Raw genomic sequence first — 144,179 nt, 5'->3', positions numbered from 1 at the left:
ATTGTGAGTTAAATACATGGGTTGTATATGGATTTATACATGAAAATTTATGAAAATTTAGGATTTTGAAGGAAAACCTAGAAATTTATATTTTGGATTTTGACCACGAAATTGGACATGGAATTTAGAATAAATTATATATTTCAGTTTGTGATGCCATGGGTAATGTTTATCATCGAAAAATTTCAGAATTCGGGCATGTGGGCCCGAGGGTGATTTTTATCGACTTTTCGAGCGGAGTTAAAAAATGGTGAAAATAGAATTATAATGAGTATTAGAGTATATATTTATGGATTTGCACCTTTATTGACTAGTTTTAGAGCGATGGGCATTGGTTTTTATTGTTGGAAAGGCTTTGGAGCCGGTTACGGAATTTCGGAGCTAGGTAAGTCTCCTTTCTAACTTTGTAAGATGGAATTAACCTCATAGGTGAATCAAATCATTATGTGTTTCTATTTGTGGGGGCTACGTACGTACGAGGCGACGAGAGTCCGTGCGTAGCTACTATTATGCTTATATCCGGGTAGTCTAGGACACATATCATGTTGTACATGTGATGTATGTGCCCTACTTATTAATTTAATCGTTTAAAATATTTAGAAACTCGATAGAGGAATTGTAAAAAGGTTAAACTTCATTTACTTGACCGTTAAATGGAAATTTATAATTCTTGGAATATGTGCCCCTTAATAAATCTTGAATTGGTTTTTTAATGTATTTTTCTCTTTTGTGGAGTGGGCCGAATGCCTCGGTAGCAGATAGATGCATCTATGGTTCGCGTCATTCGACCCTCGGCAGTGCACACTTTAAATATTTATGTTAGATCGGGTTGTACGACCTCGGCATGATTTGCACACTATTGAATCGGTTGCTCTGGAATTTATGATAATTGATATTGCTTCATTGGCCTGAGATACAAAAAATGATAAACGACGAAAAAATAAATTTGGAGATTTCTTATTAACAAAATAATTGTTACTTATTTCATGATATTAAGCTTACATCCGTTCTACATAATTCATGCATACTTATATCATTGATATTTTATTTATAGCCCATAGTAAGTGTCGGAGTCGATCCCTCGTCACTACTTCTTCGAGGTTAGGCGGGATACTTACTGGGTATGCGTTGATTTACATACTCATACTACACTTGCTATACATTTTTGTGCAGATACATATATATCTAGTGACCTTGTGGGCGCAGAGACGCAGTTATTGCGGGGACTTAGGTGAACTGCATTCTATACTACGAGCCGCAGTGTCGCGCCCCAAACTCAGGGAGCGCGACCGGCACTCAACCGAGTAAACCCGGCTGAGCAAGTCTGTTAGATTTCCTTCTACACAAATTCATCCCTGAATAAAGAGGAGATGTATTCCATTAATCAATTACTGAAAAGATTTCATTAACCACTTCCATTTCATTCCCATTAACAACATCATTCAATATTTACAAAAGAGTACAAGTTTGTAGATATAATGAAAAATATGTTGGCCAAATACCAACATTTCTAGTTCAATTCCCCACATCAAACACCACCCACAACCTGTCTACGGAGCTTCGAAGTACAACAGAAGAGTAGTATGGAACTGCCAGCAACAAGGCGCCGGCTATACCTTAAAACACAATGTACAACTTAAATGACATCAGGACCGGAATAGAGTAGGGCTCACCAAAACTCGCTGAATAGAGAGTGACTGCTAACGAGGACCAAAGTTACCCGCAGATGAACCACCTGCATCCATTGAAGATGCAGCGCCCCCGGCAAAAGGGACGTTAGTACATATGGAATAGTACTAGTATGTAAAGTTAATTGTCTACATTCAAAATAGAATGCAGATGTAAGAAAGGAAAAACTATGGAAACAACAATCAACAATCAATGATATTCAAATGCCAAGTTAAAATATAATAATTCCCAAATTATGAAGATAACACTGTGAAGCGATAATCAAAATATGATGATAAAATTATTTTTGGTTGGGAGATCTTTAGCACCGATATACCCGATCAGCTGGGCCGTGTCATCCGAGACATCAACCACAATCACAATTTCAATTACGATTTCCAGCACAATCACCACCATGTGTGCGGCATGGTGTCTAATCACGACCCGATCGGCTAGGCCATCTCACCACAATGTCGTGTGGATCGACATCATCCTTTTCTATCAATCATCTCATCTCAATTAAGAGGAATAATTTTATCATAACAATCTCATCCCAAATAAGGAGAATAATTACAATCCACTCCTACACCGGCACGTGTAGTTTCGAAGTTAGGTTATTTCAACCTACCCTTCCTTGGTGACTATCGATACTCCCAAAAATATTATTGATTTTCTTACAAAGGAAACAATAATACAAATGCATTTACCTCATAACCTTTCATACCATATATAACCTCATTGACACTTTCAACATCATTATTTCATTGGCTCTCTTGGCCATACATATAATTCTTTATTCATGGCACAATGGCCGTATTTCATATTCAACACTTTCATTCCTTCCCTTTCATGGATCATCATCATAAGTATCAACAAATAGAATATTCTAGAAATCACAACCTTAGGTTCATTAGTAATGAAGGCTTTAAATACAATGGATTCCTTTTCAAGAAATGGAGTAAAATGATTGGCAATCGAAGCACAAGTTAAAATCATAAATAAGTAACACATCATTTATTCTTGAAATACTTCTCCCCAAAAAGGGCAATGCACAATATCAACTCACGAATATGTAAGAACGCAAAACACATCGAAACTACTTACAAAGCATAGCATTAGTTAAAACAGCCACATATAAGCATCACTTGAGTTTATAAGCTTTTAGGCAATTCTATTTTCGAAGTCAATTTCGAAATAGTTGAATCAAAGCTCATTTCATAATCTTTCTCACATCATCTCATTTCATTGGCACCATTGGCCACAAGTATAACTTTCACTCTTGGCACGTTGGCCACACTTTATATCTCCAATTCACTTATTTCACTTCCAACCATATTTATAGATTATCAACAATAAGATATTTCCAATCAAAACTTTAGGCACACATATGAGAAATTAAGAGTCTTAAGCATAATGAGATTTTCTCATACAATTTGGCATCATAACTTTCATTTGAAACACGACTCAAAGACATAGCATTTTAATATACATATCATTCTTGAACACATTCCCAAAGGATAACATAACGTGATAGGAACATTCAGAACACGTTTTGAATACATAATTCTCGACCCTTTACTTATTCGGGACAATCGAATTTATTGGGAACAACCTGGAACATAGAATAAATAACTTGAGCCAACAATACTTGAAACTTACGGGAAGATCATGAAATTCATTTCTAAAAGAGTAGTTTAGCCAACATACCTCAAATTCGTCCCTAATGATACTACAACGCTCCACTACACTAAGCAACTTCAATCTACAATAACAACATCCAATGGAACCAATATTAGTAACAAATTCTATAGTTTAGGCCCTTTAGGCATTTTATCAAATACCTAGTAGGCATGAATCTTTACATCTCTTATCCATAGAATTAGTTCATCCAACTACTACCATTTACCAACAATTTATCCCACCATCATTCTTAAACAATTTATAACTTCCAACATCACATACATGACCATCCATCCACACTCAACCAACAAAATTTCATCAAATAATCACCTTTCAATCTCCACAATGGTTATGTATTTAAATTGGAAACTTATGGCTTCAATCACCATACCATAAGTTTCAATACTTAATTCATACTTATATACCCATAATATATCCATACATGAAAGTCTAAGGGTGTAGGATTACCTTTTGGAAGAAATCTTGCAAAACCTTCCTTTGAGTTCTTGAAGAAATTTCTTGGAAATTTATGTATCTTATGGAGGATTGAGCTAGTTTTAGGGTGGAATTGATGGAATGAAACACTAAATTAGTAGGGATTACTCACCTTGAAGATGGGGGGAGTTTGAGGTCTTGAGAGAGTGGAGAAAAATCCCAAATTTCGGCCAAGAAAAATGGGGTAAAATGAATCCCGAATGAGTATGCAACGTTTCGGGCGCCACAAGTGGTGTGGGGGCGCTGCCAGTGGCGCTGGTTCCAGTACTTGAACGAAATCCCAGTGCCAGGGATAGCGCACCGCGCTACCCTAGGCGCTTGCGATGTGAAATCATTTTTATCTTGCCCGAAAATTGGCATAACTCTCTCATACGATGTCCGAATTCGACGATTATTTTTGCTATGGCTCCGTAATTTCAATACGGATCTAATGCTTCAATCAAAACTGAATTTGGAGCTCATTTTCTTAATGTGATACTACTTATACTTGAAGAAACTACGTCGTTGAAATGCTTTTGATGTCAAAATAATGCGATTCCACCCCATAGGTCTCCTTTGATACTCGAATAAGTTATTTCCGAATACCGTTGTCACACTTTAAAATATTATATCATTAGGAAATTTTAACGGGGCCTTACACGCAGCCAACAGAATCTCTTTCAGAGTATTTATATTTCTCCCATCCAAATTTGTATTCCGGACAGATGTTGTATTTTATTTTACATTCCTAGTTGAGGCTCATGTACTTGTGACACCGGGTTTTGGGGTGATTATGGTTTGTCCTGTATTGAAATTGTTAAAAATATTATTATTTACTCTGTAAATTCCATCTTTTACTATTTAATTGAAGGAAAATATGATTTCAAAAATATTAAAATGAGACCCAAATTAAGTATTTATTTTTGGCTTGTCTGACAGCGGTGTCCGGCGCTATCACGACATTTAATGGATTTTAGGTCGTGACAAAGGACATCCAGGACAGGGCATGAGTGCGTCAAACTCATCCCATAAATCTCTGAGTTTTGAGAAATAATTAGTAACATTCATGGTACCCTGAGTTAGGGTGTGTATTTCCCTATGAAGGTGAAGTACTCTAGATTCATTCACCTTATCAAACATTTCCTTCAAGTCTTCCCACACTTTGATATACAACACTACTCAACAAGCCTGGTCGCACAACATTTATTATCCACGACAGAACTACTGCATTAACCTTTTTACATTGATCATGCAATTCAGGCTCAAACTTAGACTTAGGGTACCTTCCATCCATAAAATCTAACTCGGAACATAGAATAAGGAGCTTGAGCCAACAATACTTGAAACTTACAGGAAGATCATGAAATTCATTTCTAAAAGAGTAGTTTAGCCAACATACCTCAACTTCGTCCCTAATGATACTACAATGCTCCACTACACTAAGCAACTTCAATCTACAATAACAACATCCTATGGAACCAATATTAGTAACAAATTCTATAGTTTAGGCCCTTTAGGCATTTTATCAAACACCTAGTAGGCATGAATCTTTACATCTCTTACCCGTAGAATAGTTCATCCAACTACTACCATTTACCAATAATTTATCCCACCATCATTATTAAACAATTCATAACTTCCAACATCACAAAATGACCATCCATCCATACCCAACCAACAAAATTCCATCAAATAATCACCTTTCAATCTCTACAATGGTTATGTATATAAATTGAGAACTTATGGCTTCCAATCACCATACCATAAGTTTCAATACTTAATTCATACTCATATACCCATAATATATCCATACATGAAATTCTAAGGGCGTAGGATTACCTTTTGGAAGAAATCTTACAAAACCCTCCTTTAAGTTCTTGAAGAAATTTCTTGAAAATCTATGTATCTTATAGAGGATTGAGTTAGTTTTAGGGTGGAATTGATGAAATGAAACACCAAATTAGTAGGTATTACTCACCTTGAATATGGGGGGAGTTGGAGATCTTGAGAGAGTGGAGGAAAACCCCAAAGTTCGGCCAAGAAAAATGGGGTAAAATGAACCCCGAATGAGTATATAGCATTTCGGGCGCCATAGTTGGCGTGGGGGCGCTGCCTGTGGCACTGATTCTAGTACCTGAAAGAAATCTCAGTGCCAGGGATAGCGCCCCGCACTACCCTAGGCGCTGGCGATGGAAAATCGTTTCTATCTTGCCCGAAAATTGCATAACTCTCTCATACGATGTCCGAATTCGACGATTCTTTTTGCTATGATTCCGTAATTTCAATACGGATCTAATGCTTTAATCAAAACTGAATTTGAATCTCATTTGCTTAATGTGATGCCACTTATACTTGAAGAAACGACGTCGTTGAAAAACTTTTGATGTCAAAATAATGCGGTTCCACCCCATATGTGTCCTTTGATACTCGAATAAGTTATTCCCGAATACCGTTGTCATACTTTAAAATATTAAATCATTAAAAAATTTTAACGGGGCCTTACACGCAACCAGCAGAGTCTCCTTCAGAATATTTATATTTCTCCTGTCCAAATTTGTATTCCGGACATATGTTTTATTTTATTTTACATTCCTAGTTGAGGCTCATGCACTTGTGACACCGGGTTTTGGGGTGATTATGGGTTGTCCTGTATTGAAATTGTTAAAAATATTATTATTTACTCTGTAAATTCCATCTTTGACTATTTAATTAAAGGAAAATATGATTTCAAAAATATTAAAATGAGACCCAAATTAAGTATTTATTTTTGGCTTGCCTGACAGCGATGTCCGGCTCCATCACGACATTTAATGAATTTTGGGTCGTGACAAAGGACATCCAGGACAGGGCATGAGTGCGTCAAACTCATCCCATATATCTCTGAGTTTTGAGAAATAATCAGCAACATTCATGGTACCCTGAGTTAGGGTGTGTATTTCCATATGAAGGTGAAGTACTCTAGATTCATTCACTTTATCAAACCTTTTCTTCAAGTCTTCCCACACTTTGTGAGCATTAGAAGCATATTCAACACTACTCAACAAGCCTGGTCGCACAATATTCATTATCCATGACAGAACTACTGCATTAACCTTTTTCCATTGGTCATGCAATTCATGCTCAAACTTAGACTTAGGGTACCTTCCGTACACAAAACCTAACTTGCTCTTACCTATAGGCCTACTCCATATAGCATAGTTGTCTTAACTAGCTAATTGAAGAGAAATCAGAGAACTACTTAGAGTATCTATAAGTTGTAGGTAAAGAGGATGATTGTGGTCGATTGACGAGAAGTTGGTTGCACTAGAAGTAGGAGAGACAATCGCATAATCTGTAATCGGCATTTTAGCCGTTTCGAGTTGTAATTCCACGCAATTCCAGCAATTTTTAAACCTTAACTTTCAATTCTCTATCACTCTGAGACAATTCAACACTGTGTGACTGAATTAAGGTGAGACGAGAAGAAATTGAGCGAAAGTTTGAGCTTAGATCGAAGATGCAAGCTTTGATACCATATTAACTTCCATGGCTATGGCGGTTAAGCTGGAGAGGAAAATGAGAGAACTCGATAGAACAGTAACCATAGAGAGAGAGTAACTGATTCTGTTGAACCGTAAAAAATGACTGTACAAACTAATTTGTTGCTACAGTATTTTATTTATACACATTTGTATATTAACTAACTAACCAACTTTGTTAACTATTATAATAAACTTAACCATAGTTAGATAGACTTGAGTACACTTAACAATTTTTGCCCCTTTCCTCCCCCCCCCCCCCCCCCGAAACTCCTCGCATTACCTTCACCACTGCACACACCTTCTCCGGCCACCTCGCTCGACTTGGGCCATCCGCGACCAGGTAACAATCTTCTTCTCTTCTCCTAGTCTGTCTTCTCTCATCCTCTCCGCAATTCTCCCCCTAGTTCCCTAGTTCTGTAGGGGTGTGAGTTTTATGTCTGCTGGTGAATTCAGGGTGATGCGATGACTGAATTGTGGTGTTGGGTGTGCTCTTTTCCTATGAACTTGAATTCCCACGTGGATTTAAGGGGGGGGGGGGGGTTGTCGGGGTACTTTCGCTTGAGCGAAACGCACTCACTAAACTACACACAACATGTTTGATGAATTGTCGTAGTGGACAAAGTGAGCCCGCTGGTGAAGTTCTGAGTAACCACGGCCTACTTGACTAGGGTAGAGCATGAACTTAGTGATGGGTGTGCGTGCGTACCCATGTCGTAGTGTCGTTGTTGGCAGTGCAAGTTAGCACACCTGAATGTTAGTTGATAGTTTGGCACGATTGTTGGATGTATTATTTGTTTGCCTGAGTCCTGCTGCCGTGCTTTCTCAATATCACTCTCAATTGGACTATTAAAAGAAGATGTTATATGCCAATTAGAACTGCCTAAGTCTATTTTAGTTGGAAAATAATAAGGAGGATAAGTATATGTCGCGTACTGCCATGGACTTAAATTGATATTATCTTGTATGTTATTGTGTTTCAATTGTGATACCGAGCTGAATTTGGAAGTCAACTTGAGGTTTGTAAGTGTTACGCCCTGTCTCGACTTTCTTATGAAATCATCATCCTTTTATAATAATTTCTCTTCTTTATTGTTTCAGAATCCATCAAGTTTGCTGCTGCTAATGGGCATAAGATGGCCAAGGGTTTTAACGCCGAAGCAGCTCTCACAGATAATACAGAGCCAGAAGAATCCACTAAAAGCGCTTCAAGTCTTTGACGAAGCAAAATTCAAGTATCCAACTTACCATCATAATGGTCCTGTCTATGGCACTATGATTAATATTTTAGGCAGATCAGGTAGAACAGCTGAAATGAAGAGAGTAATTAATCAGATGAAAGATGACTCATGTGAGTGTCATGACTCAATATTTGTGAGTGCCATTAGAAGTTATGCACAAGCTGGATTAACAAATGAAGCCATGTCTCTTTTTAAGTCTCTTCCGGAGTTCAATTGTATAGATTGGACAAGATCTTTGAATACGCTTTTGGAGATATTGGTAGAAGAATCTAAGCTAGAATCAGTTTGTCAGTTATTCCTTGAGAACTCTTATAGATGGGAAGTGAAGTCTCGGGCCTATTTCTTAAATTTGTTGATGAATGTTCTTTGTAGAATGAAACGGTCAGATCTTGCATTGCATATTTTCCAAGAGATGAGTTACCAGAACTGCTATCCAAACAAAGAGAGTTATAGGATCTTGATGAGGGGTCTGTGTGAAGAAAAGCGGCTCAATGAGGCTACTCATCTGTTGTACTCAATGTTCTGGAGGATATCTCAGAAGGGTAGTGGTGAAGATGTTGTTGTATATCGGACTCTATTGGAAGCATTATGTGACAATGAAGAAGGGGAGGAAGCCATTAATATTCTCGGCAAGGTACTGCGGAAAGGACTTAAAGCTCCGAAAAGATGCTACAAGCAGATTGATCATTTTCGATGCCAAAATGGTGCTGATACAGAAGATATGAAAGTATTGATTAATGAAGCTCTGATAAGAGGCATAGTTCCCAGTTCAGATAGCTACAGTGCAATGGCTGTTGACTTCTACGCTGAAGGAAAGATTGATGAAGGTAACAAGGTTCTGACGGAAATGCATCACAGAGGCTTCAAACCATCGGTGGGGATTTATGAAGCTAAGGTAGCTGCATTGTGTAGTGATGGCCAGGTTGATGAAGCAGTTGCGGTCATTGATTCTGAGATGATGCGGAAAAACTGTGTTCCAAATATTCAGTTGTATAATGGTGTTATAAAAGGCCTATGCCATGAAAGAAAATCTACTTCAGCTGTTAAGTATTTGGAAAGGATGTCTAGGCAAGTAGGATGCGCGCCAAACTATGAGACTTATGAAACTTTGGTAGATGGGTTATGTAAAGATGGTAAATATGTTGAAGCAAGTAAGATATTGGAGCAAATGTCAAGCAATTCCTTTTGGCTTAGAGTTGAGACTTTGAATTCTCTTATCCAAGGTCTTTGCCAAGTAGGTGATTTACACACTGCAATAATGTGTTTGGAGGACATGATCTCTCTAGCCTCGACTCCAAATATCCAAGTGTGGCAGTCATTACTAGATGCAATCTGTTGTGAAAATTCTGGCATCGAAAAGCAGCTACAGACCTTATTATAGTTTTTAACTGCAGCTGTATTGCTAGATATAATTTTTTCGCCCGTAATACACATTTTCTGCTTAATCCTTCCTAGCATTCCTTTTTATTATCTCTTTTCCCTTTTCCTGAGCTCTGAATTTTAGTTACTTGTCTTGATACATTTGCCAAAACTCCTAATTTCTCTCTCTTAGATCTACCAATCAAATGCCAAAAACAAAAGTAGAATGATGAATAATAATCAAATCGAGTCAAGAACACTTACCCAATCCATGTATGTGAAAATCGCCTCAATTGGGGTGTGACAATACAGATACTATAGAGTTAATACCAAAATGGTGGTATTATCTATCAGAGGCGGGATAGATAATCCATGGAATATCCCGAACTTCATATTCAATATACCGTAATTATTCGTACAAGTCAACTTAATTATTCGCTAATGAGATGCAAGTCGTGGCATCCTTATTTTTTTTCTCCGCTTTTAATATTTTTCTGTAAATTATTTTTTCTGTCACCAGAAAAAAGCTAACCACTAAGTACTGGCCTATTATTTATTTGGACTATGCTATATCATCTTAGTGGCTAACCATGAAGACATTATAGAAAAGTTCGAGCCCATATTTTGACTTAGCTATAATCTTAGTGGGTGCCAATAACACAAACCTAAAGCGATAATATTATGTTGCTATATAAAAACCAGAGCTCCCTACTCAATATGCAAGTCAAGTTTAAGTTCTTTTCATTCTTTCTCCAAGTATTGTTGGCTGCATAAGCAAAATGACAAGCATAGGGAAGCTGGGGCAATGGCCTTTACTTGTAACTGCTTTGGCAATTTGCTTTATAGCCAGCACTGTTGTTGCTGATTACTCTTATGGGTATGCTTCTCCCTCACCTTCTTATAACTCTAAGAAGTATTACAAATCACCATCTCCACCAAAGTACCTAGTACCTACTCCTTACTATAAGTCACCTGCTATTGCAAAGCACTACTACAAGTCACCAGCTCCCGCAAAATACTACAAGTCGCCGGCTCTCGCAAAATACTATAAGTCGCCAGCTCCTTCGAAGAACTACTACAAGTCGCCATCACCTGCAAAGTACTACAAAGCGCCAGCTCCCGCAAAATACTACAAGTCGCCAGCTCCTTCAAAGAACTACTACAAGTCGCCATCACCAGCAAAGTACTACAAATTGCCTGCTCCCTCTAAATATTATAAGTCACCGCCGCCACCAAAATATTACAAGTCCCCAGTTTACTACAAATCTCCACCACCACCAACTTATTATGAGAAATCACCTTCGTATTACAAGTCACCTCCTCCAACATACTATGAGCAATCACCTAAGTCACCTCCACCCCCACCAAAATACTACGAGCAATCACAATCTTCTTACAAATCTCCTCCACCTCCACCAAAATACTATGAGCAACCATCGTCATACAACTCTCCACCACCACCACCAAAATACTATGAGCAATCACCAATCAATTATAAGTCTCCACCTCCACCGTACTACAAAGAATCTACACCTTCCTACAAATCTCCTCCACCTCCACCAAAATACTACGAGCAATCACCTATAACTTATAACTTACCATCTCTTCCAAAGACTTATGAAAAATCGCCATCATACTTCTCACCTCCACTACCAACGAACTACTATAAGCAAACTCCCGTCTATGCCTCACCTCCACCACCTGCAAAATACGAGCATGCCATCTATGTTTCACCTCCCCCAGCAACCTACTACTAATATTAATCAAACCATTCACTTCAATCAATTTTCACCATTTCTTTGATTTTTAGATCCTTTTCATCCTCCTATTTGGAGGATTTCTATTTTCTCTCCCAAAATCTTATGCGTGCTTCCCCAAAGGGTCGGCTTCTGTTGCTGTGTGCTCATTTTAATTTATAATTTGCATTATTTGATATTCAAGATCCTCGAGATCTCAAACAGTAGTTTGGCTCATTGTATCAATTAAGCTCCTTTCGGTGTAATCTCTTGAGAATTTTATTTTAATTGGTTGATAGTATCTTCTTCTTTATTACTACTATAGTTTGTTCTAATCGGGCTATTCTTTTCTCGGTCTATAAGTATATCTCCTGCTCTTCTGTTCGATCCGAACTCTTGTTGAGGAGCGACCACTGCAGAGTTTCGTATTTATTTTTCATAAACCTACTCTAGTAATATAAAAACATACATTACATATTATGTGCGAGAGCGAAACTAGCTTGAACGAGGTGGGTTCAATTGAAATTCATTCATTAAAAAATATGTTGTGTAAATAAGGCAAAAACTATTTTTTTAGTTACATATTAGTTGTTGAATTCCCTTGACATAATGAAAAGTTCTAACTAATTAAGTGGCAAGGGGGAGTTCAAAAATTTCTTTAGATTACATGTCTAAATTTCAGGTATAACATTTTTGAATCGCCTTATATAAATTCCTAACTTTGCAACTGATTACACGAGCAATGCATTTAAGAATTTCATGAACACTTTTTGCAGCATGAACCCATGCATCAGTCTTGAGCTTTCTAATGTTGAGTCCTCCGATTTCGTCTTGCAGGGGAAGGGTAATCATCAATATATCAGAATGACGTCGTACCCCGACTGAAGGTCAGGGTTGGGACATTTTTGATAGTAGTTGAGATTTATAACGTAGAGTCCAGTGCTTCTTCCCTGAAAACAATTGTTATAGCTTGTTTTGAGTGCATAAATATGCAGTATCCTTCCTTTATTTAGAGTTAAAACTTCTATACATGGACGGTGTAAAATAATTTTTGCACTATCAGGTAAGTTAAAAGATAATGTACAGGTGCATAAGTCAAATTTCATGAACTGAAGAAGTTAAGTATCGGCCTAATCAAATTAATTTCAATACTTACTCAATGAGCGTGTTTAATCTTCCCCCTCACGAATTGACCTCTGCCCCCAGACGGAGCACCTCTGAACTCTCCAGAGTACCTGAACCGCTTATCTCTCATAATCTGCTCTCGGCTCCGCTGACGCACACCCTCAATCCTCCGGGCTATATCCACAACTCGCTCATAAGAAGTACCCATCTCAACCTCTCGAGCCATAGTGGCCTGAATACCAATATGTAAACCGGCTACAAACCTCCGCACTATCTCCGCCTCAGTAGGGAGTATCATAAGTGCATGGCGAGATAATTCATAAAACCTCGCCTCATAATCAGTCACTGACATCTGACCCTGCTGGAGCTGCTCAAACTGAAACCGCAACTCTTCCCTCTGGGAGGGTAGAATATACCTATCCAGGAAGATACGGGTGAACCTGTCCCAAGTCATGGGAGGAGAATCTACTGGTCTGCCAAGAACATAAGACTGCCACTATCTACGGGCTCTGCCCTCTAGTTGAAAAGTAGTGAAGTCAACCCCATGAGATTCCAATATCCTCATGTTGTGCAGTCTGTCCCTGCAATGATCAATGAAGTCCTGTGGATCCTCATGTCGCTCACCCCCGAAGATAGGGGGATGTAATCTAGACCATCGGTCCAATAATTTCTGAGGATCGGCGGCTACAGCTGGCCTAGGCTCAGGTGTAGCTACTGCCACTGGCTGGACTTCACCCACGGGTAGTGCACCGTGGGTCTGATATACAATAGATGCCTATCCATCAGCCTGCGCGGTAGGGGTCTGTGCTCCGCCGCCCGCCTGAGATGTGGTTGGGTCTGCCAGAAATAAACCAGTCTAAGTCATATTGTCCATGAACCGCAGCATACGACCCATGACATCCTGAAATCCCGGTGCAGATGTGAAATTCACCAGAGTTGGCTCTGCCACAGGCACCTCATCTTGTTCCTCAACAATGTGGTTCTCTGCTGGACCCACTGGCGGCATAACTGGAATAGTCCTGGGACGTCCTCGCCCTCTACCACGGGATGGAGCCCTCCCTCGGCCTCTAGAAACTGGGGGAGTAGCTCTTCCCTGGCCTGGAACCTCATTCGAGCGCGTTCTCTCCATCTGAGAGAGAATAAAAGAATGATGTTTAGTACTACATTAATTGCACGATGGAATATGAAGAAAGGTAGTTTCCTAACACCCAAGAGCCTCTCGAAATAAGTACAGACATCTCCGTACCGATTCGCAAGACTCTATTAGGTCTGCTCATAACTTGTGAGACCTATTTGAACCTAGTACTCTGATACCATGTTGTCATGACCAAATTTTACCTATAGGTCGTGATGGCACCCAACACTACAGTTAGGCAAGCCAAGTTAATAAATTAAGCATATATTGACAAAATTTAAAACCAAAAATAATAATAAAACACAAATTCTACCAATGTGTGTGCCAAGACCTGGTGTCACAAGTGTATGAGCATCTAGTAGATTATACAAAACCTCAAATACTGTCTGAAATAAAATAGACAGAATAATAAAAAAAACAATACAAGGAGAGACACTAGTAGCTGCAGAACGGCTCAGAAAGGCAGCTCACCACTATGCCCCTGGATAGCGTGGGTGTAAGACGATAGGTCCCCACTAGTACTTGCCTCAGGTCCTACACAAAAAGTGTAGTATGAGTACGTAAACAACGTGTACCCAGTAAGTATCAAGCCTAATCTCGAAGTGGTAGAGACGAGATGGCCGACTTTGATACTCACTATGGGTCAACAATAATAATTGAAATACAATTAGGATATTTAAATCAGTATGATTTACAGAATTTAAAATAATTTATTTAATCAGCGGAAATAATCAAATTCCTTCAAATGCAACAATTCTCAATATATTAATTAAATTCCTTCAATTCAAATAATTTCCAATTTATCAATTAAATATCATTTACAGGAATAACAATTAATTCTTTAACAAGCAAGAATAATAATTCATTAAATTTCAAGGATTTTTCAATTTATCAATTAGCTTCGTAAGCTGAAATAAACTATTAAAGTATCGTGTAATTATTATTATTAAGCATGATTTCTGTCGAGGACGTACGGCCCGATCCAGAGTGTCGTGTACACTGTCGAGGGACGTGCGGCGCGATCCATAGATGCATCTATCCTGTCGAGGCATTCGGCCCGCTCCACAAGAAAGGAGGACATTTTTTATGTACCTCAGGAAGGAGAGTATATTTATCATAAGATAAGTTCGGGAGGAGAACAATTTCTTTTAACAATTAATTTATTTAAACAGAAAATCAAGCATATGAGATTTCCATCCTTCAATAACTTTATCTAACAATTCACAATATAGTCATATATATCAATTAATACTAATTAAACAAGAATTATAATTTATACAAGTAATTCATACTTTGAGTCCTAAACTATCCGGACTTTAGCATTTATAGTAGCTATGCACGGACTCTCGTCACCTCATGCGTACGTATCCCCCGCAATTAGCAACATTTATTCAATTTAATCCCTATGGGATAATTTTCCTCTCACAAGATTAGACAAGAGACTTACCTCGTCTCAAAGTCCACTTTCCGATTATCGCGTCGCGTAAAATTCTCGATTCAATGCCGAAAAATCCGAAACTATCCAAAAGTTATATAAAATAATTAATATATGTTCAATAATTCGAAATTATCTATTAAATAAATTACCCTATCCAAAATGGTAAAATTCCTAAAATTCACCTCGGGCTCACGTGCCCGGATTCTGAAAATTTTCGGATGAAAATGTTACCTTTCAATTACTAGTTATAGTCTACCTATAATCTATGTATTTAACTCAAGGAGTGTGGAATTAACTTACCTTTCAATTGCTAGTTGAAATCTCCTCTCAAAAAGCTCCAAAATCGCCCAAGAATGGAAGAAAATGGGCTCAAAATGATTGAGCCCCGATTTCTTTAACACATTCTGCCCAACAGTGATTTTCGCACCTGCAGACAGTTTACCGCACCTGCGGAAAAGCCTCGCAGGTGCGAGCTTAGCTTGACCGCCCAGTTTTCGCATCTGTGCTCTTTTTCTCACACTTGCGCGTTCGCCGGTGCGCCCGAGATTCCGCACCTGCGATGGCAGGCCTCCCTTCCCTTTTTGCTTCTGCGCATAAACCTCGCATCTGCGAGAATCGCACCTGTGGCTGTCCAAGCGCAGGTGCGAACGCACCAGAAGCAGAAGGCTTCAACTCTTCTTCAATATTTTTCCAAAATTGATCTGAGCCTCGTCCGGTTAACACTCGGGGCCCCCCGGACCCCGCCCGAACATACCAACAGGTTCGAAATCATAAAACGGACTCGCTCGAACTCTCAGAATGCGTAAAACAACATCAAATCTAAGAATCATACCCTAAACCAAATTGATTCAAACTTAAGAATTTCAAGTTCTTCAATTTACTTCCAATGCGCCGAAATATATTTAAACTACTCGGAATGACACGAAAATTAGCGTGCAAGTCTTAAATCACTATACGAAACTATTCCCAAACTCGAAATTCCAAACGGATTTTAATTACTCAAAATCCTACTCCAAACCAAATTTAAAGAATTTTAAACCTTCAAATAGTTAATTTTTACTATTAAGCGTCAAAACGCTCCCGAGTTATCCAAAACCCGATTCAGACATACGCCCAAGTCCAAAATTATCATACGAACCTATTGGAACCGTCAAATCCCGATTCCGGGGTCGTTTTCTCAAAATGTTGATCGAAGTCAAACTTGGCCTTTTAAGGCTAACTTAAGGAACCAAGTGTTCCGATTTCAACCCAAACGCTTCCAAATCCCGAACCAACCATCCCCTCAAGTCATAAATTAATAAAAGCATGTTCGGGGAGTTTTATTTTAGGGAATCGGTTTCTAAAAGTTAAAATGATCGGTTGGGTCATTACAGTTGTTTTTGGCTTGATACGTGAGAAGTCTCAATCAACCCTTCTTGTATCTTCTCTCTTATGAAGTGGTAATCTATTTATATGTATTTTGTTCTCTCATGATACATAGGATTTGCTGCAATTTGTAATCCAGCTTTGTTTTCACAAAACAGCTTCATTGGCAACTGCACATCCATTCTTAACTCTTTCAGCAAGCCATTGAGCCAAACCAGCTCTGCCACTGTGTGTGCCATGCTTCTATATTCTGCTTCTGCAGAACTTCTAGAGAAAGTACTCTGTTTCTTAGCTTTCCAAGAGATCAATGAATCTCCTAGCATGATACAGTAGTCAGTCACAAATTTCTTTGACATGGGACAAGATGCCCAATCAGAGTCACAATAAGCTTCACTGTTGTGTTCCTTTGCTTGACATGAGAATTCCTAGACCTGGCTGTCTTTTTATGTATCTAACTACATGTAGAGTTGCCTCATAATGAGATCTCTTGGGTGCATGCATGAACTGACTTAGGTATTGAACTGCATAAGAAATGTCTGGTCTGCTTATTGTGAGGTACAAAAGTTTTCCAATTAACTTTTGGAAACTCCCCCCGTCTTCCAGTGCTTCATCAGAGGTTCCAACATTGATACTTTTATCAAATTCGGTACTTGTAAGCTTTATATTCTTCTCCATAGGTGTATCTTTAGGCTTTGAGCCTGCTAGTCCCACATCTGAGATCATTTCCAATGCATATTTCTTTTGTGACATCAGTATTCCCTCTTTAGACCTTGCAAATTCTATCCCTAGGAAGTACCGCAACTCCCCTAGGTCTTTTAACTTGAACTTCTGGTGTAATACAACCTTTACATTCTGAATCTCATCTAGATCATTCCCTATTACAAGTAAGTCATCTACATATACCACCACAAGCATAAACTTGTTTTTGTCAGCTTTGGTAAACAATGAATAATCATGTTTGCTTTGTGCAAAATCAGAATCTAAGAGAGCTTGAGTTAGTTTTAAATTCATTTGCCTAGATGCTTGTTTTAAACCATATAGGAATTTTAGTAGCCTACATACTCTATGCTCCCCCTTGCTACTAAAGCCTTGGGTCGGGGACATGTACACCTCTTTCTCATGGTCACTATTAAGGAAGGAATTATGAATATCCATTTGGAAAACATGCCAGCCCTTAAGTGTTGCAGTAGTAACTACAGTCCTTATAGTAGTGAGCTTGGCCACAAAGGAGAAGGTGTCATGGAAATCCAGACCTTCTTGTCGTGTGTAGCCTTTAACAACTAGTCTAGCTTTGAATCTCTCTACTGAACCATCTGCATTATACTTAATATTATACACCCATTTGCAACCAATGGGAACCTTACCAGCAGGTAGATCCACTACTTCCCATGTGTGGTTTTGCTCTAATGCCTTAATTTCCAATTGCATGGCTTTAATCCACTTAGCATCTTTACTAGTTTGGGAGAAAGAAGAGGGTTCAGTGTCTGAAGAAAAAGAAGCAAGGAATGACTGAAAGTGTGAAGGTAGATGGGAGTAGGAAACAAATTGTTGAATGTGATAGGAAGAGGAAGAAGAAGTGGTAGTTAAGAGGAGATGTACATAATCAGTTAACCAAATAGAAGGTCTGGTTACCCTTCCTGATCTTCTAGGTTGATCAGGAGTGGTAGTTACAGGAGTAACAGAGGTAAGAGAAGGGGTAAGAGAGGTTGGCATATGTTCAGAGGAGATAACAGGTGATGATTACTCAGGGGAGATAGGTGTAGACTCAATTAAAGAAGTTGAATCAAAGGAAGGTTCAGGTATAGGATTAAGAAGGGGCTTAGGATGAAAAGGAGCAGGAGAGGATGCATTGGAAGGAAGGAAATGAGATCTGAGGAATTTAAAAGGAAAGATGTGTTCTTTGAACACAACATCCCTGTTGAAAAAGAATTTCCAAGACTCACTACCCGACCCGAGCGAACCAAATCATGTGATGCACCCAAATCATATGCATGAAAACCAATTTAACTGCGGAAGCTCCTTGAAAATCATATATATTTTCAAGTTAAGTGATAAAATATTTTCCAATTCAAAATCACACATGACATCTTTCATGATAATAACAATGAGACTAAGTAAAATAAATATACTTTCATGTATGTCATGTACAACCCCATTACTACAACCTTTCACAACTATATATGGAGCCTCTATACCATAGAATAGAATTAAACACTTGGGTTAATACCCGACTAGCGTAAGTTAAGAAAATAACATGATAGCTACCACGAAATAGGAGTGGTGCCTCACCATATAACTCAGGAAGAGAGTCATCCTAGCCCTGACCGCATGTTACGTATCATACCTCATCTTGAAACATGTAAAGTAAGTGCGACCCTAGAGGGGGGGCCCTAAGGGCTGAGTACACTACAACGGTACTCAATAAGTGTCATAGACTCTCTCTAACTTAAGTTCTTGGGACAAACTTTATAAAAATAATGCACCAATATTTGATATAAAACGATAGGAAATTTTATCAATTCACGACCCTTGTCATTTTAAATAACAACCAAGTGAAATATAACCCACAATATAAACTTTTAAAATATTTACATCAATCCAAGATTTTGGATAAAATCATACAAAATCATTTTGTTTGCTTTAAGTCATTGAAATCACTTTCGGCTCCTTAGGCCTAAACATAAGAAAATCATCCTTGCCTTTCACTCGGAGTATTATACCATCACCGACATAAGAACGTCAACTAGGTTATGAACCTAGCGGCAAGATTATATACCCTACTTGCTCAGGTCTTCTCATCATAGTACCGTACGAATCAACTCAGTCATGCTAATAATAGCACAAAATAGTACCCTCTCGAGGGAGAGCACTCTGTCGTAGTCTATACCACAAAGTAGCCATCTACGCCTACACCGACATGTGTAGTTTCATGACAACGAACACGATATATCTGAAGTCAATCTTGGTGAACACAAGTAACTCCTAAAACATTTGATACTTCAAAAATAGATTCATAGCATAGTAGCCTCAAAGGATCTGTTTTTATTAAATCATAGCATTTATAGAAAATCTAAATCATTTGAACAAAATTTAAATAAATAACCTTTTACATGCTAAAGCTTTTTGCAATTTAACATCAATCTTTAAAAGATACCACAAGTGTTATTCAGCTCGTCAATTTACAAAAGAAATACTTTCCATAAAAACTTGTCTTTAGCACTCAAATATGTATACTCTTGTCAATACGTAAGTTTTGATAAAAACTTATAACATTTACCTTGAGTGTTATTTTGCCAACAAAATTTAAAATAAAATTTTATAAAGCAGCATAACACTACATATGCAACATAATATTTTAATACATGGAGACATCCGTACTTGTTCGTCCCCACAAGTACAAAAACACATTTGCAAACAGCTTAAGTATTAACTCGAAACATGCTTTTAGAGAAAGTCCCTCAAGAAGAGTAAGTTTTAATCAACTTACCTCGATTTCGCTTTATTAACAGTCAACAACTTTCAATCCTTCTCCATCATTCCAATGTTGATTAAAATGATCAACATCACCAACAAGTCGATATCTACAATTAGATATCCTAATTACATCAAAATATGACCTAAGATATTGATCAACATCCATATATGGCTCATAAGTTGGCTACAAGCCTCCAACAACTCAAATCGCCAAATAGTTTTACATGCTAGACCATTCAACTTCATTCTTATATTTTAATACCCATTCGAAGTTATTAATGATACTACATCAATTGTCTATTTCCACCAAGATACTATTCATCGTCTTCCATAATCAGCACTTGCAAAATATACAATTCGGGTGATTACTTATTTGATCACTTCCATCTTTTGCTAACAAATAATTCCATAGGTTCATTGTATTCATAAATTTCATTGCCAAGATTATCATTCATTTTCTCTCTTATTTTCGCAAAAGTACTATTCATGCCATGAACTAGAGTTTTATAATCCAATTTTTCAACCATTAAAACTTGTAACAAATGCTGCAAATACTTCTGGAGTTACCTCTAGTAGATCAATCTTGAAAAATTATAACTTTGGTAATTTTTGTGTTCTTGAGGATTTGATGATGAAATGTAGTATTTGAATGTAAGAATGATGTTGGAACTCATGTATATTGAGTAAGAATCAACCCAAAACATCATTAACAACTTTTCTTAGTTGATTGGACTTGATTTGAGCTCAAAATCGTCTCTTCACCTCAAGAACCCTAACCCCCAATACACAAAATACTCTCTTCCCCCGATTTTGTATTTATAAGCCCAGATTTTTGGGTTTCGGATGCGGCCCTGGATGCTTCGCATCCGCACTTCGCTCCTCTTGGAAGCTCGGATGCGGACTCGGATGTTATGGCAGTACTTCACTGCCAGCCTTCGATAATTTGATTATAACTTCTTGTAGGAATGTCCAAATGGCAAACGGTTTGAAAAGTTAGAAACTAGACTCGAAGACCTTTCATTTGATATATATATATATATAGATAGATATGCTCATCGAAAGTTAGTTCATGTGCGTACTCATTTGGAACTTTAATCTATTATGTAATTTCCAACTTGACTTGGACTTAGGGCTATCCTTAGACCCCACATCACTTATAATATGCCTAGTACACTTATTATCATATTCAATTGATATCCATCATATTAATAGTCCTTGTCTGTACATAAAATAATATAATTAACACACATCAACTTTCTTAATAACGCTTAAGTACTTCAAAATCTTTCGGGGTGCTACAGTCATAGAGTTTGTATATATATATATATATATATATATATATATATATATATATATATATATATATATATATAGATAGATAGATATGCTCATCGAAAGTTAGTTCTTGTGCGTACTCATTTGGAACTTTAATCTATCATGTAATTTCCAACTTGACTTGGACTTAGGGCTATCCTTAGACCCCACATCACTTATAATATGCCTAGTACACTTATTATCATATTCAATTGATATCTATCATATTAATAGTCCTTGTCTGCACATAAAATAATATAATTAACACACATCAACTTTCTTAATAGCGCTTAAGTACTTCAAAATCTTTCAGGGTGCTACAGTCATAGAGTTTGTAACCCTTTTGATTTAAGAAATAACCAATGAAGATAGCAGGCCAAGACTTGGCAGAGAACTTATCACTATAGTGGGGTCTTGTGGCATAACACAAACATCCTAAAGTTCTCATATGATGTAGGCTAGGAGAATGACCATGGAACAACTCATAAGGAGTCTTTCCATTCAAAACACTACTAGGTAATCTGTTAATCATGTAGGTGGCTGCAAGAATACACCAACCCCAGTATTTTAAAGGAATGTGGGCTTAAAATCTCAAGGCTCTACTAACTTCAAGAAGGTGTCTATGTTTCCTTTCCACTACCCCATTCTATTGAGGGGTGTGGACACAACTACTTTGATGTATAATTCTATTGGATTTAAAATGAGTTGAACAAATTGTATTAATGAATTCATAACCATTGTCAGATCTAAAGGTCTTAACACCAGAAGAAAATTGGTTTTCAATTAGTTGAAGGAAATCATTCAGAACAACAAATACATCACTTTTGACTCTTAACAAGAAGGTCCAAGTCATTCTAGAGTAATCATCAACAAGTGTACAAAAGTATCTGAAGCCACAATGAGTACATACTCTATATGGACCCCATACATACATATGCACCAATTCAAATGCAGAAGTAGACTTAGAAGTATCAATAGGAAATGGCAACCTAGTTTGTATAGCTAAAGGACAAATTGAACAACTACATTCATTTGACTTTGACAAGTGATTTCTAATTGCAGGAATTTTCAGTAGAATAGTTTGAGGTGCATGACCAAGTCTTTGATGCTACAAAATATTTGAGTTATTCTGGAGAGAAGAGGATAAACACTTAGAGGCAGGAGCAGCAGCAGGTGTGCAAGGATTGAGAATGTACATCCCATTCTTTTCATTACCAGTCCCCTTCACCTTGCTACTGAAGAGGTCCTGAAACAAGCAGAAATGAGGATAAAAAGCTACCAAACACTTTAAATCCTTAGTGTATTTGGAGACAGACAACAAGTTGTATTTAAACTGTGGAACATATAATATATTGTGTAAGACTTATGAATTGGGCAGAGAACAAGACCCTGAATGAGTAATCTTAGTACTATCCCCATTAGGTAAGTGCACAGAGCTAGAATTAAAATTAGAATTAGAATTAGAATTAGAAGGTTTAGGTTGTGAGTGAGAAAACATATGCAAGGAGGAAGCCATATGATTTGAGGCTCCAGAATCAATTATCCAATAACCATAGTTAGTAACAGATTTATCTGCCATGTTAGCTGTCTCATTTGCAGTTGACTCTGCCATATTTGCCATCTCTATTGCAGTTGATCCTTTTTTTTTGTCCAGCAACATAAGTATCTGTTGATATTACTCATGAGTAAAAATAGGTGTAGATATTGGACCTCCTGTATGTCCAGTGTTTGTTGTTCCAGTAATATACATTTCCTCTTGTGCCTTCACATTTGCATTATGTGCCACTGCTGGAGCACCATTGTAACCTCCTCTTCTCCTATTGTTGTTATTGAACTTAGGCCCTATTGGATAACCAATCAGCTTGTAGCAATTTTCTTTTGTGTGTCCCTTCATGTGGCAATAGTCACACTGCAGGTTCCCATTACTCCTAGGCCTTGCATTGGGGGTGTTGATCGATATCAGAGCACTGGATTCTCCATCCATAGGTGCACTCCCTAGAATTCTACTTTGTACTCCTAAGTTGCTATTCAATCTCTGGCTTTCTTCATGGATCAACATCGAATAAGCTTGATCAATTGTAGGCGTAGAATTCATCATCAAGATTTGACTTCTTTGTGGAGCATATGTGTCATTCAGTCCCATTAGAAACTTAATTAATTTTTGTTCGCGTAAAAACTAAACAAATTCTCTAGATTTTACACAATCGCACCCAGGAAATGGTATAATTGACTGAAACTCTGCCCAGAGATCATTTAACTTTTACTAATAGATTGAGACACTCGATATTCCTTGAGTCAAACTGCTAATCTCTATGTTCATGTGATACACCTTAGTCGTGTTTACTTTGTTAAACCTTTCTCTAAATGCTTCCCAAACCTTTTGTGCATTCGAGGAGTAAACAATTCCTTTCCTAAATGCATACGCCACTGAACTCATGATCCATGACTATACAATGGCATTACATCGATCCTACTGGTGCGACCTGAACAAATCTGCTCCATACTTCTCCCTAGTATAGGTTCCGTCAATAAAACCTATTTTGTTCTTCACCAAACGTGACATTTTCATAGAGCGACTCCATTCCGAGTAGTTTTCTGTTCCGACCAACAATTGAGGAATCAACACAATCCCCAGCGTGTCTGAGGGATGAACAAATAACGTGTCATTGCAATCGAGCAATTGAGCGCTTGCATGTGAAGTTCCGACTCCAATTTAGGAAGAATCACTCGTCATCGCTATTGAATTCGTCATTAGTCAGAAATTAGGGTTAGGATAAAAATCAGAGAAGAGAGAACTTGACTTGGTGAGATTGAGAGTAACTAAAAGCTTTAGATTACAGATCGTACTCGACCTGCTCTGATACCATGTCAAAACTAACCTAGATCTGCCATGGAAATGGAGGCAAGTTCTAGTGAGAAGAAGAGAGGAAATGAGAGTAAGAGACAAAAGATCATAGAGAGAGAAATTGTAATATGTATTTCTTTTCTTATATGTACAGTGTACAAATTGTGTCTAATATATACAAAGTTGTCCTAACTAGCTAACTAATAGCTGCATCTAGAAGAGTATATGTTAAATAATACAATATACAAAATGCCTCAACTACATTTTATATCTCTACACCAATAACACTAGTAAGGCTTGGATGCAAAAATATTACTTCCCATCATGACTTTTGCTAAAGAAGTGGCTAATATTACTAAAGAAATGGCTAATATTTGAAGTGCATCACCAATGTTAATTACCAAAAGCTCCTTTAATCATAGTGACGTGAACCCACGCATCAATCTCGAGCTTTCTAACGTAGAGTCCTCGGATTTCGTCTTGCAGGAGAAGGGTAGTCGTCAATATATCAGGAATGATGTCGTACCCGACTAAAAGGTCAGGGTTTGGATATTTTGGATAGTAGTTGAGATTTATGCTCTTTGAAGACACTATAAGGGATTCTTTCTCCCCAACAATGGATTCAACATCTAACCTCTCACACTTCTTCATATTCTCCAATGGATCTTCCCTGAAATCAAATGTTATATTTTATTCAATGTAAGTCAAATGTGTCATTTTCTGTCATATAGTGTCATATTTGTGTACAAGTTAGCTAAAGTATAAAATGTGATAGTAGATTAGTTATATTTTTATCGGACTAATGCATATACATAAAATCTGACTTGTTATTACCTTATAACTAATTTAGTGTGTAAATATTTTTTTTAATAGCAAGAAAAAAATTAATTTTAAAAAAAGAAAGAGTGTAATAACCTGCATGAAGGAGACCAAAATACAGTAGCACCATCATCAGAATCATAAAAAAAATTAAGGTAATATTTCCATACCAAAATATTCTCAGCTTCAGGATTGAAGCTTGTTCGTATCTGACAATGTCGTACTTAACTGAGGGCCTATAACCAGGGGCGGCTCAAGAAGATTGAGGGCCTAAAGCCAAACTATAATGAGATGCCTTAAATTTTTTCTTTAATTTTTTTTTATCATTCTAGCTTTTTTCTGTTGGTTGATTATCGAAATCACCTCTTAAAAAATAAAGGTCCTTGGGTCCAGACCCACAAATGAATAGGAAGCGAGACGAGGGTCCTTCATTAAAGGGGGGAAAAGAGGGGTGGGGCTTTATTCCGGGGGGGGGGGGGGGTGCGCCTTCTGCAGCTTTAGAAAGGACAGAATTTTAGAGAGTCATTCTCTCTAACCTTTTCTATCTTGGCCCAAAACAGTAGCATGATCTTCTATTTATCGAGTAATTCTCCACCCGTGGTCATCAGCTCGGCAGATAAGAAGAGCGAGCCAAAACGGAAAGAGGAGTATGAGGGGCAGCGGCTCACCGAGCGGTTATGTAAATCCTTTTTTATTCGGCTCTTTCCTTTAATAAGAACAATCTAAATATGATACTTTCACGATGAAATACTGGGAATTTTTGTAGATGCAAAGTCATTAATGATTCATTTTCCATTAATAATACAACTAATATATTTAGTCTCTCTTGAATCATTTTTTATCTTAGATAAAATTTTATCAATTTAATTTTCTTCTTTCCGCTGAGGAAATTAAACCGTTACATGAATTGTTAAAATTATTCTATAAGCAATATAGACCTTTAGAAAAGAATCAACGTTAAAGGCAATATTTTTTTCACATAATCTAAGGATCTCAATATGCACATTCAAGGTTGCAAATTATTTTTCTCTATACTTTTAGGGATTAAAAAGAATAGACCTCTTAACGGTCTATGGCAACATCAACATATATATTTTGATGGTAAACCATTGCTAACTAAACTAGCCGCAATCAGTATATTATACCAAATAGTCATGCCTAATAAATACTCAAAAATTTCAAGCTCATATGTTGAACAAATAGCTTCATTTTTAATTTTTGGATCCTAATAAGCTTCTACTGATTTAAATATCTCATATTTGTGGAACTTGAAATCTTAGCTTTGATGCTTTTGATACGACTTTCTGATATGTTTGAGACAATGATTAAAGAGTTTGTTTAGATACACTATCTTTTAAAATATTTGATGGCTTATTAGAAGAAGAAAAAATAGTGGATTTATATATTATACTATTCCAAAACTTTATATAACTTTTGTATAAGAATTAATCATGTCACATAATACCAATTTAAATTATAATAATTTTTATAAAAAATATATATATTAATATGAAAAATTAGGGCCCCCAAAATTTTGGGGCCTTTAGTTGCTTTAGGCTTCAGCCACCCCTGCCTATAACATGTCTCCTTTATGTTTTTCAGAACTTCCACGGAAACCCCATGATTGATAACCTAAAAACAACAACAATAACAATAATATGAAGTCTCGATTGTAAGCAAGTTAGAGTCGGTAATATAAATCGTTATTATTCATGTCGCCAATGACGGAGCCAGGAATTTCGCTAAGGATATTCAAGAATATTTAAGATTTTATATAAAAATAACTTATAGAAATTTAGTTGGGATATAAAATAGAAAACTTTCATGGGTATGCAGATAAAAGTTAATGCGGAAAAGATCCAAATATACCCATGTACTATGAGAAAATATTTAAATATACCTCTCGTTATACTTTTGGTCCAAATATACCCCTATCGTTATACTATTGGTTCTAATATACCCCATTTCCGTTAAGTTTGTCCATGATGAACATCCAATCCTACGTGACACTGACATTTGATGAGGTAGATGCCATGTGACATGCCACCTTAGCGCCCCTAATTACATTCAGGAAAAAGAGGTTGCCAACAGTGCGATTAGGAGGTGAAAAGAACCCTCGTCGGAGATTCTCCTTTCGTGAAGCTTTTCCGGCGAGTTCGACTGAGGTGGCTGAAATTGCACTACACAGTGGCGGACGCACGTGGCGGCAAGCGGGTTCAACTGAACCCGCTTCATCAAAAAATAATACTGTGTATATATATAAATTAGGATTAAAGCTGCGTAAAATTTGTATAAATATTTTAGTTGAATCCACTTGACAACTACTATTTTACGACTAAAGTTATGTACTTCTAAGATTAAACACGCTTGTACAAAATCCTAGGTCCGCTACTGACACTACACGTGTATGCTGTAAAAGCTGAAAGAATATTACCAGTCTGCCGTGAAAGATATAATGGAAAGTGGCGAAGCATTGGACGCTTTCCAGCAACGTCTACATTGCAGATAACAAATATCTTTCCTTCAATACTTTTCCCAATCACCATGGTACTTGAAATTGCAGTAAACAAATTCTTTTCGGTAAATATTCACATTTTCTAGGTATCTTTTCAAGCTTATTAAATAAAGTCCCCTTCTTAGAAATATAAGATTTTTTTTCTTTTTTGAAAAAAATAATTCCTCTTATATTGATGGTCTTGGAAAGGAAGTGGGATAATGAGAATCATAAACACTTATTGTGTGCAGCAGTGAAGCACAAGATTATACAAAGTGATAAAAGAAACTAGAATATCACAGTTGGGATTTAAATATGTGATCTAAAGCCACTTTTATACCTCTTTACTACTACTAGAATTGGATTCAAAAGTTAATATACAACCAAAACAAATTAGTCTTTGCCCAATGTGCAAAGTCAAATTTTCTAACGATTGGGATTCAATTGAAACCCCTTATTTATAAATTTTGGTGTAAGACGTGATTGAATTAGAAGAAGATGCAACTTTTACCTTGGCTTAGGAAATTGTATACAACAATTATGTAATTTATTTATTTTTTATAACTAATCAACTACTTGAAATTTAAGTAATTTGCAAGGTTCATATCAAGGTTCATATCATGCATGTGTTTGTGCACATTTATGCTTTATTTTTGGGGAGTTTAACCAATGTATCACGTAAAACTCCAGGAAGGTAAAAGTGCCTCGTGGTGTGAGAGCTAAATTAGGGTACAAGAGTCTGCCCACTAATCTTTTATATCCCCCTGGGTCTTTAAGGAGCTCATCCATACAGTCCTTGTCACTTCCTATATGTTTGTCATATTCTTCAGATGTCAATTTCTGATTCAGTTCAAGTGGAGTGCCAACAGGCTTTGCTCCCCTAGCCCTGATTCAGAGACAAGTTCCAGAGCATGCTTTCTCTAGCACATCATAATACCTTCACTGAATCTTGCAAACTCAATACCAAGAAAGAACTTCAACTCACCTAGGTCTTTCATCTTGAATTGATTCAGTAGGCCTTCCCTTGTTTGACTGAGTAGTGAAGGATTGTTTCCTGTGATAAGAAGATCATCCATATATACTAGGATAACTATTAGATCACTGTCTGCTTTCTTTGTAAACAAGGAGTAGTCAAAATGACTTTGTTGAAAGCCCATCTGCAGCAATGACTTAGTAAGTTTCTTGTTCCACTGTCTTGGTGCTTGTTTGAGCCCATACAGTGACTTGTGAAGTTTACAGACCTTCAATGACTCCCCCCGTCTGGTAAATCCCTCAAGAACTTACATATAACCTTCCTCTAGTAGGTCACCATTGAGTAAATCATTGTGAACATCCATTTGGTGTATCAGCCAGTGCTTGGCTGCAACTAGAGCAACTACTATCCTGACAGTCACCATCTTAGCTACAGGGGAGAAGGTCTATGTGTAGTTAAGACCTTCCCTCTGACTGTAGCCTTTTGCAACCAACCGAGCTTTATACTTTTCTACCTCCCCTGAAGCCATGTACTTAACCTTAAAGATCCACTTGCATCCAATTGGGACCTTGCTAGGTGGTACATCAACTATACTTTAAGTATTGTTGTCCTCCAAAGCAGCTATCTCAAGCTGCATAGCCTATATCCATTTTGGATCAGTAAAGGCTTTCTTAAATGTCTTTGGCTCTGACATAGTTGAGAAAGCTGAGAGTGCATGCAGATAAGCTGGTTTGAGTCTGTTATAAAAGACATACGAAGACAAAGGGTAGGAGAAAAGTTGTTTTGAGCCTTTGGTCACATAGTCCTGCAGTCATAATGGTGGTCTGCTTGGTCTAGAAGATCTCCTGAGCTCTGGAGAAGGAGGTACATCAAGAGAAGGTTGTGCAGTGGATAGCTGCTCAGTATTAATTTCATGAGCCTCTGTGGAGTGTGCAGGGAACTCCATGTGAAGGGTAGTAGCAGGTGACTCCATGTGATGAGGCTGAATTGTTTGTGACTCAGGAGGAAGAGGTGAAACACCTGGAGCCTGCCTGGTATCATCCAATACAACAGGATACAGAAGATCCAGAACTGGAAAGATAGGAGTAGTTGCTGCCTTCATGTGTCTGAAGGGAAATAAATCTTCTTGGAAAACCACACGCCTGCTCATAAGGAAGTGAGAGTGGAGATCATATAATCTGTAACCTTTTTGAGTAGAGGAATACCCCATGAACACATAGGTATAGCTCTAGAAGCAAATTTGTCCACAACCTTAGGAGTAGCAGCATAGCTCAGGCAGCCAAATACTCTTAGATGAGATAGTTAGGGAGCATAAGAATACAGTACTTCAAATTATGATTTGTCTGCAATAACTTTGGAGGGCAGTCTGTTGAGTAGGTAGACAATAGTTAAGACACTTTCCCCAGAATCTGCAGCTTGAAATCTGAGGGACCTCGCCATATTCAGAATAGTCCTATGTCTTCTCTCAGTTACTCCATTTTAATGTGGAGTATAGGCACAAGTACTTTGATGCTCAATACCAGAGTCAGACATAAAAGCTCTGAACTCATAAATAAAAAATGCACCTCCATTATATGTTCTTAGTAGTTTAATAGAGCTGGAAAATACATTCTTTACTTTATTCACAAACTCTCTCAACATAACTATAGTGTCTGATTTAGAAACAGTCAGAAACACCCAGGTGTACCTGGTAAAATCATCTACAATTATAATAAAGAACCTCTTACCATCATATGTTGGAACCCTATAGGGTCCCCATACATCACAATGTACTAGCTCAAAAGCAGAATGTGACATAGTAGAACTCAATTGAAAGGGAAGCTTTGTTTGTTTAGCAAGAGGGCATACAATACAATATGACTGATCACAGTTTTTCAGATGTCTCATTAACTCATGCTTTATTATTACATCAATTGGGGCATGGCCTAGCCTTGTGTGCCACAATGAACTAGAATCAGAAGCCTTATTATACATACTAGTTGTAAAATAACTCTTATTAACTACCTTAACTGCATTATTTCCTCACTTAGCTGAAGTAAGTAGTGGACTCTACTTCCTTGGATTTCCTTGTAGAATGTAGAGCCCCAGATCCTCCTTACCAATCCATTTTATCTGACCACTGTAGAGATCCTGAAATAAACAGAAGTCAGGGAAGAAAGCTACTAGGCACTGCAATTCCTTGGTAAACTTAGACACTAACAACATGTTATATTTGAAATCAGGCATGTACAGTACATTACTAATCTCCTGATTATTAAACACAGATGATCTCCCTGTATGTGTAACTAGTGCTACATCTCTTGTAGAAAAATGTACTTTGCTTCTTTCAGATATTGGAACTGACTGACAGGTTTTTTACAACTGCAGTGTAGAAGTCATATGGTTGGAAGCTCATGTATCTATTATCCACATAGGATTAAAATACTTAGATACCAAGGAGATCAGAGTACATGCTGCTTCAGTTTTGTAATAAGGTCCTTCATCTGATCCTTTGTTCAGCAGCTGAACAATTTGTTGATATTGCTCCTATGTGAAGAATGAGACTGGCTGCTGAGAGGATTTCTGAGACATTTGTTAAGTGTGTTGGTGTTGTTCCTGTAGGAATAGAGGTGCAGATTGATGGATTGGTTGCTGAAGCATATGATGTGCCTGTTGCTGCTGCATTCCATAGACCATCTGTGGGTTGTTGTTGTTATTGAAGTTACAGGTATCACTAGAAACAGGACCTTCTATTGGACTTGCATAATTTCCATACAGATCAGGACTACCTCCCTTCTTCTTAGGTTTGAAGTCTGAGGGGTATCCAATCAACTTGCAGCAGTTCTCCATAGTATGCCCTTTCCAGTGACAATACTCACATTGAACTAGCTTCCTCTATGGTCTGGGATTTCCTTTTGAAGATACTGAGCCCCTGTTACTGTATAGTGCAGTCCCTTCAGCAACTTCTACACCTTGAACTACCTGTGTAAAATTAGCTAGAATTTTTTGACTCTCAAGGTCCACAAGTAGGGAATAAGCTTTATTGATATTTGGAACTGGGGACATCATCATAATAATCTTGTGAGTAAGAGATATTTAGACCCATAAGAAACTGTAATAGTCTGTGATACTCAAAGTGAGCAACATACGTCTTAGACTCTGGCAAGGATGTAACGATCCGATCGGTCGTTTTGAGCTATAGCACATCGTTTGCCAATTTAAAGCCTTGAGTAACTTCACTTTAGGTATTATGACTTGTACGCGTGGTCGGAATTGAATTTCGGGAAGTTCAGAGTTGATTTGGAAAGAGAATTCTAATTTCGGAAGCCTTAAGTTAAAGGAATTGACTAAAGTCTGATTTTTGAGTAAACGACCTCGGAACTGGGATTTGAAGATTTCAACAGGTTCGTATGATAATATTGAACTTGGGCGTATGTCCGGATCGGGTTTTGAATAACCCGGGAGCGTTTCGGTGCCTATTGTAGAAGTTGACATTTTGGAAGAATTTCATAAATTTGGGTTAAAGTGTATTTCAATGTTATTGATGTTCGTTTGAGATTTCGAGTCTGGGAATAGCTCCGTAAGGTAATTCTGGTATTGGGAGCGTGTCCGGGTGTGGATTTGAAGGTCCGTAGGTCATTTTGGGGTCATTTGGCGAAAGGCTACAGGACTGTTAGGAGCACTTCCCTTCTTGATTCCTCATCCTGCGAGTTGATTCTTTTGAGGATTATGCCTTCATTTCCTTCCTATTCAATCTTGTGAGACGTGAAGCGCTTGTTATAAATTGGGAATCGAGAAATTTAAATGGTACTACAGATGTGGTGCAGGATGTTTCTCCCTGCGTTTTACTTTGGGCTATTGTCGTCGCCTTGTGGAAGGCTGTTCTGTTGTTTCAGCTCAGTATCAGTATTATCTAAGGTTTTGAGATTTGGCATTGATTGTTATGATGATTCGTGCGTTGCTATTGCACAGTATTTGTGTAATGGTAGGATGCTTGTCTATGCGTCGAGGCAATGAATGATTTGAAAAGAGGTTTACTCAGTGCATGATTCAGAGATTCGGTATATTATTTTCTGTGGAGGAAAGGCAATCGGACTATGAACGTTTAGGTCTGGGCTGATGGAGAAACAAGACTTGGTATTTTAGGGCATAGTGGAATTATCATCTGTGATGTGGTGCCGTCGTCCTTGATTGAATGTGTTAAGTTCGCCGATGTTATGGTCTTCTTCAATTCTCCTTGGGCAGGGTATTGTGAAATAGTACTGGGGAAGCGGCTGTCAGAGATCGCGGGGTGCAGTGGTTTAGGATCGAATCGGTGTTCCTAGTGTTGATGGATCGAGAAGGATGATCTTCGGAGAGGGTTAAAGTTGGTAGCGATCTATTAGTTCAAGTGCTACAGAGACGGATTTTGATTTAATGCAACAGCTGGGCAGCGGAGGATGAGGAAGGACATGAGGGAGGTGTCTGGCAGTGGATAAACTTCTAGAAGGCCAAGTGTGAGAAACAGGAGTCTAGTAGTTGCTTAAAGGAGTGAGTTTGACCAAAGTGGGAGAGTGGCAGCGCAGTATATGGGTTCTGTGGTAGGATGACTACACGCCTTGAGAAATTTTAGAGTGATTTGGGATTCATGGTGGACAGCGGCTCGGTCTACGGGCTTAATTTGGAATATTGGCTGCTATACGGAGGAAGGTTGGATACAACAGAAAGGAGTTGCTTGATATGAAGAAGGATACAACATGACTTTGGATTGGGATGTATTGTCGCACCTTTAATTGATGTCCATGAGGAGTGAACGGACTTGTACAGCTGGTGAATAAGCACGGGCTCAGGATTAGTTACTGATTTCGTAGTAATTGTACCCACTGCAGCGGCATTGGATGATGTAGGCATTGAGTTTCCACAGGTGGGTTATCTCTTGTGAGCAGGTTAGCGGTTTCATGGTGTTGATGAAGCTTCTACGAAGAATTTCTATTGATTATTCAAGAAGAGATCGAATATGTGCATGTGGCTAGTAATTCAGAGTGACCATGAAGAGTTTAACAGAAAGGTTTCGAGAAATTTGGTGGGTTGATTGTGCAAGATCATGTCAATGGGGGAAGGAATCTTGGTGGGTTCCAGAGTTATGCAATGGTAGCTTCGAGCTAAGTGGGAGAGCCCCACCGCCTACGATTGGATTGTATGATTATCTACTTGTGAGGTTTCTGGTTAGCAGCATATTGAAAGGTTATTACAACTAATGAAAGAAAACATCAGTGGAAATTGGAGCAAAGGATTTGAGGAATGTATGCAATAATTGGCCTTATCGATTCATGTTCAGGCTTTGGGAAGACTCAAGATTTATGCTTCGTGTAGAGGTGAGTTACAAGGAACGTGATTCAGCCAGGTGCTTCTTTGAGAGGATGTCCATGTGCTACCAGGGCTTTGGAATTTGATTATATTCGAGACCAAGTCACAGTGGGTGACTCCCATCAACGATCCTAGAGGATTCAAAAGTTAAAGTGTGGTGCCTAAGGATTTCGAATCCGTAGTATGGTTAAGTATTGAGCTTTTGTAGTGGATTATGAAAAGTGTCTTGGAGTGTTCTATGTTATCTTCGGTCTGCGGAGTGGAATTGGAGGAATGGGAGAAAATGACTTCAGATTCATAGAGGGATTTTCAGAGTACAGAATGAGTGCGAATTTGGGTTCATGATATTTTGAATAGAGCTATTATTATTTCTAGGGCAAGTCCCGAGTAAATTAGAAGTGGCTCGGTTAGTAATGGTTGAATCAGCACGGTTATGGCAGTGACCAGTTTCTCCAGCGTGAAGTTATACATGTAATTTGTGGTTGTACACTTAGGCTTGAGCACCACCACAACTTGGTTGATTTGGGAGGTATTCGATTCATATGGCTTTGTTGTGTAAAGGGATTTCCGGAAGAGTTATGGTAGTTTAGATTACGACATGAGGTTGTATTTTCTGCGGTTTGGGAATTTAGTTGCGTGTTGCATTGGTTCTTCTGAAATGAGCTAAGTAAAAGGTTTCTATATGATGAAGTGTTTATTCTATTAGTGGATCAGGGGTTATTATGGAATTCTGGTACTCTCACGTATTGGCATGTAAGGTACAATGAGCGACATGGGAAATTGGAAGCTTAGGATCAAGGTTTCGGTTCGGTGTTGACAAGAATGTCACGAGCTCGGATGATCAGGGAAGAATTCAGATGTTTAGAGTAAGCTGGTATTGTCTTTAGCATCTCCTGAGATTGGTGTCCTGTGTAAAAGGCTTTGTGTACTGATTTGCGGCTTCTTGATTTGCTTTACAGCATTATTGTGGCTGGTGGTATGGATGTGCAGACTTGTTACCTAGCGCGGAAGGTCGTGGGAGCGTATCCCACGAGAAGATTGTATAAGTGTGACATGTAGTTACTTGATTGATTAAAGATTGAAACCAAGTATGGAGATTTGGTACTATCGCTAATGTGAGAGTTTAGGCCTGAGAAGCGCTCTATTCAGTTGGTTGTGAATTATGGAAGTTTATTCCGGATTAGATGGTTGTTCTTGTGTGTCATAGGAAAAAAGGTCATTGTGGATCCTTGAGAGGTTATTTGCTCAAGCATGGTATGATCAGAATCGGTTTGAGGTCCGTTGATGGGTCCAGATGTGGATGTGTATTCTACACCAGCATGGGTGTATTCATTCAGCATAGCATTCCTTATGGAAGAGTATTCGGGCGTGGGATGTTAATTTCGTCACCAGCTATTTTGTGTAATACTGTATTGTGCCATGTGGGTCGTGAGTCGGCTTGATTATTTGTACAATATGTTGAGATCCCATGTAGCAGTGGTGTTATGTGAGCAGGATGGCTCTCGAGATGCAGATCATATATCGCACCTTAGTTGTGCTTGAGTTTTATAGCGTATGACGCTACCCGTCTCCCCAGGATTTGTATTATACACTTGGTGTGCTTATGGTTGATATTCGGGAAATTTTGTGAGTATGAGCGTTACAGCTCGGTGTGTGTTTTCCTTCGATTATTATGTGTGGATCGGGTGGCACGCCGCCGCAGAGATGTTGTTTGGATCGGATTGCACACCACAACAATATGATATTGAGTACAGTTTCCCATATCTATTATTGTGTGTGTTGCTTTTCATTTCCCGAGGAAGGTTCATAACATCTTTTCGGCTGTTTAAATTAGTTACGTGGGTTGAGTAGTTCATTCTAGAGTTCGTTTTCCTTATGTATCACATTCGAGTTTGTAGCTTGTTAGCACAACGTGGCATCATATGAGGCTTTTGCAGTATCTGAGGTGGCTTATTGCCTGAGCAGCTTGTACTGGGTGAAACGAGATTTATTGGACCTGGGATCAGTGCGATCAGATTTATATAAGGCATATTAAAGAGTAAATATTGTTATTCAGTCCAGAATGAGGTAATGGTTCTTGTACAGAGGCGAAACTTAATGATTTGTTGACTCGGCAGTTGGTTATGAATTTCTACACATCTCTTCCGTTGTGGCATCATTACAAGAGTTGGAACAGGACTTATATGTGTCATGAGGTATGTTGTGGGCATAAGATTCGTGGAATTTCGGCTATTGTTATTGGAGGACGTTATTGTGGTCATGTGAATTATGTGATGCATGGCGTGAATTCAGCAAAGGTATGCAATCATGTATTGGTACATCGCGTAGTGATGGATACGATGTTCGTATGTTGGAAACAGACCTGGTAGAGGATTTCAGATGTTGGAATTTGGCTCTAAGGCTTATTTGACTAGATAAAAGGGAGGATTTTCAGGTTTGCTCGAGCTAATATACTCAACTGGGTTGTGGTAGCACGGGTAGGGGCACGAGGTATTAAACAATGATTTCGGACAACTCCAGAGTAGTTCTTAACATGTTCGGAGACAAACGTATATTTAAGTGGGAGAGAATGTAACGACCCGGCATGATTTGCGCATGATTGAATTGGTTGCTCTGGAATTTATGATAATTGATATTGCTTCATTGGCCTGAGATACAAAAAATGATAAATGACGAAAAAATAAATTTGGAGATTTCTTATTAACAAAAGAATTGTTACTTATTTCATGATATTAAGCTTACATCCGTTCTACGTAATTCATGCTTACTTATATCATTGGTATTTTATTTATAGACCATAGTAAGAGTCGGAGTCGACCCCTTGTCACTACTTCTTCGAGGTTAGGCGGGATACTTACTGGGTACGCGTTGATTTATGTATTCATACTACACTTGCTGCACATTTTTGTGCAGGTACATATATGTCTAGTGAACTTGTGGGCACAGAGGCGAGGTTATTGCGGGGACTTAGGTGAGCTGCATTCTATACTACGATCCGCAGTGTCACGCCGCAAACTCGGGGAGCGCGACCGGCACTTAACCGAGTAACCCCGGCTGAGCAAGCCTATTAGATTTCCTTCTTCACAAATTCATCCCTGAATAAAGAGGAGATGTACTCCATTAATCAATTATTGAAAAGATTTCATTAACCACTTCCATTTCATCCCCATTAACAGCATCATTCAATATTTTCAAAATAGTACAAGTTTGTAGATATAATGAAAAACATGTTTGCCAAATACCAACATTTCTAGTTCAATTCCCCACATCAAACACCACCCACAACCTGTCTATAGAGACTCGAAGTACAACAGAAGAGTAGTATGGAACTGCCAGCAACAAGGCCCCGGCTATACCTTAAAAAATAATGTACAACTCAAATGACATTAAGCCCGGAATAGAGTAGGGCTCACCAAAACCTGCTGAATAGAGAGTGACTGCTAACGAGGAACAAAGTTGCCCGCAGATGAACCACCTGCATCCATTGAAGATGCAGCACCCCCGGCAAAAGGGACGTTAGTACATATGGAATAGTACTAGTATGTAAAGTTAACTATCTACTTTCAAAATAGAATGCATATGTAAGAAAGGGAAAACCATGGAAACAACAATTAATGATATTCAATTGCCAAGTGAAAACATAATAATTCCCACATTATGAAGATAACACTGTGAAGTGATAATCAAAATATGATGATACTATTATTTTTGGTTGGGAGATCTTTAGCACTGATATACCACTGTTCACAATACCACTGTTCACAATACCAATATTCATAATACCAATGTTCATAATATCAATACCACCGTACTTTTAGCATGGAGTCCGATCACGACCCGATCGTCTAGGCCGTCTCATCCGAGACACCAACCCCAATAACAATTTCAATTACAGTTTCCAGCACAAACACCACCATGTGTACGGCATGGTATCTGATCACGACCCGATTGGCTAGGCCTTCACACCACAATACTATGTGGATCGACATCATCCTTTTCTATCAATCATCTCATCCCAATTAAGGGGAATAATTTTATCACACCAATCTCATCCCAAATAAGGGGAATAATTACAATCCACTCCTATATCAGCACGTGCAGTTTTGAAGTTAGGTTATTTCAACCTACCCTTCCTCGGTGATTATCGATACTCCCAAAAATATTATTGATTTGCTTACAAAGGAAACAACAATACAAATGCATTTACCTCATAACCTTTCATACCGTATATAGCCTCATTGGCACTTTCAATATCATTATTTCATGGGCTCTCTTGGCCATATATATGATTCTTCATTCATGGCACAATGGTTGTATTTCATATTTAACACTTTTATTCCTTCCTTTTCATGTATCATCATCATAAATATCAACAAATAGAATATTCCGAAAATCACAACCTTAGGCTCATTAGTAATGAAGGCTTTAAACACAATGGATTCCTTTTCAAGAAATTGAGTAAAATGATTGGCAATCGAAGCACAAGTTAAAATCATAAACAAGTAACACATCATTTATTCTTGAAGTACTTTTCCCCAAAAAGGGAAATACACAATTTCAACTCACGAATATGTAAGAACGCAAAACACATCGAAACTACTTACAAAGCATAGCATTAGTTAAAACAGCCACATATGAGCATCACTTGAGTTTATAAGCTTTTAGGCAATTCTATTTTCGAAGTCAATTTCGGAACAGTTGAATCAAAGCTCATTTTATAATCTTTCTCATATCATCTCATTTTATTGGCACCATTGGCTACAAGTATAACTTTCACTCTTGGCACGTTGGCCACACTTTATATCTCCAATTCACTTATTTCACTTCCAACCATCTTTATAGATTATCAACAATAAGACATTTCCAATCAAGACTTTAAGTACACATATGAGCAATTAAGAGTCTTAAGCATAATGAGATTTTCTCACACAATTTGGCATCATAACTTTCATTTGAAACACGACTCAAAGACATAGCATTTTAATACACATATTATTCTTGAACACATTCCCAAAGGATAACATAATGTGATAGGAACATTCGGAACACGTTTTGAATACATAATTCTCGACACTTTGCTTATTCGGGATAATCAAATTTATTGGGAACAACTCGGAACATAGAATAAGGAACTTGAGCCAACAATACTTGAAACTTACAGGAAGATCATGAAATTTATTTCTAAAAGAGTAGTTTAGCCAACATACCTCAACTTCGTCCCTAATGATACTACAATGCTCCACTACACTAAGCAACTTCAATCTACAATAACAACATCCTATGGAACCAATATTAGTAACAAATTCTATAGTTTAGGCCCTTTAGGCATTTTATCAAACACCTAGTAGGTATGAATCTTTACATCTCTTACCCGTAGAAAAGTTCATCCAACTACTACCATTTATTAATAATTTATCCCACCATCATTATTAAACAATTCATAACTTCCAACATCACATACATGACCATCCATCCATACCCAACCAACAAAATTCCATCAAATAATCACCTTTCAATCTCTACAATGGTTATGTATATAAATTGGGAACTTATGGCTTCCAATCACCATACCATAAGTTTCAATACTTAATTCATACTCATATACCCATAATATATCCATACATGAAATTCTAAGGGCGTAGGATTACCTTTTGGAAGAAATCTTGCAAAACCCTCCTTTAAGTTCTTGAAGAAATTTCTTGAAAATCTATGTATCTTATGGAGGATTGAGTTAGTTTTAGGGTGGAATTGATGGAATGAAACACCAAATTAGTAGGTATTACTCACCTTGAATATGGGGGAAGTTGGAGATCTTGAGAGAGTGGAGGAAAACCCCAAAGTTCGGCCAAGAAAAATGGGGTAAAATGAACCCCGAATGAGTATATAGCATTTCGGGCGCCATAGGTGGCGTGGGGGCGCTGCCTGTGGCACTGGTTCTAGTACCTGAAAGAAATCTCAGTACCAGGGATAGCGCCCCGCACTACCCTAGGCGCTGGCGATGGGAAATCGTTTCTATCTTGCCCGAAAATTGCATAACTCTCTCATACGATGTCCGAATTCGACGATTCTTTTTGCTATGATTCCGTAATTTCAATACGGATCTAATGCTTCAATCAAAACTGAATTTGAATCTCATTTGCTTAATGTGATGCCACTTATACTTGAAGAAACGACGTCGTTGAAAAACTTTTGATGTCAAAATAATGCGGTTCCACCCCATATGTGTCCTTTGATACTCGAATAAGTTATTCCCGAATACCGTTGTCATACTTTAAAATATTAAATCATTAAAAAATTTTAACGGGGCCTTACACGCAACCAGCAGAGTCTCCTTCAGAATATTTATATTTCTCCTGTCCAAATTTGTATTCCGGACATATGTTGTATTTTATTTTACATTCCTAGTTGAGGCTCATGCACTTGTGACACAGGGTTTTGGGGTGATTATGGGTTGTCCTGTATTGAAATTGTTAAAAATATTATTATTTACTCTGTAAATTCCATCTTTGACTATTTAATTAAAGAAAAATATGATTTCAAAAATATTAAAATGAGACCCAAATTAAGTATTTATTTTTGGCTTGCCTGACAGCGGTGTCCGGCTCCATCACGACATTTAATGAATTTTGGGTCGTAACAAAGGACATCCAGGACAGGGCATGAGTGCGTCAAACTCATCCCATATATCTCTGAGTTTTGAGAAATAATCAGCAACATTCATGGTACCCTGAGTTAGGGTGTGTATTTCCATATGAAGGTGAAGTACTCTAGATTCATTCACTTTATCAAACCTTTTCTTCAAGTCTTCCCACACTTTGTGAGCATTAGAAGCATATTCAACACTACTCAACAAGCCTGGTCGCACAATATTCATTATCCATGACAGAACTACTGCATTAACCTTTTTCCATTGGTCATGCAATTCATGCTCAAACTTAGACTTAGGGTACCTTCCGTACACAAAACCTAACTTGCTCTTACCTATAGGCCTACTCCATATAGCATAGTTGTCTTAACCAGCTAATTGAAGAGAAATCAGAGAACTACTTAGAGTATCTATAAGTTGTAGGTAAAGAGGATGATTGTGGTCGATTGACGAGAAGTTGGTTGCACTAGAAGTAGGAGAGACAATCGCATAATCTGTAATCGGCATTTTAGCCGTTTCGAGTTGTAATTCCACGCAATTCCAGCAATTTTTAAACCTTAACTTTCAATTCTCTATCACTCTGAGACAATTCAACACTGTGTGACTGAATTAAGGTGAGACGAGAAGAAATTGAGCGAAAGTTTGAGCTTAGATCGAAGATGCAAGCTTTGATACCATATTAACTTCCATGGCTATGGCGGTTAAGCTGGAGAGGAAAATGAGAGAACTCGATAGAACAGTAAGCATAGAGAGAAAGTAACTGATTCTGTTGAACCGTAAAAAATGACTGTACAAACTAATTTGTTGCTACAGTATTTTATTTATACACATTTGTATATTAACTAACTAACCAACTTTGTTAACTATTATAATAAACTTAACCATAGTTAGATAGACTTGAGTACACTTAACAATTTTTGCCCCTTTCCTCCCCCCCCCCCCCCCCCCCCGAAACTCCTCGCATTACCTTCACCACTGCACACACCTTCTCCGGCCACCTCGCTCGACTTGGGCCATCCGCGACCAGGTAACAATCTTCTTCTCTTCTCCTAGTCTGTCTTCTCTCATCCTCTCCGCAATTCTCCCCCTAGTTCCCTAGTTCTGTAGGGGTGTGAGTTTTATGTCTGCTGGTGAATTCAGGGTGATGCGATGACTGAATTGTGGTGTTGGGTGTGCTCTTTTCCTATGAACTTGAATTCCCACGTGGATTTAAGGGGGGGGGGGGGGTTGTCGGGGTACTTTCGCTTGAGCGAAACGCACTCACTAAACTACACACAACATGTTTGATGAATTGTCGTAGTGGACAAAGTGAGCCCGCTGGTGAAGTTCTGAGTAACCACGGCCTACTTGACTAGGGTAGAGCATGAACTTAGTGATGGGTGTGCGTGCGTACCCATGTCGTAGTGTCGTTGTTGGCAGTGCAAGTTAGCACACCTGAATGTTAGTTGATAGTTTGGCACGATTGTTGGATGTATTATTTGTTTGCCTGAGTCCTGCTGCCGTGCTTTCTCAATATCACTCTCAATTGGACTATTAAAAGAAGATGTTATATGCCAATTAGAACTGCCTAAGTCTATTTTAGTTGGAAAATAATAAGGAGGATAAGTATATGTCGCGTACTGCCATGGACTTAAATTGATATTATCTTGTATGTTATTGTGTTTCAATTGTGATACCGAGCTGAATTTGGAAGTCAACTTGAGGTTTGTAAGTGTTACGCCCTGTCTCGACTTTCTTATGAAATCATCATCCTTTTATAATAATTTCTCTTCTTTATTGTTTCAGAATCCATCAAGTTTGCTGCTGCTAATGGGCATAAGATGGCCAAGGGTTTTAACGCCGAAGCAGCTCTCACAGATAATACAGAGCCAGAAGAATCCACTAAAAGCGCTTCAAGTCTTTGACGAAGCAAAATTCAAGTATCCAACTTACCATCATAATGGTCCTGTCTATGGCACTATGATTAATATTTTAGGCAGATCAGGTAGAACAGCTGAAATGAAGAGAGTAATTAATCAGATGAAAGATGACTCATGTGAGTGTCATGACTCAATATTTGTGAGTGCCATTAGAAGTTATGCACAAGCTGGATTAACAAATGAAGCCATGTCTCTTTTTAAGTCTCTTCCGGAGTTCAATTGTATAGATTGGACAAGATCTTTGAATACGCTTTTGGAGATATTGGTAGAAGAATCTAAGCTAGAATCAGTTTGTCAGTTATTCCTTGAGAACTCTTATAGATGGGAAGTGAAGTCTCGGGCCTATTTCTTAAATTTGTTGATGAATGTTCTTTGTAGAATGAAACGGTCAGATCTTGCATTGCATATTTTCCAAGAGATGAGTTACCAGAACTGCTATCCAAACAAAGAGAGTTATAGGATCTTGATGAGGGGTCTGTGTGAAGAAAAGCGGCTCAATGAGGCTACTCATCTGTTGTACTCAATGTTCTGGAGGATATCTCAGAAGGGTAGTGGTGAAGATGTTGTTGTATATCGGACTCTATTGGAAGCATTATGTGACAATGAAGAAGGGGAGGAAGCCATTAATATTCTCGGCAAGGTACTGCGGAAAGGACTTAAAGCTCCGAAAAGATGCTACAAGCAGATTGATCATTTTCGATGCCAAAATGGTGCTGATACAGAAGATATGAAAGTATTGATTAATGAAGCTCTGATAAGAGGCATAGTTCCCAGTTCAGATAGCTACAGTGCAATGGCTGTTGACTTCTACGCTGAAGGAAAGATTGATGAAGGTAACAAGGTTCTGACGGAAATGCATCACAGAGGCTTCAAACCATCGGTGGGGATTTATGAAGCTAAGGTAGCTGCATTGTGTAGTGATGGCCAGGTTGATGAAGCAGTTGCGGTCATTGATTCTGAGATGATGCGGAAAAACTGTGTTCCAAATATTCAGTTGTATAATGGTGTTATAAAAGGCCTATGCCATGAAAGAAAATCTACTTCAGCTGTTAAGTATTTGGAAAGGATGTCTAGGCAAGTAGGATGCGCGCCAAACTATGAGACTTATGAAACTTTGGTAGATGGGTTATGTAAAGATGGTAAATATGTTGAAGCAAGTAAGATATTGGAGCAAATGTCAAGCAATTCCTTTTGGCTTAGAGTTGAGACTTTGAATTCTCTTATCCAAGGTCTTTGCCAAGTAGGTGATTTACACACTGCAATAATGTGTTTGGAGGACATGATCTCTCTAGCCTCGACTCCAAATATCCAAGTGTGGCAGTCATTACTAGATGCAATCTGTTGTGAAAATTCTGGCATCGAAAAGCAGCTACAGACCTTATTATAGTTTTTAACTGCAGCTGTATTGCTAGATATAATTTTTTCGCCCGTAATACACATTTTCTGCTTAATCCTTCCTAGCATTCCTTTTTATTATCTCTTTTCCCTTTTCCTGAGCTCTGAATTTTAGTTACTTGTCTTGATACATTTGCCAAAACTCCTAATTTCTCTCTCTTAGATCTACCAATCAAATGCCAAAAACAAAAGTAGAATGATGAATAATAATCAAATCGAGTCAAGAACACTTACCCAATCCATGTATGTGAAAATCGCCTCAATTGGGGTGTGACAATACAGATACTATAGAGTTAATACCAAAATGGTGGTATTATCTATCAGAGGCGGGATAGATAATCCATGGAATATCCCGAACTTCATATTCAATATACCGTAATTATTCGTACAAGTCAACTTAATTATTCGCTAATGAGATGCAAGTCGTGGCATCCTTATTTTTTTTCTCCGCTTTTAATATTTTTCTGTAAATTATTTTTTCTGTCACCAGAAAAAAGCTAACCACTAAGTACTGGCCTATTATTTATTTGGACTATGCTATATCATCTTAGTGGCTAACCATGAAGACATTATAGAAAAGTTCGAGCCCATATTTTGACTTAGCTATAATCTTAGTGGGTGCCAATAACACAAACCTAAAGCGATAATATTATGTTGCTATATAAAAACCAGAGCTCCCTACTCAATATGCAAGTCAAGTTTAAGTTCTTTTCATTCTTTCTCCAAGTATTGTTGGCTGCATAAGCAAAATGACAAGCATAGGGAAGCTGGGGCAATGGCCTTTACTTGTAACTGCTTTGGCAATTTGCTTTATAGCCAGCACTGTTGTTGCTGATTACTCTTATGGGTATGCTTCTCCCTCACCTTCTTATAACTCTAAGAAGTATTACAAATCACCATCTCCACCAAAGTACCTAGTACCTACTCCTTACTATAAGTCACCTGCTATTGCAAAGCACTACTACAAGTCACCAGCTCCCGCAAAATACTACAAGTCGCCGGCTCTCGCAAAATACTATAAGTCGCCAGCTCCTTCGAAGAACTACTACAAGTCGCCATCACCTGCAAAGTACTACAAAGCGCCAGCTCCCGCAAAATACTACAAGTCGCCAGCTCCTTCAAAGAACTACTACAAGTCGCCATCACCAGCAAAGTACTACAAATTGCCTGCTCCCTCTAAATATTATAAGTCACCGCCGCCACCAAAATATTACAAGTCCCCAGTTTACTACAAATCTCCACCACCACCAACTTATTATGAGAAATCACCTTCGTATTACAAGTCACCTCCTCCAACATACTATGAGCAATCACCTAAGTCACCTCCACCCCCACCAAAATACTACGAGCAATCACAATCTTCTTACAAATCTCCTCCACCTCCACCAAAATACTATGAGCAACCATCGTCATACAACTCTCCACCACCACCACCAAAATACTATGAGCAATCACCAATCAATTATAAGTCTCCACCTCCACCGTACTACAAAGAATCTACACCTTCCTACAAATCTCCTCCACCTCCACCAAAATACTACGATCAATCACCTATAACTTATAACTTACCATCTCTTCCAAAGACTTATGAAAAATCGCCATCATACTTCTCACCTCCACTACCAACGAACTACTATAAGCAAACTCCCGTCTATGCCTCACCTCCACCACCTGCAAAATACGAGCATGCCATCTATGTTTCACCTCCCCCAGCAACCTACTACTAATATTAATCAAACCATTCACTTCAATCAATTTTCACCATTTCTTTGATTTTTAGATCCTTTTCATCCTCCTATTTGGAGGATTTCTATTTTCTCTCCCAAAATCTTATGCGTGCTTCCCCAAAGGGTCGGCTTCTGTTGCTGTGTGCTCATTTTAATTTATAATTTGCATTATTTGATATTCAAGATCCTCGAGATCTCAAACAGTAGTTTGGCTCATTGTATCAATTAAGCTCCTTTCGGTGTAATCTCTTGAGAATTTTATTTTAATTGGTTGATAGTATCTTCTTCTTTATTACTACTATAGTTTGTTCTAATCGGGCTATTCTTTTCTCGGTCTATAAGTATATCTCCTGCTCTTCTGTTCGATCCGAACTCTTGTTGAGGAGCGACCACTGCAGAGTTTCGTATTTATTTTTCATAAACCTACTCTAGTAATATAAAAACATACATTACATATTATGTGCGAGAGCGAAACTAGCTTGAACGAGGTGGGTTCAATTGAAATTCATTCATTAAAAAATATGTTGTGTAAATAAGGCAAAAACTATTTTTTTAGTTACATATTAGTTGTTGAATTCCCTTGACATAATGAAAAGTTCTAACTAATTAAGTGGCAAGGGGGAGTTCAAAAATTTCTTTAGATTACATGTCTAAATTTCAGGTATAACATTTTTGAATCGCCTTATATAAATTCCTAACTTTGCAACTGATTACACGAGCAATGCATTTAAGAATTTCATGAACACTTTTTGCAGCATGAACCCATGCATCAGTCTTGAGCTTTCTAATGTTGAGTCCTCCGATTTCGTCTTGCAGGGGAAGGGTAATCATCAATATATCAGAATGACGTCGTACCCCGACTGAAGGTCAGGGTTGGGACATTTTTGATAGTAGTTGAGATTTATAACGTAGAGTCCAGTGCTTCTTCCCTGAAAACAATTGTTATAGCTTGTTTTGAGTGCATAAATATGCAGTATCCTTCCTTTATTTAGAGTTAAAACTTCTATACATGGACGGTGTAAAATAATTTTTGCACTATCAGGTAAGTTAAAAGATAATGTACAGGTGCATAAGTCAAATTTCATGAACTGAAGAAGTTAAGTATCGGCCTAATCAAATTAATTTCAATACTTACTCAATGAGCGTGTTTAATCTTCCCCCTCACGAATTGACCTCTGCCCCCAGACGGAGCACCTCTGAACTCTCCAGAGTACCTGAACCGCTTATCTCTCATAATCTGCTCTCGGCTCCGCTGACGCACACCCTCAATCCTCCGGGCTATATCCACACTCATAAGAAGTACCCATCTCAACCTCTCGAGCCATAGTGGCCTGAATACCAATATGTAAACCGGCTACAAACCTCCGCACTATCTCCGCCTCAGTAGGGAGTATCATAAGTGCATGGCGAGATAATTCATAAAACCTCGCCTCATAATCAGTCACTGACATCTGACCCTGCTGGAGCTGCTCAAACTGAAACCGCAACTCTTCCCTCTGGGAGGGTAGAATATACCTATCCAGGAAGATACGGGTGAACCTGTCCCAAGTCATGGGAGGAGAATCTACTGGTCTGCCAAGAACATAAGACTGCCACTATCTACGGGCTCTGCCCTCTAGTTGAAAAGTAGTGAAGTCAACCCCATGAGATTCCAATATCCTCATGTTGTGCAGTCTGTCCCTGCAATGATCAATGAAGTCCTGTGGATCCTCATGTCGCTCACCCCCGAAGATAGGGGGATGTAATCTAGTCCATCGGTCCAATAATTTCTGAGGATCGGCGGCTACAGCTGGCCTAGGCTCAGGTGTAGCTACTGCCACTGGCTGGACTTCACCCACGGGTAGTGCACCGTGGGTCTGATATACAATAGCTGCCTATCCATCAGCCTGCGCGGTAGGGGTCTGTGCTCCGCCGCCCGCCTGAGATGTGATTGGGTCTGCCAGAAATAAACCAGTCTAAGTCATATTGTCCATGAACCGCAGCATACGACCCATGACATCCTGAAATCCCGGTGCAGATGTGAAATTCACCGGAGTTGGCTCTGCCACAGGCACCTCATCTTGTTCCTCAACAATGTGGTTCTCTGCTGGACCCACTGGCGGCATAACTGGAATAGTCCTGGGACGTCCTCGCCCTCTACCACGGGATGGAGCCCTCCCTCGGCCTCTAGAAACTGGGGGAGTAGCTCTTCCCTGGCCTGGAACCTCATTCGAGCGCGTTCTCTCCATCTGAGAGAGAATAAAAGAATGATGTTTAGTACTACATTAATTGCACGATGGAATATGAAGAAAGGTAGTTTCCTAACACCCAAGAGCCTCTCGAAATAAGTACAGACGTCTCCGTACCGATCCGCAAGACTCTATTAGGTCTGCTCATAACTTGTGAGACCTATTTGAACCTAGTACTCTGATACCATGTTGTCATGACCAAATTTTACCTATAGGTCGTGATGGCACCCAACACTACAGTTAGGCAAGCCAAGTTAATAAATTAAGCATATATTGACAAAATTTAAAACCAAAAATAATAATAAAACACAAATTCTACCAATGTGTGTGCCAAGACCTGGTGTCACAAGTGTATGAGCATCTAGTAGATTATACAAAACCTCAAATACTGTCTAAAATAAAATAGACAGAATAATAAAAAAATAATACAAGGAGAGACACTAGTAGCTGCAGAACGGCTCAGAAAGGCAGCTCACCACTATGCCCCTGGATAGCGTGAGTGTAAGACGATAGGTCCCCACTAGTACTTGCCTCAGGTCCTACACAAAAAGTGTAGTATGAATACGTAAACAACGTGTACCCAGTAAGTATCAAGCCTAATCTCGAAGTGGTAGAGACGAGATGGCCGACTTTGATACTCACTATGGGTCAACAATAATAATTGAAATACAATTAGGATATTTAAATCAGTATGATTTACAGAATTTAAAATAATTTATTTAATCAGCGGAAATAATCAAATTCTTTCAAATGCAACAATTCTCAATATATTAATTAAATTCCTTCAATTCAAATAATTTCCAATTTATCAATTAAATATCATTTACAGGAATAACAATTAATTCTTTAACAAGCAAGAATAATAATTCATTAAATTCCAAGGATTTTTCAATTTATCAATTAGCTTCGTAAGCTGAAATAAACTATTAAAGTATCGTGTAATTATTATTATTAAGCATGATTTCTGTCGAGGACGTACGGCCCGATCCAGAGTGTCGTGTACACTGTCGAGGGACGTGCGGCGCGATCCATAGATGCATCTATCCTGTCGAGGCATTCGGCCCGCTCCACAAGAAAGGAGGACATTTTTTATGTACCTCAGGAAGGAGAGTATATTTATCATAAGATAAGTTCGGGAGGAGAACAATTTCTTTTAACAATTAATTTATTTAAACAGAAAATCAAGCATATGAGATTTCCATCCTTCAATAACTTTATCTAACAATTCACAATATAGTCATATATATCAATTAATACTAATTAAACAAGAATTATAATTTATACAAGTAATTCATACTTTGAGTCCTAAACTACCCGGACTTTAGCATTTATAGTAGCTATGCACGGACTCTCGTCACCTCATGCGAACGTATCCCCCGCAATTAGCAACATTTATTCAATTTAATCCCTATGGGATAATTTTCCTCTCACAAGATTAGACAAGAGACTTACCTCGTCTCAAAGTCCACTTTCCGATTATCGCGTCGCGTAAAATTCTCGATTCAATGCCGAAAAATCCGAAACTATCCAAAAGTTATATAAAATAATTAATATATGTTCAATAATTCGAAATTATCTATTAAATAAATTACCCTATCCAAAATGGTAAAATTCCTAAAATTCACCTCGGGCTCACGTGCCCGGATTCTGAAAATTTTCGGATGAAAATGTTACCTTTCAATTACTAGTTATAGTCTACCTATAATCTATGTATTTAACTCAAGGAGTGTGGAATTAACTTACCTTTCAATTGCTAGTTGAAATCTCCTCTCAAAAAGCTCCAAAATCGCCCAAGAATGGAAGAAAATGGGCTCAAAATGACTGAGCCCCGATTTCTTTAACACATTCTGCCCAACAGTGATTTTCGCACCTGCAGACAGTTTACCGCACCTGCGGAAAAGCCTCGCAGGTGCGAGCTTAGCTTGACCGCCCAGTTTTCGCATCTGTGCTCTTTTTCTCACACTTGCGCGTTCGCCGGTGCGCCCGAGATTCCGCACCTGCGATGGCAGGCCTCCCTTCCCTTTTTGCTTCTGCGCATAAACCTCGCATCTGCGAGAATCGCACCTGTGGCTGTCCAAGCGCAGGTGCGAACGCACCAGAAGCAGAAGGCTTCAACTCTTCTTTAATATTTTTCCAAAATTGATCTGAGCCTCGTCCGGTTAACACTCGGGGCCCCCCGGACCCCGCCCGAACATACCAACAGGTTCGAAATCATAAAACGGACTCGCTCGAACTCTCAGAATGCGTAAAACAACATCAAATCTAAGAATCATACCCTAAACCAAATTGATTCAAACTTAAGAATTTCAAGTTCTTCAATTTACTTCCAATGCGCCGAAATATATTTAAACTACTCGGAATGACACGAAAATTAGCGTGCAAGTCTTAAATCACTATACGAAACTATTCCCAAACTCGAAATTCCAAACGGATTTTAATTACTCAAAATCCTACTCCAAACCAAATTTAAAGAATTTTAAACCTTCAAATAGTTGATTTTTACTATTAAGCGTCAAAACGCTCCCGAGTTATCCAAAACCCGATTCAGACATACGCCCAAGTCCAAAATTATCATACGAACCTATTGGAACCGTCAAATCCCGATTCCGGGGTCGTTTTCTCAAAATGTTGACCGAAGTCAAACTTGGCCTTTTAAGGCTAACTTAAGGAACCAAGTGTTCCGATTTCAACCCAAACGCTTCCAAATCCCGAACCAACCATCCCCTCAAGTCATAAATTAATAAAAGCATGTTCGGGGAGTTTTATTTTAGGGAATCGGTTTCTAAAAGTTAAAATGATCGGTTGGGTCATTACAGTTGTTTTTGGCTTGATATGTGAGAAGTCTCAATCAACCCTTCTTGTATCTTCTCTCTTATGAAGTGGTAATCTATTTATATGTATTTTGTTCTCTCATGATACATAGGATTTGCTGCAATTTGTAATCCAGCTTTGTTTTCACAAAACAGCTTCATTGGCAACTGCACATCCATTCTTAACTCTTTCAGCAAGCCATTGAGCCAAACCAGCTCTGCCACTGTGTATGCCATGCTTCTATATTCTGCTTCTGCAGAACTTCTAGAGAAAGTACTCTGTTTCTTAGCTTTCCAAGAGATCAATGAATCTCCTAGCATGATACAGTAGTCAGTCACAAATTTCTTTGACATGGGACAAGATGCCCAATCAGAGTCACAATAAGCTTCACTGTTGTGTCCCTTTGCTTGACATGAGAATTCCTAGACCTGGCTGTCTTTTTATGTATCTAACTACATGTAGAGTTGCCTCATAATGAGATCTCTTGGGTGCATGCATGAACTGACTTAGGTATTGAACTGCATAAGAAATGTCTGGTCTGCTTATTGTGAGGTACAAAAGTTTTCCAATTAACTTTTGGAAACTCCCCCCGTCTTCCAGTGCTTCATCAGAGGTTCCAACATTGATACTTTTATCAAATTCTGTACTTGTAAGCTTTATATTCTGCTCCATAGGTGTATCTTTAGGCTTTGAGCCTGCTAGTCCCACATCTGAGATCATTTCCAATGCATATTTCTTTTGTGACATCAGTATTCCCTCTTTAGACCTTGCAAATTCTATCCCTAGGAAGTACCGCAACTCCCCTAGGTCTTTTAACTTGAACTTCTGGTGTAATACAACCTTTACATTCTGAATCTCATCTAGATCATTCCCTATTACAAGTAAGTCATCTACATATACCACCACAAGCATAAACTTGTTTTTGTCAGCTTTGGTAAACAATGAATAATCATGTTTGCTTTGTGCAAAATCAGAATCTAAGAGAGCTTGAGTTAGTTTTAAATTCATTTGCCTAGATGCTTGTTTTAAACCATATAGGAATTTTAGTAGCCTACATACTCTATGCTCCCCCTTGCTACTAAAGCCTTGGGTCGGGGACATGTACACCTCTTTCTCATGGTCACTATTAAGGAAGGAATTATGAATATCCATTTGGAAAACATGCCAGCCCTTAAGTGTTGCAGTAGTAACTACAGTCCTTATAGTAGTGAGCTTGGCCACAAAGGAGAAGGTGTCATGGAAATCCAGACCTTCTTGTTGTGTGTAGCCTTTAACAACTAGTCTAGCTTTGAATCTCTCTACTGAACCATCTGCATTATACTTAATATTATACACCCATTTGCAACCAATGGGAACCTTACCAGCAGGTAGATCCACTACTTCCCATGTGTGGTTTTGCTCTAATGCCTTAATTTTCAATTGCATGGCTTTAATCCACTTAGCATCTTTACTAGTTTGGGAGAAAGAAGAGGGTTCAGTGTCTGAAGAAAAAGAAGCAAGGAATGACTGAAAGTGTGAAGGTAGATGGGAGTAGGAAACAAATTGTTGAATGTGATAGGAAGAGGAAGAAGAAGTGGTAGTTAAGAGGAGATGTACATAATCAGTTAACCAAATAGAAGGTCTGGTTACCCTTCCTGATCTTCTAGGTTGATCAGGAGTGGTAGTTACAGGAGTAACAGAGGTAAGAGAAGGGGTAAGAGAGGTTGGCATATGTTCAGAGGAGATAACAGGTGATGATTACTCAGGGGAGATAGGTGTAGACTCAATTAAAGAAGTTGAATCAAAGGAAGGTTCAGGTATAGGATTAAGAAGGGGCTTAGGATGAAAAGGAGCAGGAGAGGATGCATTGGAAGGAAGGAAATGAGATCTGAGGAATTTAAAAGGAAAGATGTGTTCTTTGAACACAACATCCCTGTTGAAAAAGAATTTTCAAGACTCACTACCCGACCCGAGCGAACCAAATCATGTGATGCACCCAAATCATATGCATGAAAACCAATTTAACTGCGGAAGCTCCTTGAAAATCATATATATTTTCAAGTTAAGTGATAAAATATTTTCCAATTCAAAATCACACATGACATCTTTCATGATAATAACAATGAGACTAAGTAAAATAAATATACTTTCATGTATGTCATGTACAACCCCATTACTACAACCTTTCACAACTATATATGGAGCCTCTATACCATAGAATAGAATTAAACACTTGGGTTAATACCCGACTAGCGTAAGTTAAGAAAATAACATGATAGCTACCACGAAATAGGAGTGGTGCCTCACCATATAACTCAGGAAGAGAGTCATCCTAGCCCTGACCGCATGTTACGTATCATACCTCATCCTGAAACATGTAAAGTAAGTGCGACCCTAGAGGGGGGGCCCTAAGGGCTGAGTACACTACAACGGTACTCAATAAGTGTCATAGACTCTCTCTAACTTAAGTTCTTGGGACAAACTTTATAAAAATAATGCACCAATATTTGATATAAAACGATAGGAAATTTTATCAATTCACGACCCTTGTCATTTTAAATAACAACCAAGTGAAATATAACCCACAATATAAACTTTTAAAATATTTACATCAATCCAAGATTTTGGATAAAATCATACAAAATCATTTTGTTTGCTTTAAGTCATTGAAATCACTTTCGGCTCCTTAGGCCTAAACATAAGAAAATCATCCTTGCCTTTCACTCGGAGTATTATACCATCACCGACATAAGAACGTCAACTAGGTTATGAACCTAGCGGCAAGATTATATACCCTACTTGCTCAGGTCTTCTCATCATAGTACCGTACGAATCAACTCAGTCATGCTAATAATAGCACAAAATAGTACCCTCTCGAGGGAGAGCACTCTGCCGTAATCTATACCACAAAGTAGCCATCTACGCCTACACCGACATGTGTAGTTTCATGACAACGAACACGATATATCTGAAGTCAATCTTGGTGAACACAAGTAACTCCTAAAACATTTGATACTTCAAAAATAGATTCATAGCATAGTAGCCTCAAAGGATCTGTTTTTATTAAATCATAGCATTTATAGAAAATCTAAATCATTTGAACAAAATTTAAATAAATAACCTTTTACATGCTAAAGCTTTTTGCAATTTAACATCAATCTTTAAAAGATACCACAAGTGTTATTCAGCTCGTCAATTTACAAAAGAAATACTTTCCATAAAAACTTGTCTTTAGCACTCAAATATGTATACTCTTGTCAATACGTAAGTTTTGATAAAAACTTATAACATTTACCTTGAGTGTTATTTTGCCAACAAAATTTAAAATAAAATTTTATAAAGCAGCATAACACTACATATGCAACATAATATTTTAATACATGGAGACATCCGTACTTGTTCGTCCCCACAAGTACAAAAACACATTTGCAAACAGCTTAAGTATTAACTCGAAACATGCTTTTAGAGAAAGTCCCTCAAGAAGAGTAAGTTTTAATCAACTTACCTCGATTTCGCTTTATTAACAGTCAACAACTTTCAATCCTTCTCCATCATTCCAATGTTGATTAAAATGATCAACATCACCAACAAGTCGATATCTACAATTAGATATCCTAATTACATCAAAATATGACCTAAGATATTGATCAACATCCATATATGGCTCATAAGTTGGCTACAAGCCTCCAACAACTCAAATCGCCAAATAGTTTTACATGCTAGACCATTCAACTTCATTCTTATATTTTAATACCCATTCGAAGTTATTAATGATACTACATCAATTGTCTATTTCCACCAAGATACTATTCATCGTCTTCCATAATCAGCACTTGCAAAATATACAATTCGGGTGATTACTTATTTGATCACTTCCATCTTTTGCTAACAAATAATTCCATAGGTTCATTGTATTCATAAATTTCATTGCCAAGATTATCATTCATTTTCTCTCTTATTTTCGCAAAAGTACTATTCATGCCATGAACTAGAGTTTTATAATCCAATTTTTCAACCATTAAAACTTGTAACAAATGCTGCAAATACTTCTGGAGTTACCTCTAGTAGATCAATCTTGAAAAATTATAACTTTGGTAATTTTTGTGTTCTTGAGGATTTGATGATGAAATGTAGTATTTGAATGTAAGAATGATGTTGGAACTCATGTATATTGAGTAAGAATCAACCCAAAACATCATTAACAACTTTTCTTAGTTGATTGGACTTGATTTGAGCTCAAAATCGTCTCTTCACCTCAAGAACCCTAACCCCCAATACACAAAATACTCTCTTCCCCCGATTTTGTATTTATAAGCCCAGATTTTTGGGTTTCGGATGCGGCCCTGGATGCTTCGCATCCGCACTTCGCTCCTCTTGGAAGCTCGGATGCGGACTCGGATGTTATGGCAGTACTTCACTGCCAGCCTTCGATAATTTGATTATAACTTCTTGTAGGAATGTCCAAATGGCAAACGGTTTGAAAAGTTAGAAACTAGACTCGAAGACCTTTCATTTGATATATATATATATATAGATAGATATGCTCATCGAAAGTTAGTTCATGTGCGTACTCATTTGGAACTTTAATCTATTATGTAATTTCCAACTTGACTTGGACTTAGGGCTATCCTTAGACCCCACATCACTTATAATATGCCTAGTACACTTATTATCATATTCAATTGATATCCATCATATTAATAGTCCTTGTCTGTACATAAAATAATATAATTAACACACATCAACTTTCTTAATAACGCTTAAGTACTTCAAAATCTTTCGGGGTGCTACAGTCATAGAGTTTGTATATATATGTATATATATATATATATATATATATATATATATATATATATATATATATATAGATAGATATGCTCATCGAAAGTTAGTTCTTGTGCGTACTCATTTGGAACTTTAATCTATCATGTAATTTCCAACTTGACTTGGACTTAGGGCTATCCTTAGACCCCACATCACTTATAATATGCCTAGTACACTTATTATCATATTCAATTGATATCTATCATATTAATAGTCCTTGTCTGCACATAAAATAATATAATTAACACACATCAACTTTCTTAATAGCGCTTAAGTACTTCAAAATCTTTCAGGGTGCTACAGTCATAGAGTTTGTAACCCTTTTGATTTAAGAAATAACCAATGAAGATAGCAGGCCAAGACTTGGCAGAGAACTTATCACTATAGTGGGGTCTTGTGGCATAACACAAACATCCTAAAGTTCTCATATGATGTAGGCTAGGAGAATGACCATGGAACAACTCATAAGGAGTCTTTCCATTCAAAACACTACTAGGTAATCTGTTAATCATGTAGGTGGCTGCAAGAATACACCAACCCCAGTATTTTAAAGGAATGTGGGCTTAAAATCTCAAGGCTCTACTAACTTCAAGAAGGTGTCTATGTTTCCTTTCCACTACCCCATTCTATTGAGGGGTGTGGACACAACTACTTTGATGTATAATTCTATTGGATTTAAAATGAGTTGAACAAATTGTATTAATGAATTCATAACCATTGTCAGATCTAAAGGTCTTAACACCAGAAGAAAATTGGTTTTCAATTAGTTGAAGGAAATCATTCAGAACAACAAATACATCACTTTTGACTCTTAACAAGAAGGTCCAAGTCATTCTAGAGTAATCATCAACAAGTGTACAAAAGTATCTGAAGCCACAATGAGTACATACTCTATATGGACCCCATACATACATATGCACCAATTCAAATGCAGAAGTAGACTTAGAAGTATCAATAGGAAATGGCAACCTAGTTTGTATAGCTAAAGGACAAATTGAACAACTACATTCATTTGACTTTGACAAGTGATTTCTAATTGCAGGAATTTTCAGTAGAATAGTTTGAGGTGCATGACCAAGTCTTTGATGCTACAAAATATTTGAGTTATTCTGGAGAGAAGAGGATAAACACTTAGAGGCAGGAGCAGCAGCAGGTGTGCAAGGATTGAGAATGTATATCCCATTCTTTTCATTACCAGTCCCCTTCACCTTGCTACTGAAGAGGTCCTGAAACAAGCAGAAATGAGGATAAAAAGCTACCAAACACTTTAAATCCTTAGTGTATTTGGAGACAGACAACAAGTTGTATTTAAACTGTGGAACATATAATATATTGTGTAAGACTTATGAATTGGGCAGAGAACAAGACCCTGAATGAGTAATCTTAGTACTATCCCCATTAGGTAAGTGCACAGAGCTAGAATTAAAATTAGAATTAGAATTAGAATTAGAAGGTTTAGGTTGTGAGTGAGAAAACATATGCAAGGAGGAAGCCATATGATTTGAGGCTCCAGAATCAATTATCCAATAACCATAGTTAGTAACAGATTTATCTGCCATGTTAGCTGTCTCATTTGCAGTTGACTCTGCCATATTTGCCATCTCTATTGCAGTTGATCCTTTTTTTTTGTCCAGCAACATAAGTATCTGTTGATATTACTCATGAGTAAAAATAGGTGTAGATATTGGACCTCCTGTATGTCCAGTGTTTGTTGTTCCAGTAATATACATTTCCTCTTGTGCCTTCACATTTGCATTATGTGCCACTGCTGGAGCACCATTGTAACCTCCTCTTCTCCTATTGTTGTTATTGAACTTAGGCCCTATTGGATAACCAATCAGCTTGTAGCAATTTTCTTTTGTGTGTCCCTTCATGTGGCAATAGTCACACTGCAGGTTCCCATTACTCCTAGGCCTTGCATTGGGGGTGTTGATCGATATCAGAGCACTGGATTCTCCATCCATAGGTGCACTCCCTAGAATTCTACTTTGTACTCCTAAGTTGCTATACAATCTCTGGCTTTCTTCATGGATCAACATCGAATAAGCTTGATCAATTGTAGGCGTAGAATTCATCATCAAGATTTGACTTCTTTGTGGAGCATATGTGTCATTCAGACCCATTAGAAACTTAATTAATTTTTGTTCGCGTAAAAACTAAACAAATTCTCTAGATTTTACACAATCGCACCCAGGAAATGGTATAATTGACTGAAACTCTGCCCAGAGATCATTTAACTTTTACTAATAGATTGAGACACTCGATATTCCTTGAGTCAAACTGCTAATCTCTATGTTCATGTGATACACCTTAGTCGTGTTTACTTTGTTAAACCTTTCTCTAAATGCTTCCCAAACCTTTTGTGCATTCGAGGAGTAAACAATTCCTTTCCTAAATGCATACGCCACTGAACTCATGATCCATGACTATACAATGGCATTACATCGATCCTACTGGTGCGACCTGAACAAATCTGCTCCATACTTCTCCCTAGTATAGGTTCCGTCAATAAAACCTATTTTGTTCTTCACCAAACGTGACATTTTCATAGAGCGACTCCATTCCGAGTAGTTTTCTGTTCCGACCAACAATTGAGGAATCAACACAATCCCCAGCGTGTCTGAGGGATGAACAAATAACGTGTCATTGCAATCGAGCAATTGAGCGCTTGCATGTGAAGTTCCGACTCCAATTTAGGAAGAATCACTCGTCATCGCTATTGAATTCGTCATTAGTCAGAAATTAGGGTTAGGATAAAAATCAGAGAAGAGAGAACTTGACTTGGTGAGATTGAGAGTAACTAAAAGCTTTAGATTACAGATCGTACTCGACCTGCTCTGATACCATGTCAAAACTAACCTAGATCTGCCATGGAAATGGAGGCAAGTTCTAGTGAGAAGAAGAGAGGAAATGAGAGTAAGAGACAAAAGATCATAGAGAGAGAAATTGTAATATGTATTTCTTTTCTTATATGTACAGTGTACAAATTGTGTCTAATATATACAAAGTTGTCCTAACTAGCTAACTAATAGCTGCATCTAGAAGAGTATATGTTAAATAATACAATATACAAAATGCCTCAACTACATTTTATATCTCTACACCAATAACACTAGTAAGGCTTGGATGCAAAAATATTACTTCCCATCATGACTTTTGCTAAAGAAGTGGCTAATATTACTAAAGAAATGGCTAATATTTGAAGTGCATCACCAATGTTAATTACCAAAAGCTCCTTTAATCATAGTGACGTGAACCCACGCATCAATCTCGAGCTTTCTAACGTAGAGTCCTCGGATTTCGTCTTGCAGGAGAAGGGTAGTCGTCAATATATCAGGAATGATGTCGTACCCGACTAAAAGGTCAGGGTTTGGATATTTTGGATAGTAGTTGAGATTTATGCTCTTTGAAGACACTATAAGGGATTCTTTCTCCCCAACAATGGATTCAACATCTAACCTCTCACACTTCTTCATATTCTCCAATGGATCTTCCCTGAAATCAAATGTTATATTTTATTCAATGTAAGTCAAATGTGTCATTTTCTGTCATATAGTGTCATATTTGTGTACAAGTTAGCTAAAGTATAAAATGTGATAGTAGATTAGTTATATTTTTATCGGACTAATGCATATACATAAAATCTGACTTGTTATTACCTTATAACTAATTTAGTGTGTAAATATTTTTTTTAATAGCAAGAAAAAAATTAATTTTAAAAAAAGAAAGAGTGTAATAACCTGCATGAAGGAGACCAAAATACAGTAGCACCATCATCAGAATCATAAAAAAAATTAAGGTAATATTTCCATACCAAAATATTCTCAGCTTCAGGATTGAAGCTTGTTCGTATCTGACAATGTCGTACTTAACTGAGGGCCTATAACCAGGGGCGGCTCAAGAAGATTGAGGGCCTAAAGCCAAACTATAATGAGATGCCTTAAATTTTTTCTTTAATTTTTTTTTATCATTCTAGCTTTTTTCCGTTGGTTGATTATCGAAATCACCTCTTAAAAAATAAAGGTCCTTGGGTCCAGACCCACAAATGAATAGGAAGCGAGACGAGGGTCCTTCATTAAAGGGGGGAAAAGAGGGGTGGGGCTTTATTCCGGGGGGGGGGGGGGTGCGCCTTCTGCAGCTTTAGAAAGGACAGAATTTTAGAGAGTCATTCTCTCTAACCTTTTCTATCTTGGCCCAAAACAGTAGCATGATCTTCTATTTATCGAGTAATTCTCCACCCGTGGTCATCAGCTCGGCAGATAAGAAGAGCGAGCCAAAACGGAAAGAGGAGTATGAGGGGCAGCGGCTCACCGAGCGGTTATGTAAATCCTTTTTTATTCGGCTCTTTCCTTTAATAAGAACAATCTAAATATGATACTTTCACGATGAAATACTGGGAATTTTTGTAGATGCAAAGTCATTAATGATTCATTTTCCATTAATAATACAACTAATATATTTAGTCTCTCTTGAATCATTTTTTATCTTAGATAAAATTTTATCAATTTAATTTTCTTCTTTCCGCTGAGGAAATTAAACCGTTACATGAATTGTTAAAATTATTCTATAAGCAATATAGGCCTTTAGAAAAGAATCAACGTTAAAGGCAATATTTTTTTCACATAATCTAAGGATCTCAATATGCACATTCAAGGTTGCAAATTATTTTTCTCTATACTTTTAGGGATTAAAAAGAATAGACCTCTTAACGGTCTATGGCAACATCAACATATATATTTTGATGGTAAACCATTGCTAACTAAACTAGCCGCAATCAGTATATTATACCAAATAGTCATGCCTAATAAATACTCAAAAATTTCAAGCTCATATGTTGAACAAATAGCTTCATTTTTAATTTTTGGATCCTAATAAGCTTCTACTGATTTAAATATCTCATATTTGTGGAACTTGAAATCTTAGCTTTGATGCTTTTGATACGACTTTCTGATATGTTTGAGACAATGATTAAAGAGTTTGTTTAGATACACTATCTTTTAAAATATTTGATGGCTTATTAGAAGAAGAAAAAATAGTGGATTTATATATTATACTATTCCAAAACTTTATATAACTTTTGTATAAGAATTAATCATGTCACATAATACCAATTTAAATTATAATAATTTTTATAAAAAATATATATATTAATATGAAAAATTAGGGCCCCCAAAATTTTGGGGCCTTTAGTTGCTTTAGGCTTCAGCCACCCCTGCCTATAACATGTCTCCTTTATGTTTTTCAGAACTTCCACGGAAACCCCATGATTGATAACCTAAAAATAACAGCAATAACAATAATATGAAGTCTCGATTGTAAGCAAGTTAGAGTCGGTAATATAAATCGTTATTATTCATGTCGCCAATGACGGAGCCAGGAATTTCGCTAAGGATATTCAAGAATATTTAAGATTTTATATAAAAATAACTTATAGAAATTTAGTTGGGATATAAAATAGAAAACTTTCATGGGTATGCAGATAAAAGTTAATGCGGAAAAGATCCAAATATACCCATGTACTATGAGAAAATGTTTAAATATACCTCTCGTTATACTTTTGGTCCAAATATACCCCTATCGTTATACTATTGGTTCTAATATACCCCATTTCCGTTAAGTTTGTCCATGATGAACATCCAATCCTACGTGACACTGACATTTGATGAGGTAGATGCCATGTGACATGCCACCTTAGCGCCCCTAATTACATTCAGGAAAAAGAGGTTGCCAACAGTGCGATTAGGAGGTGAAAAGAACCCTCGTCGGAGATTCTCCTTTCGTGAAGCTTTTCCGGCGAGTTCGACTGAGGTGGCTGAAATTGCACTACAAAGTGGCGGACGCACGTGGCGGCAAGTGGGTTCAACTGAACCCGCTTCATCAAAAAATAATACTGTGTATATATATAAATTAGGATTAAAGCTGCGTAAAATTTGTATAAATATTTTAGTTGAATCCACTTGACAACTACTATTTTACGACTAAAGTTATATACTTCTAAGATTAAACACGCTTGTACAAAATTCTAGGTCCGCTACTGACACTACACGTGTATGCTGTAAAAGCTGAAAGAATATTACCAGTCTGCCGTGAAAGATATAATGGAAAGTGGCGAAGCATTGGACGCTTTCCAGCAACGTCTACATTGCAGATAACAAATATCTTTCCTTCAATACTTTTCCCAATCACCATGGCACTTGAAATTGCAGTAAACAAATTCTTTTCGGTAAATATTCACATTTTCTAGGTATCTTTTCAAGCTTATTAAATAAAGTCCCCTTCTTAGAAATATAAGATTTTTTTTCTTTTTTGAAAAAAATAATTCCTCTTATATTGATGGTCTTGGAAAGGAAGTGGGATAATGAGAATCATAAACACTTATTGTGTGCAGCAGTGAAGCACAAGATTATACAAAGTGATAAAAGAAACTAGAATATCACAGTTGGGATTTAAATATGTGATCTAAAGCCACTTTTATACCTCTTTACTACTACTAGAATTGGATTCAAAAGTTAATATACAACCAAAACAAATTAGTCTTTGCCCAATGTGCAAAGTCAAATTTTCTAACGATTGGGATTCAATTGAAACCCCTTATTTATAAATTTTGGTGTAAGACGTGATTGAATTAGAAGAAGATGCAACTTTTACCTTGGCTTAGGAAATTGTATACAACAATTATGTAATTTATTTATTTTTTATAACTAATCAACTACTTGAAATTTAAGTAATTTGCAAGGTTCATATCAAGGTTCATATCATGCATGTGTTTGTGCACATTTATGCTTTATTTTTGGGGAGTTTAACCAATGTATCACGTAAAACTCCAGGAAGGTAAAAGTGCCTCGTGGTGTGAGAGCTAAATTAGGGTACAAGAGTCTGCCCACTAATCTTTTATATCCCCCTGGGTCTTTAAGGAGCTCATCCATACAGTCCTTGTCACTTCCTATATGTTTGTCATATTCTTCAGATGTTAATTTCTGATTCAGTTCAAGTGGAGTGCCAACAGGCTTTGCTCCCCTAGCCCTGATTCAGAGACAAGTTCCAGAGCATACTTTCTCTAGCACATCATAATACCTTCACTGAATCTTGCAAACTCAATACCAAGAAAGAACTTCAACTCACCTAGGTCTTTCATCTTGAATTGATTCAGTAGGCCTTCCCTTGTTTGACTGAGTAGTGAAGGATTGTTTCCTGTGATAAGAAGATCATCCATATATACTAGGATAACTATTAGATCACTGTTTGCTTTCTTTGTAAACAAGGAGTAGTCAAAATGACTTTGTTGAAAGCCCATCTGCAGCAATGACTTAGTAAGTTTCTTGTTCCACTGTCTTGGTGCTTGTTTGAGCCCATACAGTGACTTGTGAAGTTTACAGACCTTCAATGACTCCCCCCGTCTGGTAAATCCCTCAGGAACTTGCATATAACCTTCCTCTAGTAGGTCACCATTGAGTAAATCATTGTGAACATCCATTTGGTGTATCAGCCAGTGCTTGGCTGCAACTAGAGCAACTACTATCCTGACAGTCACCATCTTAGCTACAGGGGAGAAGGTCTATGTGTAGTTAAGACCTTCCCTCTGACTGTAGCCTTTTGCAACCAACCGAGCTTTATACTTTTCTACCTCCCCTGAAGCCATGTACTTAACCTTAAAGATCCACTTGCATCCAATTAGGACCTTGCTAGGTGGTACATCAACTATACTTTAAGTATTGTTGTCCTCCAAAGCAGCTATCTCAAGCTGCATAGCCTATATCCATTTTGGATCAGTAAAGGCTTTCTTAAATGTCTTTGGCTCTGACATAGTTGAAAAAGCTGAGAGTGCATGCAGATAAGCTGGTTTGAGTCTGTTATAAAAGACATACAAAGACAAAGGGTAGGAGAAAAGTTGTTTTGAGCCTTTGGTCACATAGTCCTGCAGTCATAATGGTGGTCTGCTTGGTCTAGAAGATCTCCTGAGCTCTGGAGAAGGAGGTACATCAAGAGAAGGTTGTGCAGTGGATAGCTGCTCAGTATTAATTTCATGAGCCTCTGTGGAGTGTGTAGGGAACTCAATGTGAAGGGTAGTAGCAGGTGACTCCATGTGATGAGGCTAAATTGTTTGTGACTCAGGAGGAAGAGGTGAAACACCTGGAGCCTGCCTGGTATCATCCAATACAACAGGATACAGAAGATCCAGAACTGGAAAGATAGGAGTAGTTGCTGCCTTCATGTGTCTGAAGGGAAATAAATCTTCTTGGAAAACCACACGCCTGCTCATAAGGAAGTGAGAGTGGAGATCATATAATCTGTAACCTTTTTGAGTAGAGGAATACCCCATGAACACATAGGTATAGCTCTAGAAGCAAATTTGTCCACAACCTTAGGAGTAGCAGCATAGCTCAGGCAGCCAAATACTCTTAGATGAGATAGTTAGGGAGCATAAGAATACAGTACTTCAAATTATGATTTGTCTGCAATAACTTTGGAGGGCAGTCTGTTGAGTAGGTAGACAATAGTTAAGACACTTTCCCCAGAATCTGCAGCTTGAAATCTGAGGGACCTCGCCATATTCAGAATAGTCCTATGTCTTCTCTCAGTTACTCCATTTTGATGTGGAGTATAGGCACAAGTACTTTGATGCTCAATACCAGAGTCAGACATAAAAGCTCTGAACTCATAAATAAAAAATGCACCTCCATTATATGTTCTTAGTAGTTTAATAGAGCTGGAAAATACATTCTTTACTTTATTCACAAACTCTCTCAACACAACTATAGTGTCTGATTTAGAAACAGTCAGAAACACCCAGGTGTACCTGGTAAAATCATCTACAATTATAATAAAGAACCTCTTACCATCATATGTTGGAACCCTATAGGGTCCCCAGACATCACAATGTACTAGCTCAAAAGCAGAATGTGACACAGTAGAACTCAATTGAAAGGGAAGCTTTGTTTGTTTAGCAAGAGGGCATACAATATAATATGACTGATCACAGTTTTTCAGATGTCTCATTAACTCATGCTTTATTATTACATCAATTGGGGCATGGCCTAGCCTTGTGTGCCACAATGAACTAGAATCAGAAGCCTTATTATACCTACTAGTTGTAAAATAACTCTTATTAACTACCTTAACTGCATTATTTCCTCACTTAGCTGAAGTAAGTAGTGGACTCTACTTCCTTGGATTTCCTTGTAGAATGTAGAGCCTCAGCTCCTCCTTACCAATCCATTTCATCTGACCACTATAGAGATCCTGAAATATACAGAAGTCAGGGAAGAAAGCTACTAGGCACTGCAATTCCTTGGTAAACTTAGACACTAACAACATGTTATATTTGAAATCAGGCATGTACAGTACATTACTAATCTCCTGATTATTAAACATAGATGATCTCCCTGTATGTGTAACTAGTGTTACATCTCCTGTAGAAAAATGTACTTTGCTTCTTTCAGATGTTGGAACTGACTGACAGGTTTTTAACAACTGCAGTGTAGAAGTCATATGGTTGGAACCTCATGTATCTATTATCCACATAGGATTAAAATACTTAGATACCAAGGAGATCAGAGTACATGCTGCTTCAGTTTTGTAATAAGGTCCTTCATCTGATCCTTTGTTCAGCAGCTGAACAATTTGTTGATATTGCTCCTGTGTGAAGAATGAGACTGGCTGCTGAGAGGATTTCTGAGACATTTGTTAAGTGTGTTGGTGTTGTTCCTGTAGGAATAGAGGTGCAGATTGATGGATTGGTTGCTGAAGCATATGATGTGCCTGTTGCTGCTGCATTCCATAGACCATCTGTGGGTTGTTGTTGTTATTGAAGTTATAGGTATCACTGGAAACAGGACCTTCTATTGGACTTTCATAATTTCCATACAGATCAGGACTACCTCCCTTCTTCTTAGGTTTGAAGTCTGAGGGGTATCCAATCAACTTGCAGCAGTTCTCCATAGTATGCCCTTTCCAGTGACAATACTCACATTGAACTAGCTTCCTCTATGGTCTGGGATTTCCTTTTGAAGATACTGAGCACCTGTTACTGTATAGTGCAGTCCCTTCAGCAACTTCTACACCTTGAACTACCTGTGTAAAATTAGCTAGGATTTTTTGACTCTCAAGGTCCACAAGTAGGGAATAAGCTTTATTGATATTTGGAAATGGGGAAATCATCATAATAATCTTGTGAGTAAGAGATATTTAGACCCATAAGAAACTGTAATAGTCTGTGATACTCAAAGTGAGCAACATACGTCTTAGACTCTGGCAAGGATGTAACGATCCGATCGGTCATTTTGAGCTATAGCACATCGTTTGCCAATTTAAGGCCTTGAGTAACTTTACTTTAGGTATTATGACTTGTACGCGTGGTCGGAATTGAATTTCGGGAAGTTCAGAGTTGATTTGGAAAGAGAATTCTAATTTCGGAAGCCTTAAGTTGGAGGAATTGACTAAAGTCTGATTTCTGAGTAAACGACCTCGGAACTGGGATTTGAAGATTTCAACAGGTTCGTATGATAATATTGAACTTGGGCGTATGTCCGGATCGGGTTTTGAATAACCCGGGAGTGTTTCGGTGCCTATTGTAGAAGTTGACATTTTGGAAGAATTTCATAAATTTGGGTTAAAGTGTATTTCAATGATATTGATGTTCGTTTGGGATTTTGAGTCTGGGAATAGCTCCGTAAGGTAATTCTGGTATTGGGAGCGCGTTCGGGTGTGGATTTGAAGGTCCGTAGGTCATTTTGGGGTCATTTGGCGAAAGGCTACAGGACTGTTAGGAGCACTTCCCTTCTTGATTCCTCATCCTGCGAGTTGATTCCTTTGAGGATTATGCCTTCATTTCCTTCCTATTCAATCTTGTGAGACGTGAAGCGCTTGTTATAAATTGGGAATCGAGAAATTTAAATGGTACTACAGATGTGGTGCAGGATGTTTCTCCCTGCGTATTTGCTTTGGGCTATTGTCGTCGCCTTGTGGAAGGCTGTTCTGTTGTTTCAGCTCAGTATCAGTATTACCTAAGGTTTTGAGATTTGGCATTGATTGTTATGATGATTCGTGCGTTGCTATTGCACAGTATTTGTGTAATGGTAGGACGCTTGTCTATGCGTTGAGGCAGTGAATGATTTGAAAAGAGGTTTACTCAGTGCATGATTCAGAGATTCGGTATATTATTTTCTGTGGAGGAAAGGCAATCGGACTATGAACGTTTAGGTCTGGGCTGATGGAGAAACAAGACTTGGTATTTTAGGGCATAGTGGAATTATCATCTGTGATGTGGTGCCGTCGTCCTTGATTGAATGTGTTAAGTTCGCCGATGTTATGGTCTTCTTCAATTCTCCTTGGGCAGGGTATTGTGAAATAGTACTGGGGAAGCGGCTGTCAGAGATCGCGGGATGCAGTGGTTTAGGATCGAATCGGTGTTCCTAGTATTGATGGATCGAGAAGGATGATCTTCGGAGAGGGTTAAAGTTGGTAGCGATCTATTGGTTCAAGTGCTACAGAGACGGATTTTGATTTAATGCAACAGCTGGGCAGCGGAGGATGAGGAAGGACATGAGGGAGGTGTCTGGCAGTGGATAAACTTCTAGAAGGCCAAGTGTGAGAAACAGGAGTCTAGTAGTTGCTTAAAGGAGTGAGTTTGACCAAAGTGGGAGAGTGGCAGCGCAGTATATGGGTTCTGTGGTAGGATGACTACACGCCTTGAGAAAGTTTAGAGTGATTTGGGATTCATGGTGGACAGCGGCTCGGTCTACGGGCTTAATTTGGAATATTGGCTGCTATACGGAGGAAGGTTGGATACAACAGAAAGGAGTTGCTTGATATGAAGAAGGATACAACATGACTTTGGATTGGGATGTATTGTCGCACCTTTAATTGATGTCCATGAGGAGTGAACGGACTTGTACAGCTGGTGAATAAGCACGGGCTCAGGATTAGTTACTGATTTCGTAGTAATTGTACCCACTGCAGCGGCATTGGATGATGTAGGCATTGAGTTTCCACAGGTGGGTTATCTCTTGTGAGCAGGTTAGCGGTTTCGTGGTGTTGATGAAGCTTCTACGAAGAATTTCTATTGATTATTCAAGAAGAGATCGAATATGTGCATGTGGCTAGTAATTCAGAGTGACCATGAAGAGTTTAACAGAAAGGTTTCGAGAAATTTGGTGGGTTGATTGTGCAAGATCATGTCAATGGGGGAAGGAATCTTGGTGGGTTCCAGAGTTATGCAATGGTAGCTTCGAGCTAAGTGGGAGAGCCCCACCGCCTACGATTGGATTGTATGATTATCTACTTGTGAGGTTTCTGGTTAGCAGCATATTGAAAGGTTATTACAACTAATGAAAGAAAACATCAGTGGCAATTGGAGCAAAGGATTTAAGGAATGTATGCAATAATTGGCCTTATCGATTCATGTTCAGGCTTTGGGAAGACTCAAGATTTATGCTTCGTGTAGAGGTGAGTTACAAGGAATGTGATTCAGCCAGGTGCTTCTTTGAGAGGATGTCCATGTGCTACCAGGGCTTTGGAATTTGATTATATTCGAGACCAAGTCACAGTGGGTGACTCCCATCAACGATCCTAGCGGATTCAAAAGTTAAAGTGTGGTGCCTAAGGATTTCGAATCCGTAGTATGGTTAAGTATTGAGCTTTTGTAGTGGATTATGAAAAGTGTCTTGGAGTGTTCTATGTTATCTTCGGTCTGCGGAGTGGAATTGGAGGAATGGGAGAAAATGACTTCAGATTCATAGAGGGATTTTCAGAGTACAGAATGAGTGCGGATTTGGGTTCATGATATTTTGAATAGAGCTATTATTATTTCTAGGGCAAGTCCCGAGTAAATTAGAAGTGGCTCGGTTAGTAATGGTTGAATCAGCACGGTTATGGCAGTGACCAGTTTCTCCAGCGTGAAGTTATACATGTAATTTGTGGTTGTACACTTAGGCTTGAGCACCACCACAACTTGGTTGATTTGGGAGGTATTCGATTCATATGGCTTTGTTGTGTAAAGGGATTTCCGGAAGAGTTATGGCAGTTTAGATTACGACATGAGGTTGTATTTTCTGCGGTTTGGGAATTTAGTTGTGTGTTGCATTGGTTCTTCTGAAATGAGCTAAGTAAAAGGTTTCTATATGATGAAGTGTTTATTCTATTAGTGGATCAGGGGTTATTATGGAATTCTGGTACTCTCACGTATTGGCATGTAAGGTACAGTGAGCGACATGGGAAATTGGAAGCTTAGGATCAAGGTTTCGGTTCGGTGTTGACAAGAATGTCACGAGCTCGGATGATCAGGGAAGAATTCAGATGTTTAGAGTAAGCTGGTATTGTCTTTAGCATCTCCTGAGTTTGGTGTCCTGTGTAAAAGGCTTTGTGTACTGATTTGCGGCTTCTTGATTTGCTCTACAGCATTATTGTGGCTGGTGGTATGGATGTGCAGACTTGTTACCTAGCGCAGAAGGTCGTGGGAGCGTATCCCACGAGAAGATTGTATAAGTGTGACATGTAGTTACTTGATTGATTAAAGATTGAAACCAAGTATGGAGATTTGGTACTATCGCTAATGTGAGAGTTTAGGCCTGAGAAGCGCTCTATTCAGTTGGTTGTGAATTATGGAAGTTTATTCCGGATTAGATGGTTGTTCTTGTGTGTCATAGGAAAAAAGGTCATTGTGGATCCTTGAGAGGTTATTTGCTCAAGCATGGTATGATCAGAATCGGTTTGAGGTCCGTTGATGGGTCCAGATGTGGATGTGTATTCTACACTAGCATGGGTGTATTCATTCAGCATAGCATTCCTTATGGAGGAGTATTCGGGCGTGGGATTTTAATTTCGTCACCAGCTATTTCGTGTAATACTGTATTGTGCCATGTGGGTCGTGAGTCGGCTTGATTATTTGTACAATATGTTGAGATCCCATGTAGCAGTGGTGTTATGTGAGCAGGATGGCTCTCGAGATGCAGATCATATATCGCACCTTAGTTGTGCTTGAGTTTTATAGCGTATGACGCTACCCGTCTCCCCAGGATTTGTATTATACACTTGGTGTGCTTATGGTTGATATTCGGGAAATTTTGTGAGTATGAGCGTTACAGCTCGGTGTGTGTTTTCCTTCGATTATTATGTGTGGATCGGGTGGCACGCCGCCGCGGAGATGTTGTTTGGATCGGGTTGCACACCACAACAATATGATATTGAGTACAGTTTCCCATATCTATTATTGTGTGTGTTGCTTTTCATTTCCCGAGGAAGGTTCATAATATCTTTTCGGCTGTTTAAATTAGTTACGTGGGTTGAGTAGTTCATTCTAGAGTTCGTTTTCCTTATGTATCACATTCGAGTTTGTAGCTTGTTAGCACAACGTGGCATCATATGAGGCTTTTGCAGTATCTGAGGTGGCTTATTGCCTGAGCAGCTTGTACTGGGTGAAACGAGATTTATTGGACCTGGGATCAGTGCGATCAGATTTATATAAGGCATATTAAAGAGTAAATATTGTTATTCAGTCCAGAATGAGGTAATGGTTCTTGTACAGAGGCGAAACTTAATGATTTGTTGACTCGGCAGTTGGTTATGAATTTCTACACATCTCTTCCGTTGTGGCATCATTACAAGAGTTGGAACAGGACTTATATGTGTCATGAGGTATGTTGTGGGCATAAGATTCGTGGAATTTCGGCTATTGTTATTGGAGGACGTTATTGTGGTCATGTGAATTATGTGATGCATGGCGTGAATTCAGCAAAGGTATGCAATCATGTATTGGTACATCGCGTAGTGATGGATACGATGTTCGTATGTTGGAAACAGACCTGGTAGAGGATTTCAGATGTTGGAATTTGGCTCTAAGGCTTATTTGACTAGATAAAAGGGAGGATTTTCAGGTTTGCTCGAGCTAATATACTCAACTGGGTTGTGGTAGCACGGGTAGGGGCACGAGGTATTAAACAATGATTTCGGACAACTCCAGAGTAGTTCTTAACATGTTCGAAGACAAACGTATATTTAAGTGGGAGAGAATGTAACGACCCGGCATGATTTGCGCATGATTGAATTGGTTGCTCTGGAATTTATGATAATTGATATTGCTTCATTGGCCTGAGATACAAAAAATGATAAATGACGAAAAAATAAATTTGGAGATTTCTTATTAACAAAAGAATTGTTACTTATTTCATGATATTAAGCTTACATCCGTTCTACGTAATTCATGCTTACTTATATCATTGGTATTTTATTTATAGACCATAGTAAGAGTCGGAGTCGACCCCTTGTCACTACTTCTTCGAGGTTAGGTGGGATACTTACTGGGTACGCGTTGATTTACGTACTCATACTACACTTGCTGCACATTTTTGTGCAGGTACATATATGTCTAGTGAACTTGTGGGCACAGAGGCGAGGTTATTGCGGGGACTTAGGTGAGCTGCATTCTATACTACGATCCGCAGTGTCATGCCGCAAACTCGGGGAGCGCGACCGGTACTTAACCGAGTAACCCTGGCTGAGCAAGCCTATTAGATTTCCTTCTTCACAAATTCATCCCTGAATAAAGAGGAGAGGTACTCCATTAATCAATTATTGAAAAGATTTCATTAACCACTTCCATTTCATCCCCATTAACAGCATCATTCAATATTTTCAAAATAGTACAAGTTTGTAGATATAATGAAAAACATGTTTGCCAAATACCAACATTTCTAGTTCAATTCCCCACATCAAACACCACCCACAACCTGTCTACAGAGACTCGAAGTACAACAGAAGAGTAGTATGGAACTGCCAGCAACAAGGCCCCGGCTATACCTTAAAACACAATGTACAACTCAAATGACATCAGGCCCGGAATAGAGTAGGGCTCACCAAAACCTGCTGAATAGAGAGTGACTGCTAACGAGGACCAAAGTTGCCCGCAGATGAACCACCTGTATCCATTGAAGATGCAGCACCCCCGGCAAAAGGGACGTTAGTACATATGGAATAGTACTAGTATATAAAGTTAACTATCTACTTTCAAAATAGAATGCATATGTAAGAAAGGGAAAACCATGGAAACAACAATTAATGATATTCAATTGCCAAGTGAAAACATAATAATTCCCACATTATGAAGATAACACTGTGAAGTGATAATCAAAATATGATGATACTATTATTTTTGGTTGGAAGATCTTTAGCACTGATATACCACTGTTCACAATACCACTGTTCACAATACCAATATTCATAATACCAATGTTCATAATACCAATACCACCGTACTTTTAGCATGGAGTCCGATCACGACCCGATCGTCTAGGCCGTCTCATCCGAGACACCAACCCCAATAACAATTTCAATTACAGTTTCCAGCACAAACACCACCATGTGTACGGCATGGTGTCTGATCACGACCCGATCGGCTAGGCCTTCACACCACAATACTATGTGGATCGACATCATCCTTTTCTATCAATCATCTCATCCCAATTAAGGGGAATAATTTTATCACACCAATCTCATCCCAAATAAGGGAAATAATTACAATCCACTCCTACATCGGCACGTGCAGTTTTGAAGTTAGGTTATTTCAACCTACCCTTCCTCGGTGATTATCGATACTCCCAAAAATATTATTGATTTGCTTACAAAGGAAACAACAATACAAATGCATTTACCTCATAACCTTTCATACCGTATATAGCCTCATTGGCACTTTCAATATCATTATTTCATGGGCTCTCTTGGCCATACATATGATTCTTCATTCATGGTACAATGGTTGTATTTCATATTTAACACTTTCATTCCTTCCTTTTCATGTATCATCATCATAAATATCAACAAATAGAATATTCCGAAAATCACTACCTTAGGCTCATTAGTATTGAAGGCTTTAAACACAATGGATTCCTTTTCAAGAAATTGAGTAAAATGATTGGCAATCGAAGCACAAGTTAAAATCATAAACAAGTAACACATCATTTATTCTTGAAGTACTTTTCCCCAAAAAGGGCAATACACAATTTCAACTCACGAATATGTAAGAACGCAAAACACATCCAAACTACTTACAAAGCATAGCATTAGTTAAAACAGCCACATATGAGCATCACTTGAGTTTATAAGCTTTTAGGCTATTCTATTTTCGAAGTCAATTTCGGAACAGTTGAATCAAAGCTCATTTTATAATCTTTCTCATATCATCTCATTTTATTGGCACCATTGGCTACAAGTATAACTTTTACTCTTGGCACGTTGGCCACACTTTATATCTCCAATTCACTTATTTCACTTCCAACCATCTTTATAGATTATCAACAATAAGACATTTCCAATCAAGACTTTAGGTACACATATGAGCAATTAAGAGTCTTAAGCATAATGAGATTTTCTCACACAATTTGGCATCATAACTTTCATTTGAAACACGACTCAAAGACATAGCATTTTAATACACATATTATTCTTGAACACATTCCCAAAGGATAACATAATGTGATAGGAACATTCGGAACACGTTTTGAATACATAATTCTCGACACTTTGCTTATTCGGGACAATCAAATTTATTGGGAACAACTCGGAACATAGAATAAGGAACTTGAGCCAACAATACTTGAAACTTACAGGAAGATCATGAAATTCATTTCTAAAAGAGTAGTTTAGCCAACATACCTCAACTTCGTCCCTAATGATACTACAATGCTCCACTACACTAAGCAACTTCAATCTACAATAACAACATCCTATGGAACCAATATTAGTAACAAATTCTATAGTTTAGGCCCTTTAGGCATTTTATCAAACACCTAGTAGGCATGAATCTTTACATCTCTTACCCGTAGAAAAGTTCATCCAACTACTACCATTTATCAATAATTTATCCCACCATCATTATTAAACAATTCATAACTTCCAACATCACATACATGACCATCCATCCATACCCAACCAACAAAATTCCATCAAATAATCACCTTTCAATCTCTACAATGGTTATGTATATAAATTGGGAACTTATGGCTTCCAATCACCATACCATAAGTTTCAATACTTAATTCATACTCATATACCCATAATATATCCATACATGAAATTCTAAGGGCGTAGGATTACCTTTTGGAAGAAATCTTGCAAAACCCTCCTTTAAGTTCTTGAAGAAATTTCTTGAAAATCTATGTATCTTATGGAGGATTGAGTTAGTTTTAGGGTGGAATTGATGGAATGAAATACCAAATTAGTAGGTATTACTCACCTTGAATATGGGGGGAGTTGGAGATCTTGAGAGAGTGGAGGAAAACCCCAAAGTTCGGCCAAGAAAAATGGGGTAAAATGAACCCCGAATGAGTATATAGCATTTCGGGCGCCATAGGTGGCGTGGGGGCGCTGCCTGTGGCACTGGTTCTAGTACCTGAAAGAAATCTCAGTGCCAGGGATAGCGCCCCGCACTACCCTAGGCGCTGGCGATGGGAAATCGTTTCTATCTTGCCCGAAAATTGCATAACTCTCTCATACGATATCCGAATTCGACGATTCTTTTTGCTATGGTTCCGTAATTTCAATACGGATCTAATGCTTCAATCAAAACTGAATTTGAATCTCATTTGCTTAATGTGATGCCACTTATACTTGAAGAAACGACGTCGTTGAAAAACTTTTGATGTCAAAATAATGTGGTTCCACCCCATATGTGTCCTTTGATACTCGAATAAGTTATTCCCGAATACCGTTGTCATACTTTAAAATATTAAATCATTAAAAAATTTTAACGGGGCCTTACACGCAACCAGCAGAGTCTCCTTCAGAATATTTATATTTCTCCTGTCCAAATTTGTATTCCGGACATATGTTGTATTTTATTTTACATTCCTAGTTGAGGCTCATGCACTTGTGACACCGGGTTTTGGGGTGATTATGGGTTGTCCTGTATTGAAATTGTTAAAAATATTATTATTTACTCTGTAAATTCCATCTTTGACTATTTAATTAAAGGAAAATATGATTTCAAAAATATTAAAATGAGACCCAAATTAAGTATTTATTTTTGGCTTGCTTGACAGCGGTGTCCGGCTCCATCACGACATTTAATGAATTTTGGGTCGTGACAAAGGACATCCAGGACAGGGCATGAGTGCGTCAAACTCATCCCATATATCTCTGAGATTTGAGAAATAATCAGCAACATTCATGGTACCCTGAGTTAGGGTGTGTATTTCCATATGAAGGTGAAGTACTCTAGATTCATTCACTTTATCAAACCTTTTCTTCAAGTCTTCCCACACTTTGTGAGCATTAGAAGCATATACAACACTACTCAACAAGCCTGGTCGCACAATATTCATTATCCACGACAGAACTACTGCATTAACCTTTTTCCATTGGTCATGCAATTCATGCTCAAACTTAGACTTAGGGTACCTTCCGTACACAAAACCTAACTTGCTCTTACCTATAGGCCTACTCCATATAGCATAGTTGTCTTAACCAGCTAATTGAAGAGAAATCAGAGAACTACTTAGAGTATCTATAAGTTGTAGGTAAAGAGGATGATTGTGGTCGATTGACGAGAAGTTGGTTGCACTAGAAGTAGGAGAGACAATCGCATAATCTGTAATCGGCATTTTAGCCGTTTCGAGTTGTAATTCCACGCAATTCCAGCAATTTTTAAACCTTAACTTTCAATTCTCTATCACTCTGAGACAATTCAACACTGTGTGACTGAATTAAGGTGAGACGAGAAGAAATTGAGCGAAAGTTTGAGCTTAGATCGAAGATGCAAGCTCTGATACCATATTAACTTCCATGGCTATGGCGGTTAAGCTGGAGAGGAAAATGAGAGAACTCGATAGAACAGTAAGCATAGAGAGAGAGTAACTGATTCTGTTGAACCGTAAAAAATGACTGTACAAACTAATTTGTTGCTACAGTATTTTATTTATACACATTTGTATATTAACTAACTAACCAACCTTGTTAACTATTATAATAAACTTAACCATAGTTAGATAGACTTGAGTACACTTAACAATTTTTGCCCCTTTCCTCCCCCCCCCCCCCCCCCCCCGAAACTCCTCGCATTACCTTCACCACTGCACACACCTTCTCCGGCCACCTCGCTCGACTTGGGCCACCCGCGACCAGGTAACAATCTTCTTCTCTTCTCCTAGAAGTTTGTGAGTGCCATTAGAAGTTATGCACAAGCTGGATTAACAAATGAAGCCATGTCTCTTTTTAAGTCTCTTCCGGAGTTCAATTGTATAGATTGGACAAGATCTTTGAATACGCTTTTGGAGATATTGGTAGAAGAATCTAAGCTAGAATCAGTTTGTCAGTTATTCCTTGAGAACTCTTATAGATGGGAAGTGAAGTCTCGGGCCTATTTCTTAAATTTGTTGATGAATGTTCTTTGTAGAATGAAACGGTCAGATCTTGCATTGCATATTTTCCAAGAGATGAGTTACCAGAACTGCTATCCAAACAAAGAGAGTTATAGGATCTTGATGAGGGGTCTGTGTGAAGAAAAGCGGCTCAATGAGGCTACTCATCTGTTGTACTCAATGTTCTGGAGGATATCTCAGAAGGGTAGTGGTGAAGATGTTGTTGTATATCGGACTCTATTGGAAGCATTATGTGACAATGAAGAAGGGGAGGAAGCCATTAATATTCTCGGCAAGGTACTGCGGAAAGGACTTAAAGCTCCGAAAAGATGCTACAAGCAGATTGATCATTTTCGATGCCAAAATGGTGCTGATACAGAAGATATGAAAGTATTGATTAATGAAGCTCTGATAAGAGGCATAGTTCCCAGTTCAGATAGCTACAGTGCAATGGCTGTTGACTTCTACGCTGAAGGAAAGATTGATGAAGGTAACAAGGTTCTGACGGAAATGCATCACAGAGGCTTCAAACCATCGGTGGGGATTTATGAAGCTAAGGTAGCTGCATTGTGTAGTGATGGCCAGGTTGATGAAGCAGTTGCGGTCATTGATTCTGAGATGATGCGGAAAAACTGTGTTCCAAATATTCAGTTGTATAATGGTGTTATAAAAGGCCTATGCCATGAAAGAAAATCTACTTCAGCTGTTAAGTATTTGGAAAGGATGTCTAGGCAAGTAGGATGCGCGCCAAACTATGAGACTTATGAAACTTTGGTAGATGGGTTATGTAAAGATGGTAAATATGTTGAAGCAAGTAAGATATTGGAGCAAATGTCAAGCAATTCCTTTTGGCTTAGAGTTGAGACTTTGAATTCTCTTATCCAAGGTCTTTGCCAAGTAGGTGATTTACACACTGCAATAATGTGTTTGGAGGACATGATCTCTCTAGCCTCGACTCCAAATATCCAAGTGTGGCAGTCATTACTAGATGCAATCTGTTGTGAAAATTCTGGCATCGAAAAGCAGCTACAGACCTTATTATAGTTTTTAACTGCAGCTGTATTGCTAGATATAATTTTTTCGCCCGTAATACACATTTTCTGCTTAATCCTTCCTAGCATTCCTTTTTATTATCTCTTTTCCCTTTTCCTGAGCTCTGAATTTTAGTTACTTGTCTTGATACATTTGCCAAAACTCCTAATTTCTCTCTCTTAGATCTACCAATCAAATGCCAAAAACAAAAGTAGAATGATGAATAATAATCAAATCGAGTCAAGAACACTTACCCAATCCATGTATGTGAAAATCGCCTCAATTGGGGTGTGACAATACAGATACTATAGAGTTAATACCAAAATGGTGGTATTATCTATCAGAGGCGGGATAGATAATCCATGGAATATCCCGAACTTCATATTCAATATACCGTAATTATTCGTACAAGTCAACTTAATTATTCGCTAATGAGATGCAAGTCGTGGCATCCTTATTTTTTTTCTCCGCTTTTAATATTTTTCTGTAAATTATTTTTTCTGTCACCAGAAAAAAGCTAACCACTAAGTACTGGCCTATTATTTATTTGGACTATGCTATATCATCTTAGTGGCTAACCATGAAGACATTATAGAAAAGTTCGAGCCCATATTTTGACTTAGCTATAATCTTAGTGGGTGCCAATAACACAAACCTAAAGCGATAATATTATGTTGCTATATAAAAACCAGAGCTCCCTACTCAATATGCAAGTCAAGTTTAAGTTCTTTTCATTCTTTCTCCAAGTATTGTTGGCTGCATAAGCAAAATGACAAGCATAGGGAAGCTGGGGCAATGGCCTTTACTTGTAACTGCTTTGGCAATTTGCTTTATAGCCAGCACTGTTGTTGCTGATTACTCTTATGGGTATGCTTCTCCCTCACCTTCTTATAACTCTAAGAAGTATTACAAATCACCATCTCCACCAAAGTACCTAGTACCTACTCCTTACTATAAGTCACCTGCTATTGCAAAGCACTACTACAAGTCACCAGCTCCCGCAAAATACTACAAGTCGCCGGCTCTCGCAAAATACTATAAGTCGCCAGCTCCTTCGAAGAACTACTACAAGTCGCCATCACCTGCAAAGTACTACAAAGCGCCAGCTCCCGCAAAATACTACAAGTCGCCAGCTCCTTCAAAGAACTACTACAAGTCGCCATCACCAGCAAAGTACTACAAATTGCCTGCTCCCTCTAAATATTATAAGTCACCGCCGCCACCAAAATATTACAAGTCCCCAGTTTACTACAAATCTCCACCACCACCAACTTATTATGAGAAATCACCTTCGTATTACAAGTCACCTCCTCCAACATACTATGAGCAATCACCTAAGTCACCTCCACCCCCACCAAAATACTACGAGCAATCACAATCTTCTTACAAATCTCCTCCACCTCCACCAAAATACTATGAGCAACCATCGTCATACAACTCTCCACCACCACCACCAAAATACTATGAGCAATCACCAATCAATTATAAGTCTCCACCTCCACCGTACTACAAAGAATCTACACCTTCCTACAAATCTCCTCCACCTCCACCAAAATACTACGATCAATCACCTATAACTTATAACTTACCATCTCTTCCAAAGACTTATGAAAAATCGCCATCATACTTCTCACCTCCACTACCAACGAACTACTATAAGCAAACTCCCGTCTATGCCTCACCTCCACCACCTGCAAAATACGAGCATGCCATCTATGTTTCACCTCCCCCAGCAACCTACTACTAATATTAATCAAACCATTCACTTCAATCAATTTTCACCATTTCTTTGATTTTTAGATCCTTTTCATCCTCCTATTTGGAGGATTTCTATTTTCTCTCCCAAAATCTTATGCGTGCTTCCCCAAAGGGTCGGCTTCTGTTGCTGTGTGCTCATTTTAATTTATAATTTGCATTATTTGATATTCAAGATCCTCGAGATCTCAAACAGTAGTTTGGCTCATTGTATCAATTAAGCTCCTTTCGGTGTAATCTCTTGAGAATTTTATTTTAATTGGTTGATAGTATCTTCTTCTTTATTACTACTATAGTTTGTTCTAATCGGGCTATTCTTTTCTCGGTCTATAAGTATATCTCCTGCTCTTCTGTTCGATCCGAACTCTTGTTGAGGAGCGACCACTGCAGAGTTTCGTATTTATTTTTCATAAACCTACTCTAGTAATATAAAAACATACATTACATATTATGTGCGAGAGCGAAACTAGCTTGAACGAGGTGGGTTCAATTGAAATTCATTCATTAAAAAATATGTTGTGTAAATAAGGCAAAAACTATTTTTTTAGTTACATATTAGTTGTTGAATTCCCTTGACATAATGAAAAGTTCTAACTAATTAAGTGGCAAGGGGGAGTTCAAAAATTTCTTTAGATTACATGTCTAAATTTCAGGTATAACATTTTTGAATCGTCTTATATAAATTCCTAATTTTGCAACTGATTACACGAGCAATGCACTTAAGAATACAAGTTTCATCCAGAACCGACTCTAAATCAGGGTTCAAGTCTCCACTTTTTACTCTAGAAAAGTTTTGCCAAAACTCCTAATTTCTCTCTCTTAGATCTACCAATCAAATGCCAAAAACAAAAGTAGAATAATAAATAATAATCAAATCCGAGTCAAGAACACTTACCCAATCCAAGTATGTGAAAATTGCCTCAATTGGGGTGTGACAACTAATATAGATATTATAGAGTTAATACCAAAATGGTGGTATTATCTATCAGAAGCGGGATAGATAATCCATGGAATATCCCGAACTTCATATTCAATATACCGTAATTATTCGTACAAGTCAACTTAATTATTCGCTAATGAGATGCAAGTCGTGGCATCCTTATTTTTTTTCTCCACTTTTAATATTTTTCTGTAAATTATTTTTTCTGTCACCAGAAAAAAGCTAACCACTAAGTACTGGCCTATTATTTATTTGGACTATGCTATATCATCTTAGTGGCTAACCATGAAGCAATTATAGAAAGGTTCAAGCCCATATTTTGACTAAGCTATAATCTTAGTGGGTGCCAATAACACAAACCTAAAGCGATAATATTATGTTGCTATATAAAAACCAGAGCTCCCTACTCAATACGCAAGTCAAGTTTAAGTTCTTTTCATTCTTTCCCTAAGTATTGTTGGCTACATAAGCAAAATGACAAGCATAGGGAAACTGGGGCAATGGCCTTTACTTGTAACTGCTTTGGCAATTTGCTTTATAGCCAGCGCTGTTGTTGCTGATTACTCTTATGGGTATGCTTCTCCCTCACCTTCTTATAACTCTAAGAAGTATTACAAATCACCATCTCCGCCCAAGTACCTAGTACCTACTCCTTACTATAAGTCACCTGCTATTGCAAAACACTATTACAAGTCACCAGCTCCCGCAAAATACTACAAATCTCCAATTCCCGTAAAATATTACAAGTCGCCAGCTCCCGCAAAATACTACAAGTCGCCAGCTCCTTCGAAGAACTACTACAAGTCGCCATCACCTGCAAAGTACTACAAAGCGCCAGCTCCCGCAAAATACTATAAGTCGTCAGCTTCCGCAAAATATTACAAGTCGCCAGCTCCTGCAAAATACTACAAGGCGCCAACTCCCACAAAATACTACAAATCGCCAGCTCCCGTAAAATACTACAAATCGCCAGCTCCCACAAAATACTACAAGTCGACAGCTCCTTCAAAGAACTACTACAAGTCACCATCACCTGCAAAGTACTACAAAGCGTCAGCTCCCGCAAAATACTACAAGTCGCCAGCTCCTTCAAAGAACTACTACAAGTCGCCATCACCAGCAAAGTACTACAAATCGCCTGCTCCCTCTAAATATTATAAGTCACCGCCGCCACCAAAATATTACAAGTCCCCAGTTTACTACAAATCTCCACCACCACCAACTTATTATGAGAAATCACCTTCGTATTACAAGTCACCTCCACCTCCTCCAACATACTATGAGCAATCACCTAAGTCACCTCCACCCCCACCAAAATACTACGAGCAATTACAATCTTCTTACAAATCTCCTCCACCTCCACCAAAATACTATGAGCAACCATCGTCATACAACTCTCCACCACCACCACCAAAATACTATGAGCAATCACCAATCAATTATAAGTCTCCACCTCCACCGTACTACAAAGAATCTACACCTTCCTACAAATCTCCTCCACCTCCACCAAAATACTACGAGCAATCACCTATAACTTACAACTTACCATCTCTGCCAAAGACTTATGAAAAATCGCCATCATACTTCTCGCCTCCACCACCAACGAACTACTATAAGCAAACTCCCGTCTATGCCTCACCTCCACCACCTGCAAAATACGAGCATGCCACCTATGTTTCACCTCCCCCAGCAACCTACTACTAATATTAATCAAACCATTCACTTCAATCAATTTTCACCATTTCCTTGATTTTTAGATCCTTTTCATCCTCCTATTTGGAGGATTTCTATTTTCTCTCCCAAAATCTTATGTGTGCTTCCCCAAAGGGCCGGCTTCTGTTGCTGTGTGCTCATTTTAATTTATAATTTGCATTATTTGATATTCAAGATCCTCGAGATCTCAAACAGTAGTTTGGCTCATTGTATCAATTAAGCTCATTTCGGTGTAATCTCTTGAGAATTTTATTTTAATTGGTTGATAGTATCTTCTTCTTTATTACTACTATAGTTTGTTCTAATCGGGCTATTCTTTTCTTGGTCTATAAGTATATCTCCTGCTCTTCTGTTCGATCCGAACTCTTGTTGAAGAGCGACCACTGCAGAGTTTTGTATTTATTTTTCATAAACCTACTCTAGTAATATAAAAACATACATTACATATTATGTGCGAGAGCGAAACTAGCTTGAACGAGGTGGGTTCAATTGAAATTCATTCATTAAAAAATATGTTGTGTAAATAAGGCAAAAACTATTTTTTTTAGTTACATATTAGTTGTTGAATTTCCTTGAGATAATGAAAAGTTCTAACTAATTAAGTGGAAAGGGGGAGTTCAAAAATTTCTTTAGATTACATGTCTAAATTTCAGGTATAACATTTTTGAATCGTCTTATATAAATTCCTAATTTTGCAACTGATTACACGAGCAATGCACTTAAGAATTTCATGAACACTTTTTGCAACATGAACCCATGCATCAGTCTTGAGCTTTCTAACATTGAGTCCTCCGATTTCGTCTTGCAGGGGAAGGGTAATCATCAATATATCAGAATGACGTCGTACCCCGACTGAAGGTCAGGGTTGGGACATTTTGGATAGTAGTTGAGATTTATAACGTAGAGTCTAGTGCTTCTTCCCTGAAAATAATTGTTATAGCTTGTTTTGAGTGCACAAATATGCAGTATCCTTCCTTTATATAGAGTTAAAACTTCTATACAGGGACGGTGTAAAATAATTTTTGCACTATCGGGTTAGTTAAAAGATAATGTACATGTGCATAAGTCAAATTTCATGAACTGAAGAAGTTATGTATCGGCCTAATCAAATTAATTTCAATACTTACTCAATGAGTGCGTTTAATCTGCCCCCTCACGAACTGACCTCTGCCCCCAGACGGAGCACCTCTGAACTCTCCAGAGTACCTGAACCGCTTATCTCTCATAATGTGCTCTCGGCTCCGCTGACGCACACCCTCAATCCTCCGGGCTATCTCCACAACTCGCTCATAAGAAGTACCCATCTCAACCTCTCGAGCCATAGTGGCCTGAATACCAATATGTAAACCGGCTACAAACCTCCGCACTCTCTCTGCCTCAGTAGGGAGTATCATAAGTGCATGGCGAGATAATTCAGAAAACCTCGACTCATAATCAGTCACTGACATCTGACCCTGCTGGAGCTGCTCAAACTGAAACCGCAACTCTTCCCTCTGGGAGGGTGGAATATACCTGTCCGGGAAGATACGGGTGAACCTAACCCAAGTCATGGGAGGAGAATCTGTTGGTCTGCCAAGAATATAAGACTGCCACCATCTACGGGCTCTGCCCTCTAGTTGAAAAGTAGTGAAGTCAACCCCATGAGATTCCAATATCCTCATGTTGTGCAGTCTGTCCCTGCAATGATCAATGAAGTCCTGTGGATCCTCATGTCGTTCACCCCCGAAGACAGGGGGATATAGTCTACTCCATCAGTCCAATAATTTCTGAGGATCGGCGACTACAGCTGGCCTAGGCTCAGGTGTAGCTACTGCCACTGGCTGGACTTCACCCACGGGTAGTGTACCCTGGGTCTAATATACAATAGTTGCCTGTCCATGAGCCTGCGCGGTAGGGGTTTGTGCTCCGCCGCCCACCTGAGATGTGGCTGGGTCTGCCGAAAATAAACCGGTCTGGGTCATATTGTCCATGAACCGCAGCATACGACCCATGACATCCTGAAATCCTGGTGCAGATGTGAAATCCACCGGAGTTGGCTCTGCCACAGGCACCTCATCTTGTTCCTCAACAATGTGGTTCTCTGCTGGACCCACTGGCAGCATAACTGAAATAGTCCTGGGACGTCCTCGCCCTCTACCATGGGTTGGAGCCCTCCCTGGGCCTCTAGCAACTGGGGGAGTAGCTCTTCCCTGGCCTGGAACCTCACTCGAGCGTGTTCTCGTCATCTGAGAGAGAATATGAGAATGATGTTTAGTACTATATTAATTGCACGATGGAATATGAAAAAAGGTAGTTTCCTAACACCCAAGAGCCTCTCGAAGATAAGTACAGACGTCTCCGTACCGATCCGCAAGACTCTATTAGGTCTGCTCATAACTTGTGAGACCTACTTGAACCTAGTACTCTGATACCATGTTGTCATGACCAAATTTCACCTATAGGTCGTGATGGCGCCCAACACTACAGCTAGGCAAGCCAAGTTAATAAATTAAGCATATATTGACAAAAACTAAAACCAAAAAAAATAATAAAACATAAATTCTACCAATGTGTGTGCCAAGACCTGGTGTCACAAGTGTATGAGCATCTAGTAGATTATACAAAACCTCAAATACTGTCTGAAATAAAATAGACAGAATAATTAAAAAAAAAAACAATACAAGGAGAGACACTAGTAGCTGCAGAACGGCTCAGAAAGGCAGCTCACCACTATGCCCCTGGATAGCGTGGGTGTAAGATAGGTCCCCCCTAGTACTTGCCTCAGGTCCTACACAAAAAGTGCAGCAAGTGTAGTATGAGTACGTAAACAACGTGTACCCAGTAAGTATCAAGCCTAATCTCGAAGTGGTAGAGACGAGATGGCCGACTTTGACACTCATTATGGGTCAATAATAATAATTAAAATACAATTAGGATATTTAAATCAGCATGATTTACAGAATTTAAAATAATTTATTTAATCAGCGGAAATAATCAAATTCCTTCAAATGCAACAATTCTCAATATATTAATTAAATTCCTTTAATTCAAATAATTTCTAATTTATCAATTAAATATCATTTACAGGAATAACAATTAATTCTTTAACAAGCAAGAATAATAATTCATTAAATTCCAAGGATTTTTTAATTTATCAATTAGCTTCGCAAGCTGAAATAAACTATTAAAGTATCGTGTAATTATTATTATTAAGCACGATTTCTGTCGAGAATGTACGTCCCGATCCAGAGTGTCGTGTACACTGTCGAGGGACGTGCGGCGCGATCCATAGATGCATCTATCCTGCCGAGGCGTTCGGCCCGCTCTACAAGAAAGGAGGACATTTTCTTATGTACCTCAGGAAGGAGAGTATATTTATTATAAGATAAATTCGGGAGGAGAACAATTTCTTTTAACAATTAATTTATTTAAACAGAAAATCAAGCATATAAGATTTTCATCCTTCAATAACTTTATCTAACAATTCACAATATATTCATATATATCAATTAATACTAATTAAACAAGAATTACAATTTATACAAGTAATTCATGCTTTGAGTCCTAAACTACCCGGACTTTAGTATTTATAGTAGCTACGCACGGACTCTCGTCACCTCGTGCGTACGTATCCCCCACAATTAGCAACAGTTATTCAATTTAATCCCTATGGAGTAATTTTTCCCTCACAAAATTAGACAAGAGACTTACCTCGTCTCAAAGTCCACTTTTCGATTATCGCGTCGCGTAAAATTCTCGATTCAATGCCAAAAAATCCGAAACTATCCGAAAGTTATATAAAAAAATTAATATATGTTCAATAATTCGAAATTCATCTATTAAATAAATTACCCTATCCAAAATGGTAAAATTTTTAAAATTCACCTCGGGCCCACGTGCTCGAATTCTGGAAATTTTTGGATGAAAACGTTACCCATAATCTCAAGAACTCAAATATATAATTTCTACCTAATTCCATAACTATTTTCGTGGTTAAAATCTCATTTTTATAAAAATCTAGATTTTTCACCTAAACCCTTGATTTCTAAGATTTACTAGTTATAGTCTACCTATAATCTATGTATTTAACTCAAGGAGTGTGGAATTAACTTACCTTTCAATTGCTAGTTGAAATCTCCTCTCAAAAAGCTCCAAAATCGCCCAAGAATGGAAGAAAATGGGCTCAAAATGACTGAGCCCCGATTTCTTTAACACATTCTGCCCAACAGTGATTTTCGCATTTGCAGACAGTTTACCGCACCTGCGGAAAAGCCTCGCAGGTGCGAGCTTAGCTTGACTGTCCAGTTTCCGCATCTGTGCTCTTTTTCTCGCACCTGCACGTTCGCCGGTGCGCCCGAGATTCCGCACCTGCGATGGCAGGCCTCCCTTCCATTTTTGCTTCTGCGCATAAACCTCGCATCTGCGAGAGTCGCACCTGCGGCTGTCCAAGCGCAGGTGTGAACGCACCAGAAGCTTAAGGCTTCAGCTCTTCTTCAATATTTTTCCTAAATTGATCTGAGCCTCATCCGATTAACACTCGGGCCCTCCCGGGCCCCGCCCGAACATACCAATACGTTTGAAATCATAAAACGGACTCTCTCGAACTCTCGGAACGCGTAAAACAACATCAAATCTATGAATCATACCCTAAACTAAATTGATTCAAACTTAAGAATTTCAAGTTCTTCAATTTACTTCCAATGCTCAGCTCTGGTCTCAAAACCTCTAAGAAAAACCAGACACAACTGATACGCACGATCAACAATAATAGAATTACCCACGGGTGTAGACACATAGATATGAATATATTTAAACTACTCGGAATAACACGAAAATTAGTGTGCAAGTCTTAAATCACTATACAAAACTATTCCCAAACTCGAAATTCCAAACGGATTTCAATTACTCAAAATCCTACTCCAAACCAAATTTAAAGAATTTTAAACTTTCAAATAGTTGATTTTTACTATTAAGTGTCAAAACGCTCTCGGGTTATCCAAAACCCGATTCGGACATACGCCTAAGTCCAAAATCATCATACGAACTATTGGAACCGTCAAATCCCGATTCCGGGGTCGTTTTCTCAAAATGTTGAACGAAGTCAAACTTGGCCTTTTAAGGCTAACTTAAGGAACCAAGTATTCCGATTTCAACCCAAACGCTCCCCTAAAGTCATAAATTAATAAAAGCATGTTCGGGGAGTTTTATTTTAGGGAACGAGTTTCTAAAAGTTAAAATGACCGGTTGGGTCATTACAGTTGTTGTTGGCTTGATTTGTGAGAAGTCTCAATCAACCCCTCTTATATCTTCTCTCTTATGAAGTGGTAATCTATTTCTATGTGTTTTGTTCTCTCATGATACATAGGATTTGCTGCAATTTGTAATCCAGCTTTGTTGTCACAAAACAGCTTCATTGGCAACTGCACATCCATTCTTAACTCTTTCAGCAAGCCATTGAGCCAAACCAGCTTTGCCACTGTGTGTGCCATGCTTCTATATTCTGCTTCTGCAGAACTTCTAGAGAAAGTACTCTGTTTCTTAGCTTTCCAAGAGATCAATGAATCTCCTAGCTTGATATAGTAGTCAGTCAAAAATTTCTTTGACATGGGACAAGATGCCCAATCAGAGTCACAGTAAGCTTCAATCTATTGTGTCCCTTTGCTTGACATGAGAATTCCTAGACATGGCTGTCTTTTTATGTATCTAACTACATGTAGAGTTGCCTGATAATGTGATCTCTTGGGTGCATGTATGAACTGACTTAGGCATTGAACTGCATAAGAAATGTCTGGTCTGCTTATTGTGAGGTACAAAAGTTTTCAAATTAACTTTTGGAAACTCCCCCCGTCTTCCAGTGCTTCATCAGAGGTGCCAACATTGATACTTTTATCAAATTTTGTACTTGTAAGCTTTATATTCTGCTCCATACGTGTATCTTTAGGCTTTGAGCCTGCTAGTCCCATATCTGAGATCATTTCCAATGCATATTTCCTTTGTGACATCAGTATTCCCTCTTTAGACCTTGCAAATTCTATCCCTGGGAAGTACCGCAACTCCCCTAGGTCTTTTAACTTGAACTTCTGGTGTAATACAACCTTTACATTCTGAATCTCATCTAGATCATTCCCTGTTACAAGTAAGTCATCTACATATACCAGCACAAGCATAAACTTGTTTTTGTCAGCTTTGGTAAACAATGAATAATCATGTTTGCTTTGTGCAAAACCAGAATCTAAGAGAGCTTGAGTTAGTTTTAAATTCATTTGCCTAGATGCTTGTTTTAAACCATATAGGAATTTTAGTAGCCTACATACTCTATGCTCCCCCTAGCTACTAAAGCCTTGGGTCGGGGACATGTACACCTCTTCCTCATGGTCACTATTAAGGAAGGCATTATGATCATCCATTTGGAAAACATGCCAGCCCTTAAGTGTTGCAGTAGTAACTACAGTCCTTATAGTAGTGAGCTTGGCCACAAGGGAGAAGGTGTCATGGAAATCCATACCTTCTTGTTGTGTGTAGCCTTTAGCAACTAGTCTAGCTTTGAATCTTTCTACTGAACCATCTGCAATGTACTTAATCTTATACACCCATTTGCAACCAATGGGAACCTTACCAGCAGGTAGATCCACTACTTCCCATATGTGGTTTTGCTCTAATGCCTCAATTTCCAATTGCATGGCTTTAATCCACCTAGCATCTTTACTAGTTTGGGAGAAAGAAGAAGGTTCGGTGTCTGAAGAAAAAGAAGCAAGGAATGACTGAAAGTGTGAAGGTAGATAGGAGTAGGAAACAAATTGTTGAATGGGATAGGAAGAGGAAGAAGAAGTGGTAGGTAAGAGGAGATGTACATAATCAGTTAACCAAATAGAAGGTCTGGTTACCCTTCCTGATCTTCTAGGTTGATCAGGAGTGGTAGTTACAGGAGTAACAGAGGTAGGAGAAGGGGTAGGAGAGGTTGTCATATGTTCAGAGGAGATAGCAGGTGATGATTAATCAGGGGAGATAGGTGTAGACTCAATTAGAGAAGTTGAATCAAAGGAAGGTTCGGGTATAGGATTAAGAAGGGGCTCAGGATGAAAAGGAGAAGGAGAGGATGCATTAGAAGGAAGGAAATGAGATACGGGGAATTTGAAAGGAAAGATGTGTTCTTTGAACACAACATCCCTGTTGAAAAAGAATTTCCAAGACTCACTACCCGACCCGAGCGAACCAAATTATGTGATGCACCCAAATCATATGCATGAAAACCAATTTAACTGCGGAAGCTCCTTGAAAATCATATATATTTTCAAGTTAAATGATAAAATATTTTCCAATTCAAAATCACACATGACGTCTTTCATGATAATAACAATGAGACTAAGTAAAATAAATATACTTTCATGTATGTCATGTACAACCCCATTACTACAACCTTTCACAACTATATATGGAGCCTCTATACCATAGAATAGAATTAAACACTTGGGTTAATACTCGACTAGCGTAAATTAAGAAAATAACATGATAGCTACCACGAAATAGGAGTGGTGCCTCACCATATAACTCAGGAAGAGAGTCATCCTAGCCCTGACCGCATGTTACATATCATACCTCATCCTGAAATATGTAAAGTAAGCGCGACCCTAGAGGGGGGCCCTAAGGGCTGAGTACACCACAGCGGTACTCAATAAGTGTCATAGACTCTCTCTAACTTAAGTTCTTGGGACAAACTTTATAAAAATAATGCACAAATATTTGATATAAAATGATAGGAAATTTTATCAATTCACGACCCTTGTCATTTTATATAACAACCAAGTGAAATATAACCCACAATATAAACTTTTAAAACATTTACATCAATCCAAGATATTGGATAAAATCATACAAAATTATTCTGTTTGCTTTAAGTCATTGAAATCACTTTCGGCTCCTTAGGCCTAAACATAAGAAAATCATCCTTACCTTTCACTCGGAGTATTATACCATCACCGACATAAGAAGGTCAACTAGGTTATGAACCTAGCGACAAGATTATATACCCCACTTGCTCAGGTCTTCTCATCGTAGTGCCGTACGAATCAACTCAGTCATGCTAATAATATCACAAAATAGTACCCTCTCGAGGGAGAGCACTCTGCCGTAGTCTATACCACAAAGTAGCCATCTACGCCTACACCGACACGTGTAGTTTCATGACAACAAACACGATATATCTGAAATCAATCTCGGTGAACACAAGTAACTCCTAAAACATTTGATACTTCAAAAATAGATTCATAGCATAGTAGCCTCAAAGGATCTGTTTTATCAAATCATAGCATTTATAGAAAATCTAAATCATTTGAACAAAATTTAAATAAATAACCTTTTACATGCTAAAGCTTTTTGCAATTTAACATCAATCTTTAAAAGATACCACAAGTGTTATTCAGCTCGTCAATTTACAAAAGAAATATTTTCCATGAAAACTTGTCTTTAGCACTCAAATATATATACTCCTATCAATACGTAAGTTTTGATAAAAACTTATAACATTTACCTTGAGTGTTATTTTGCCAACAAAATTTAAAATAAAATTTTATAAAGCAGCATGACACTACATATGCAACATAATATTTTAATACATGGAGACATCCGTACTTGTTTGTCCACACAAGTACAAAAACACATTTGCAAACAGCTTAAGTATTAACTCGAAACATGCTTTTAGAGAAAGTCCGTCAAGAAGAGTAAGTTTTAATCAACTTACCTCGCTTTCGCTTTATTAACATTCAACAACTTTTAATCCTTCTCCATCATTCCAATATTGATTAAAATGATCAACATCACCAACAAGTCGATATCTACAATTAGATATCCTAATTACATCAAAATATGACCTAAGATATTGATCAACATCCATATATGGCTCATAAGTTGGCTACAATAACTCAAATCGCCAAATAGTTTTACATGCTAGACCATTCAACTTCATTCTTATGTTTTAATACCCATTCGAAGTCATTAATGATACTACATCAATTGTCTATTTCCACCAAGATACTATTCATCGTCTTCCATAATCAACACTTGCAAAATATACAATTCGAGTGATTACTTAGTTGATCACTTCCATCTTTTGCTAACAAATAATTCCATAGGTTCATTATATTCATAAATTTCATTGCCAAGATTATCATTCATTTTCTCTCTTATTTTTTCAAAGGTACTATTCATGCCATGAACTAGAGTTTTATAATCCAATTTTTCAACCATTAAAACTTGTAACAAATGCTGCAAATACTTCTGGAGTTACCTCTAGTAGATCAATCTTGAAAAATTACAACTTTAGTAATTTTTGTGTTCTTGAGGATTTGATGATGAAATCTAGTATTTGAATGTAAGAATGATGTTGTAACTCATGTATATTGAGTAAGAATCAACCCAAAACATCATTAACAACTTTTCTTAGTTGATTGGACTTGATTTGAGCTCAAAATCGTCTCTTCACCTCAAGAACCCTAACCCCCAATACAGAAAATACTCTCTTCCCCCGATTTTGTATTTATAAGCCCAGATTTATGGGTTTCGGATGTGGTCCCGGATGCTTCGCATCCGCACTTCACTCTTCTTCGAAGCTCGGATGCGGACTCGGATGCTATGGCAGTACTTCACTGCCAGCCTTCGATAATTTGATCATAACTTCTTGTAGGAATGTCCAAATGGCAAACGGTTTGAAGAGTTAGAAACTAGACTCGAAGACCTTTCATTTGATATATATATATATATATATATATATATATATATATATATATATGTGTGTGTGTGTGTGTGTGTGTGTGTGTGTGTGTGTGTGTGTGCTCATCAAAAGTTAGGTCATGTGTGTACTCATTTGGAACTTTAATCTATCATGTAATTTCCAACTTGACTTGGACTTAGGGCTATCCTTAGACCCCACATCACTTATAATATGCCTAGTACACTTATTATTATATTCAATTGATATCCATCATATTAATAGTCCTTATCTGCATATAAACTAATATAATTAACATACATCAACTTTCTTAATAGCGCTTAAGTACTTCGAAAACTTTCGGGGTGCTACAGTCATAGAGTTTGTAACCCTTTTGATTTAAGAAATAACCAATGAAGATAGCAGGCCAAGACTTGGCAAAGAACTTATCACTATAGTGGGGTCTTGTGGCATAACACAAACATCCTAAAGTTCTCATATGATGTATGCTAGGAGAATGACCATGGAACAACTCATACGGAGTCTTTCCATTCAAAACACTACTAGGTAATCTGTTAATGATGTAGGTGGCTGCAAGAATACACTCACCCCAGTATTTTAAAGGAATGTGGGCTTAAAATCTCAAGGCTCTACTAACTTCAAGAAGGTGTCTATGTTTCCTTTCCACTACCCTATTTTATTGAGGGATGTGGACATAACTACTTTGATGTATAATTCCATTGGATTCAAAATGAGTTGAACAAATTGTATTAATGAATTCATAACCATTGTCTGATCTAAAGGTCTTAACACCAGAAAAAAATTCGTTTTCAATCAGTTGAAGGAAATCATTCAGAACAACAAATACATCACTTTTGACTCTTAACAAGAAGGTCCAAGTCATTCTAGAGTAATCATCAACAAGTGTACGAAAGTATCTGAAGCCACAATGAGTACATACTCTATATGGACCCCAAACATACATATGCACCAATTCAAATGCAGAAGTAGACTTAGAAGTACCAATAGGAAATGGCAACCTAGTTTGTATAGCTAAAAGACAAATTGAACAACTACATTCATTTGACTTTGACAAGTGATTTCTAATTGCAGGAATTTTCAGTAGAATAGTTTGAGGTGCATGACCAAGTCTTTGATGCCACAAAACATTTGAGTTATTCTTGAGAGAAGAGGATAAACACTTAGAGGCAGGAGCAGCAGCAGGTGTGCAAGGATTGAGAATGTATAGCCCATTCTTTTCATTACCAGTCCCCTTCACCTTGCCACTGAATAGGTCCTGAAACAGGCAGAAATGAGGATAAAAAGCTACCAAACACTTTAAATCCTTAGTGTATTTGGAGACAGACAACAAGTTGTATTTAAACTGTGGAATTAGGTGTGACATATGACAAAGTGGAACCGGGATCAATAAGAGCATACACATCATGAGATTGGACAGACAATATACCCGTGACAACATCTGGATAAGTCTCTAATTCCTGACGCCTCCTCATAGCATAAAATCTATTGGGTCCTCCTGAATTCTATGCACCACCCCTAGCTGCATCATGCCCTACGGGCGCTGGGGTGCCTCGAGCTGGAGGTGCTGTGAATGTAGTAGCTGCAGAATTAGCTGGTTGCGCCGCACCTCTGCCCATATTTCGGCGGGACGAGCGGCAATCCCTCTGAATGTGACCCCTCACACCACACCCATAGCATACTGGTAGGTCCATGAAGCAGGACCCTAAGTGTATCCTCCCACACTTAGGGCATGGAAGTCTCCACTGCTGAAACCTTCTATCGGGCCGATCCTGCTGGTTGGGTCCCCTGTTGCCCTTACTGGATCTAGATGACTGTGCACCCATCGAAGACTGGGCGAATGATTGGGATGGTCCTGATGACCCTCCCCTGAATGTCGACCTACCACCACCACCACCGGAAGAACCATCAAAGTTGCCCGTGGACCGGGCCTTGCTGCTACTCTTACGCTCCATTTTATTCTTCAATTTGCGGGTCTCTATGGCTTGAGCAAATGCCACCATCTTACCATAGTTCATATCGGAATTTAAGGTAGCTGTAGAGGCCTCATTAATAACCAAGGGGCTAAGGCCTTGTACAAAACGACGCACTCTAGCGTCCATAGTGGGCAACATATGAATAGAATACTTGGACAAGCACGCAAACTCCATATGATACTCCTACATATTCATACTACCCTGCTTCAGGCTTTCAAACTCAACGGCAAGGGCTGCCTTAGTTTCGGCAGGCAAGAAATGATCCATAAAAGCATTTGTGAATTCACTCCACCTTGCCGGAGGGCTTCTCTCCTCACGGGATTCCTCCTACAACTCAAATCAAGAATAAGCCACCCCTTTCAGGCGGTAGGAGGCCAACTCTACTCCCTCTGTCTCTGTAGCATGCATAACCTAGAGAGTTTTGTACATCTCATCAATGATGTCCTGGGGGTCCTCCTCAGGATCAGTACCCGTAAACACTGGAGGGTCTAACTTAAGAAAATTGTTCACCCTAGAACTAGCAGATTCCCCTGGTTGACTAGAAGAAGTAGGTCCAACACTCGATCTCTGGGCCTGAGAAGCCACTATCTATGTCAACATCTGTATGGCTCCCCTAAAATCAACACAAGCACACCAGAATCGGAAATTGGGGCTGGAGGTGGAACTGGAATATCAATTGGAGGAACTATTGCACCTTCAGTGGGTGTAGGGACATGTGTGGTCTAATCAATTGTAGTAGAGTCAGGCAGTGCACAGAGCTAGAATTAGAATTAGAATTAGAATTAGAATTAGAAGGTACAGGTTATGAGTGAGATAACATATGCAAGGAGGAAGCCATATGATTTGAGGCTCCAGAATCAATTATCCAATAACCATAGTTAGTAACAGATTTATCTGCCATGTTAGCTGTCTTATTTGCAGTTGACTCTGCCATATTTGCCATCTCTATTGCAGTTGATCCTTTTTTCTTGTCCAGCAACATAAGTATCTGTTGATATTACTCATGAGTAAAAATAGGTACAGATATTGGACCTCCTCTATGTCCAGTGTTTGTTGTCCCAGTAGTATACATTTCCTCTTGTGCCTTTATATTTGCATTATGTGCCACTGCTGGAGCACCATTGTAACCTCCTCTTCTCCTATTGTTGCTCTTGAACTTAGGCCTTATTGGATAACCAATCAGCTTGTAGTAATTTACTTTTGTGTGTTCCTTCATGTGGAAATAGTCACACTGCAGGTTCCCATTACTCCTAGGCCTTGCATTGGAGGTGTTGATCGATACCATAGCACTAGATTCTCCATCCATAGGTTCACTCCCTAGAATTTCACTTTGTACTCCTAAGTTGCTATTCAATCTCTGGCTTTCTTCATGGATCAACATCGAATAAGCTTGATCAATTGTAGGCGTAGAATTCATTATCAGGATTTGTCTTCTTTGTGGAGCATATGTGTTATTCAGTCCCATTAGAAACTTAATCAATTTTTGTTCGCGTAAAAACTCAACAAATTCTCTAGATTTTACACAATTGCACCCAGGAAATTGTATAATTGACTCAAACTCTGCCCAGAGATCATTTAACTTTGACTAATAGATTGAGACACTCGATATTCCTTGAGTCAAACTACTAATCTCTATGTTCATGTGATACACCTTAGTCGTGTTTACTTTGTCAAACCTTTCTCTAAACGTTTCCCAAACCTTTTGTGCATTCGAGGAGTAAACAATTCCTTTCCTAAGCTCATGCGCCACTGAACTCATGATCCACGACTATACAATGGCATTACATCGATCCTACTGGTGCAACCTGAACAAATCTGCTCCATACTTCTCCCTAGTACAGGTTCCGTCAATGAAACCTATTTTGTTCTTCACCAAACGTCACATTTTCATAGAGCGACTTCATTCCGAGTAGTTTTCTGTTCCAACCAACAATTGAGGAATCAACACAATCCCCAGCGTGTCTGAGGGATGAACAAATAACGTGTCATTGCAATCGAGCAATTGAGCGCTTGCATGTGAAGTTTCGACTCCAATTTGGGGAGAATCACTCATCATCATAGTTGAATTCGTCATTAGTCAGAAATTAGGGCTAGGATAAAAATCGGAGAAGAGAGAACTTGACTTGGTGAGATTGAGAGTAACTAAAAACTTTAGATTACAGATCATACTCGACCTGCTCTGATACCATGTCAAAACTAACCTAGATCTGCCATTTAAATGGAGGCAAGTTCTAGTGAGAAGAAGAGAGGAAATGAGAGTAAGAGACAAAAGATCATAGAGAGAGAAATTGTAATATATATTTCTTTTCTTATATGTACAGTGTACAAATTGTGTCTAATATATACAAAGTTGTCCTAACTAGCCAACTAATAGCTGCATCTAGAAGAGTATATGTTAAATAATAAATGTACAAAATGCCTCAACTACATTTTATCTCTACACCAATAACACTAGTAAGGCTTGGATGCAAAAATATTACTTCCCATCATGACTTTTGCTAAAGAAGTGGTTAATATTACTAAAGAAATGGCTAATATTTGAAGTGCATTACCAATGTTAATTACCAAAAGCTCCTTTAATCATAGTGACTTGAACCCACGCATCAATCTCGAGCTTTCTAACATAGAGTCCTCAGATTTCGTCTTGCAGGAAAAGGGTAGTCGTCAATATATTAGGAATGCTGTCGTACCCCGACTAAAAGGTCAGGGTTTGGATATTTTGGATAGTAGTTGAGATTATTTATGCTCTTTGAAGCCACTAAAAGGGATTCTTTCACCCCCCAACAATGGATTCAACATCCAACCTCTCACACTTCTTCATATTCTCCAATGTGTCTTCCCTGAAAACAAATGTTAAATTTTATTCAATGTAAGTCCAAAGTGTCATTTTCTTTCATATAGTGTCATATTTGTATACAAGTTAGCTAAAGTATAAAATGTTATAGTAGATTAGTTATATTTTTATTGGACTAATGCATATGCATAAAATCTGACTTCTTATTACCTTATAACTAATTTGAGTGTGTAAACATTTTTTTAATAGGAAGAAAAAAAATAATTTTAATAAAAGAAAGAGTGTAATAACCTGCATGAAGGAGGCCAAACACTACTAGAAATTCGCTAAAAATCGACCAAAAAATCGACCAAAGTTGGTCAGTTATGGCCAATTACCGACCAAAATGCGACCATTAGGGTGTGGACGGTGTTTTGATGGTCAGGATGGCTTAACGACCAAAGTTGGTCGGAAATTACCGATCAACTTTGGCCGGTAGCTTAAAACGACCATCTGACAAGTTTAAGTACTTACCGACCAACTTTGGTCGGAAACATATTTTATTAATTTAATTTTACAGACCAAAGTTGGTCGGTTTAACTAAATTATATTTTTTTTAATTAATTATTAAAATTTTAAAAAAACGACCAACTTTGGTCAGTAATTGAAAATATATATATATTTAAAATAATAAAAACTAAACATTACCGACCAACTATGGTCGGTAACCTCAACAGTGCAGGCAAAATACCGACCAAAGTTGGTCGGTAATATTGAATTCTAGGAATTCAATGTTCATTAACCGACCAACTTTGGTCGGTATTTTGGAATAAATTTTTTATTTTATTAAAAACGGACTAACTTTGGTCGGTTTTTCTAGGTTTAATTTTGGCATAAAATACCTGTTTTGGCAGCTACACCACCTGCCAGCATACCAATACACCTAATAGCAATAACAACAACAACAACAATAACAACCAAAACATTCAATAAATACTTTAAAACTAATAAATTAAAGTTCAATTGAACATAAAAATCCAAAACCAAGTTAAAACTAATTACAACTAGTTCAAAACCGGTTCTATTTGTCTAGTTCAAAGTATATAAATATTAAGGGGAATTTTCTATAACATCATCATCACCGTCTGATGAACTTTCATTTACAAGACGTTATAGAGAACGGTCTTGTGCAGGACGGAAAGAACGATCACGGGGAGGACGGGAGGAACAATCACGAGCAGGACAGGAGGAACGATCACGTGGAGGTCGACCCTCTGAATGATCTCTAAGCCTTTCTCTTTCCTTGGCCGCTTCTAGCTCGGATGTAAGCTTTTTCACTGTCTCCCGCATAGCGGAGAGGCTCTCCCTATTAAGTTGCTCGCCTTGCGAGGAAGTCCCTATTCCTCGCATTCCACACTTATAGCGATGGAAGTTTTTAGTAGGAAGCCTGTATACCTTCCCCCATTTTAGACCGCCAACAGACTCCAACCATATTCTTTCATAATCCTCGTCCGAAGGTTGGGTTGGCTCACCCGATTCACCAGCTGGATGACTACGGATGAATTCCTCCACGTTACTTTGGTAGCGACCTTATATTATTTTAAATTAAATTAGTATTTCAAAATTTTTATAAAAGTAAATTATAATACTTAAAGAAAATTGGTCTAATAAAGTCATCAACCCCTTCTACAAAATCCTCCTGCAATCCCCGCCGATTAGGATAATTCCTATTGTACATCCAAGTACGATGTTCCATCTATACAAATAAAACAAGAAGAAATTAATTTATTCTACAATTATAAATTAATTATATCTTTTTTAGTTAATTCAAGATAATTATTTTTTCCTAATTATACCAATTTATATCCTAAAAGTTCAATTCATATCCAAAAGGTCCAATTCATATCTTAAAAGTTCAATTCATATCCTAAAAGTTCAATTCACAAGAACAAATCCTAAAAACTAAAATTTCAATTCATATCCTACGAGTTTAAACATAAACTAACTAAATTAAAAAAATACAACCCATACCCTAAAAGTTCGATTCACAAGAATAAATTAATTTATTCTACAATTATAAATTAATTATATCTTTTTTAGTTAATTCAAGATAATTATTTTTTCCTAATTACACCAATTTATATCCTAAAAGATCAATTCATATCCAAAAGGTCCAATTCATATCTTAAAAGTTCAATTCATATCCTAAAAGTTCAATTCACAAGAACAAATCCTAAAAACTAAAATTTCAATTCATATCCTACGAGTTTAAACATAAACTAACAAAACTAAGGAAATTCAACCCATACCCTAAAAGTTCGATTCACAAGAAAAAATTAATTTATTCTACAATTATAAATTAATTATATCTTTTTTAGTTAATTCAAGATAATTATTTTTTCCTAATTACACCAATTTATATCCTAAAAGTTCAATTCATATCCAAAAGGTCCAATTCATATCTTAAAAGTTCAATTCATATCCTAAAAGTTCAATTCACAAGAACAAATCCTAAAAACTAAAATTTCAATTCATATCCTACGAGTTTAAACATAAACTAACTAAACTAAAGAAATTCAACCCATACCCTAAAAGTTCGATTCACAAGAAAAAATTAATTTATTCTACAATTATAAATTAATTATATCTTTTTTAGTTAATTCAAGATAATTATTTTTCCCTAATTACACCAATTTATATCCTAAAAGTTCAATTCATATCCAAAAGGTCCAATTCATATCTTAAAAGTTCAATTCATATCCTAAAAGTTCAATTCACAAGAACAAATCCTAAAAACTAAAATTTCAATTCAAATCCTACGAGTTTAAACATAAACTAACTAAACTAAGAAAATTCAACCCATACCCTAAAAGTTCGATTCACAAGAATAAATTAATTTATTCTACAATTATAAATTAATTATATCTTTTTTAGTTAATTCAAGATAATTATTTTTTCCTAATTACACCAATTTATATCCTAAAAGTTCAATTCATATCCAAAAGGTCCAATTCATATCTTAAAAGTTCAATTCATATCCTAAAAGTTCAATTCACAAGAACAAATCCTAAAAACTAAAATTACAATTCATATCCTACGAGTTTAAACATAAACTAACTAAACTAAAGAAATTCAACCCATACCCTAAAAGTTCGATTCACAAGAACAAATTAATTTATTCTACAATTATAAATTAATTATATCTTTTTTAGTTAATTCAAGATAATTATATTTTTCTAATTACACCAATTTATATCCTAAAAGTTCAATTCATATCCAAAAGGTCCAATTCATATCTTAAAAGTTCAATTCATATCCTAAAAGTTCAATTCACAAGAACAAATCCTAAAAATTAAAATTGCAATTCATATCCTACGAGTTTAAACATAAACTAACTAAACTAAAGACATTCAACCCATACCCTAAAAGTTCGATTCACAAGAACAAATTAATTTATTCTATAATTATAAACTAATTATATCATTTTTAGTTAATTCAAGATAATTATCTTTTCCTAATTACACCAATTTATATCCTAAAAGTTCAATTCATATCCAAAAGGTCCAATTCATATCTTAAAAGTTCAATTCATATCCTAAAAGTTCAATTCACAAGAACAAATCCTAAAAACTAAAATTTCAATTCATATCCTACGAGTTTAAACATAAACTAACTAAACTAAAAAAATTCAACCCATACCCTAAAAGTTTGATTCACAAGAACAAATTAATTTATTCTATAATTATAAATTAATTATATCTTTTTTAGTTAATTCAAGATAATTATCTTTTCCTAATTACACCAATTTATATCCTAAAAGTTCAATTCATATCCAAAAGGTCCAATTCATATCTTAAAAGTTCAATTCATATCCTAAAAGTTCAATTCACAAGAACAAATCCTAAAAACTAAAATTTCAATTCATATCCTACGAGTTTAAACATAAACTAACTAAACTAAAGAAATTCAACTCACACCCTAAAAGTTCGATTCACAAGAATAAATCGTAAACTCTAGATTCTAACTAAACTATTCAAGACAATACAAAGTTAATAATTCAATTCTAACTAAACTATTCAAGACAATACAAACTCAAAATTGAAACACTCGTCAATTAAAACTAATTTATAACTAATTGACTAATTAACAAAATTAATTAGTTAATAAAACTAATTAACAAAACTAATTAAAACAAGACCTAAACCCTAATCCTCAATAAAATGCAATGTTCAAATAATTGAAACACTAATCAATTGAAACTAATTCATAACTAATTAACAAAACCTAGAAATAATAAATAAATGGGTTGTAATTCAAACCTAGAATTTTTAGGAGATGGAGAAGGAGAGGGGCGGCAGTGGTAGTGGCAGCGGCAACGGCGCGGCGACGGCGGGGGCTGGGCGGTGGCAACGCGGGGTGGGGAATGGGATTTATGTGAGGGAAATAGAGAAGGAGAGGGGAAGGTATTGAGTGAGGGAAATAGAGAAGGAGAGGGGAAGATAAGAGAGAAATGGGGGTTCCCCCGTTTTTCAATTCTGATTTCCAAATTACCGACCAAAGTTGGTCGGTAATTTTGGTCGGTGCCTAGGAGTAATGGGAACTTTGGTTGGTTATTTTGCAGAAAATAACAATTACCGACCAAAGTTGATCGGTAAATGCTTCCCCTGCATTAACCGACCAACGTTGGTCGGTAATTTTAAATATAAATTCTTAAATATTATAAAATATTTTAAATAATAAAATAATTATTAAAATTTTAAAAATTGGGTCCAGATTATCGACCAACATTGGTCGGTAATCCAAAATTTTCTTCTCTGGCCAGCTGGGTCAATTCGTTGACCAATTTACCGACCAACGTTGGTCGGTATTTAGTTTTAAAAAAATATAATTTTTTTTTCAGTTTCCGTCCAAGCTGGACGGTTTTTGGTCACTTTTTTTGACCGACTAACGTTGGTCGGAAATATTTGGTCGATTTTTAGCAGATTTTTAGTAGTGAAAATAAAGTAGCACCATCATCAGAATCATAAACAAAACCAAGGTAATCTTTCCATACCAAAATATTCTCAGCTTCAGGATTGAAGTTTGTCCGTATCTGACCTTACTCGAAGTTTTTGAGTACTTCTTCATATCTTCATCTGTTCATCTGGAATATTAAAGAAGATTGAGGGCCTAACGCCAAACTATAATGAGAGGCCTTAAATTTTCTTTATCATTCTAGCTTTTTTCCGTTGGTTGATTATCGAAATCATCTCTTGAAACAAAAGGCCCTCGGGTCCAGACCCACAAATAAATAGGAAGCAAAACGAGGGTCCTTCATTAAAGGGGCAAAAGAGGGGTGGGGCTTTGTTCCGAGGGGAGGGGTGCGCCTTCCTCAACTTTAGAAAGGAGAGAATTTCAGAGAGTCATTCTCTCCAACTTTTTCTATCTTGGCCCAAAACGGTAGCATGGTCTTCTATTTATCGTGTAATTCTCCACCTGCGGTCATTAGCTCGGCAGATAAGAAGAGCGAGCCAAAACGGAAAGAAGAGTATGAGGGACAGCGGCTCACCGAGCGGTTATGTAAACCCTTTTTTACTCGGCTCTTTCCTTTAATAAGAACAATCTAAATGTGATACTTTCACGACGAAATACTGGGATTATTTGTAGATGCAAAGTCATTAATGATTCATTTTCCATTAATAATACAACTAATATATTTAGTTGCTCTTGAATCATTTTTTCTCTTAGGTAAGATTTTGTCAATTTAATTTTCTTCTTTCCGCTGAGGAAATTAAACCGTTACATGAATTTTTAAAATTATTTTATAAGAAATATAGGCCTTTAGAAAAGAATCAACGTTAAAGGCAATATTTTTTCACATAATGTAAGGATCTCAATATGCATATTCAAAGTTGTAAATTATTTTTCTCTATACTTTTATGGATTAAAAATAATAGACCTCTTAACGGTCTATGGCAACATCAATATATATATATTTTGATGGTAAACCATTGCTAAATGAACTAGCCACAATCAGTACATTATACCAAATAGTCATCCCTAATAAAAACTCAAATATTTCAAGCTCATATGTTGAACAAATAGCTTCATTTTTAATTTTTGGATCCTAATAAGCTTCTACTTATTTAAATATCTCATATTTGTGGAGCTTGAAATCTTAGCTTTGATACTTTTGATACGACTTTCCGACATGTTTGAGACAATGATTTAAGAGTTAGGTTAGACACACTATCTTTTAAAATATTTAATAGCTTATTAGAAGAACAAAAAATAGTGAATTTATACATTGTACTATTCCAAAAATTCATATAATTTTGTACAAGAATTAATCATGTCACATAATACCAATTTAAATTATAACAATTTTTATTAAAAAAAATATATATATATATTAATATGAAAAATTGGGGGCCCAAAATTTTGGGCCTAAAGCACATATTTTATTTGCTTTAGGCTTCAGCCGCCCCTGACTATAACATGTCTCCTTTATGTTTTTCAGAACTTTCACAGGAACCCCATGATTGATAACCTAAAAACAACAACAATAACAATAATATTAAGTCTCGATTTTAAGCAAGTTAGAGTCGATAATATAAATCGTTATTATTCATGTTGCCAGTGACGGAGCTAGGAATTTCACTAAGGATGTTCAAGAATGTTTAATATTTTATATAAAAATAACTTATAGAAATTTAGTTGGGATATAAAATAGAAAACTTTCATGGGTATGTAGATAAAAGTTAATGCGAAAAATATCCAAATATACCCCTGTACTATGAGAAAAGGTTTAAATATATCACTCGTTATACTTTTGGTCCAAATATACCCCTATCGTTATACTATTGGTTCTAATATACCCACTTCCGTTAAGTTTGTCCATGGTGAACATCCAATCCTACGTGGCACTGACATTTGATAAGGTAGATGTCACTTGACATACCACCTTAGTGTGATGACCCAAAATGTCATCTTATGCTCGAATCTGCGCTCTTAAGCATTAAAAATCTCTTTTTACCCTCCTCGATTTGCGTGCGCAGTCCTGGCAGGTTACCGGAAAGTTTTTATGTTGAAAACTAATAAAAATAAGAATTTTTGCCTTAAAAGTTGATTTTAGTTGACTTCGGTCAATATTTTTGGTAAACAGGCCCGGATTCGTGCTTTGACAGTCCCGGTAGGTCCATATCAAATTATGGGACCTGGGCGTATGTCCGGAATCGAATTTGGAGGTCCCTAGCTTGAGTTATGAATTTTTGATGAAAAGTAAAAGTTTGAATTTCTTTTTGTTTTTAAGAATTGATTGATATTTGGCATTGTTAGTATGAGGTCCGTATTTTGGTTCCGGAGCCCGGTACAGGTTCATTATGATATTTAAGACATGTCTAAGAAATTTAGTTAGAAATGGAGTTGATTTGACGTGATTCGGACGTCCAGTTGAGAAATTAGAAGTTTTAAAGTGTTCTTGAGAATTTCATTTGAATTGGTGCTAAATTTAGAGTTCTAGGTGTTATTTTGGCAATTTGATCACGCCAGCAGGTCCGTATGATATTTTTAGACTTGTGTCCTTGTTTGGTTTGGAGCCCCGAGGGCTCGAGTGAGTTTCGGATAGGCCACGGGATGTTTTGGACATTGGAAATCTGGTTTTCCTGAAGAATCTGTGTTCTGGCATGTCCTTCTTCGCGTTCGCGAAGGTACTCTCGCAAACGCGAAAAGTAAACTAAGCAGCTGAGGATTTCTTCTTCACGAACGCGAAGCGATGGGGGCGTTACCCTTCGCGAACGCGTAGCGTTAGGCACTGGGGAGAGGGGTCAGCCTTTTCTTCATCGCGAACGCAAGCAATGTCTCGCGAACGCGAAGACCAAGGAAGGGTAGCTTATGCAAACGCGAAGACCAGGGAAGGGTAGCCTATGCGAACGCAAGCACTGCCTCACGAACGCTAAGTCTTGGCAGCCCATACACTTCGCGAACGCGACAGTGCTCTCGTGAACGCGATGAACACTGTCGCCCAGCACTTAACAGAACCCAAAATGGGAATTTTGCCAAAAAATTCATTTTTCTCAAAAACCAAACGGTGAGGGGCGATTTTTCAAAAGTCAATCCTTCCCCAAATTATTGGTAAGTGATACTAAATCATTTTCTTTCAATTACCCATTACATTTCTTGAATTTTCAAACTAAAAATCTAGAGTTTTCATGGTAGAATTAGGGGGTTAGGGTAGAAAATAGGGATTTCGGGAATTTTGGGATTTAGACCTCAATTTGAGGTCGGATTTCAAAACTAATTACATATTCAGGCTCGGGGGTGAATGGGTAAAAAGATTTTGGTCCTAACCTCGGGTTTTGACCAAGCAGGCCCGGGGTCGATTTTTTGACTTTTTAGAGGAAAATTTGAAAAATTTAATTTATACAATATAATTGATTTCTTTAGCAATATTTGATATTATCGAGTCATTTTTTAATAGATACGAGTGGTTTGGAGGTGAATTCCAAAGGAAAAGCTGTGATTGAGAATTAAGTGACCTTCAGAGTGAGGTAAGTGATGTGTCTAACCCTGATTTGAGGGAATTAGGAACCTTAGATTATTTGCTAAGTGAAATTCATGTGAGCGGCTTATATGTGAGGTGACGAGTACCTATGCGCCGCCAATTTACCTGTTTTCCATGTTTCTCTGTTTTTCTGATATTGTCTCATTCCTATGCCAAATTACTACGTATTACACTAGTGTTGTTCAAATTATCGTTCTTATCATGTTTACGGAATTTTCTGGTGATAATTGAGTTTTTATTTCAAGATGAGATTGATATTATGGAACCAAATGTTGAAGTAAGGTTTGTACTTGTTATTCTATCTCCCTGTTGTTATTTATGCATTGCATTATGGTAAGGGAGAGTGTTAATGCACGAAGGGTGATGACGTGCCATATTGTGAGTATTAATGCACGAAGGGCGATGTCGTGCAATATTGTGAGTGTTAATGCATGAAGGGTGATGTCGTGCCATATTGTGAGTGTTAATGCACGAAGGGTGATGTCGTGCCATGATATGAGAGTAAAAGCATGAAGGGTGATGCCGCGCCGTTTCTATAAATTTTATGGTGAGATTGAGAGTAAAAGCACGAAGGGTGATGTCGTGCATTTTTTCTTACTGTATTCACTATTCCTGTTGATTCATGGTATATTGATTGCTTCGGTGATCATTCTATTGTAGTTCTTTATCTTGTATTCCCCTCAGTATGTTTTCCCTCCCGACAATTCCTGTTTAGTTTTTCATTTCTGTTATTTGCATATACACTGTTAAATTGTACAGGTTGATTTGTAGGTGCCTTGCCTTAGCCTCGTCACTACTTCGTCGGGGTTAGGCTCGACACTTACCAGTACATGGGGTCGGTTGTACTGACGCTGCACTCTGCACTTTCTGTGCAGATTTTGATACCGGCTCAGGTTGATCAAGATTTGCTACTGGTTCGCTGTCCGGAGACTGTCGGCATTCACAGACCTTGAAGTCCTCGTCTATATTTTATGTCCTACTGTTCTCTATCATTCAGACAATTGTATTTCTTTCAAACTATTACTTGTAGTAAATTCTAGAATGCTCGTGAATTGTGACTCTAGATCTGGGTGGTAGTAATTAATACAGTTTTATGATATTCCACACTTATTATATTTTATTTTAGTTAATTATTGTTATTTACTGAATGAAAATAAGGAATTGGTTTAATGATTCTCTAACGTTGGCTTGCCTATCAAGTGAAATATTAGGCGCCATCACGGTCCCGTCGATGGGAAATTTTGGGTCGTGATAGTTGGTATCAGAGCACTAGGTTGCCTAGGTCTCACGATTCATGAGCAAGCTTAGTAGAGTCTGGAGGACCGGTACAGAGACGTCTGTACTTATCTCTCAGAGGCTATGGGGTTTAGGAACAATTTCACTTCTATTTTATTATGTCGTGCGCTTTATTTCTATCGTTGACGATTGAACTCTTCTATTCTTATCCCCTCGCAAATAGCGAGAACACGCACTGCATCTATAACTGGACAGGAGCCAGAGCCCCTAGTGACAACTACGATTAGGGGCAACGGCCGAGACCGAAGTCGCGCCAAAGGCCGAGGTAGAAACAGAGGTAGAGCTCAGTCAAGAGCTCGAGCATCCGCACCTGTTGTAGAACCTTTGGTGGATTTTCAGGAGGAGGTTACAGTTCAAAATGTACCAATTGGACCAGTTCAGGTCCCGGAAGGTTCATAGCCACTCCAGTAGCCCCGCCAGTTGGGGTAGTTTAGCCAGTTATTGCGGCACAGACCAGTGATAGGCCCGCCATGTCTTTGAGGCCTTATTGAGACTAGATAAGTTTACCAATCTCTTTCCAGTTCACTTTAGTGGTACACCTTCCAAGGACCCACAGGAGTATCTAGAACGCTACCATGAGGTGCTGCGGAACATGGGTATAGTTGAGACCAATGGGGTTGATTTTGCTGGATTTCAGATGACGGATTCCACCAGGAGGTGGTGGAGGGATTATACATTGACTAGACTAGTTGGATCGCCTGCACTTACCTGGGAGCAATTCTCTCAGCTATTTCTGGAGAAGTTCCTTCCTATCACACTGAGGGAGGATTACCAAAAGCAATTTGAGCATCTACTGAGGGAGGATTGTTACTTAGTATGAGTCCCGTTTTGTGGATTTGGCCCGTCATGCCATTCTTCTTCTTCCCACGGAGGGAGAGAGACTGAGGAGGTTTATGGAGGGACTCACGCATCCTATCAAACTTAAGATGGCCAAGGAGATTGGGAGTGAGATTTCTTTTCAGGCGGTTGCTAATGTCGCCAGACGAGTCGAGATGGTTCTTACTCAGGGAGGTCAGGGGTTTGACAAGAGGTCTCGTCATTCCGGTGAGTTCAGCGGTGCCTCATCTAGAGGCAGGAGTACTTTTGGTAGAGGTCATCCTCCCAGGCCGTTTCATTCAGCGCTCCAGTCATCCCACGGTGCCTCAGGTGGTCGTGGCCCTCAGATGCATTATTCCGACCAGCTAGCCTATAGTTGCTGCTCCACCTGCTCAGCCAGCTAGAGGCAGGGGTCATGCAGCCAGAGGTAGGGGCTAGACAGTTAGAGGTAGAGGTCAGGCCATTAGAGGTGGAAACCAGCCAGCTAGAGGTCGTCCTAGGGATGTAGTTCAGGGTGGTGGGGCCCAGTCCCGGTGTTATGCTTTCCCAGCATGGCCTGAGGCTGAGTCATCTGACGCTGTTATCACAAGTATTGTTTCAGTTTGCAGTAGAGATGCTTCAGTTCTATTTGATCCGGGATCTACTTACTCCTATGTGTCATCCTATTTTGTTTCCTATTTGGTTGTGCCCCGTGATTCTTTGAGTGTTCGTGTGTATGTGTCCACACCAGTGGGAGATGCTATTATTGTAGATCGTGTTTATCGTTCGTGTGTGGTCACCATTGGGAGTCTTGATACTCGTGTAGATCTTCTACTTCTCGACATGGTTGATTTTGATATCATACTGGGCATGGATTGGCTGTCACCTTATCACGCTATATTAGATTGTCACACCAAGACGGTGACCTTAGCCTTACAGGGGTTGCCTCGATTAGAGTGGAGAGGGAATCTTGGCCATTCTGCCACTACGGTTATCTCTTATGTGAAGGCTCGTCATATGGCCGAGAAGGGGTGCCTAGCATATTTGGCTTATGTCCGTGATTCTAGTGCAGAGGTTCCTTTCATGGATTCAGTGCCGGTTGTTTGTGAGTTTCCAGAGGTGTTTCCTGTAGACCTGCCGGGGATGCCACCCGACAGGGATATTGATTTCTGCCTTGATTTGGCTCCGGGCACTCAGCCTATTTCCATTCCGCCATATCGCATGACCCCGCCAGAGTTGAAAGAATTGAAGGAGCAGTTGCAAGATTTGCTTGATAAGGGCTTCATTAGACCTAGTGTCTCGCCCTAGGGTGCACCTGTGTTGTTTGTGAAAAAGAAAGATAGATCGATGAGGATGTGTATAGAATATCGGCAGTTGAACAAAGTCACCACCAAGAACAAATATCCATTGCCGAGGATTGATGATTTATTTGATCAGCTTCAGGGTGCCAAGGTGTTTTCAAAGATTGATTTGAGATCTGGCTACCATCAGTTGAGGATTAGGGCATCCGATGTTCCTAAGACAGCATTTCGGACTCGGTATGGGCATTATAAGTTTCTAGTGATGTCATTTGGGCTGACAAATTCCCCATCAACATTCATGGATTTGATGAACTGGGTGTTCAAACCCTACTTGGATTTCTTTGTGGTTGAGTTTATTGATGATATCTTGATCTACTCCCACAGTCGAAAGGAGCATGAGCAGCACCTTCAGATCGTTCTTTAGACTCTGAAAGACAACCAGTTATATGCTAAGTTTTCAAAATATGAGTTTTGGTTGAGTTCAATTGCCTTCTTGGGTCACGTTGTATCAGCAAAGGGTATTCAGGTGGATCCTAAGAAGATTGAGGCAGTCCAGAACTGGCCTAGACCTACATCAGCTACAAAGATTCGTAGTTTCCTGGGTTTGGCGGGCTATTACCGTCGATTTGTGGAGGGGTTTTCATCTATAGCAGCCCCGTTGACCAGTTTGACCTAGAAGGGTGCCCCGTTCAGGTGGTTAGATGAGTGTGAAGCGACCTTTCAGAAGCTCAAGATTGCTTTGACCACGGCACCGGTATTGGTGTTACCCACAGGTTCAGGATCTTATACAGTATATTGTGACGCATCTCATATTGGTATGTGTGTGGTATTGATGCAGGGTGGCAAGGTTATTGCATATGCTTCACGGCAGCTGAAGATTCACGAGAAGAATTACCCTGTTCATGATCTAGAGTTGGCAGCCATTGTTCACGCGCTGAAGATTTGGAGGCACTATCTTTACGGCGTGCCATGTAATGTATTCACTGATCATCGGAGCTTACAATATTTGTTCAAGCAGAAGGAACTCAATTTGAGGCAGAGGAGGTGGCTGGAGCTATTGAAAGACTATGATATCACCATATTGTATCATCCCGGGAAGGCCAATGTGGTGGCCGATGCTTTGAGTAGAAAGTCAGTCAGTATGGGTAGCCTTGCATATATTCCAGTTGGTGAGAGACCTCTTGCATTGGATGTTCAGGATTTGGCCAACCAGTTCGTGAGGTTAGATGTTTCTGAGCCTAGCCGTGTTCTAGCTTGTATAGTCACTCGGTCTTCCTTGTTTGAGCGTATCAGAGATCGGCAGGATGACGATCCTCATTTACTTGTCCTTAGAGACACAATGCGACACGGTGGTGCCAACCAGGTTACTGTTGGAGATGACAGAGTTTTGAGGATGCAGGGTCGTATTTGTATGCCTAATGTGGATGGACTTCGTGAGTTGATCATTGAGGAATCCCACAGTTCCCGGTATTCTATTCATCCGGGCGCCATCAAGATGTATCAGGACTTGAGGCAGCATTATTGGTGGAGGCGAATGAAGAAGGACATATTTGCCTACGTAGCTCGGTGCCTAAATTTCCAGCAGGTAAAGTGTGAGCATCAAAGACCTGGTGGTTTACTTCAGAGGTTAGATATTCCTGAGTGGAAGTGGGAGCGTATCACTATGGATATTGTTGTTGGACTCCTACGGACTCAGAGGAAGTTCGATGTAGTTTGGGTTATTGTGGACATGCTGACTAAGTCAACGCATTTCATTCTTGTGGCAGTTACCTATTCCTCAGAGCGGTTGGCAGAAATTTACATTCGTGAGATTGTCTGTCTTCACGGGGTGCCCGTGTCTATCATTTCTGATCGAGGTACGCAGTTTACCTCACACTTTTGGATGGCAGTTCAGCGTGAGTTGGGTACGCGGGTTGAGTTGAGCACAACATTTCATCCTCAGATGGACGGGAAATCCGAGCGTACTATTCAAATCTTGTAGGATATGCTCTACGCCTGTGTTATTGACTTTGGAGGTTCTTGGGATCAGTTTTTGCCGTTAGCGGAGTTTGCCTACAATAACAGCTACCAGTCGAGCATTCAGATGGCTCCCTATGAGGTATTATATGGTAGACGGTGTAGGTCGCCAGTTGGGTGGTTCGATCCGGGGGAGGCTCGGTTATTGGGTACAGATTTAGTTCAGGAGGCCTTGGACAAGGTCAAGATTATACAGGATCGACTTCGTACAGCTCAGTCCAGGCAAAAGAGTTATGCTGACCGTAAAGTTCGTGATATTGCATTCATGGTTGGAGAAAGAATATTGCTTCGGGTATCGCTTATGAAGGGTGTTATGAGATTTGGGAAGAAGGGCAAGTTGAGCCCTAGGTATATCGGGCCATTTGAGATCCTCGAGAGAGTGGGGGAGGTAGCTTATAGACTTGCGTTGCCTCCAGGGTTATCCTCAGTTCATCCGGTATTCCATGTGTCTATGCTCCGGAAATATCATGGTGACCCGTCCCACGTGTTAGATTTCAACTCTGTCCAATTGGACAAGGATTTGACTTAGGAGGAGCAGTCGGTGGCCATTCTAGACCGACAGGTTTGTCAGTTGAGGTCAAAGAGTTACCCTTCAGTTCGAGTGTAGTAGTGAGGTCAGCCTATTGAGGCAGCTACTTGGGAGTCCGAGTCCGATATGCGGAGTAGATATCCCCACCTTTTCACCAGCCCAGGTATTATTCTATGTCCGTTCGAGGACGAACGGTTGTTTTAGAGGTGGGGAATGTGATGACCCAAAATGTCATCTTATATTTTAGAACTCGAATATGCGCTCTTAAGCCTTAAAAATCTTATTTTTACCCTTTTCGATTTGCGTGCACAGTCCGAGCAGGTTTTCGAAAAGCTTTTATGTTGAAAACTAATGAAAATATGATTTTTTGCCTTAAAATTGATTTTAGTTGACTTCGGTCAATATTTTTGGAAAACAGGCCTGGATTCGTGCTTTGACGGTCCCGGTAGGTCCATATCAAATTATGGGACCTGGGCGTATGTCCGGAATCGAATTTGGAGGTCCCTAGCTTGAGTTATGAATTTTTGATGAAAAGTAAAAGTTTGAATTTCTTTTTGTTTTTAAGAATTGATTGATATTTGGCATTATTAGTATCAGGTCCATATTTTGGTTCCGGAGCCCGGTACAGGTTCATTATGATATTTAAGACATGTCTGTGAAATTTGGTTAGAAATGGAGTTGATTTGACGTGATTCGGACGTCCAGTTGAGAAATTAGAAGTTTTAAAGTGTTCTTGAGAATTTCATTTGAATTGGTACTAAATTTAGAGTTCTAGGTGTTATTTTGGCGATTTGATCGCGCGAGCAGGTCCGTATGATGTTTTTAGACTTGTGTCCTTGTTTGGTTTGGAGCCCCGAGGGCTCGAGTGAGTTTCAGATAGGCCACGGGATGTTTTGGACATTGGAAATCTGGTTTTCCTGCAGAATCTGTGTTCTGGCATGTCCTTCTTCGCATTCGCGAAGGTACTCTCGCGAACGCGAAAAGTAAACTGAGCAGCTGAGGATTTCTTCTTTGCGAACGCGAAGGCTTGGTCGCGAACGCGAAGGCTTGGTCGCGAACACGAAGCGATGGGGGCGTTACCCATCGCAAACGCGACAAGCTCATCGCGAACGCATAGCGTTAGGCACTAGGGAGGGGGAGATAGCCTTTTCTTCATCGCGAACGCGAGCAATGTCTCGCGAACGCGAAGACCAGGGGAGGGTAGCCTATGCGAAGGCTTGGCAGCCCATACACTTCGCGAACGCGATGAACACTGACGCCCAGCACTTAACAGAACCCAAAACGGGATTTTTGCCAAAAAACTCATTTTTTTACAAAACCAAACGGTGATGGGCGATTTTTCAAGAGTCAATCCTTCCCTAAATTGTTGGTAAGTGATTCTAAATCATGTTTTTTTAATTACCCATTACATTTCTTGAATTTTCAACCGAAAAATCTTGAGTTTTCATGGTAGAATTAGGGGTTAGGGTAGAAAATAGGGATTTCAGAAATTTGGGAATTTAGACCTCAATTTGAGGTCGGATTCCAAAACTAATTACATATTTGGTCTCGGGGTGAATTGGTAAAAAGATTTTGGTCCAAACCTCGGGTTTTGACCAAGAGGGCCCGGGGTCGAGTTTTTGACTTTTTGGAGGAAAAAATGAAAAATTTAATTTATGAAATATAATTGATTCCTTTAGTAATATTTGATATTATTGAGTCATTTTTAAAGAGATACGAGTGGTTTGGAGGTGAATTCCAAAAGAAAAGCTGTGATTGAGAATTAAGTGGCCTTCGGAGCGAGGTAAGTGTTGTGTCTAACCCTCACTTGAGGGAATTCGGAACTTTAGATTATTTGCTAAGTGAAATTCATGTGAGCGGCGTATATATGAGGTGACGAGTGCCTATGCGCCGCCAATTTACCTGTTTTTCCATGTTTCTCTGTTTTCTGATATTATCTCATTCATATGCCAAATTGCTACGTGTTATACTAGTGTTGTTCAAATTATCGTTCTTATCATGTTTACAGAAATTTCTGGTGATAATTGAGTTTTTATTTCAAGTTGAGATTGATATTATGGAACCAAATGTTGAAGTAAGGTTTGTACTTGTTATTATATCTCCCTGTTGTTATTTATGCATTGCATTATGGTAAGGGAGAGTGTTAATGCACGAAGGGTGATGCCGTGCCATATTGTGAGTGTTAATGCACGAAGGGTGATACCATGCCATATTGTGAGTGTTAATGCACGAAGGGTGATGCCGTGCCATATTGTGAGTGTTAATGCACGAAGGGTGATGCCGTGCCATATTATGAGTATTAATGCACGAAAGGTGATGTCGTGCCATATTGTGAATGTTAATGCACGAAGGGTGATGTCGTGCCATGATATGAGAGTAAAAGCACGAAGGGTGATGCCGTGCCGTTTCTATAAATTTTATGGTGAGATTGAGAGTAAAAGTACGAAGGGTGATGCCGTACATTTTTTCTTACTGTATTCACTATTCCTGTTGATTCATGGTATATTGATTGCTCCGGTGATCATTCTGTTGCAGTTCTTTATCTTGTATTCCCCTTAGTATGTTTCCTCTCCCGACAATTCCTGTTTAGTTCTTCATTTTTGTTATTTGCATATACACCGCTAAATTGTACAGGTTGATTTGTAGGTGCCTTGCCTTAGCCTCGTCACTACTTCGTCGGGGTTAGGCTCGACACTTACCAGTACATGGGGTCGGTTGTACTGATGCTGCACTCTGCACTTTCTGTGCAGATTTTGATACCGGCTCAGGTTGATCGAGATTTGCTACTGGTCCGTTGTCCGGAGACTCAAGGTAGATCTGTCGGCGTTCGCAGACCTTAAAGTCCCCGTCTATCTTTTATGTCCTACTGTTCTCTTTCATTCATACAGTTGTATTTCTTTTAGCCTATTACTTGTAGTAAATTCTAGAATGCTCGTGAATTGTGACTCCAGATTCGAGTGGTAGTAATTAATACAATTTTATGATATTTCGCACTTATTATATTTTATTTTAGTTAATTATTATTATTTACTGAATGAAAATAAGAAATTTGTTTAATGATTCTCTAACGTTGGCTTGCCTGTCAAGTGAAATGTTAGGCGTCATCACGGTCCCGTCGGTGGGAAATTTTGGGTCGTGACACTTAGCGCCCCTAACTTAACGGATGCCACGTATTCCTATGGGTCCCAGCCTGCCGGAAAATCACATTCAGGAAAAAGAGGTTGCCGACGGTGCGACTAGGAGGTGAGAAGAACCCTCCTCGGGGATTCTCCTTTCGTTAAGCTTTTCCAGCGAGTTCGACTGAGGTGGCTAAAATTGCACTACACAGTGGCGGACGCATGCGGTGACGAGCGGGTTCAAACCCGCTTCATCAAAAAATAATACTGTATATATATATATATATATATATATATATATATATATATATATATATATATATATATATATATATAGGATTAAAGTTGCATAAATTTTGTATAAATATTTTAGTTGAACCCACTTGACAACTATTATTTTACGACTAAACTTATGTACTTTTAAGATTGAACCCGTTTACATAAAATTCTGAGTCCGCCACTGGTACTACACGTGTATGCTGTAAAAGCTGAAAGAATATTATCAGTCTGCCGTGAAAGATATAATTGAAAGTGGCGAAGCATTGGACGCTTTCCAGCAACGTCTACATTGCAGATAACAAATATCTTTCCTTCAATACTTTTTCCAATCACCATGGCATTTGAAATTGCAGATAACAAATTCTTTTTGGGTAAATATTTACATTTTCTAGCTATCTTTTCAAGCTTATTAAATAAAGTCCCTTTCTCAGAAATATAAGATTTTTTTTCTTTTTTGAAAAAAAATAATTCCTCTTATATTGATAATCTTGGAAGGATGTGGGATAAAGAGAATCATAAACACTTATTGTTTGCAGCAGTGAAGCCATGATTATTCATGGTGACGGTAGTAGTGACAATGATTGTGGGGGAAAGGAAATTTTAGTGGTGAAAAAGGATGGGAAGGATAAAATGGGTTTGGTGCATTGAATGTGGCATCCGTCTAATCAAATATTAGTGTCACATACGATTAGATGTTCACTTTGGACAAACTTAATAGAAAAAGTATATATTTAAATCAATATTATAATGATAAGAATATATTTAGAGCAAAAGTATAACGAGGGGTATATTTAAATATGTTTTTATAGTATATGGATATATTTGTACCTGGAAGTCAATGTTAATAAGGACGGGGCATGGTACAAGGGTATTTTTGCCTCCCCCGAAAACTGCACGCACTCTCTCCGGCCACCACGCTCGACTTGGGCCACCCGCGACCAGGTAACAATCTTCTTCTCTTCTCCTCGTCTGTCTTCTCTCTTCCTCTCCGCAATTCTCCCCCTAGTTCTTTAGGGGTGTGCGTATTGGGTTGTGAGTTTTGTGTCAGCTGGTGAATTCAGTGTGATGCGATGACTGAATTGTGGTGTTGGGTGTGCTCTTTTCCTATAAACTTGAATTCCCACGTGGATTTGGGAGGGTGTCGGGGTTCTTTAACTGGCGCGAAATTCACTCACTAAACTACACACAACATGTTTGATGAATTGCCGCAGGGGACAAAATGAGCCTGCTGATGAAGTTCTGAGTAACCACAGTCTGCTTGACTAAGGTAGAGCATGAACTTAGTGATGGGTGTGCGTGTGTACCCCTGTCGTAGTGTCGTTGGCAGTGCAAGTTAGCACACCTGAATGTTAGTTGATAGTTTGGCACGATTGTTGGATGTATTATTTGTTTGCCTGAGTCCTGCTGCCGTGCTTTCTCAATATCACTCTCAATTGGACTATTAAAAGAAGATGTTATATGCCAATTAGAACTGCCTAAGTCTATTTTAGTTGGAAAATAATAAGGAGGATAAGTATATGTCGCGTACTGCCATGGACTTAAATTGATATTATCTTGTATGTTATTATGTTTTAATTGTGACACCGAGCTGAATTTGGATGTCAACTTGAGGTTTGTAAGGGTTACGCCCTGTCTCGACTTTCTTATGAAATCGTCATCCTTTTATAATAATATCTCTTCTTTATTGTTTCAGAATCCATCAAGTTTGCTGCTGCTAATGGGCATAAGATGGCCAAGGATTTTAACGCCGAAGCAGCTCTCACAGATAATACAGAGCCAGAAGAACCCACAAAAAGCGCTTCAACTCTTTGACGAAGCAAAATTCAAGTATCCAACTTACCATCATAATGGTCCTGCCTATGGCACTATGATTAATATTTTAGGCAGATCAGGTAGAACAGCTGAGATGAAGAGAGTAATTAATCAGATGAAAGATGACTCATGTGAGTGTCATGACTCAATATTTGTGAGTGCCATTAGAAGTTATGCACAAGCTGGTTTAACAAATGAAGCCATGTCTCTTTTTAAGTCTCTTCCGGAGTTCAATTGTATAGATTGGACAAGATCTTTGAATACGCTTTTGGAGATATTGGTAGAAGAATCTAAGCTAGAATCAGTTTATCAGTTATTCCTTGAGAACTCTTGTAGATGGGAAGTGAAGTCTCGGGCCTATTTCTTAAATTTGTTGATGAATGTTCTTTGTAGAATGAAACGTTGAGATCTTGCATTGCATATTTTCCAAGAGATGAGTTACCAGAACTGCTATCCAAACAAAGAGAGTTATAGGATCTTGATGAGGGGTCTGTGTGAAGAAAAGCGGCTCAATGAGGCTACTCATCTGTTGTACTCAATGTTCTGGAGGATATCTCAGAAGGGTAGTGGTGAAGATGTTGTTGTATATCGGACTCTATTGGAAGCATTATGTGACAATGAAGAAGGGGAGGAAGCCATTAGTATTCTCGGCAAGGTACTGCGGAAAGGACTTAAAGCTCCGAAAAGATGCTACAAGCAGATTGATCATTTTCGATGCCAAAATGGTGCAGATACAGAAGATATGAAAGTATTGATTAATGAAGCTCTGATAAGAGGCATAGTTCCCAGTTCAGATAGCTACAGTGCAATGGCTGTTGACTTCTACGCTGAAGGAAAGATTGATGAAGGTAACAAGGTTCTGACGGAAATGCATCACAGAGACTTCAAACCGTCGGTGGGGATTTATGAAGCTAAGGTAGCTGCATTGTGTAGTGATGGTCAGGTTGATGAAGCAGTTGCGGTCATTGATTCTGAGATGATGCGGAAAAACTGTGTTCCAAATATTCAGTTGTATAATGGTGTTATAAAAGGCCTATGCCATGAAAGAAAATCTACTTCAGCTGTTAAGTATTTGGAAAGGATGTCTAGGCAAGTAGGATGCGCGCCGAACTATGAGACTTATGAAACTTTGGTAGATGGGTTATGTAAAGATGGTAAATATGTTGAAGCAAGTAAGATATTGGAGCAAATGTCAAGCAATTCCTTTTGGCCTAGAGTTGAGACTTTGAATTCTCTTATCCAAGGTCTTTGCCGAGTAGGTGATTTACACACTGCAATAATGTGTTTGGAGGACATGATCTCTCTAGCCTCGACTCCAAATATCCAAGTGTGGCAGTCATTACTAGATGCAATCTGTTGTGAAAATTCTGGCATCGAAAAGCAGCTACAGACCTTATTATAGTTTTTAACTGCAGCTGTATTGCTAGATATAATTGTTTTCGCCGGTAATAAACATTTTCTGCTTAATCCTTCCTAGCATTCCTTTTTATTTTATCGTTTCCCTTTTCCTGAGCTCTGAATTTTAGTTACTTGTCTTGATACATTTGGCAATATCACTATATACAGGTAGAAAAGTTTCATCCAAAACTCATTCGAATACAAGTCCGAATATACAAGTTTCATCCAGAACCGACTCTAAATCAGGGTTCAAGTCTCCACTTTTTACTCTAGAAAAGTTTTGCCAAAACTCCTAATTTCTCTCTCTTAGATCTACCAATCAAATGCCAAAAACAAAAGTAGAATAATGAATAATAATCAAATCCGAGTCAAGAACACTTACCCAATCCAATTATGTGAAAATTGCCTCAATTGGGGTGTGACAACTAATATAGATATTATAGAGTTAATACCAAAATGGTGGTATTATCTATCAGAAGCGGGATAGATAATCCATGGAATATTCCGAACTTCATATTCAATATACCGTAATTATTCGTACAAGTCAACTTAATTATTCGCTAATGAGATGCAAGTCGTGGCATCCTTATTTTTTTTCTCCACTTTTAATATTTTTCTGTAAATTATTTTTTCTGTCACCAGAAAAAAGCTAACCACTAAGTACTGGCCTATTATTTATTTGGACTATGCTATATCATCTTAGTGGCTAACCATGAAGCAATTATAGAAAGGTTCAAGCCCATATTTTGACTAAGCTATAATCTTAGTGGGTGCCAATAACACAAACCTAAAGCGATAATATTATGTTGCTATATAAAAACCAGAGCTCCCTACTCAATACGCAAGTCAAGTTTAAGTTCTTTTCATTCTTTCCCTAAGTATTGTTGGCTACATAAGCAAAATGACAAGCATAGGGAAACTGGGGCAATGGCCTTTACTTGTAACTGCTTTGGCAATTTGCTTTATAGCCAGCGCTGTTGTTGCTGATTACTCTTATGGGTATGCTTCTCCCTCACCTTCTTATAACTCTAAGAAGTATTACAAATCACCATCTCCGCCCAAGTACCTAGTACCTACTCCTTACTATAAGTCACCTGCTATTGCAAAACACTATTACAAGTCACCAGCTCCCGCAAAATACTATAAATCTCCAGCTCTCGCAAAATATTATAAGTCGTCAGCTCCCGTAAAATACTACAAGTCGCCAGCTCCTTCGAAGAACTACTACAACTCGCCATCACCTGCAAAGTACTACAAAGCGCCAGCTCCCGCAAAATACTACAAGTCGCCAGCTCCCGCAAAATATTACAAGTCGCCAGCTCCCGCAAAATACTACAAGGCGCCAATTCCCACAAAATACTACAAATTGCCAGCTCCCGCAAAATACTACAAGTCGCCAGCTCCTTCAAAGAACTACTACAAGTCGTTAGCTCCTTCAAAGAACTACTACAAGTCGCCATCACCAGCAAAGTACTACAAATCGCCTACTCCCTCTAAATATTATAAGTCACCGCCACCACCAAAATATTACAAGTCCCCAATTTACTATAAATCTCCACCACCACCAACTTATTATGAGAAATCACCTTCGTATTACAAGTCACCTCCACCTCCTCCAACATACTATGAGCAATCACCTAAGTCACCTCCACCCCAACCAAAATACTACGAGCAATCACAATCTTCTTACAAATCTCCTCCACCTCCACCAAAATATTATGAGCAACCATCGCCATACAACTCTCCACCACCACCACCAAAATACTATGAGCAATCACCAATCAATTATAAGTCTCCATCTCCACCGTACTACAAAGAATCTACACTTTCTTACAAATCTCCTCCACTTCCATCAAAATACTACGAGCAATCACCTATAACTTACAACTTACCATCTCTGCCAAAGACTTATGAAAAATTGCCATCATACTACTCACCTCCACCACCAACGAACTACTATAAGCAAACTCCTATCTATGCCTCACCTCCACCACCTGCAAAATACGAGCAATCTGCCACCTATGTTTCACCTCCCCCAGCAACCTACTACTAATATTAATCAAACCATTCACTTCAATCAATTTCGCCATTTCCTTGATTTTTAGATCCTTTTCATCCTCCTATTTGGAGGATTTCTATTTTCTCTCCCAAAATCTTATGTGTGCTTACCCAAAGGGTCGGCTTCTGTTGCTGTGTGCTCATTTTAATTTATAATTTGCATTATTTGATATTCAAGTAAGATCCTTGAGATCTCAAACAGTAGTTTGGCTCATTGTATCAATTAAGCTCCTTTCGGTGTAATCTCTTGAGAATTGTACTTTAATTGGTTGATAGTATTTTCTTCTTTATTACTACTATAGTTTGTTCTAATCGGGCTATTTTTTTCTTGGTCTATAAGTATATCTCCTGCAAAAATTTCATGAACTGAAGAAGTTATGTATCGGCCTAATCAAATTAATTTCAATACTTACTCAATGAGCGCGTTTAACCAGAACTAATTCTTTCTTATAGAATTCCAAGAAATTAACTGGAGAGAGTTCTAATCAAGTTTTAAGTCTAATTCTGATGAAAAGTTTCTGTCGGAATTGAATCAAAATTAAATGATATACATTTTTGGACTTTGATTCTTTACTAGTTCTGTGTAATAATTACTGTACCAATGTGTCGTTGAGGTTCGGCAACTGAGCTGCCCTATTTCCACTGTTGATTTACTACCTTAATTAGTAGGGTGTCTTGACTATTTAAAGGTTCTTAATTAAGTTTTCATTTTCCAAATTCTATAAGTTCTACTCTCTTCGGTCCATAATAACTGACTTTTTGGTATGCCGAAACTCATATGGTAGGTTAGGTGATGGTCAACAGCTTAGACAGAAAATGCTGAAAACCGACTGTAAAAGCTCTTTTATTTGATGATTATTCTTGATAGCTCTTACTATCTCACATATTAGAACTGTAAAACCCTCCATATAAAATCAAGAAAGCCCATGCTCCAATTTCTCCATCTCTTTCTTGAAATCAACCATTGCTTCTTCTTCCAAATACAACAAAACTTTGAATCCATCTTTCTTTCCTTTACTAGCAGAAGAATAAGGCAAGAAAAAACGAGGCTCAATACTCCCAACTAAGTGCCTAGAAAGTGGAAAAACAGTCACAGGACCACCCCATCCAAAATCAACTGTGGCATGTCCCAAATGTCTCCAATCAGTGAATCCACTCACTCTACTACCTGCAGACGGGGATCAAGACTTTAGTTAATGAATGTAACGGAATCCAGTATTTTCGACATCAGATATAGATAATAAAGTACTAAAATTTCTACAAGGGATATTAGCACTTTTGGCCCCTTAGTTATTGGTAAATGGTGTAATGGCTAATAATTAATTTGTGAAGATTCCCGAGCATAGGGATCAAAAGTGCACATTTCTATTGTTTGAAAGTTAAAATGTGCTTAGTCAACTATCGCAAGAACCAAAATACGAATTCGTTAATACTTGAGGGACTAAAAACGCAAATTTCTCAAACAAATATTAAGTTATGAACTTATAATTTCAACTTAGGACAATAAATTTAGTGCTAAATTACCTGCTGTGATTCCTTCATGATAATGAAGCTCCTGGAAATCGATGAAGGATCGAACGTACTCATCGGTCGTGTTATATTTACTGTTCTTGATTGAATCTGCAGTTTTATACAATGGTTGATCCAACAGGTCTTTTGCAAGGAGTTGAACATACATTGGGACACAACCATTGCCCCAATAGCCACGAGGTAATTGTGGTTTTGTTATTCTTCTTATATTTGTTGCTGTTATTCCCGCCAACAACTGTTGCACATATATATAGCAGCCAGTGTTGAAGAAGATCAATCGTCCACCCTCCATGGTGGAGCAAGCATTAGCTTGTTTGTGGAGTAAGCACATTCATGGTAGGAAGAGCATTAGGCGGCTGCCAAATGGTCAATACACGAATTGGAAAATATCTGTTACAAATGCGGATAATCTTACGTTAATATTTACTATTAACAAATAAATTTGGTCCAAAAAATTAATCAATCAATCATTTGACCAAATCCGAATACGAATCCGAAGCCGAAGCCGAAGCCGAAGCCGAAGCCGAAGCCGTAGCCGTAGCCGTAGCCGAAGCCGAAGCCGAGCGAGCGACGACGACGACGGCGCGAGGCTTGCTTTCTTCTTAACTCTTTAAGAGCTACAAGAAGAGCAATTATATATATACCCACCAAAAATCTTTTCCTCTTCCAATATGGGACAATGTCTTATTGTCAAGAGGAAACTTAAAATTTTACTCAAAATTTTATTTTTCCTCCATTTCCCATTCACCCTCATTTTAAGACTATTTCATCTTAAAAACAAAAAACTCAACAATCCCCCACATGAATGGGGAATGGCTATATCACGGAAGTATACATGAAAAAATAACTGTGTGATTTGCAAGCAAGGATTAATCGCATCTGGATAAGTAAGTTTCCCTTTGAACTTTCCGTAGTAAACTTATGTCGGATATACTCGGTCAATCGGTAGATTTGATATCTTTGAACCGTCGATCTTTGGTGTATACCTAGACAACCATAAGTCACACAATCAACCCTTAACTGTCTTTGGTTCTCATTGTTGTGTTCGTTTCAGCCATGAACACCGCCTGGTTTCATAAGTGCGTAGAGAACTGGCCTTACAAAGTTCTCCTTGAAGCGGCTAACACTTTACACTTACATAGGTGATTCCTAAACGTGTCATCCTGTAGATACACTATTTGATATACCCCGTATCAAATTTAGAAATCATTAAAAAGCCTTAATGTTTTATCATTGGTACTGAACATTGTCTCATCACGAGAATGGACTAAAATTTTATTTGACAATGTTGAACCGTCATTAATGACTTTGTTTGATCTCTTTGAACCTAGATCTTGGGATCTCCAGTCTTCTAGGTAGAGTTACCGCCACAATGACTTGTTCTCGGCCATAGCCCCATTCCCCTTGATGATTTCTCAACTACCTCTCTAGTTAGGCCTTTTGTAAGTGGATCCGACATATTATCACTTGACTTTACATAGTTAATTGTGATAATTCCTCTAGAGAGTAATTGCCTAACGGTTTTATGTCTTCGTCGTATATGACGAGATTTACCGTTATACATAACGCTCCCAGCCCTTCCAATTGTCGCTTGACTATCAAAATGTATGCATATTGGTGCCAACAGTTTGGGCCAAAATGGAATGTCTTCCAAGAAATTCCAGAGCCATTCAGCTTCTTCACCGGCTTTATCTAAGGCTATGAATTCAGCCTCCATTGTAGAGCGGGCAATACATATTTGTTTGGACGACTTCCAAGATACCGCTCCTCCACCAATAGTGAATACATATCCACTCGTGGACTTAGAATCAGTTGAACCGGTGATTCAATTTGCATCACAGTATCCCTCAATCACTGCAGGGAATTTACTGTAGTGCAATTCAAAGTTCTGGGTATGTTCTAAATATCCCAAAACTCGTTTCATTGCCATCCAATGCGATTGGCCTGGATTGCTCATATATCGACTCAGTTTACTTATAGCACAAGCTATATCTGGTCGTGTACAATTCATGATATACATTAAGCATCCCAACACACGAGCATAATTCAATTGTGATATGCTTTGGCCTTTGTTCTTTGCTAATGCAAGATTCACGTCAATTGGAGTCTTTACAACTTTAAAGCCCAAGTGCTTGAATTTTTCAAGTACTGTCTTAATATAATGAGATTGTGACAATGCCAGACCTTGAGGAGTCTTATGGATCTTAATTCCCAGAATTAAATCAGCAACTCCCAAGTCTTTCATATCAAACTTGCTATTGAGCATACGCTTAGTAGCATTTATGTTGGCAATGTCATTACTCATTATCAACATATCATCCACATATAGGCAAACAATGACTATGTGATTTGGAATATTTTTAATGGACATACATTTATCACATTCATTTATCTTAAAACCATTTGACAATATTGTTTGGTCAAATTTCGCATGCCATTGTTTGGGTGCTTGTTTTAGTCTGTAAAGAGACTTAACAAGTCTACATACCTTCTTTTCTTTACCTGGAACCACAAACCCTTCAGGTTGTTCCATGTAAATTTCTTCCTCTAACTCTCCATTTAAGAAGGCCGTCTTAACATCCATTTGATGAATTTCAAGACCATACACTGCAGCTAATGCTACTAACATCCGTATGGACGTAATTCTTGTAACTGGAGAGTATGTATCAAAGTAGTCTAGACCTTCTCGTTGTCTATACCCTTTGACTACGAGCCTTACCTTGAATTTATCAATAGTGCCATCATCTTTGATTTTTCTCTTAAAAATCCATTTAGAACCCAAAGGTTTATTTCCAGGAGGAAGATCAATCAATTCCCATGTATGGTTGTTCAATATGGATTCTATTTCACTATTGACTGCCTCTTTCCAAAATAATAATTCCGAAGAAGTCATAGCTTCTTTAAATGTTTGAGGCTCGTTCTCCAATAAGAAAGTCACAAAATCTGGTCCAAATGAAGTAGACGTTCTTTGACGTTTACTACGTCTTGGATCCTCCTGATTACATGTACTTTTTTTTGTTTCTTCCCGAGGTCGTTTAGATTCTTCACCAAACGACTCACATTCCTTTTTATACGGATATATATTTTCAAAGAACTCAGCATTATCTGATTCTATAACCGTATTATTATGAATGTCAGGATTTTCTGATTTATGAACCAGAAATCGATATGCTTTACTATTTGTCGCATATCCTATGAAAACACAATCAACGGTTTTCGGTCATATCTTTACCCTTTTGGGTTTAGGAACTTGTACTTTTGCCAAACACCTCCACACTTTAAAATAATTCAAGTTGGGCTTCCTTCCTTTCTATTTTTCATATGGAATGGATTGTGTTTTGCTATGGGGCACTCGATTTAATATTCAATTAGCCGTAAGAATGGCTTCCCCCCACAAGTTCTGTGGCAAACAAGAACTTATCAACAACGTATTCATCATCTCCTTTAATGTGCGATTCTTTCTTTCCGCAATCCCATTAGATTGGGGCGTGTAAGGGGCTGTTGTTTGATGAATAATTCCATATTCTAAACATATTTCTTCAAAAGGAGATTCATATTCACCACCCCTATCACTTCTTATCATTTTTACTTTCTTGTTAAGTTGCGTTTCAACTTTATTTTTGTATTGCCTGAATGCGTCTATTGCTTTATCTTTACTATTCAGTAAGTAAACATAGCAATATCGAGTACCATCGTCAATAAAAATTATGAAATACTTCTTTCCACCGCGAGATGGTATTGACTTCATGTCACAAATATCTTAGTGAATTAAGTCTAAAGGATTTGAATTCCTTTCAACTAACTTATAAGGATGTTTAACATACTTAGATTCCACATATGTTTGACATTTTGATTTTTCGCATTCAAACTTGGGCAGTACTTCCAAGTTAATCATTTTTCGCAAGGTTTTATAATTGACATGACCTAAATGTACATGCCATAAATCATTTGACTCAAGTAAGTAAGAAGAAGCTGAAATATTATTATTATTTTCCACAACCATTACATTCAGATTGAAAAGGCCCTCGGTGAGGTAACTTTTTCCTACAAATATTTCATTCTTACTAATGACAACCTTGTTGGACACAAAAATACACTTAAAACCGTGCTTAACAAGAAGTCCAGTAGAGACTAAATTCTTTCTCATTTCGAAAACATGAAGTACATTGTTCAAAGTCATGACCTTGCTAGAAGTCATTTTCAGAAATATCTTCCCATATCCTTCAACTTTTGCTGTTGAAGCATTTCCCATATAAACTGTCTCTCCGGGTCCAGCAGGAGCATAAGTAGCAAAAACTTCTCTAACTGCACAAACATGGTGAGTGGCTCCTGAATCAAACCACCACAGTTTAGGATTTCCCACCAAGTTACATTCAGAAAGCATGGCACACAAGTTATCAACATCATCATGGTTTACTACCATATTTGCTTGATCCCTTTTCTTGTCTTTCTTCGGAGCACGACACTCCGTAGATTTGTGTCCGGTTTCCCACAGTTGTAGCAGTTTCCACTGAACCGCTTCTTGCTTGGGTTGTATTTCGGATCAGAAGCCTTCTTCCTCTTTTTGTTATCTTCAACAATATTTGCTCCCATTATTGTTGAATTTCCATGGCCTCTCCTTTCAGCAGCTTTATTGTCCTCTTCGATTCTCAACTGAACAATGAGATCTTCAAGGGACATTTCCTTTCGTTTGTGTTTCAAATAATTTTTGAAGTCCTTCCACAACGGAGGTAATTTCTCAATCATTGCTGCTACTTGGAATGCTTCGTTGATGACAAGACGTTCAGCAAGTAGATCATGAATAATCACTTGCAATTTCTGGACTTGGGTAATAACAGATTTGCTATCTAACATTTTGTAGTCCAAAAATTTTGCGGCAACGAATTTCTTCATCCCGGCATCTTCAGTTTTATATTTCTTTTCAAGCGCATTCCACAATTCTTTTGACATCTCCACGCTACTGTATACATTATACAGATTATCATCCAGTCCGCTAAGAATATAATTCTTGCATAAAAAATCAGAATGCTTCCACGCTTCAATCACGAGAAAGCGTTCATTCTCTGGAGTTTTATCTGGCAGATCAGGAACATCTTCCTTGATGAACTTCTGTAGACATAACGTAGTTAAGTAGAAGAACATCTTCTGCTGCCAGTGCTTGAAATCAATCCCGAAAAATTTTTCGGATTTTTTTGCCGGTGCCAACGCAGGTGTTTGGCTTGTCGATGCGTTGGCAGTCACCATCGGAACAGCTTGGTTTTCGCTTTCAGTCATTTTTTTTTTTTTGAAAAAGAATGACACAAACAAACGTTTAATACACGTTTTCAAACTGGAATAAAAATCACGTAGATTTTAATCTCCAACAAAACGCCACGAAGGCTTTACTCTCCAAAACGGGAGTACACAAAACCACAAAGGTTTTAGTTTGCAGAATAATAAGAATAACACAAATACAAAAATAAATATTAAATTTCTTAAGATTGTTATTCCCGCCAATATTGCTGTATTTGTAAATAATAATTCTGCAAAATATAAGTTAGCGTAATGAAACAGTAATTAATTCGAGCCCACTGAATTCACAGTATTTCCTTAAGGAATTTAATCCCCTCCTAGTACCCAAGGTAATGAATTATTTCCTCTCAGGATAGAACGAATCACACACTGGTGTAGCGGTACTTCAAACCCCAGTGTTTTAGCGAACACAAAGTTCGGTAGCAAATCACACTTACAATTACTTTGTTTGAAGTTAAAACAATGCAGAACGAAGGAGTAGAAATTCAGAAAATCGTATGAAAATGCTGAGAAGAAGGAATGCAATGTATAGCCAAATCTGTTGAGCGATTTCAGGATTTCAGTTTGTGTGTTGAGTGTTGATCTTCAACAACTGCTGCACATATATATAGCAGCCAGTGTTGAAGAAGACCAATCGTCCACCCTCCATGGTGGAGCAAGCATTAGCTTGTTTGTGGAGCAAGTACATTCATGTTTGTGGAGCAAGCACATTCATGGTGGGAAGCATTAGGCGGCTGCCAAATGGTCAATACACGGATTGAAAAATATCCGTTACAAATACGGATAATCTTACGTTAATATTTATTATTAACAAATAAATTTGGTCCAAAAAATTAATCAATCAATTGACCAAAGCCGAAGCCGAAGCCGAAGCCGAAGCCGAGCGAGCGACGACGACGACGGCGCGAGGCTTGCTTTCTTCTTAACTCTTTAAGAGCTACAAGAAGAGCAATTATATATATACCCACCAAAAATCTTTTCCTCTTCCAATATGGGACAATGTCTTATTGTCAAGAGGAAAAAACTTAAAATTTTACTCAAAATTTCATTTTCCCTCCATTTCCCATTCACCCTCATTTTAAGACTATTTCATCTTAAAAACAAAAAACTCAACAGTTGCATATGCAAATTTCACCGTCTCTTCACCTGAGATTTTAGTAGTCTTTACCCTGTTTCACACTTTGAGAAATTAGTCCCTAACAGAATGATAAATAAATTAGCCAAAATTAAAGATAGTTTCAATTTATATATGTGGCATCGTTCGTATTGCGGTTAAAGAAAAACTGGTTTACAACAACAACATATCCAATGTAGTCCCACAAGTGGGGTATGTGGAGGGTAGAGTGTACACAGACCTTACCCTTGCATTTGAAAAGACAAAGAGGCTGTTTTCGGAATACCCTCGGCTAAGGAAAAACAGAATTATAAAAGAATTAGCAAAACTTAAAGATAATTTCAATTTATATATGTGGCATAGTTCATATTGCGATCACAGAAAAACTGGTTTACAACAATACCAATAACAACAAACCCAATATAATCTCATATATGGGGTCTTGGAAGGGTTAGCGTACACAGACCTAAACCTTACCTTATAAAGATAAAGAGGTTGTTTCCGAGAGACTCTCAACTTAAGAAATAGTAGAGATAAGATAAAGCAACAAAGAAAAACTAGTTTGACGCTCGAAATTTGAATGGTTCCGATATAGAGGGAGTATTAAACAAGTCAATTTTTTATGGGTAGGATATACCTTGCACGCCATATGAAAGCTCCCAAGGCTTCAAAAGTAGTATAATTTGAACCGGACTGCTCATGAAGAAACCACTTAAGCCGGTCCAACCACTCATCCTTCACTTTAAAACACTCTCGAACCGCCGGTTTAGCCGATTCCACATATGGCAAAGAGTTTTTATCCAAATTAAGAAACTCATGAAACGGGAACTCAACTCGGGGCGGGTTCCTGGGTCCAAGCAAACTCGACCGGTCCCAAACCGGTTCAAACTTTAGCTGGCTCGTCTGGGACGAACCAGCTCCGCCATCGCATTGAAAAAAAGGGTCGCCCCGAGTCCATCACATAATGAGTGATGTATCGCGGCTCCAAGAACCCACCCGCCACACTTGAACCGGGTCACTTGTAGAATAAAGGGTCGGATCAAAGAATCTTCCTCTCTCGGGTCGGGTACTAACTTCTCGACGAACTTTTCCTCCGGGTCATCAAGGTAGTTAATTTCACTCAAGGAACAATCCACCGTGGCGCGTCTCACTAGGACTCCACTGCCAGCGTGGCAGTGGAGCTCCAGACGGTTGTCCGTGTCACGACGGACGAGGCTGCCAGTGTAGTGGTAGTAGCGAACGAGGGCGGCGGAGAGGAAGGAAGTGAGAACTTGAAACGGGTCGGGTTGTGTTCGGGCTTGGTTTTCCGGGTCATCGACGTAGACCCGAAGGTATCGAAATGTGACATGGAGGTTTATGTCAGTGTCTAGGTGAGAAAGAGAGAGGACGTGATCGTCGGCGAAAGGAGGTGTTGATGGGAGAATTATGGTTGTTTCCTTAATGTTAACGTCCATTTTTGCGGTGGTTGACGACGGCAGACACGGAGGAGAATGGTGGTGGGAGAATAATGGTCTCCTTATAGTCATCTTGTTTATAGAGTTTGAAAAATTGGTAGGTAGCAAAAAGTGGAAAGAAGCACGTTGTTGATGTGTTTTTTTTTTTTTTTTTTTTGGTTGGAAATGGCTTGTTGATGGTTTTAAGTTTGACTTATTATATTTTACTTTAACTATGCAACAAAATTTTAAAATAGATGCCTAAATAGTTAGGAGAAAATAAGGCTTTAAGTCCAAATACAGACAAACCATGGAGCACAAATTTTAACCATTTAAAGTGAAATGTCAAGAAAAAATATTTGCTCGCACCATATGTTTACATCGACAACATTTGCTCGAATTCCTATTTTACATTTGCTTCATTTCTTTTATTCGGAATAAAAATAGCTTGTATAGTCTAGTAAAATCGGTAACTAGCTCTTCGCTGCACCTAGCGAGAGAGAAAAGGAAGAAACAGAAAAATCCCATTTGGATGTATCTATTACCATATATCATACCTATGTAAGGAGTAAAAACTTACCCTCATCGGTAATTTAGACTTTGCTTAAGTTTTTAACTTTTTACTTAAGTTCTTAAGTTTTTACTGTATGTAAGGCGGGGAAACTTTGCAGTCCAATGAGGTCTTCAAATTTGTAAGGACTAAAAGAGAGTTGGAATCAAAATTTGATAGTTAAAGGTACGTCAAGACCATTAAAGAAAGAGTTTAAAGTATTGTGCATTGATAGTGCATAATTTCTTCAAACTATTAATTTAAGTTGATTTGTAATAACCGATAGTTGTTGTATGCATTGATAGTGCATACTCTAATTTTCTTAGACTATTAATTTAAGTTGATCTATAATAACAGATAGTTGCTATGCTAACGTCCTCTAAGCCATAAGAATTTGGTAGAAATAAAGTATCGTTGATTAAAGTTTTTAAAGTGGTTTATAAAGATTTTTAGGTTCAAATTAAATCTGCCAATTGTTTAAGGTTTAGGACAGTTTAGGTTATTTGCTCTGATACTTAGGTTCTTTCATGGTGTCTTAGGAAGCAAAACACTACTCCCTCCGGTCCATTTTATTTGATTTTTGGCTTTTTTTGTGGTAAAAAATATTTGATTTTTTCAGATTTCAAGAGTGAATTATTTTTTTCCGTAATTACCTTTGGAGTAAATAGTGTTGGAATATATGTTATATTTATCTTTCAATGCAATTGAAGTCATCCATCTCCTATTGGGGTTTCACTTCTCTAGTAGCTCACGTACTACTTGTTATAAAACCTAATGATCATTTTATCATGTGTTATACTACTTGATATAAAATCCGATGATCATTTCATCTCCTTCAATTCATGTTAATTATTTTTGTAAGATAATAATGGAGAGGCAATATGAGAGAGATGATCAAGATCTACTCCATGAATTTTAAATTAGAAGACTCAATCAAAACAGTTCAAGAGTAATCTATGAACAGTAAAATTGAAGACTCATTCGAAAAGATTGAAAACTTAATAGATAAGCTTGATGATTCGATGAACAATGCAATTAAAAACTCAATCAAGAGAGTTGACTCCCCAAAGAATGTTGAAGATTCAATGAGTTCTGCCGGTTGCTTCGAGTTTTGCCAGTTGCTTTGTTTACTGGAAGTTGCTAATCATCACATTCCAAATCCAAAATGACATTATGTAAAATAAAAAAAAATGTGAAAAGATAGTAAATGTTAATATAGTATTTCATTGCTAATTAATGTTAAAAGCTGCATTTCTTAATATGTATAAAAATAACTAAAAAATCAAATAAAATGAACCGAATGAAGTAGTAATGTTGGTCATGATCACAAGTATTAAAATATATATTATTCTTTCTCCAATGATGTATGTCATACCCCTTTTATACCACAAAAAAGATATGTATTATGAATTGTTGTGGGTTAAAGAGTTTTTTCAATTAAAGTGACAAATTTGAATAGAGATTATTTTATTTACAGAATCGTCACTTGGAATTGGTTTTTGGGTATTCCAAGTCACCTTTTATTTGAATCCCTAGTCAAAGGAAGGTTTGACTCTATCATTATTGGTCTGCAAAAACAAAGTCCGGGTAAGAAATTCTGTTGACCGGGGAGAAGGTGTAAGGCATTCCCCGAGTCCCGTGGTTCTAACACGGTCGCTTTATTGACTACAACTTGGCTTGAATTAATTTTAAATAAACTGTGATTTATTGGTTTTCATATTTTATCTATCCGCTTTTATATTAAAATATTGAATCATCTTTGAAACGAATCATGTGTGTGAATCCATTTTGTTTATTGTGCCAAAATCATGTCACGTGTACGTGTACGCAATTAATAGCATTTTTATTATATTTAAGGTTGTTTCGCCCAAAGTTGCGCGAACGTATACATAATCACGATGATTCAATTAATTAAGAATACACCTAAAACATTCTAGCGCATTCATGATTTGTTTCTTTCCTAAGTTTGAGATTATTGTGAAGGCCATGAATTATGGAATTACTCGTGCAAGAAGTGTATGATTTTAGATATTTTAATAAATAAACCATCATATACCAATACCCTACAACCCAACAATTGAAGCCCAAACTCATTAGGGTCCAAATCTTCCCAACTTTAAAGCAAGTTTGAATACCATATTTCCAAAAATATGATTAAGCATATAGCATTTATGGACTAGCTTACATTATTATTTATAAAGTTTAAAGGCAAATAAATAAAATCACATGAAATAAGATAAAAAGAACAGAGGGAAGAATAAACCTTTAATACAAAATTTCCAATTAAATGAGTCCCCAAGAACAGGTACAATAACTCAAACGAACGTCGAACAAGCATAAGCGACGAATAACATCAAACCTAGTGAACGGAGCTCCAACAGAATCCTCGACCTTAACTATTAACTCCACTATTTTGGCGTGTAAAAAGCATGTTATGAAGTATTTTTGTTGGGTTTTGGGTGATGACTTGCTGGATTTTTCGAAAGAAAGACGAAGAAAGAATGATACGAGTAGAAATTCCCTTAGCGTAGAAGAAGAAAAACAATTTCTCTCAATTCCCTCCTCCCTTCTTATTTTTTTCTCTTTCTCCTTTTCTGCTCACATTTCTCTTCTATTTATAGAAAAAATTTTAAATTTTTTTTCAGATTTGTTTTTATTATTTTATTATTTTTTAATTAAAAATAATTTCCACTTCCTATTTTTCTTCTTTTTATGAAAAACAAATTCCCCACTTTCCTTTACTTTTATTTTTTAATTTCTCACTTTTTTACTTTTATTATATTTAAATTTTCACTTTTTTTACTTTCCTTTTTTTTATTTTTCAATTATTTTACTTTTCTTTTTTTTAATTTTCACTTTCTTTTACTTTGTTTTTAAAAAACTTCAGCTACCTTTACTTTTATTTTTTAATTCCAACTTTTTTTTACTTTTTATTTTTTTAAATTTCCACATTCTTTTACTTTTTTTTTATTTTTAATTTTCCACTTTCTTTTACTTTTTTATTAAACAATTTTTGCCTACTTTTACTTTTACTTTTTAATTCCATACGTTTAATTTTTTTATTATTTTATTCCCATCCGAAAATTAAACAAAATCGGTTTTTTAATTTATTTTATTTTAAAATAAAGATAAAAAAAATAAAAATAATACTAATCGTAATAATTGACCTTTTAAATTATTTTTATTTTTTACCATATATAAAAAAAATATAATAAAGCTAAAAATATATATATTAAATTTCTAAAAATATTTACATAGTAGAAGGTGATAAAAATTTAAATATATTAAAAAATTAGGTGCTCACAATGTATTTCTTATTCTTATATTTGGTTAAAGAATGAGACCTTCTAGAGCTCTTTAATCACTTTTTTACTAGAGCAATCTGTATCATTTTTTTAACCTCTTTTTTATTTATTTTTATATGCCGTAGTTTATGGGGCAAAAAAGAAGAAGACGACAGCCGTGGATTTTCACATATTGCGTAATGCGGATTTTATGGGTCTTAGTACATTGAATGGAATGGTTTTAAATTGACTGAACTTGAGTGAGGAGTGGAAAAATTCTGTTAAAAATCAAACACTCTATTACCAAGAACCCAACGTCAACAATAATATACCCAGTATAATTTTGCATAGTGGGATTTGAGTATGGTAATATGTAACTATACATCTATTTTGTGGAGGTAGAAAAGTTATTTTCAATAGATCCCCAGCTCAAGAAAAATATAAGCACCACAGTGATAAAAAAGAAATACGGTAGCATAGAAGATATGAAAAGGAGGCAATAAAAACAGTTAGATAATTAAATTACCAAAACCAAATAAATAATAAGTAGTAATAGAAATTACTAGAACTTCGACTCTAACAAAAACAAGACTCTAGACTTACTACGCCTCCTAAGAGGTCTAGCAGTCGTTGCAAATATAAGCCGGTTTATAAGTTCGGAGTCGAATCCCACAGGGAATTAACCTATTATTACCAACCACTAGTTTCGCAAGAATTCAAGTAACCAACCTTCAAAAATATTAAATATCGATTTGAGTGTTTACTAACTAAGATAAGAGTAAGTAAAATGCAGTAATTTATACTAATAGAGCAAACGTTGTAGACAAGATTTGAAAAAGTCTAGGGTTATAATTTTTCCTATTGTCGGAATCTCCTCCGCTACGTTTCATATAAATTCGCCTAAGTATTCTCTATCGATCGTGATTCCTTTGGGTGTCGTAACTCTCTCTCGAACAACTACCACAATTTACTAGACATATTCTCTCGAACTACGCTAGCTTGCACTAATTCACCGCTCACTACGATCACACCAATGTTTCATTATCTTTAATCCCGCCTTTAAAACCTCCGTATTGATCTCTCAAATACGTTGGGTGTGGTGTTGTTCAACGACTACCTAAATGAGTACTCTCTCTTGAGTAATACACACTAAATAGGCACACTTAATTGAGATCTCTTCAATTAACAATAACAACAATATAGTTGAACAAGTAGAGAAAGATCAACGACAAATTTATATTAAACATAGTGAACAAATCATCCTCCAATAGGTTCCATCAAACACTAGATGGGAAGATTTAGCTACTCATAACCATACTAACAATCATGATAATAACTGAAAGTATTAAAATATAGATTAAGGAAGAATGGAAGAGAAAAACTGTTGTGATTCATTGCTTCTACGTGTTCCCATAGCCTCTTTCCTCTCCAATAATGTCTAACCCCTAAGAAATAGATTTAGAACTCCTTTTATACATGTTGGGGGAATGTAGGGTCGAAACTACCAAGGCCTAGCCGAATTAGGACAAAATCCGCCCTTCGTCGTCTCACTTGGCGCCTGACGCCAACCAGGACACCGAAATTTTTCCACTTCTGTGCTATTCTGCCATTGGCGTTTTGGTTGGTGCCAGCTAGGCACCAAAATCATACTCCCTCCAAATTTTTCTGTTTTTACTTCACTTTGCATGCAAGCTTGCCAAATCACTTCAAATTGACTCCTACACATATAAACACCATTATTAAGCTCGAGTCACAAATATTTACACCAATGTTAACAAGATTGAGGTATAATGCAAGGCAAATTACATGCAAAAATATGGATTTTTAGCCTAACATCATCACCCCACACTTAAGCTCTTGCTCGTCCTCGAGAAGCCTAAAACCTTGCTAACCAAACAATGCACGCAAGATATCATACAATAGAGGAACCTTTGGCAATTCAACACACTACACTTATGACCATGATTGATATCGACAATTTAGCTCTTGCATATGCATTCATACCTTTCCCAACTTTCACATGCCGAAATATTAGTGACCAATTAAAAACACTCAAACAACCTGCTCATAACCACCCAACCTCAAAGACCGACTCATCGCCAATCAGCACTCTGAACCTGTGCACTCACCCAATAAGAGATGTTTAATAACGTTACTTATCCGTCATGGAATCATGTGCCTCACCAAAGAGTAAGATGGTATTTCATTCACTCCTTCAAATATGCATTCGAATATAATTTAAGGACATCACATATATGAACAAAGAACCACTCACTCTCACAAAGAAATTCATGTGCATTCCATGGTTGTACCATAGGCTTGCCCGTAGTGTATATCTCCACTAATCTAAGCTCGTAAAGTCTAAGATCGATTAGGTCTTTACGGGTTGTAATGTAGGCTAAGGGACAGGTAGGATATATTTTTGGGTATAGTGACTCACCCTCCTAAGCACTTTAATACACTACACTTAACTTTCCACTACCCACTTTTCATGACCAATTCAAGTAATGCTACGAAACCATATACAACTTGGCCCTTTTTCTTTAAGCACAACTCTGCATTCACTAGCCCGGATCACGATGAATAGGAGGTGTATTTTCTATATATATGTTTTCTCTTCTTCTTTTTCTCCAACACTCTCCCTAAATTTAGGTTGCCTCGCCAATGATCATTCGAACATGCGTGTACTTTTTTGTCCTATTCTATGGTTCTACTCAAAAGCTACCCCAATTCTCACCTTACTCTTCTAGTGACTTACGTGCTTACGAAGAAGGTTCAACAAAAATTTACTTAAAGAACAAAGTGGAACTCGACTTGTAATGTGGGTGCCAAATAAAAAGCTTATAGGCTCAAATGGGCTATCTAAGGATAATTATTTTATATTTATGGTGGCATAATAGCTCAATAGACAATCAAAGAAACGCCTACATCATCTCCTAGACTCACAAAGCTTACTTATTTCGCTTCGACTAACACATAGGGCAAGTTTTAAACAAACACATGATAGCACCGAATGTACTTAACATCTCACATCACACAATGCACATGACCCCAATCGGTACGGTTCCATTCCAACTCTCAAGTTTAGGCAAGTAATCACAAAGTGGAGAAGTATTAAGCAATAAAGAACTACATGAACAATGAGATCAGGTAACTGAGAGAAGGCGTCGCAGACAGGCGATTTAATCTTTTACGACATATTTTTCATTAAAACATGTTAGGAAGATAATTTGCACGCTATGGTCTAACAATGCTAGCATCAAACAGGTCAAAAGGCCTATAGGACACTCAATTTATTTTTCTTCCATGTGTTTCCTAAAAAATCAAAAATATGTAAAAAAAAAAAATTAAAAAAAATATCCGGTTCAAGTTACATCCCTTGGAAAAGAACCGATAGCAAAAAAAAAATCAAGGGGGATTATTATCTAACTACGACTAACTAAAAATAAAAATAAAAATATTTTTAAATTTTTTTATTGGACCTTAATCCCTCAAGAAAGCTGTCCAAGAGATCCATCGTCAGGAAAAGTCCAAACTTTTTTTTTCTAAATTAAACTACCAAACTAATTCTAATATACTACATTACTACTTCTATTAACTACGCAATTAAAATCAAGAAGCTAGAATCTAAAACTACGAAGTTACATTACTACTAGGTACTAACATACTACTACTACTCATCAAAGGAAATTCTCCACCCCACTCTTAAAAAGTGCAGTGTCCCCAATGCACATACAACAAAAATATAAAGCATGAGGGTGGCTAGAACGAACTCTTTGGCTAAGCGGGCCCATTCGGGTCGTAGTCGGAGCCATCTCCATCTGAGTCCTTATCTACCAATCTACACGCTTGCCCCGATCTAGAGACCGCGAACCACCTGATGTGATGTCCTCCGCAGAGCTCACAATGACTAAAGGCCCACAACTTCCTCACCAGCCTCGCCCCAATCAGGAGATGGTGGAATAGTGTTCCTATCCTCAAAAGAGTGGAGCGGGTTGCCCGGTGACAATCCCAAAAGCTTCTTGGTCGACCCTAATAGTGGACAATCCTGGTTTAGCTTTTGCTTTTTCTGCCTCTGTCAACCTCACCTTTTGCAAAAGCAGGCTCACCATACAATACATACAGGTTGTCATCCCGTTCTTACCTGGCCGCAGCACTCAAGTTTGGACCATTCTCCGGCGGTATCGCCGAGATATCTAGAAACTCAGTCGGAGCCGGCACAATCTCATCAGCTTCCTCATAAACTGGCACCTCCCGCTGCAGCAACATCTGTGTCAACAGGTTCCCATAGAAAAATCTCCTAGAGTCATTCAGAAATCCAGTACGAATCATCTCATCAAGCATGAACTAACCAATATTGACAGGTTCCCCGTCATCAGAAAATAGATCAAACAAACCCTCGCTCTCGTGCAATCTGAAGAATGCTCATCTGGCATAATACGAGCAAGAACAAAGTTATGTCAGACCTTAGATATTCTGTTGAAGTCAGTCCGGCACATGTCCATAAGGGTGTAATTTCGTTGTGAATGAATCCACTTTGCCATCAAGTTCACCCCACGTAATGTCTGACGGATGGCTGGGTAATCCGGACTGCGCACGAACTTTTGAAAAATTCACGGATCATGATTTAGAGCCCCCAAAAACTCACAAAGCGCTTGACCTTGCAAGTTGATCCCCACACCTCGCACATCGGCTTCATTTTTCTTACAATTCCAATTAGCATATAATTCTCTCACCATGCTCAAATTAGCTAGCCCGGGCATTCTAACTAACGGTCCAGCTTCAACTCCTTTATCCGGTTTAAACGGTAGGAAAATGATGCTCCAAATCTGTGGTGTTGATGACTATCTCTGAGATATACTGCTCGTATGGTACAAAGGAGTGGTACCAACTTCTTGCATCCTCTCTATATAGCTGAAGGGCTGGACGAGGCACACAAGGCTGCCTTGCTGAAGGCTCCGCCACTTGCTTTCCTTTTCCCGATTCGCATGAAGCAACCTCACTTTATTTTCGCTTCTTTGTGGATGGAGCAGTTGTAGAAGGCTTTTTCGTTGCCTTTGCCTTTTGCAAACCTTCACAAGAAATTCGTACTGACACATGTGAACAACGAATGTCGCATTAGTGAAAACTTCAAAGATCCTCGATAGACAAAAGGTAGGGTTGGGGTGACCCCACATTTAAAATTCAAGCAATGCTTCGAGTACTCAAGACTTCCTCCTAGCAACCAACAACATCCACATATAGCATATAACGGCAACACATACAACACAAAGCATCGTACTACACTCAGACCCTTAAAATAGATTGATCAGAGCATTCTTTGCCCCGAGTCGCTACCCACGTAATTATGATACACTACAATTCAATGAAACACCTAAAAGAGAAAAGAAATAATACAATACATGACAAGTGCACACAGATAGGCTCACACATACGACCTTCGTGCACGACATCACTCTCTAATACCCCCACACTCACACCTTAGTGCCAACAAACAATGCTCGACTACTCAGACTTTGCCAGCCATCAATAATGTTCTTTAAATAATTTCATTGAACACTTGGTGAGCAACACTTTCATTCAAGCCTTTCAAACCATTGGACAAGTGACATACCCTCCCAAATTAAATGAGGTGGTGGGACTTTGAGTTATCCACCCCTAGTCAATTAACAACGCCAATATAACATATTATTCAATATACACTTGCCAACACTCTACTCTATGAGAAGTTGGGGGAGAAAGAGGGGGATGAGAAAACACGCAATAATACCAAATCAAGAATTAATTAAAAAAAAATAAGAGAAGACAACAATAAAAAAAATGAAAATAAGAGAATAAGAAGAAGAAGAAATACTCACCTTATGCTTGATAGAAGAAGAAGAAGCGAGTGGGGGAAGGGGGGAAGAGAACTGGCGTGGGGGGATTTGGGGTTTAGGGTGTGACGGTTCGGGTTGGTTTTTATGTTAGAAAGTGGTGTTTTAATATTATTATTAGGTGGGGAGATGGGTTTGGGTCGGGTTGGGGGTAACAGAGGTAGGGGGACTTACCTGGGCATTTTCATCCGCGTCTGACACTGAATAGGGCAGCTGTGCATTTTTTTGATTCTTCCTTTGTTGTTTTCATCGGTTCCTGGCGCCCAACTGGGCGCTGAACTATTTTTTTTTTTGTTGACTAAATGACAACTAAACGAAAACAAGAAAATTGGATTGCCTCCCAACAAGCGCTTAATTTAACTTCACGGCACGACGCAGTCAATCGGACTCACAATTCACTCAACACTTGAGGCTCCTTCAAATGAATCACCGATACCAGTTTTTACTCATCCATGCCAAAGTGATGTTTCAATATTTGCCCATTGACTCTAAACTTGTTCGTTCCATCCTCAGATTCAATTTCTATAACTCCACTTGAGAATACTTGCACAACTCTAAATGGTCCTGACTATCTAGACTTCAGCTTACCCGAAAATAATTTCAATCTTAAGTTGTACAACAAGACTGAAAATTCTTTCTTGAATATGTTTATCGTGCATCATCTTAATCCTTTCTTTCTACATCCTAGTGCTTTCAAACGCATGGTAACGAAACTCATCAAGTTCATGCAGCTCTGTGACTCTACTCGTACCAGCAACCTCCAAGTAAAGATTTAATTTTCTTAACGCCCAAGATGCTCTATGCTCTAACTCCACCGATAAGTGACACGCTTTTCTAAATACCAATTTATACGGTGACATACCAATCGGAGTTTTGAATGCAGTGCGGTAGGCCCATAGTGCATCATCCAATTTTTTCGCCCAGTCAGTCCGAGTAGCATTTACAGTTTTGGTCAAAATACTCTTGATTTCTATGTTTGACACCTCCACTTGCCCCCTTGTTTGGGGGTGAATACGGAGTGGCAACCTTATGATGAACACCATATTTCTCCAACAACTTTGTAAAGGCTCGGTTGCAGAAGTGGGTGCCTCCATCACTGATAATCGCTCTTGGAGTGCCAAATCGGGTGAAGATATTTTTTCTTAGAAAACCAATAACTCCCTTTGCATCATTTGTTGGGAGTGCCACGACTTCTATCCATTTCGAGACATAGTCCACAGCTATCAGTATGTACTTGTTGCCATATGAGTTGACAAATGGTCCCATAAAATCGATTCCCCATACATCAAATACTTTTACCTCTTGAATCGGGTTCATGGGCATATCATGTCGATGGGAAATATTTCCCATCCGTTGGCACTCTGCACAGCTCTTTACCCAAAAGTGTGCATCTTTAAACTAAGTCGGCCAATAAAAGCCCGACTTCAGCACTTTAGCAGCTATCCTGACTCCACCAAAATGGCCTCCATAAGGCGAAGCATGATATGCCTGCAAAACAGAAGCTTGGTATATCTCGGAAATACATCTCCGGATCATGTTATCAATACAAATCCTAATCAAATATGGTTCATCCCAAAAATACATGCGACAATCACGAAAGAACTTTATCTTCTGCACAAAGGACAAGTCATATGGAACAATACCGCTCGCCAGGTAGCTTGCGATATCTGCATACCATGGCGCTACGACAAGTCTTGTGGCCAACAGTTGTTCATTCGATAAGGTTTCCACGATCTCTTCTATATCAACCTTCTTCTCCGCTCCTTTCAGCCTGGATAAGTGATTCGCCACTTGGTTCTCTATTCCCTTTCGGTCATGGATTTCAAGGTCAAATTCTTGTAGTAGGATCACCCATCGAATCAGGCGCGGCTTTGAATCCTTCTTCTCAATTAGGTACCTGATAGCAGCATGGTCAGTATAAACAATTACCTTCGAGCCTATCGGGTATGACCAGAATTTATCAAATGCGAACACCACTGCTAAAATTTTCTTCTCGGTCACTGTGTAGTTTAGTTAGGCCCCACTTAGGGTTCTACTTACATAATAAATTGGGTGCATGACTTTCTCCTTTCATTTTCCCAACACTACTCCCACATCATAATCGTTTGCATTGCATATCAGCTCAAATTGTTACTACCAGTCGGGTGCAACTATGATAGGTGCAGACACCGGCCTCTTCTTCAATTCCTCAAAAGCTACCTTGCAGTCATTAGAAAACACAAAAGGGTGATCTTTTTCAAGCAATTTACACAAGGGGTTAGCAATCTTAGAAAAATCTTTTATAAACCGCTTGTAGAAACCTGCGTGACCAAGGAAACTTCTTATTGCCTTGATGGAAGTGGGTGGTGGAAACTTCTCTATTACATCAACCTTAGCACGATCCACCTCAATGCCCTAACTTGACACTATGTGTCCCAAGACTATACCTTTCTGTACCATAAAATGGCATTTTTCCTATTTTAGCACCAAATTAGTCTCCATACATCTCTTCAGCAGTATTTTTCAGATTCCTAAAGTAGTCATCGAACGAGTTTCCCACCACTGAGAAATCATTCATAAAAACTTCCATTTATGTCATCTACCATATCTGTGAAGATGTCCATCATGCACCTTTGAAATATGGCGGGTGCATTACATATGCCAAACGACATTCTCCGAAAAGCGTAGATGTCATATGGACAGGTGAATGGTGTTTTCTCTCTATCCTCCGGGGCAATAGAGATCTTTTTATACCCCGAGTATCCATCCAAGAAGCAAAAGTGAGACCTCCCTTCCAATCTATCTAACATCTAATCAATGAACGGCAGGGGAAAAAGGTCTTTTCAGGTGGCCTTGTTCAATCTTCTGTAGTCCATACAAATGTTTCATCCCGTGACTGTACTTGTTGAAATCAACTCGTTGTTCTCATTTTGCACCACAGTCATTCCACTTTTCTTTGGCACACATTGAACTGGGCTAACCCAGTTATTGTTAGAGATGGAAAAAATGATTCCCGCATCTAACCACTTGATCACCTCCTTCTTCACTACTTCTTTCGTATTGGGGTTCAACCTTCTTGGATGTTCTCTGGAAGGTCTGTGCCCATCTTCCAGTAGAATCTTATGCATACATAAGTTCGGGCTGATACCCTTAATATCTGCAATGGTCTAACCGATTCTAGTCTTTCACTCTATTAACACCTGCAAAAATTGTTCTACCTGCACATCTAACAAACCAGATGAGATAATAACTGGTAAAGTCGATTTAGGTCCCAAGAAAGCATACCTGAGGTGAGATGGTAGCGGTTTCAGTTCCAATTGTGGTGGCTCTTCTATCAATGGCTTAGTTGGAGGGGTCCTTCTTTCTTCTAAGTATAAAAACTCGAATTTGAGCTCTTTTTTCCAGTACCCTTGGCCTTCAAGAGCCAACACCCACTCCGCCAAGTCCTCACCATTTACCTCTTCTAAATTCATGAGGAAGACTATTAGAGGGTCTTTTGCATTAAGTGCCTCATCAGCTTCCTCCATGATCACATCCACAGCTTCTATCAAAGAGCAATTTGCAAACTCACTGGGTCGCCGCATGGAATTTTGCACATTAAATGTTATTTCTTCATTATTTAGCCTCATTTTTAGCTCCCTAGTTTCACAATCAATCAGAGCTCTTCCTGTGTCCAAGAACGGCCTTCCCAAAATTATGGAAATCTCCTCATCAACCTGGCAGTCCAAAATGACAAAATCTGCCGGAAACACAAACTTTCCAACTTGCACAAGTACATCGTCAAGTATACCTGATGGCCTTTTCATCATTCGGTCAGCTATCTGTAGTAACATGGATGTGGGACTTGCTCTTCCAATGCCTAACATTTTATAGATAGCCAATGGCATCAGATTTATGCTCGCCCTCAAATCACACAATGCTTTGGCTAATGTATAGCTACCTATGGTGCATGGAATCATGAAGCTTCCAGGGTCAAATAGCTTCTCCGCTATAGGTCTTGTCATAACAGCACTACAGGTCTGAGTCAATGTCACAGTTGCTAAGTCTTGAAAGTCGAACTTACGAGACATCAAGTCCTTCATCATTTTTGCATAACTGGGCATCTCCCTCAAAGCATCAATCAGAGGAATGTTTACCTGAATTTGCTTCAATATTTACATGAATATTTTGTACTGCTCATCCTTATAATATTTATCCAACCTTTGTAGGAAGGGTGCTAGAGGTCGCTTCCTTCATGTGACTTGAGTTAGATCCTTCCCCGGCACTATTTCTGATGCCTGCTCTTGCACTTTCTCAGTCTTTCTTGCAACCTCTTTTTCTTTACTTGGTTCCTCTTGTGCATGTTGTGTTGTTACCTCTATTAACCCTGTTGAATTATCCAGCTCAATTGGTACTGGCACAAGTATCTCAGTTTGTCAGCTTTTGCAAGCAATTTCTTGCTCTAGATCAAGATCTCAACCATTTCCTAGACTCACTGCCATAAGCTACTTCGGGCCCTGCTCTTTCAGATTGACATGTGTGTTTGCAGGTAAATTTCCTTGGGGACGATTATGCAGAGCCATATATATCTGCCCCAATTGAATCTCAATGCCTTTTATCACTGAGTCATGTGCTTCCTCCTTCTCTTGAATTTTTTCATTGGACCCAATCAGTTGTTGCAGCATTCCTTCAATTTCAGACAACCCATCATCTTATCTCACTATCTGTTGTTGTTGAGGCTGTTGATAAGCAAGCTGATAATTTTGTTGATTGTATCCATGTTGCCTTTGGTAAGGCACGACTTGACCATGTAGTCGCATAACTCCAAAATTGTTGTTGTTATTGTACTGCTGTTGTGCTGGTCTATACTGTTGATTCTGCTGCCCCCAATTCTAACCACCTTGCCTCTGGCCCCCATAGTTGCCCACATAGTTCATATTCTCCTGAAAGTTCTGGTTGTCACTTTCACCACTCCACGAGCACACATATGGTTGGTTAATGCATGGTGTACATAAGCCCTCATTAGTCGTGTCAACTATGTGTACCTGCTTCTGGCATGATTCGTCAATCTTCTTGGTGAGGATACTCATTTGTGTCATCAGAGTGGCCATATTCTCGACTATGGAGTTGTTTGGGTCAAAAGCTACTGAGTGAACTACAGGGGTGATTGTAGTGTCTCTTGTAATCCATCCTGTGTTTTGAGCCATTTTATCTAGCAGGACCTTATACTCTCTAAATGATTTGCTAAAAAATGCTCCACCTGCTAAAGCATCAATGTTGGCCTTCAAGCTATCTGCCAATCCCATGTAAAACCTTTGTCCCAACATCTGATTTGGAATGCCATGATGTGGACATTTAACCAGCATACCTTTGAACTTCTCCCATGTTTCTTGTAGTGTTTCAGTTGGTTTCTGCCTGAAGCTCAGTATCTCATCAACTTGCTTGGTAGTCTTATTGGGTGGGTAGAACATATTCAAAAACTACTTGATTAATTCCTCCCAAGTAGTGATGGAGTTTATGGGGAGCAAATTAAGACAAGTCTGAGCATCTCCAGTCACTGAGAATGGAAACAATAATAATCTGATTGCTTTCGGTGTCACATTCGGTTACTTTTGAGTGACACAAATTGACAAAAGATTTTTCAGATGCTGTTGTGGATCTTCAATGTAAGACCCGGAGAACAGTCCCTTGTTCTGCAACAGATGTAACATGTTGTTTGTTATTTGAAAAGACTCCGCTTGTATCTGAGGGACTACAATTGCGGTTGCCAGATTTTCAGTGGTGGGTTGTGCCCAATCATACAAGGCCGCTTCTGGCACAAGAGGTGCCACACCCTAGTTTTTCGGGTCATTCACATTGTTTCGGTTGTTCTGGTCGTCTATGACGTCCCCCATTTCTAGTTCGATCTGTTCTGTTAGGTTTTGTTGTCGTTTGTCCTTCTTGTTTGCACGATTTAATGTCTTGAAAGCTTTCTCAAGATCCGAAAATGCTTAAAAGAATTCACCAGTTCTTGAGTAGTTTCTAGGCATGCATCTGTAACACACAAGACTAAAAATGTAAGAATTTCAATATAATGAATTTAAAATGACAAAAATTGACTAAACTTAGAATCCTAGCAATTTTTCTAGCTGTAATTAATAACACTGTTAATTCCCCGGCAATGGTGCCAAAATTTAATCACGTCTAACTACGCCTCCTAAGAGGTCTAGCGTTCGTTGCAAATATAATCTAGTTTA

At 38.1% G+C, this 144,179-nt stretch overlaps 9 protein-coding genes, 1 non-coding gene and 2 pseudogenes across 10 annotated transcripts; 10 read left to right on the top strand and 2 right to left on the bottom strand.

The window, feature by feature from the left end:
* Positions 1-7,564: 7,564 nt before the first annotated feature.
* On the top strand, positions 7,565-10,026 carry LOC138900818 (pentatricopeptide repeat-containing protein At1g05600-like). The gene is made up of 2 exons (XM_070188446.1): positions 7,565-7,683; positions 8,442-10,026. The coding sequence occupies exon 2, from the start codon at positions 8,466-8,468 to the stop codon at positions 9,960-9,962; it is 1,497 nt and encodes a 498-aa protein (XP_070044547.1). The 5' UTR covers positions 7,565-7,683; positions 8,442-8,465; the 3' UTR covers positions 9,963-10,026.
* A 645-nt stretch (positions 10,027-10,671) lies between these two features.
* Positions 10,672-11,977, top strand: LOC104084859 (extensin-1-like). Its single transcript, XM_009588813.4, has one exon. The coding sequence runs from the start codon at positions 10,720-10,722 to the stop codon at positions 11,695-11,697; it is 978 nt and encodes a 325-aa protein (XP_009587108.2). The 5' UTR covers positions 10,672-10,719; the 3' UTR covers positions 11,698-11,977.
* A 12,788-nt stretch (positions 11,978-24,765) lies between these two features.
* LOC138902132 (feruloyl CoA ortho-hydroxylase F6H1-3-like) lies at positions 24,766-29,082 on the bottom strand. The gene is made up of 4 exons (XM_070189951.1): positions 28,970-29,082; positions 28,671-28,739; positions 28,419-28,571; positions 24,766-25,042 (listed from the first exon to the last, which is right to left on the bottom strand). Exons 1-4 carry the CDS (start codon positions 29,080-29,082, stop codon positions 24,766-24,768), a joined length of 612 nt encoding a protein of 203 aa, XP_070046052.1.
* A 12,483-nt stretch (positions 29,083-41,565) lies between these two features.
* LOC104084858 (pentatricopeptide repeat-containing protein At1g05600-like) lies at positions 41,566-43,999 on the top strand. The gene is made up of 2 exons (XM_070188445.1): positions 41,566-41,656; positions 42,415-43,999. Exon 2 carries the CDS (start codon positions 42,439-42,441, stop codon positions 43,933-43,935), a length of 1,497 nt encoding a protein of 498 aa, XP_070044546.1. The 5' UTR covers positions 41,566-41,656; positions 42,415-42,438; the 3' UTR covers positions 43,936-43,999.
* Positions 44,000-44,644: 645 nt separating this feature from the next.
* Positions 44,645-45,950, top strand: LOC138900771 (extensin-1-like). The gene has a single exon (XM_070188323.1). It carries the CDS (start codon positions 44,693-44,695, stop codon positions 45,668-45,670), a length of 978 nt encoding a protein of 325 aa, XP_070044424.1. The 5' UTR covers positions 44,645-44,692; the 3' UTR covers positions 45,671-45,950.
* A 29,591-nt stretch (positions 45,951-75,541) lies between these two features.
* Positions 75,542-116,920, top strand: LOC104099138 (pentatricopeptide repeat-containing protein At1g05600-like; annotated as a pseudogene).
* LOC138900747 (pentatricopeptide repeat-containing protein At1g05600-like) lies at positions 75,643-76,965 on the top strand. Its single transcript, XM_070188252.1, has one exon. It carries the CDS (start codon positions 75,702-75,704, stop codon positions 76,899-76,901), a length of 1,200 nt encoding a protein of 399 aa, XP_070044353.1. The 5' UTR covers positions 75,643-75,701; the 3' UTR covers positions 76,902-76,965.
* LOC138900772 (extensin-1-like) lies at positions 77,611-78,916 on the top strand. Its single transcript, XM_070188324.1, has one exon. It carries the CDS (start codon positions 77,659-77,661, stop codon positions 78,634-78,636), a length of 978 nt encoding a protein of 325 aa, XP_070044425.1. The 5' UTR covers positions 77,611-77,658; the 3' UTR covers positions 78,637-78,916.
* Positions 80,016-81,562, top strand: LOC108945891 (extensin-2-like). Its single transcript, XM_018772247.2, has one exon. It carries the CDS (start codon positions 80,059-80,061, stop codon positions 81,286-81,288), a length of 1,230 nt encoding a protein of 409 aa, XP_018627763.2. The 5' UTR covers positions 80,016-80,058; the 3' UTR covers positions 81,289-81,562.
* A 789-nt stretch (positions 116,921-117,709) lies between the features above and the next one.
* LOC104085680 (extensin-1-like) lies at positions 117,710-119,205 on the top strand. The gene has a single exon (XM_009589772.2). It carries the CDS (start codon positions 117,753-117,755, stop codon positions 118,902-118,904), a length of 1,152 nt encoding a protein of 383 aa, XP_009588067.2. The 5' UTR covers positions 117,710-117,752; the 3' UTR covers positions 118,905-119,205.
* A 606-nt stretch (positions 119,206-119,811) lies between these two features.
* Positions 119,812-128,630, bottom strand: LOC104085678 (tetrahydroanabasine acetyltransferase-like; annotated as a pseudogene).
* Positions 128,631-143,280: 14,650 nt separating this feature from the next.
* On the top strand, positions 143,281-143,387 carry LOC117274070 (small nucleolar RNA R71). The gene has a single exon (XR_004504134.1). It is a non-coding gene; the product is annotated as a small nucleolar RNA R71 (small nucleolar RNA).
* The last annotated feature ends 792 nt before the right edge of the window (positions 143,388-144,179 follow it).

The sequence above is a fragment of the Nicotiana tomentosiformis genome, chromosome 11 (genome assembly GCF_000390325.3).
Source record: "Nicotiana tomentosiformis chromosome 11, ASM39032v3, whole genome shotgun sequence".
NCBI lineage: Eukaryota > Viridiplantae > Streptophyta > Magnoliopsida > Solanales > Solanaceae > Nicotiana > Nicotiana tomentosiformis.
Note: the sequence above shows the minus strand (reverse complement) of the source record. Positions and strands in the feature narration are given on the sequence as shown.

Coding starts and splice junctions, on each gene's coding strand:
- LOC138900771 (XM_070188323.1), top strand. CDS start 44,693: ATGACAAGCATAGGGAAGCTGGGGCAATGGCCTTTACTTGTAACTGCT.
- LOC104084859 (XM_009588813.4), top strand. CDS start 10,720: ATGACAAGCATAGGGAAGCTGGGGCAATGGCCTTTACTTGTAACTGCT.
- LOC138900818 (XM_070188446.1), top strand. CDS start 8,466: ATGGGCATAAGATGGCCAAGGGTTTTAACGCCGAAGCAGCTCTCACAG.
- LOC138900747 (XM_070188252.1), top strand. CDS start 75,702: ATGTCTCTTTTTAAGTCTCTTCCGGAGTTCAATTGTATAGATTGGACA.
- LOC104084858 (XM_070188445.1), top strand. CDS start 42,439: ATGGGCATAAGATGGCCAAGGGTTTTAACGCCGAAGCAGCTCTCACAG.
- LOC104085680 (XM_009589772.2), top strand. CDS start 117,753: ATGACAAGCATAGGGAAACTGGGGCAATGGCCTTTACTTGTAACTGCT.
- LOC138902132 (XM_070189951.1), bottom strand. CDS start 29,082: ATGGTGACTGTCAGGATAGTAGTTGCTCTAGTTGCAGCCAAGCACTGG. Junction 28,572..28,670: donor ATTCAAGATGAAAGACCTAG/GTGAGTTGAAGT, acceptor TCTCTGAATCAG/GGCTAGGGGAGCAAAGCCTG. Junction 25,043..28,418: donor AGATTAGTGGGCAGACTCTT/GTACCCTAATTT, acceptor ATTTGATTTCAG/GGAAGATCCATTGGAGAATA.
- LOC138900772 (XM_070188324.1), top strand. CDS start 77,659: ATGACAAGCATAGGGAAGCTGGGGCAATGGCCTTTACTTGTAACTGCT.
- LOC108945891 (XM_018772247.2), top strand. CDS start 80,059: ATGACAAGCATAGGGAAACTGGGGCAATGGCCTTTACTTGTAACTGCT.